The sequence below is a fragment of the Ruditapes philippinarum genome, unplaced genomic scaffold (assembly GCF_026571515.1).
Source record: "Ruditapes philippinarum isolate M1 unplaced genomic scaffold, ASM2657151v2 ctg4814_1_1_1_1, whole genome shotgun sequence".
Lineage (NCBI taxonomy): Eukaryota > Metazoa > Mollusca > Bivalvia > Venerida > Veneridae > Ruditapes > Ruditapes philippinarum.
In genome coordinates, this window is record NW_026857643.1 from 29,244 (window position 1) to 173,422 (window position 144,179).

Genomic DNA, 144,179 nt, shown 5'->3' on the forward strand with positions numbered 1-144,179 from the left:
ATCTCTTATACTGAATGATAAAGGTTAATATTAAGACACCCGCACACTTGTGCACACTGGTACGGTGGCACAAAGGTGACATGTGTGCGTTTTTATTTATCTCGTGGCCACGAGATACTATATCGTGGCCACGAGTTACTAAGTCGTGTCCACGAGATAGCTAACTCGTGGCCACGAGATACTATGTCGTGGCCACGAGTTACTAAGTCTTGGCCACGAGAAAGCTAACTCGTGGCCACGAGATACTATGTCGTGGCCACGAGTTACTTAGTCGTGGCCACGAGATAGCTAACTCGTGGCCACGAGATACTATGTCGTGGCCACGAGATACTAAGTCGAGGCCACGAGATAGCTAAGTCGTGGCCACGAGATAGCTAACTCGTGGCCACGAGATAGTTATCCAATCAGAATACACCTTACATACATGAATATTGTTATTCAAAAGGGCTGAAGGCAGAAACTTTTTTATTTTACGATATTTTCATTAGGATTGACATAGACAAGGTAAGCATTGCTTAAATTTATTCCCAAACGTACATAATAAATACTTAATTAGAGTAAGTTATTAACCACCGACTGTTTAGAAGAAAACAACTTCACAACATAATTATAGCATTAAAATAATCCGTCGTTTACACAAGTTATGAACTGACAGACGTCTCATCATGAACAATTTCGGACAATAGAAATAAAGTTTGTAATTACACTGGCGGCTCCATGACTTAAATTGGTTTATAGAGGGTTTACAAATTTCGACTAAAAATGCATCTGTCTGACAAGGTAAGCATTGATAACATGATGTGTTATTGAATTAATTGTCCCCATCAATTTGCACTTGGTGTTTTTATTTTATTTCTTCATTAAGCAGACAGTTTTTTTGGTCTTGACACCTGTCATCAAATATTGCCTGCAAAAATCACGCAGTTCAGATATCTGATTGGCCCAAAGAATTGTAAATATACGTCACTTGGGTACACTTTGACATCAGAAGTGTCTTTGTATCGTAGTTGACCTCAGAGGAAAAAAGACATTACATAAATTTTATGTGGATATATCTAGATAAAGGTTTGAAGTTTGGCAATCTCCTGGATTAGACCCCTGTGTAAACTTGTATGTAATACACCAACATATAAACGTTGAATTTGCTTCTATACTTTCTAGCAAACATGGAACCATTTTTGCGGGAACGTGGTGACTAGGTCAAGATGTAATTAACATGATGATCGCAGACAAGGTACTTTTTTTAAATTTTATTTCAATGTTTGACATTATCATGTTCACCGAACATATTTCTTGATGGATTATTTTCTACTGCTGTTGATAATTAGAAACATAACGTTATGCTGTTGATTATGACTGTATGTCTGCAAACCCCATATCTATGCTTCTTTCAAATAACATCTTATCAAACTTTGAAAGTGACCAGTGTAAAATGGTTAAACAAATTTGTGTGTAATCACACCAGAGTTTGGGGGCATCTCAAAACATTAGTAAATCAAGCTATTCAAAATTAATACCTGCATCCTTTTTATTCTTATAAATAAAAAGGCACTTTAAAAAGTTAACCAATACAGTAAAACCCCCCAATTAAGACCATCATCGGGACTGGACCAAATTAAGTGGTCTTAATTGAAGGTGGTCTTAATTGTGGGTATGCCTATCATTGCTTACATATGACCATTGTCTATGTTAGTCATTTTGTATTAATAGCAAACAACAATTGTATCTTAACCTACAAATACAATACATGTTATAATATTTTATCAGATGAGAGCAAACAATTTTTTTCAGAAGAAATTTAATAAATGGTGTGATTTCAGTATCATTTATATACATCACCTATCATATAAGAAATTACTTCTTCATAAAATAAATGTGCTGAAAGCAACATTAACCGACAGTGCATGACTATAAATTTTACTTTCACACATATTTTTTTACAATAATCTTATAATAACAGTTTTTGACACCTTGTAAAATCAAGTGTCATGCCTAAGAGCACTCAAGCAGATAATAACAACACATCTGTGATCTTGGTAGATGTTGACTTTAAAATAAGTGGTCTCAATAGTGAGTTCAAATAAAGAATAAATCAAAGAACTGGGACCGAATGTGGTGGTCTTAAAAAAGTAGATAACCAGGGTGCTCTTAATTCTGGAGTCTGTAACTATTGACATAAGGAACAGAAAATTCCATTCTTTTAAAAATGGTCTTGATAGTGGGGTGGTCTTAAATCTGTGTTGGTCTTACGTAGGGATTCTACTGTATATGTTTTCAGATTGATTGTGATATTCTGACGCAGATGACTGATGAACAACTCAAGCATTATATACCAGCGTACGGTGATCGCATTGCAGTAATGGTTTTGCATCCAGCCAGGTCCAAATGACAAAGAAATCAACAGACTCAGAGCCAGGTTTATTGCCGTTGTTTTTTTCTAGCAAGTTTGTGTTAAGCTTGGCTGCTGTGATGTTGATTAGCTGATATTAAATAATTCTGAAAAAAAAGTAAATAATTTTGTTTCCTGGTAGGGACATTGTCGGCCAGTAGATAAACTCTAGTCACAATGTAACCATGACACTTCATGTAAAATCATAGTCTGATAAATAAGGAATAAGCAATGGTTTATATCTAGTATTGACAATGCATCTGATCAGTAGATGACTCTTAAGGATTTTAAGGTCAAAATAGGTCAATAATCAGGGTCACAATGACGCCGATTCCAAACAATAACTTGAGAAAGAATAATCCATATGTTTTGTTACTTGATAGAGACATAGCCAGAGCTGCATAAGTACTCAGGGTGTAGTACTTAAGTACCAGTACCAGTACTTGGCAAATTATGCAGTACCATTACCAGTTTACATTTTAAACACAACCGTCTTTTATTGACTTTCACACCTCTGTTCAATTTATACCAAAGTAAATAACAACTTTTTATGGTGCTAACAGTATCACTTGAAATAGGATTATTTAGAAATAGAAGCAATTAATCAGTGATTATTTTGCTCTTTTACTAGTAAATACAAAGTAATAAAAGATTTTAATTAGGATATTTTAGGGTAAAGAGTTATTGAGTCTGTTTATCTCAATTTAATTTTTACTTAAAGTCTTTGGTGCTTTTTTAGGATGAACACTATGTTAACATTTGAAGGAATATTGCAGCAAATTATCTATAGAATTGATAACTAACTTTTTCACAAAAATAAAATAATGTAATTTACAGCTTTGATGCTATTTTTATCAAAACCAAAAGTACTGCCTAGTAATGCAGTAGCAGTACCACTTTTTAAGATAGTAATGCAGTACCTGTATAAGTGAGTAGCAAAATTTTGTAAGAGTAATTCAGTATCAGTACCAGTACTTGCAAAATCTCTGCAGTACCAGTAATGCATCTCTGGACCCTTAGTGGCCAGTATAAAACTGTATTGATATTAATGCCATTAGGTCAGAGGGCATTGAGTCAACAGAAACACATCATGTAAAATTCTTATGGTATCAATAACTGAGAATAGATAAGCCATACTTGGTAGGAATATTGCTCAAAGCAAGTAGATGACCAATAGTTATTTTCAGGTAATAAGATCAAATTTCAGTGTCAAACTGTAACTTGTGAATACATGCCTCTGTGACAGGTAGTTGTAGAAGTATCATGGGCATCATTGTACTATGGCACTTTTCTAGTTAACTAAGAAAAATCATATATACAGTGTAATATGATTAAGTAACAAGTGCGCTTGACTTGGTATCTTAAGCGCACCATTTAGTAACTCTTGCCCAAGCCACAATATCAAGAGTGTGTAACTCTTAATTTTCTAGTGCCAACATTAAGTAACTTGTGGCACAACATAGTATCTTGTGCTCACCACTTAATTATCTGTAAGCACGACTTAGTAACTCGTGTGCAGACTTAGTAACTATGTCGTGATAAAGATAAATAACAACGCATACATGTCACCTATTTGTACGGTGGCACAAAGGTGACATGTGTGTGTTTTTATTTATCTCTATGACAAGTTCAAAGTGAATATCTTTATTATTTTCAAAGATTAATGTTTCATGTAAAAGTAAGCTGTTAAGTTTAAAAAATTCATAATATATAATATAGTGTATTCTGATTGGTTAATTATCTCATGGCCACGACTTATAGCTATCTCGTGGCCATAACTTAGCTACATTGTATCTCGTGGCCACAACTTAGTAACTGATATGGCCACGAGATGGTATCTCGTGGCCAAGAGATAAATAAAAACACACACATGTCACCTTTGTGCCACCGTAAGTAAGGGACTTTACTAGGCTTTGATTGACTGTGTGACTTAGTAGTGTTTAGTAGAAAAAAACATTGCCCAGGTTTAAACTGTTTTCATAATGCACACAGAAATGTATGTGAGTAATATTAGCAATTATAATCATATTGACTATACTTTTTAACATTTTAGGTAGTTCATTCCAAAACATTGCCATAAGAGGCAGGAAAAGGACTTTGGGTAATATAAACGCTGCAAAGGCGACCTGGAGATTAGAGATGGGCTTGCTACACCAACATGCTGATGGACAAAGTTATAAACAAGTGAGATTCCGGTCTGGTGGTGGAACAAGGAATCTAAATGTCTTGAAGATATGTACAATTAAAGACATCCTAACGATTGCTGTTGATACATTTTTTCCGGATGAAAATTCAAAACTTGGACCCTTGTCTGCCATGGAGGCCGAAATTAGAGACTTCAAAGGGGATACTCTAGACTACAGTAAAAAAGTAGAAACTGTATACAATGAAGCAAAAATGAAATTGCTCAGATTATACTTACTGGGATCCTACATGTTTACCGGACAATCAGTTTACCGGACAAAATCTATTCCTGTCAAATAAGGCTTTAACTTTGCTTCGATTAAAAAAATCATCCGGTCCTAATCGTACAAACACTTTCTATTTCAAAGTAAATAACAACAAAACCACTCTCAGGTTAATTTTGTTGATTCAGTTCTTTATTTACTAACATGCCCTTATGTTAACTAGTTATTCCATGACCTGGTCATGCGGGGGAATAATCTGTTCTGCGCATTCCCGAATATTGAGGCCCTTAATGGGTTATTTTAGATAGGTTTTACTTTTAATTCTTCTCAACGTTATCTCAGGAGACAATCGTAACATATTTTAATGATAAAAAGTAATTTTAAATTTCGTTTAAACAATATCTCGTTGTTGTCTTTTACAAAGAAATGCAAATTAAAAAACATATACGGAAACGGGTTACGCCCATGGGAGGAAACTCTACATGGAATGTACAAAAAATAGACTTTATGGCTTTTGCAACATGCTACATGATGACCAAAAGGAAACTGTATGAGAAAGAACAGAATTACATTTGAATATCAAAATGTGTCATACGTTTAAGGATCATTTAAGGATCATGAAGAATCAATACGTTAATTGAGTTAATAGTGTTAATTTCAATTACACCCCTACATACATTGGCCTCTTCTTAACAAGCATGACTGCCGTGTCTATTTTAGTGACATACTGGGTTTTTCCAGCATCTTAACTTTGCCATTCAATAGTCGTAGTTTCCTTTCTTAGTTTTAAGACTTCAAAAAATTTTGAAACACAATGTCCGGTAAATTGAGTTGTTTACACGATTTTTCCCTCTTTTAAGGCCCTACTTTAAAGACACTTTTCTACGGTTAAATGTATAATTTTATGTTTGATAAAGAAATGCTTACGTATATTAAGAACTCACAATTATTTGGGTAAAATTTCATTCTTTTTTATTATTTTAACTAAAAGTAACAGCGAAAAAACATCATATTTTGTCCGGTAATATGTAGGATCCCAGTATACACTTCATACAAGAAAACTGAAAGAACAGAGGTAAACATTTACTTATAGAGATTGAACTTCTTTAAAAAAAAATTTGGGACACCATTTTCCTGAAGCGGTGAATTGGTATATAAATATTTTAATGTCATATTAAAAATATATATTATTTGTGGTTAAATAAACAAATATTCAGAGCACATATTAAATGGGTGTTCAATCATCTTCACTCAGTTAAAATAAATCATAACAGTGTGAAACATGATAGGGTAATCATAATTAAATTACATTGATTTTTGTATTTTCTGTTCGTAAGATCAGTAAATACATAGCTAACATGGGAAACTTTTGTTAAAATTTGATTCCTGGTTTGCTTTAAATTTTGATCTTGAAGTTACATTTGCTTGGATATCAATTATATGCAAAAATGGTAATGCTAAATTTCATTAATTACATATTTCAAAGCCAATGAAAAAGGTATTATATGATATATTCTAGACAATGTATTGCTTTACTTTCTGATTTTCTGAATTTTATTTGATACAAAATGGCACAAAATCTTTATGATAAAACAACAGATCTTTTAAATTCCATGATGACTTAGTCAGTTTAAATTGTATTTCAAAAGTTCTGACTGAAATGGACCACAGAAAGAGCTTATTTTGAAATTTCATTTCGAACAATTAATGTAGAGAAATATGAATAAGGTTTGATCATGAATTACCTCCCTTCATTTCAATTAAAATGAAATTTTCAAGCTTAATGAGTAACATATATTATAGCTTAAAGTGTCATAACCTTGACATTGAACCTATTTTAACTGGTAAAATATAGCTGTAGGTTTTTGTTACTTCATACTTTTTTGTAGTGTCATACTCTTACTTTTTGTCAATGTTTTCTTTTTTCTTTGATCTAGGCCTTCAGATTATTATCCATTTTTATCTAAACAATTGTATATTTGACACAATCTTGTTTTTTCTGGGTCATATTCTTTATACTGTATGAATAACGATAGTAAGGTTAATACCGTTTAATAGGTAAAATTTTAGAATATTTTAATACATTTACCTTATTTTATTATAATGATGTTGACAGTGATAATTCTTTCACTAAACATATTCATTTTAACCATTTGTTATTAAGATTTGTCTGTTTATTCTTGTTATAATGTTTCTTGTCACAGCAAGTTTTTTAATTTATTATAGATTATTATTATAAATTAAATATTATATTATTATTTTAAGTTTTTATAAAAAAAGGAAACAAAAGTTACGTTTTACTCAATATTAAAGCTGTATGCTTGTAAATGAGCAAAAGTATTTCATGAAAATCACTATTGAGAAAAATGTACTAAAATTTTAAGAAAGGTAGAAAAATTCCAGATCCATCAGTTATATTTTACATGCAATGTGCGGTTTAAGACTGATTTTGCATTATTTTATCTCCCTATTTCTAATGCATTACTAACGCAGTAAGGGCTTTCTTTTTTGCATATGATTACCACTTTTTTGTAATTTTCTTGGATTGTAAGTGCTGATTGAAATATGCAAATTACTATTTTTGTTCATGAAAATTGATATAAATCTGGAGGCATGCTGCTGTAAAGATTGAAATTAGATGTTAAAAATTAGATATATTTCATTAATTAATAATATGGTCAATATCTATAACTCTGTAGCTAAGTTGTGTCAAATGCAGTATCTTCATCAAATATTTTCATGAGTAGTATTTTAATTATTTTATCATTATTAGATCTCAAAAACATCCCTTGAAACCGTGACTGATACAGTGACATGTGCACCTTCTTCAACAGTACAAATAATACTTCAGAAGACTTTGTATCATCTGGAACACCAACTGTGCAATTCCGACTTCCAAGTCCGAGAAGTTCATCCTTGGTATATGACATATACTTATTATTATTTTGCGCAAGTCATTTACATTATCTATACATTAAATAAAAACTGGCCTTAGTTGGTCTCAAGTGAGGATGAGGTCACAAGATCACAGTGACATTTTATTTATAAACACATTGTAATTGTATATTCACAAAAATAATTGGGTGGATTTTAAGCAAAGTTTGTAACAATGATCTAATTAAAACCTAGTGTTGGTCCAATGTGAGAATAATGTCAAGGTCAGATGTCAATTTCACATATACATGGCTTTGAAATCTTTTTTTTTGTGGTCAATAACTGAAAAACTATTTAACTTAGGGTAACTTCAAAAATATTGATCTTGATTTGAAGAGAACCTCTATTTTGGATCACTGTCCACAATGTTAAATAGGTTTAAACATTTTAATAAATTGAAGACAAAAAACACTAGATGCTGTGTGACAAGATCCAAGTGGGATTTAAATATAAAATAATATTTTGTTGTATGTTTTTTTTTTTATTAGAATCATCCAGATCATATAAAATAATTGATGCTAATCTGTTAAAAATGTTTAAGTAATACTTACATTTGGTTTATCTATTTAAAGGATCAATGCAGTAATTCAGAAGAGACATTGCCTGATATAGATATAATTACTCCAAAAAAGATAATCCCGAAGAGGAAGTCTTTAAAGTTAAAGGTAAGTTCAATTATTATACATAGGTAATAGAGTGTCGCAAGCACAAGTCAATGTTTTTGTTCTATTTGATTATTTCAATAAAACATGATATGCATCTGAAAAATAATATTGACCAAGACTACAGTTGAGATAAATCACATTCTCTAGTGGACCTCAGAGTACTACCATTTGACAAATTAAAGCCCTTGGGTTAAAATTGGCTCCTTCTATGGGTCTTGGGTTTTTTCCTATATACATATCTAGTAGATTTTAAAAATTCTTTTTCTTAAAACTGCAAGGCCAAGAGCTTAGATATTTTGCATAACATTCTCTTATGGACCTTTACCAAGTTGTTCAAATTATAACATTGGGGTCACAAATAGACCTACCCAAGGGGGTCATAGGTTTTCCCTATATACATATAGGTAAAACTAAAAAAAATCTTCTTCAAAACTACTAGAGCTAAGTCTTAGAAATTTGTCATGAATCAATTGTCTATCCGAACTCTTAGGCTCTACTAAGTTCTACCTGGAGTTAAAGTTGGCTCTGTCCTGCTACTCATGGTGTTTCTTTATATGTTTATAATAAAAGTTAAAAAAAAATGCTGAAACTACAAAGCTACAGCTTAGATATTTTGCATAAAACACTGCCTGTATCAAGATTGGACCTCTATCAAGATTTTTCGAATTAATGCTTTAAGGTTTAAATTGGCTCTATTCCGGAGGTGATGGTCATTGTATCTCTTTACAAACAGTGACTTAAAAAGCAATCACTGACTTTCCTAAACTACCAGTGTTAACTTAGCAACTTTTGACTTTCCATAGCAACATTGACTTCCAAAGTAACCTTTGAATTCTTTTAACTAATAGTGACTTCCACAGCAACCATTGACTTTCCTTAGCAACTAGTATAATGTCAATAGCAACCTTGGACTTTCCACAGCAACCAGTGACTGCCATAGCAACCACTGTATTTCTTTTATCCAAAACAACCAGTGACTTCCATAGCAACCATTGTTTTTCTTTTACTTTGATATAAGTTAATCTTGATTTTGATATTATATCTCATTTTCATTTATAGTATTACTATTATTTGTTATATGTTATGTAGAGCCATTGTAATTGGGTTAGTGATCATGACACTCTTGTTATCTTCTTCAGACTTCTGGTCCAAGTAGAGATGAATGTATAGCTCTCTCAGATTCAGGTGATGATGATTTAACAGCAGCAATCGAGGCCAGTTTGGATGACATGTGAGTTGATATTTTTATCCAAACCATATCTGTTGCCATTAACTGTTCTAGCATCTAGGGCAATTTGTTGAGGTGAAGATTCACCCATTGTAAACTCCTACCCTTTTTATAACAAGTAATCAGTAATGTTTGTCTCAGTTATAAATACATACCAATAATTGCCATAAGCAACATGATTAATATTTATTAAATACAATGCTCAGAGTATAGATTAGATATTCTGCATGCAGTATTATCTTGTGGTATTCTTCAAAAGTTACATACCGGGTTAAAAATGTTCCAACGTTGGGGTCACTTTGTTTACATAGGCTTATTTAGTAAATATGTCTATCTAGTAACTCATACTTTGGGCACTTTAAACCTGAAATGCCTTAGGCGGATTAAGCCTAGTAGATAGGCGGAATTTCTGCCTTTTTCAGGGCGGAAGTTTTCGTACGGGTTGTGGCCACAACATAGTATCTCATGCGCACAAGATAAATAAAAACACTGTACCTTAGATTTATTTGTCTAGCATCTGGGTTTCCATGATTATTTTACATGTTGCACCTATAATGATTTGAAAATCGTTATATTGTTTTAATTTTCTTCTTTGTTACTATATTAATTGTTTTTTTGAAAATTGTTTTCACATTAATTTTCTCCTTTGTTACTATAAATGTTAAATACTTAAAAACTTGAAATAATTGTTCTTTGCCACCACTCACATCATGTATGACAATGTTCATAAGTCTAGGATCGTTATTTCAAAAGTTTTGTCTTCTTTAGTTTAAGAATTTTGGTTTTAAAAATGTTATATTCTGGTAACAACCAGGGATATGTCAGTCCATCTACCTGTCCCTAAAAAACTGTTTCCTGGGATCACTTTTAAAGAACTTGGAACTTTTCCAAAAATTTTACTTAAAATAGAGAAAAATTGAAAGATATAAGTTATACATATCCATTCTGAGAAAATTGGATCTTTTGATTATTTGATGTATGAACATAATTTTCTTACTGGACAGGGAAACTTAACAAATTACTATGATACAAACTTAGAACTCAAAAAATTTAAGTTAATTCATGTCTTCCTGGACAATGTAATAATTGAAGGGACATTGCCCTTTTGAATGTTGCTTGGGTTCTAACCTGGTAGAAGACTTTTGTATTGCTTGCAATACAATGATAATTTCTTGTTATACCTGTTTTTCAGTGGAGATCCTAAAGACCTTTTATCCAGATTAGCCTCACAGATTGACCATAATGGTTGTGCTAACCTGATCAATGTTGACAGACATGACATTTTAGATGGAGCCAGGAGAGGATTTCAGCGCAAAAATTCAAGAATGTGTGCAAACTAAGTGTAAAGTTTTCAGGGGAATATGGAATAGATGATGGGGGTCCAAGCAGGGAATTTATGCGACTGACATTAAGAGCAATAAGAGACTCGCCCATTTTTGAAGGCAGTGACAATGATAAGATGATATGCCCTGATTTGCCAAGTAAGTTGAAAGATACCAAATTATATTGTATATAAATGTCTTTAAAATAACCCTATGTAACTCTGATAAACCAACAAATAATTTTCATCAATTTGAGTGTAATACTTTATGTCATGGTATCAAGTGTTCTCAACATAAAAAACACCAGTAACATTATAAAATGTCTTGAACTAAATAAAAATTCTGTATAAGCTTTTATTGACAATTTACCTCTTAAAAAAATTCATATTCTTTGCTTTTACTTTTTGATGTGTTAAAAATCTTTACTGTTGTACCTAATAAGTTCAATGTTATGTCTATTTTAGACAGTAATATTGTCAAGTACATTTGACTTTCAGAATAAAATGTATCTTTTGATGGATTATATTTTTATTATACCACCACAGCATCTTCCTCTGTGTGTGTGTGATAAAATGTACATAATAATTTTAACTTAAAACATCAATGATTTTTGATATGTATATAATAAAAACCTTCAAAGTACTTTGAATACAGAAACTGCAAGAGCTGAGATATTAAGCATGAAATGTTGTTTAGTGTACAGCAACCAAGTTTGTTCAAATTATGGTCTTTGGGTCATTATTGACCCCAACCCAAGGGTCATTGTTTTCATTATAAGTACATGTATATAGGAAAAACTTGTTAAACAAATGCAATCTTGCTCCTTCCTTTATTAGTGGCATACTATACAAAGAAGTGGCATTGCATTTCATAAATGTAGCCTTGTTTAGTGTGAAAATGCGAAAATATTTCATTGATTTTGTAAGATCAAGGCACTCTTCACAAAATTATTTATAGCAGATTTAAAGAATACAATAATAAATGATAATTATTTGTGAATACAAATAATATAAAAAATGGTAATGTCAGTTTTTTCCTGGTATATTTGATTGATGGGCTTTCATCTGTATGTTTCTAAAAACATACTTGAAAAGTGTACAAATTGTCAACATTTTAACACCTTAAATAATTATGATCAAGTTAAAATTTCTTAAGACATTAAAACTTATTATGGATACCATTTTTTTGGTTGTGGTATTTCACTAATATCCAAAAATAATAAAAATTTTAATTAAGCACCAAGATCCCTTTAGGTCTTTTTTTATGTTAAATGTTATATTTACAGGTGAAGAAAGAGGGGATTATATGTTATTTGGGTGGATGATGGCATATTTCATCGTTCATAGAAGACCTTGTCCCACTTTCTTTTCCGGCTTAATGTACAATTTGATAGCAGGTGTATCTTGCAAGCCTAGCATATCCGATGTTACTGATTTAAAGACTAGAGCACAGCTGAAAATGGTTTGTTTTAAGCTATTTAATTTTTACCTCACCTGTCAGGAATTACCAAGGTGAAAATTTGTGATCAGTCAATGTCTGGCTTCTGTTGTTCATATGTGTGTGAGTCAACAATTTCTTTAAATGACATCTCCTAATAAATCATTTAGTCATTTACACCCAAACTTATCAGGAATGTTCCTTGGATAGATTCTACAAAAATGTTGAAGTTGCTCCTTGGGTCAAAGGGTTAGGATTTCAAAATTTTACTTAGGCCTATATCTGGATTTTTTTTTTTTTTTTTTCCAAAATCATAAAGCCAGTATCCTTGATATTTTGTCTGTGGCATCATGTAATGGTCCTTAATGAAAATTGTTGAAATTATGCCCCTAGAATTCAAGGCGCCATGCAGCCCTTTTTAAAAATCTTCATCTCCAAAACTCAAGATAAGAGCTTAGATATTTGGTTCAAATCATCATCAAGTGGACCGTTACCAAAGTTGTACAAATTAAGAACCCAAGGTTTTGTTTTACATAGGCTAAATTTTAAACTTTAAAAATCTTCTCACTCACTCACTCACTCACTCACTCACTCACTCACACACTCACTCACTCACTCACTCACTCACACACTCACTCACTCACTTTGGTCACCTTTCGTTTCAGTAATATTTATGTACAAGTATGTAAACTCTATCTATTTCATCTAAAAATAATGACTGTCAGGGTATAGGAATTTTGTTCAGAAAATTAAAAATTACTGCATAACATTGAAGAGAAATATTAGAGGAAGTAGAAAATTCATTTGGAATTAAACATTTTTGTGCCAAAAATATTACTGAGTGAGTGTATGGCAATCATGTATTTTAATTGCAAGGTGAATACTTCAGCTGACCATTCCATTAAACTCAGAATTTTCAATCACCAATTTCATTACACATGACTATCAGATGGTATTTGTCATTTGGATGGTCAATAAATGGCTTCTCCTGTCAGTTAGTTCTTCAGTGCTTTAAAACCCTTTGTTTCAATGTTTTTATTCATGATTTAGAATTTTCTTTAAAAGTTGTACCTAATAGCATTATTACTTTACTTCTATCTTTACACATTCACAGATACAGGAGGCTGAGGACTTAAGGTCTATAAAACTTCCAGACATACTACTCCAAATAGTGGATTTTGTTGGGGGAATGTCACTGATACATACTAATAAAAGGGAAAAATTACTGGAGGCACTTTTAGAGTGCATTGTTATTACAAGAATAAAAGGAGTTTTGACGCAGTAAGTTAAAAAAAGTATTAAGTACAATCATACAGACTGCCTATTTTTCAACATCCAAATATGATATTTTACATATGACTTAATTTTGGGCACACTATTACTTATTTATGATTTAACCTAAACAAGGAATATGGTTTTACTTTGTAGTAGATTCTGTTAAGTAGATGTTTAGACACTCTGTTGTTAAGAGGTTAGCAAGGCGTGCCATATTTCAATATGTGTCTTTTTATTTTTAAATGATCAGTGGTAATTTTTAAATATTTAATCTACTACTGATATTATTTTTTTATTAGATTTTTTTTATTATCCAGTTCATATAAATAAATACATTGCATACATTATACAAATTTACAAACATAATTATTACAGATTTTTTATTGCAAGAATAAACAATGGTTCTATTAGTTAAAAAACTTTTACAGATATTTATACCAAATTTTGCAGGTTCCTTGATGGTCTTTCATATTTAGGTGTACTGCGGACAGTCCGAGAGTGCCCAGGCACAATGTTTTCATTGTTCTCCCTAACGCAGCTGTCCAGCAAAAGCAGAAGACATAGAGGGCATGTTTAAGATAATGTTTTCAGAGGAGGGAAGTAACCAATATGTACAAGAATTAAGAACACAGTCTCATTGGAGAGATTTCTTGCAAGACCTTGAAGGTTTTTATTTTGTGATAAATTATTGTTAAGGTTTGATGCTTTTTGTATGTAATATTTGATAACCCTAAGTATATTAAGAATACCAGTGATGCATTTAGTGCTAAAATAGCACTTATCTAGGGACAAAAGGTCAAGATTCTGTTAAATCAAGTCTTCTTAAATCTCTGGTCCCAAGGATTCATAACTTACAAATTTATAGCCAGTGGTAGAAAAAACTGTGAAATTGCAATTATTTGACTTTCAAGGTCTGGGCTATTATGAGTCAAGGTGAAATTATATTTGATCTTAATTGTAATTGATGAGTGAAGGTCACTACCTGAAGGTAGGAAGGATTGTGTCCATGTATAAATAAGTTATAGCCAATTACAGAAAAAAAATCAAGCATAATTCAAACATTTGACTTTTGAAGGTCACAGTCATTTATGATAAAAGGTCAAAGTCAGTCTGGTTATCTTGACAGACTTGGAAGGGTTGTTGTTTTCAAAGTATGAGGTCAATCAACTGAGAATTAAAAAAAAACATATGACCAACATTTCAGTTTTTGGATGGCAACAACAACCACAGCTTGACTGTAGTAATAATGCCTTTTTTCTTTAAAAATCTAGCTAAAGAGTGTAAAAGAGAAATAAGGCTGAAATGTCTTGTTCAGTTTGGCCTTAGCTTCTTGATATTGATCCTAATAATTCTTATAAGTACTCTGATGAGCAGCATAGGATTTTGTTTCATTGTGTTTATTTTTTAATTCTTGCAGACAAACCACATTGACTACAAAGTTTGTTACAGTTTTTGACTGGCCTAGATATGTTACCAATGCTTGGTTTTGACCCATCTCCAGAACTGAAATTCAGTCATCCTGATGTCAACAATCCACATGATGGCACACCCTATGCTAACACATGCAGTAATTCGTTAACAATTCCAGTCCTTCAATGTTATGAGATCTACGTGGATAGGATGAATATGGCCCTAACATTTGGAACTTTCTTTACAAATGAATAGAGCATTACAACTGGCATTAAATGTATTGTTCTATGAATATTCGTAATGAACACTAACAAAGTAAAATAAGTTACAACATCAAAATAGTCAGTTTTAAATATGCTCATATCATAATTGCTTGAAAATTTTAAACCTAAGCCAAAGAAAAAAACTAGGTCATTATTGTGGACTAAAAAAATATCTTGCGACCAATTGTAACGTTATGATTTTGGGAAATCTTAATGATATCTAATGAAGCGTCTTGCTAAGTGTTTCGATTTTTTCGAGACAATTTTCATCATTATTTCCTCTAACTAAATGACATTTTTAATTGGCATGATATCTTAGTGAAGGTGCACTGAATGTTTAATGCCTTATTTTATGCTTAAAGCCTTTGCTCATTCGGATGGTCCTTGTCTTAAGCATAACTAATACACAACTGAAGGAATGTGAATGAAAATTAAAATATAGATATATGGCGATAAGAAGAAGTGCATTGCACAATATACAGTTGAGTTCACACTAAACTTCCCACCCTTGTGCACTACTAGTGCACTAGAGCTGAACTAGAAGTGCACACCGTGTGCACTTCTAGTGCACTAGACCATATGACCAGGCTGGCCAGGGAAGGTGACACCTAAGTGGTTTATTGGATAATTGTATATCAATTGATAGGGGACATCTATTGTTAAGCTGCTGTAAGAAAAAAAAACTTTGGGAATATATGGCCTACGCTGTTGTCAGAGCGGACAATTTCCTTCCCGTGGCTGTTGAACATATATATGTTATAATATTGTTTATTTTAAAGGTATTTTTAATGGACTTTAAATACATTTTGCTTGTCTATATTGACATGAATATAAAAATAAAACGCATTTTTTTGTTAAAATAATCTTTATTTCGTCAATACATTTCTGCAGCGGTAAAATAATTGTAAATTATTGGTTTTACAATCAAGGACACATTTAATTAAGGGCAGCATTGATTAAAGATTTTTTATTGACAGTTTGTTCATCTTAAGCAGCGGCGGCAATGATTAAAGGCGGTTTAATGTCACCTTTGTGAAATAATGATTCTAAAAAGTTCCGATCTTTAACAGTTGTTGTTAAGAGTAAAAATTGTCATCTTTAATAAGAATGGTTATAGATTTTTTATACGCAATGGCGGCTATGATTAAGGGTCGTATAATGTCACGTTCTGCTCTGTGAAAAGACGGGAGGGGAATTGTCCGCTCTGCCAAAATAACGGGAGGGGAATTGTCCGTCCTATAAAATTAACGAGAGGGGAAAAGTCCACCCTATTAAAATAACGAGAGGGGAAATGTCCGGGTTGTGAAAATAATATGGAAGGGGAATCGTCCGGGAGGGGGATTGTCCGGGATTCATTCATGGATATAAATAAGTAAATATTAACATTTTAGGTGATATCATGTTAAATCTTAAAATTAAAAAAAAAAAAATATTTATTGTAATTATATTTTTATTAACCAATATTTAACTGTAAGTGTAAAAAAATACCCCTTAAAATCAAATTTATAGAATTAATAAGGTAAACTTTAAATAAGCTCCGTAATGGATAATTGCATAAAAGTGTTTTTTAAAGAATATTTATCAGCTGATTTTAAGTATGACCAATTGTATTTCATTTTTTCTAGTGCACAAATGGGAGAATCAATGTGATAATTCTGACCCAAGTTCATAAGCTCAAACAAATCAAGGAAAGGTTTATATTTAAGCTAAAATATTATTTCTATAATATATAACTAAGAGACAATTCATCATGTTCAACATTGAAAGAGAATTTTTATACAATGAACATTGATTTTAAAACAATCAATATACTGTGATAATTTAGTATTCAACTGTGTGATGCTTGCATATGTTTTAAAGATATAAATAATTAAAATATTATCCATAAAATAAATAAATTTGATAACTTTATTCATGATTTCAATATTAAAAATTTAATGTATAAAGGGAATACTTTTATTGAAGAGAAAAATCTCAAGTCATGCTGTGTATTGGTATTTTACTAAGATGGATTGTTTTCATTATACCACTCTCTTGCTGATAAGAGGGCCTCAGGGTAAATAACAAAGAACAGTCAATTTTGCGGATTATAAGTATGCATTGAAATTCCTTGGTTTTCTCAAAATGCATGTTAGACATAAGCCTGGGATTCATTAGGTGTTGGCACTCAGGCTAGTAAGTCATATAGATAAATGACCATAATTTTTGTATAATCAAATATACAAAAAAAATCATAATGGCATAAATGCATATTAGATATTATAATTTGTCTCTAAAGCGGAATTTTCTATATTTATCCATTTATCCACATTTCTTGTCACTCTGCATTATAATAGATAACTTAAGAGGCAATTCCTCATGTTCAAGTTTGAAAGAGAATATTAATTCATTGATTTTAAAACAATCCACATACTGTGATATTATATTTCAACCATGAAATGCTTGCATACTTTTTAAGGATATGAATATTTTTTTTTCCATGAAATCATGGAGCTAAATATAAGTTTATATATCTGTGCATGAAATAAATAAAATTGATAACTTTATTTAAGATTTCTATATTAAAAATTTAATGTATAAAGGGAATGCTTTTATACAAGAGGACAGTCTCAAGTCATGCTGTATATTGGTATTTTTCTGAGAGTGGCTGTTTTCATTATACTGGTCTCCTGCTGATAAGAGGGCCTCGGGGTAAATAACAAAAATGCAGATGTATGCAATAGTTATTTAAAATTTCCTGTTTTTTTCCCCAAAATACATGTAAGACATCTAAGACAAATGACTATAATTAATTATTTTTGTATAATCAAATGTAAAATAATAATGACATAAACGCATGTTAGATATTATTGTCATTATTGTCTTTGAAGTGGAATTTTCTAATCTTATCCTAAAAAACTGGTTCAAAATCAATATCAGCAGTGTTAACTATTCTGGAAAGACCTCATATTAATATTTATCCATATTTCTTGCAAATCTGCATTAAAATCATATTTTTGTTTCTGAACTGCGAAATGTTAATTTTTTCTATTATAGATTTGACAAATTTACCTTGTCAGTTTTAACACATTTAGAAGATGATATATTTTAAAGACAATATTTAAATACATGATTATAAAACTTTTGCAACTTCCTTTTCACTTTAATGCAGATCTGTTTTTTTGTTTGTTTTTTTTTTTTTTTTTAAATAAATACCATACATGAGCAAAAAACAGTTACAGAAGATTGAAGTGTCAAAAGTCATGCTGTGTATTGGTGTTTTAATATAGTACCCTGCTGATAAGAGAGCCCCTCAGGGTAAATAACAATAGGCAGATGATAAATATAAGTAGCCAATGTAAATTCTGTATTCTCTGGATGTTGGTGCATATAAATTTCATTACAAGTAGTACAAAAAAGAAAACTGAAATATTTTTGCATTTTATGATAAACTCATAAAAATAATCATATTGCATAATTATGTTACAATGCATGAAAAAAAAAGAAAAAAGATTGGTGTTGTCTCAAAAAATGGAATTGAAAGATTTTCTAATCTTTTTGTTAATATCCATATGTCAGGTACATACTTAATATACCACCATTATGTATAAATATTTATTTTTAGAATAATATATATCATTTATATTAATCTTAGGTAAATCTAAGTTTCAGAAGGTAAGAGAGATTATAAATGAGATAAAATTGACAAAATTTTGGCCAATTATAAACATATTAAATCTTTAATGTATTAAAGGCGATTAATGCTTAAAATCATAACCTTTAACTAAAACAACCAGAAGTCAAAAATAACTTATTGGTAGAATTTGCCTCCCCCACTCCCCCCCCCCCCCAAAAAAAAAAAACAAAAAAAACTTGACTGAATTTTGTTAATTAATAATTAGCATTTCAATGTTTCATATTTCATTACCAGATTATAATAAAATAAAATCATATTAAATATCAATTAATTTTGTTTATTTATGCACTTATCAACATTACAGTTATAAATATTTATATTTACTTATTATAACAATAAGTTTTAAAATCAGTAAAATTAATGACTCTGAAAAGTTATTGTTCTAATATAATATTTTTCGTCATATTTTACAAAATCCAATATTCACAACTTCAAATTTATTATGAAAAACTATTATACAGATATCTATATTTATCTATCTTTTTGTAAAAGTCAAATTGCTAATCATTGAAATAAAAGGTAACTGCTTAATACATATAATAGGTCTGGTGCACTACAAAGTGCACTTATGAAGTGCACTACTAGTGCACTTTGAAGTGCACTAGTAGTGCACATCTAGTGCACTCCTAGTGCACTTTGTGTAACCTTTAGTCATGCATTCTCAATACCATTTACAAATATTGAATCATGGAAAGTGAAAAAAATAATGTTCAGAGATCATAAAAATAATGTTTGAATATGAAAAAAGAATATCTCCCGGACATAAATTTGAAACCTTGCAAACAAGATACGAACCATGTTCTCTCAGTTCCATATCAAATTGAGCAGGTCATTCTTATAAAAACAGGCACAGAAATGTACGTTACTTTGAGTATCCCTTAAATTAGCAGCTCATAATCATGTAACTGTTGAACTAGTCAGTAATTTTGTTTTCACAATTCCATTCTCAAAAGATGTAGGTGGAAATAAACATAATTTTTGTTAAATTATACCAATATATTCAGGCTTTTGGAATGTTAAAACAATAACAAATTTTACAGACGAATGATACATATTTTACTATTTCAATGCATACTTCGAAGTTCTTTACAGATTTATCAATGAAAAGCAGTTCGACATTAGAATGCTATTGATTTTTTATGATACATATAAACTCCTCGTTGTAAACTAATTCATGCACGTAGCAGTTGTTTTTTCACACCAAATGCCTTAAAAATAATGTAATAATTTTGTAACGTACATTTCAGTTTAATACAAAAAAAATATCAACAGTGAATTCATTAAGAAAATCTGACAGGAATGGGAAAACTTAAATATTTCTGTTTGGTATTTATTCCTTTTCTAAACATTTGAACAATTAACACCAAAAACCATACGCTTGGTCAGAATAAGATATTGTGTATGCATACAGAAATAAGATGTATTTTAATTGATGAATCTGTTCATATAACGTAAAAAAAGTACATGTAAACAACATTATATGTGCATATTTAACCATTTATGACAACATGCATGTGTGATAAAATGCTTTAAAATATCAATCTTTAGCATTTTTGAAGACTTTCTTAAAGACTTTATTAAATATTCTTGTAAACTCTCATTGGTAACGTACATTTCAGTTTTCTGGCATGGGTGTTGTACATAAAAAACACCAATTAATATTTAACATTATAAACAAAATGTTTCCTTTTTTATATTTTTAATTTAAAACAACTAACATTTTTACTTTATAAAATAATTTAAAAACACATGTGATCATCCTTATATGCTACGTTATTCATTGTTATGAGGATAATTTTACAGCAATGTCCAGAATTTTTTTGAGCCCCATTATGGTGTAATTGATAAAATTTGTTGAATTTTATGTAAAAAAAATAAAAACATGTTTTAATATCGCAAACTTCAATATTATGTGCAACTTTGCAAGTAACATGCATTTGAAGATGATTTGTCGAAAGCACTGTTAATATCTTTTATTAGAAACCAAAATCACATTTGTGAAATGCATGTAAAAATAAAAGCTTTAGAAGTGTGACAAATTAACTTGATTATTTTGTTGCTTTACAACATATTCCAGTGTTTTGTACACAATAAGGTAAATTCTGGGGAAAAAATCAGTTACTTTATACGAAACATTGCTTATATGAAACATTGTTTGCTTTTATTTTATAAAACATTGTTTCTTTCATGTCAAATATTTCAGATTCTGTAATATGTAATTCTACAATAACGCTCTTTCCAAAGTTAACTTTCGGTATCTTTCAGCTCTTGTTCTCTACCTGTAGCCTTTTTGAATCTCAGCCCTTAATTTCGGTCTCTGAAATGTACGTTACTACAATTGAAATGTACGTTACTTGTTGTTGTTGTTAATGTAAGTGAGAAATCATTGTTTTGTAGACCTTTATAGTTCATACACAATGCACATTTGAGTTTGCAGATGCTAGAGAAAAAATTAGAAATGATCAATATCATCACAACTCTTCAACTTAAACAACCACATATTGTACTAGTCCCAACTTTTGTAGATAGAAAAAAAATGCCTGAATAAAATGCATATGCAACTGATGCTAATACAGTTATATTTAATTTGTTTTCGTTTCTTATCATCCTATTCTTACTTGTTATTACATGAAAAACATATTAATGAAGTAACTTTTAAGAATTCGGGAGATACTCTTCATTGAAATAACTGATACTAGTTTTGAAATGTACGTTACCAACAGTAACGTATATTTCATGGTACTTTTAAGCAGAAATATACTTTCCACTACTACCTTTTGTTTACATTGCGAAAAAAACATGCTATCACATCTCAAAATCCAGCAGAATGTTTTCAGTAGATATATGTTTATATACATAAAATGTTTTCTAATATATATTGTGATATCGTATATCAAACATGAATTTACCTTAAATTATATCCACAGTGACACAATGCAATATTTATTTACGCTTTGATGTTACAAAACTCTTCTCTCCATATAAATTTTCTTACCTAAGGTATCATATTTTAAGTGTAGTGAATATTTTTTAAAATTGCGGTAACGTTCGTTTCGGTAACGTACATTTATCATCACTTTTCAATGCAGATCTGGACACAGTCTTGAGCAATTATAACAATTTCTCAACACATAACTTATTATTGGGGGAAGCTTTAACTGCTTGACACAAGTCTACCTTTTTACATTTTCATTAGTTCCTGTAGCATCAGTAACGTACGTTTCGCGGCAAAAATTACGTTTTAATTTTCTCAGAAAATCATCCATCAATTACGGCATCTTTATATACCACTTTTATAATACATTATTTTGGCCAATATGGCCAATTATCTGCCAAAAAACTTCAAACTTTGAAAGATCTTATTATTTAAAAAATATTTTCTTCACTGTTTAAAAACGCACTCTCCAAAAGGCATGTATCAGTGGAAAGGAAGAAACAACAATTTTGTTTACATTTTTATCATAGCTTTCAGTATGTTCCAATGTTAAATTCACGCTAAGGCATTGTGAGATACAAAAAACACCAAACAATTGTTTTATAAAAGACCAATTGACACATGAAAAGATTTAAAGTTCATTTTTCATATAGAGACAGTCACGTACGTTTCATTTTTTACTATTGTGCGATAATTATTTTTTCAAATCATGACAGTTGACTACTTTTTTGTTTTGATTTAATTAAAACGGAACATGTTTTATTTAACAGATGCTTTAGATAAAATATATAGCACATAATAAGACAAATATGCGGCGTGGAAAGCGTTTTTATCTATTCTGTAAATGATATTGAGAATGCGTGTAGTGTGAACTCAACTGTAGAGGATATTTGTTTGTTTTGCATGTAAGATTGAAATATATTTCACTAAGTGGACACCAGATGCAATATTTTCACAAGTGATGATTAATAGCTGGTGTTCATGAATGAAATATATTTCAATCTTATTTGCAAAACAAACAAACTTTATATCTTTTCCATGCTTTTTTAGTGATTTTAACTGGTTTTTACTTTTCTCTACATAACATAATGTGATATGATGCCATGAAGAAAATCGCATGATTATGTACCAAAGTTGAAATTTAGATCTGTAAAATGTCTTGAATTTTGTTACATTTTAAACATAATGTATGCAGTCACTAACTTGCATCTAAAGAAACAACATTTACATACGACAGAATTTATTCCTGTTGATAATTCCATTTAATTATGAAATATTATATTCATCCGCATTCAAACTACAGAGAAAATTATCAAATATGCATCGTAAATATATCATAATTTCAATTTCCACTGCAAAGCATGTTATATAGAGGATATTTGTTTGTTTGTGTGTAAGATGAAATTTTATTTCATCGAGTGGGCTTTAAAAACAGTATTCTCACGAGTGGCGAAGCCACGAGTGAGAATACTGTTTTTAAAGTTCACTCGATGAAATAAAATTACATCTTACACAACAAACAGACAAATTTTCTTTTTATTTTATGCTTAAAAACAAGTTAAAACGAAATTTCCATAAATTTTAACGTTAATATTAAAACTGTTTCCCCCATTGAGAGCCCCATTTATTCGGAATTTCTCATTAAAAAAAAAGAAGTCTTGAGCTGAAAAATAAGTCCGCCAATCAACATTAAATGACGGTGATATTTATTAATTTTATTAAAAAAATATGAATGATCGCTTGTTTTGATAATAAAAACAAACAATTCTTGTAGGAGAAAAAGTCCAACCATCCATCCATATTTCTGTTACTTAGTGCGAATTTATATTAGACCTGGCTTTGTAAATTGTAAGCGGCAGCCATTTTTTAAAGTTGTGTATTTCATGGATGGAAAATAATTGTGTAAGATTCAGAGGGATATAATTTGGATTTGTTAGTCATACACATTTTTAAAAGAAAGAAAACTTATTTGAGGATTGTAATAGACAAAAAATAAGTGTTGACAGATGTGAAAACATTCAGAAAAGGAGCTAGGAAAATGGAAAACTTGGAAACCTGCTCAAGAACGCTGGGTTGATTTAACTTATTCTTCGAGTTATGGCTGTCAATGCTTTCAATTTTCCATAAAGCATACGGCAGTTATTGCTCGTAGGATACTTTAATATGCCCAAATGTCATCAAGAGCAGTTTTGCATGGGGAAGGAATGTATTTTTGAGACTGTCAAAATGAAACAAAAAAACGAAATTTGGTGATTGGAATTTCATGAATTTGAATGAATAGAAGTAAGTTTTCTTCTTTTTATTACTTTTGACATTTAAGTTATTTATCATTTTCAGTTTTGCTTTTTCTTTAAACAGCCTGACATTGTCAGAATTGTCAGCAAAAATAAAATTGAGGTACCACATGGGGAAAATCTTAAAAAAGTAGTTTCGTCATTGAAAAGAGTGAAATTATATTTTGATAATTTTCACTGTGAAATTACCAAATATAATTTTCACGGATAAATCAGTAATTCACTGAAAAGCATAAAATAAATAACCATAATCCTACCGCGCCTATTTCTTGAGTAATCTCATTATTACTATTTCAAATTATGAGGGTATGTCCAGTTATCTTTTAAATAATCTTAACTTGATATTTTTCTATAATGGGTGCCTTTCTTGTCAATGCTTTGAAAGTTACTGAAGGGATTTATAAGAATCTAACTTCATGCATGGATTCCAAGGAGTGTTTCAACTTTTTTGACATTTCAAATAACAATTTCTGCCTTTTCATAGACAACAGCATACATTGTATGTAGAGCATTTATTGCTTCTGGCGATCAGTGACTCTTGTTTGAGTTATCCCTTTTATCAGATTTACTTATTTGTCCTAATCAAAATTCAAAAAGAAGTTTAGGAATTTCCTTCAAACTTTATACATGAGAAATTGTCTCAGGCTATGCATCTTTGTGCTTCCAAAATAATTTTGTCTAGGCTTAGAAATAATTTCTGGAGCATATCTTCAAAATACTTGAACTTCATAGACTGAGAGAGCACATAACAGGAACGTTTACTATATATTGTCTGTTTTTAGTTAGTCCCCTTTCATGAAAAAAAAAAGTTTCAAAGCATAACTCTAAAAGTAGTAAATGCATCACTTTCTCTCCGAGTAAATTATAAGAAAGTACAACCTTCAAGTAATAACTTCCTGGCTGCTGGAAATTAACAATGTGTAACATGGCCTTTATTTCCCTTGTTTTGCTTGTTGTCAGTCATTTGTCTCTTAGAAAACATAGTTTGAAAAGTTATCGCTTTGCTTGTTTTGACTATAACGTTTCTGACACAATATACTTTGAAAAATACTGCACAAAAATATTCAGTGATAGTTTTCATTATGGTATTGCCAACAATGAATAAATATATTGAGAGCTTGTCCTATAAATGTTTTCTTATTGTTATATTGCCAGGGGTATTTAAAAATATCAAGAGTTCAAGTCATGTAAATTGATTGTTAGCTCGACTTTTTTTTTTTTTGAAAAAAAAAGTAGAGGTATTGTTATAGTCAGGTCGGCGTTGCCGTTGCTGTTGCCGTTGCCGTCTCCGTTGCCGTTGCCGTCCGAAAACTTGTACCTGGATCATAACTTTTTTATTTCTTGATGTATTGTCTTCATACTTGGCCACAACAACCCTTGGGACAAGACCTTTCAGTAGACCACACTAACCTTGACCTTCATCCATAAATGACCTTGACCTTCAAGGTTAAAAGTCCAATTTTTGCTTCTTCATGCTGTTATTGGCTGTTACTTTGTTATTTTTGAATGGATTGTCTTCAAACTTGAACATAATAATCTTCAAGGATATCCCTTAAAAATAACCAGTCAGACCTTGACATTCACTCATCAATGACCTTGACTTTGAAGGTCAAATTATTGAAATTTTCATTTTTTTGGCTATTATTGGCTGTAACTTTGTTATTTTTGAATGGATTGTCTTCAAACTTGAACATAATAATCTTCAAAGATAACTGTTAAAAATATACCGAAAGACCTTGACCTTCACTCATTAATGACATTGCCTTTGAAGGTCAAATTATTGAAATTTTCATTGTTTTGGCAGTAACTGACTGTAACTTTGCTATTTTTGAAGGGATAAACTTCATATTATAACAGAACATTCTTAAGGACCAGACCTTGTTGTTTATCAAACCCAAATTTGCTTGGGCTCTTTAATGACCTTGACCTTGAAGGTTATATTACTGAATTTTCTCAGATTGTGCATTTATCGGTGTGTGTGTATGTATAGTATATGTATTATATATAAATATATATATAAATTGTGTGTGTGTATATATATACATATATGCAGGTATATATATATATAAATATATATATATATACTTATATAGATATATATATATATATATCAAATATATATATATATCAAATATATATATATATCAAATATATATATATATATCAATATATATATATATATATATATATATATATATACATATATATATACATGTATATAATTGCGTCATGTTTTTTCTATTTTTAGAAATTGCGTCATTTTTTCTATTTTTAGAAATTGCGTCATTGTTGCTATTTTTAGAATTTGCGTCATTTTTTTTTCTATTTTTAGAAATTGCGTCATTGTTGCTATTTTTAGAAATTGCGTCATTTTTTCTATTTTTAGAAATTTCGTCATTTTTGTTCTATTTTTAGAAATTGCGTCATTGTTTCTATTTTTAGAAATTGCGTCATTGTTTCTATTTTTAGAATTGCGTCATGTTTTTCTATTTTTAGAAATTGCGTCATTTTTTTCTATTTTCAGAAATTGCGTCATGTTTTTCTATTTTTAGAAATTGCGTCATGTTTTTCTATTTTTAGAAATTGCGTCATGTTTTTCTATTTTTAGAAATTGCGTCATGTTTTTCTATTTTTAGAAATTGCGTCATTTTTTTCTATTTTTAGAATTTGCTTCATTTTTTTCTATTTTTAGAAATTGCGTCATGTTTTTCTATTTTCAGAAATTGCGTCATGTTTTTCTATTTTTAGAAATTGCGTCATTTGTTCTATTTTCAGAAATTGCGTCATGTTTTTCTATTTTTAGAAATTGCTTCATTTTTTTCTATTTTTAGAAATTGCGTCATGTTTTTCTATTTTCAGAAATTGCGTCATGTTTTTCTATTTTTAGAAATTGCGTCATTTGTTCTATTTTCAGAAATTGCGTCATGTTTTTCTATTTTTAGAAATTGCGTCATTTTTTCTATTTTTAGAAATTGCGTCATTTTTTTCTATTTTCAGAAATTGCGTCATTTTTTTCTATTTTCAGAAATTGCGTCATGTTTTTCTATTTTTAGAAATTGTGTCATTTTTTTCTATTTTTAGAAATTGCTTCATTTTTTTCTATTTTTAGAAATTGCGTCATGTTTTTCTATTTTTAGAAATTGCGTCATGTTTTTCTATTTTTAGAAATTGCGTCATTGTTGCTATTTTTAGAATTTGCGTCATTTTTGTTCTAATTTTAGAAATTGCGTCATTTTTTCTATTTTTAGAAATTGCGTCATTTTTTTTCTATTTTTAGAAATTGCGTCATTGTTGCTATTTTTAGTAATTGCGTCATTTTTTTCTATTTTTAGAAATTGCGTCATTGTTTCTATTTTTAGAAATTGCGTCATTTTTTTTCCTATTTTTAGAAATTGCGTCATTGTTTCTATTTTTAGAAATTGCGTCATTTTTTCTATTTTTAGAAATTGCGTCATTTTTTCTATTTTTAGAAATTGCGTCATTGTTGCTATTTTTAGAAATTGCGTCATTGTTGCTATTTTTAGAAATTGCGTACTGTTGCTATTTTTAGAAATATGCTTAATGTTTCTATGCATATATATACAAAATATATAAACAAAACTAATGTGACAAGACAGACCAACTAAATTTATAAAAAGGAAACATCAATATATGTTCAAACCTTTCTATGTTTGCGTTAAGAAAAAGTAAAAAGTCGAGCGTTGCCCCCGCCCGGCGGTGGCTCTTGTTTTTATTGTTGTATTGCCGGCAATGTATAAAGATATCAATAGTTCTAGTCATGTAAAGGTGTTCTTATTTTGTATTGCCTGCAATGTATAAAGATATTAATAGTTCTAGTCATGTAAAGGTGTTCTTATTTTGTATTGCCTATAATGTATAAAGATATTAATAGTTCTAGTCATGTAAAGATGTTCTTATTTTGTATTGCCTGCAATGTATAAAGATATTTATAGTTCTAGTCATGTAAAGGTGTTCTTATTTTGTATTGCCTGCAATGTATAAAGATATTAATAGTTCTAGTCATGTAAATGCATTCTTATTTTATTATACCAACTATGTAAAAAGATACCAAGAGTTCTTGTCATGTAAATGTATTCTTATTTTGTATTGCCAACAATGTAAAAGGATGTCAAGAGTTCTAGTCATGTGAATGCATTCTTATTTTGCTATGACAATAATGTAAAAAGATATCAAGAGTTCTTGTCATGTAAATGTATTCTTATTTTGTATTGCCAACAATGTAAGAGATATCAAGAGTTCTAGTCATGTACATGCATTTGATGATTGTTTTCGTTGTTGTTTTGCGTGCAAAGTTTGAAAACATGCAAAAAAAAACATGAAAACAGAGTTCAAGTCATGTGAATATCTAAATTTGTTCACAGCAATGGACACATGTTTCATTGATCTTTCTTGTTTATCAGGCATTCCAAAGATTTATGTTTCTGTGATATATACCAAGGCTGAATATTATGATATAATTCCATTGATACCAAAATGTAAATAAATCATTTGTTAATGTTACTCTTTTACATGTTGCATAAGTTAGTTACGGGGCAAAAAGGAAGTTTCAAATATGCAATTTAAAAAATCTTGTCTGTAGAATTGAATTTTTATATGACCTGGCATAGATTTTGACCAAGAGACCTAAATATTCTTCAAATAAAATATGTTCTATGAAAACCTGTGTTCTGCACACAATATCATCATTTTTACTGCATTACTCTTAAGGCAAAACATTTTCTTTTTCAAAATTGCACCACTATTTATTTATTTCATGTTGTTCCCAGGAGAAACTGTGAGTCATTTCCTCAAGTAAGTGTCTCGGGAAAATGACATAAAGAAAGAGAAGTGCCACCATACATTATTAAAAATAATAATTCTCCAAAATAATTGTTTTATTTGAATGTTTACCTTGTACTAAATAAGTGCACTTTCTGTATGTTATGACGTGTTTTGGTTAAATGTTTCATTGTTAAAAGCATGTTACATATTTATTTCTCTATCAGAATAAAAAGCATGTAGAAAATTTCTAAAATGCATTTATTTTCACTAATATTAAATGACATATATTTGTCTCCTCAAATGTTGATAGAGTCTAACAGCTTCGTTAACTGTGTTTGGTGGAAGACGGCCATAATGTTGTACATATCATGTGCGCAGCATACTGTTGAACGGAACTCAACTCTTCCACGACAAGCATCTATGTCATTCCTCGATACAGGCCGCAAATAGTCTGTAGTATTCCATAAACCAGGAAGAGTGTGCATCCTGTTTGGTTGACCATACGGAACATTATTTCTTGATCGTCTTATTGAGTGGCTGTTCCACATTGTAACAGCCAATGAAAGCTCAGTCTGAAACAAAACAGTTTATCTTTTAAAAAATATTTTTTATGCTCCCCGAAAAATTTCGGGGGAGCATATAGTCGTCGGGTTGTCCGTCCGTCCGTCCGTCCGTCTGTCCGTCCGTCCGTCAGTCCGTACGTACGTACGTCCTGAATTCGTGTCCGGCCCATAACTTTGTTATTTGAAGTCGGATTTTAAAGTTATTTCACAGAAATGATCACCATATTGAGACGACGTGTCGCGCGCAACATTTGGGTCGCTACCTTGAAGGTCAAGGTCACAGCATGACCTTGCAGCAAAATCGTGTCCGGTCCATAACTTCATTATTTGAAGTTGGATTTTAAAAATATTTCACAGAAATGATCACAATATCAATAAGACGTGTCGCGCGCAACATTTGGGTCGCTACCTTGAAGGTCAAGGTCACAACATGACCTTGCAGCAAAATCGTGTCCGGTCCATAACTTCATTATTTGAAGTCGAATTTTAAAAATATTTCATAGAAATGATCACCATATTGAGACGACGTGTCGCGCGCAACATTTGGGTCGCTACCTTGAAGGTCAAGGTCACAGCATGACCTTACAGCAAAATCGTGTCCGGTCTATAACTTTGTTATTTGAAGTTGGATTTTTAAAAATATTTCACAGAAATGATCACCATATTGAGACGACATGTCGCGCGCAACATTTTGGTCGCTACCTTGAAGGTCAAGGTCACAGCATGACCTTGCAGCAAAATCGTGTCCGGTCCATAACTTTGTTATTTGAAGTCGGATTTAAAAAATTTTCCACAGAAATGATCACCATATTGAGACGATGTGTCGCGTGCAACATGTGGGTCGCTTCCTTGAAGGTCAAGGTCACAGCATGACCTTGCAGCAAAATCGTGTCCGGCCCATAACTTCCCTATTTGAAATTAGATTTAAAAAGTATTTCACAGAAATGATCATCATATTAAGATGACGTGTCATGCACAACATTTAAGTCGCTACCTTGAAGGTCAAGGTCACAGCATGACCTTGCAGCAAAATCGTGTCCGGCCCATAACTTCCTTATTTGAAGTCAGATTTTTAAACTATTTCACAGAAATGATGACCATATTAAAATGGCGTGTCATGCGCAACATTTGGCTCGCTACCTTGAAGGTCAAGGTCACAGCATAACCTTGAAGCAAAATTGTGTCCGGCACATAACTTCATTACTTGAAGTCGGATTTTACAACTATTTCACAGAAATGATCACCACAATGAGACATTGTGTCGCGCGCAACATTAGGGTCGCTACCTTGAAGGTCAAGGTCACGGTATGACCTTGCAGCAAAATCGTGTCCGGCCCATAATTTTGTTACTGGAAGTCGGATTTAACAACTATTTCACAGAGATGATCACCATATTGAATTGACGTGTCGCATGCAACATTTAGGTCACTACGTTGAAGGTCAAGGTCACAGCATGACCTTGCAGCAAAATAATGTCAGGCGCATAACTTTGTTATTTGAAATCGGATTTTACAACTATTTCACAAAAATGATCACCATATTTAGACAATGTGTCGTGCACAATATTTGGGTTGTTTTTACACTTTGAACTTTGTCTGTGACATAACTCTGACACAACAAGAGGTATACCTTCCTGTGTCCAAAACCTATTCGGGGAGCATCACCCGGTTCAACCGGCTCTTGTTTTACTAAGATTTTACCCCTAAAACACCTATTAATAAACCCCAATGCATGTGCTTGTGCACATAATAGAAATAATAAATATATCATAAAACGAAGAAAGTTGAATAAAGGGAGACAATTCATCAACACTAGGTAATGTGGAGTTATGATTCGTTTACATTCTATTTACCGTAGCATCAATTACTTTATGAAGATTCAATTAAATGCATTTTAAATGAAGTTCTGAACAAGTCTTAATTTTGAAATAAAGGGATGGACCTTAAATGTAGTAGGTTAAGGTAGAGTTAGGATACTTTGGCATTGCTTTTTGTTTTCAATGATCAAATTTAAATCAAATGTCACTGATTGACAGTTACGTAAAATCTTTCAGAATGAATGACATAAAAGAACATTATCTAGATAAATTTATATATTTTCCTGAAGCTATGGCTATAATATTGTGGGCTCGAGCGCACGGACGGACAGAGGGACATGTAAAGCGGCTTAATCGCGTATAGTGTATTGTTTAAGACTGCCAAATAAGAAATGGTAAATACATGTAGATATATATTTGAATTAATGAATAATAAAAAGAAACAATTTACAGAACATGGAAACACGGAAAAACATACTAAAAGGGTTTAACGTATGCGGCAATAAAATGCAGCGTAAAAATATTGTATTTATTTGTAGTAAACCCATGAAGCAAAACTGTACAAGGCACTTGTCTTCGTTGCTCCCCGAAAAGTCGCGTGCATTTTGGAGAGTTTTGAATATGTCCATCCAATACTGAATATGCTGGCGCCGAAGGTTACCCCACCAGCTCTCAATTCGCTGATTAAGTGTGCTAGAACCTGAGATGTAAGCATTTTCATCAGCCCTCAAATCTCTTTGAAGATCTCTGACTACTACATTCTCAGTTCCAAAATCCCCTCGAATCATCCTAGGGGTGCCACCTTACTCATATAGCGCTTCCAAGAAATAGCCAGCAATAATTCTTGGGTTGTTGTTTGTATGGTATACGTTTAGCCATATGACTTTCCTTGAAAACCCACAGATACAACCATGTATACACAATCCATAAGGTTTAAGTTTGTCATACCCGTCGAGATGCCAAATAAAATTGGGGCCAGGCGCAAAGTAATTTCGTCTTTGAAATATTCTAGTAGTCCGTGCTTCAACTCCTGTAAGTAAACAATATCAGTCTAATTACAATTAGACAATTAAAAGAATTCGGTCTCTGGATACATTCGAAGAGTGGTTCACAATTATCCGACCATAATGACACTATCAATGCCATGTTTTGCGTCTGAAAGAACACAAAAATATGCTGTTTTATGACCTTTCCTGCATGCTAATTTTCCTTATATTGATTTAATACAATTTTTTTAGGAAACATAAAGGCTAAAGCTTAGATAATTGGCAGTAAAAATTGTTCAGTGGACCTTTCAACTTTTATTTGAATTATAATCCAGGGGTCTTAACTGGCCCAGCTCTTTGGGACAAGGATTTTCCTAGTAACCTAGTAAAAACTTGAAATTCTTCTTTGAATCAGAGATAAGATAATTTAAGATAATTGGCGTGAAACATTGTCAAATGAACCTATACCCAAATCATGAGGACAAAATTGGACCCAGTTGGGTCGACGTAATATCCGCCTGAATAAAAGGTAATTGTGAAATCACTCAAAAAACGTAAAAAGCCATATTTCGGTAATTATCTCCAGAGGTTGAACCAGTAATAAATGTTTTATTACAAAATATCACCAACAAAAAAATAATTTAAAAAAATCCTGAATAAATGATAATGATGATAATTAGAAAAAAAACGAATGATAATAATAACTTCGTCGGAAATTCACCGGCCAAGGAGAAGATTTTTTTATTATCTTAGTACATGTTCTTCTTTGGCAAAATCCATAGCAGTATATCCCAAGATATGATAATGTTTAAAACTGTTCTTTTCTTTGGGAAATAACAAAAGGAAAAAAAGAGACCTTAGTGAATTAAAACACTATATGAACTTCGAGGGCGGGGTCTGTTTCCGTATTGTTCCGAATTTGGCAAGTGTAAGATAAATCCCCACCCCTGTCAAAACCAAATACACATATTTATATTAAGTGGGCAAACCTCATCTTTAAATCTTTAATAGATACCTCCCAAAGATTTTAGGATACGGTATATGTTTATTGCACCACATATCAAATGACGGATAAAAAAGGGTAGTCACGATAGAAATGGTGTGCTTGACAAAATCTGACGAATGAAAAAAAACTGACCATGTTATAAAACCATTATTTTTCAAGCTTTGGCATAAATGGAAAAGTTTTTATGAAATGATAAATACGCAATCTGTTAAATGTGGATCACCCCTTGAATAATACTGCACATTTCTTTGGACAATCGTGACTTTTATATGGTTTTGTACACACGACTGCAAGATATCTCACTTTTTCGTCAAAAAAGGAAGATTGCTGTATCATAAATTCCAAACATGTTATATGACCGTATATAAACAGTCTTTTTGCAATTAAACCCTCGTCTAGCTGCTCAAAAGAACGTTTATATAGGCAACAATGAAGAAGTGCTGATTTAATTCTATTCCTTGTTTAGTTTTTAATGTTTAGTTTGAATATTCATATGAAATATTTCTGAAAAATAAGATGTTGTTTCAATTTGAGAGACTTGGTATCAACATTTATGTGAGAGACAATGTTTATAGAGCAATTTATTATCCGCTGCATAACAATAGGGAATATCTGATCATTCAGCTACATATTTGTTTTAGTATTGTTGACATAGTTTCAACGCAAAAGTTAACTTTTTTAAAAACCATTCCTGTCTGTTTGTAAAAACGCAAAATTTGAGTACTCATAGCTATAAATACGTGATTCTGTTAGCATAAATACCTTCATGTTAACAACAGCTTACATTTACTTTGTTATGCATGTATCTATATTCAAAGGGTTGTGTTTACATTTAAAGTGTTAAATTTTGTTATCTATCTAGTAATCTATAGAGAGAAAAAGGTCTAGATATGTAAAACAAGTCACAAAATCTTTTAATTTTTCAAGCTTTATACCATACTTTGTACAACAATTTGAAAGAGTTTGGATACGTTTAACTTACCCCGAGGATCGCATATATACGAAGGATGGTAGCAACATCGTTGACCCGGACTCGTAAACCATGATTGGCAATGCAGCGCTGACGCATAACTCTGTATCCATGCAGAGTATGGAAAGCCATGGCTGTCTGATATTGTTCTTTTTCAATTTATGTAACTATTTTGATAATATATGAGTTCACTTCGACTATATATGAATTGAAAACACCTTCTTATTTAACCGGAATCCATTATATTAATCCACAGTTACAATATATGAAACCATTCTGTCAATGTATGAAACCGAGTTAGCAATATATAAGTTGATTATCTCAATATATGATTCCAATTCTTCAATATAAAGTAGCCATGAATGGAACCAGATGTCCTTATATGAAACCGAATTATCAATATATTAATTCATTTTTACAATATATGAAACCATTTTATCAATGTATGGAACCAAAGTAGCAATATATGAGTTGGTTATTACAATATATGATACCAATTATTCAATATATGGAACCAAAGTAACAAAGTATGGAACCAGGTGTCCTTATATGAAACCAAATTATCAATATATTAATTCATTTTTACAATATATGAAACCATTTCATCCATGTATTGAACCAAAGTATCAATATATAAATCGATTATCACATTATATGATACCAGGTCTTCAATATATGGTACCAAAGTAACAATGTATGGAACCAGATGTCCTTATATGAAACCAAATTATCAATATATTAATTCATTTTTACAATATATGAAACCATTTCATCATTGTATTGAACCAAAGTATCAATATATAAGTCGATTATCACATTATATGATACCAGATCTTCAATATATGGATCCAAGTAAGTCATGTATGGAACCAGATGCCCTTATATGAAACCGAATTATCAATATATTAAATCAATTTTACAATATATGAAACCACTTTATCAATGTATGTAACCGAAGTAGCAATATATAAGTTGATTTTCACATTATATGATACCAGTTCTTCAATATATGAAACCAAAGTAGCAATATATTGAACCAAAATGTCATTATATTGACGGGACTTTTTTTAAAGACTGTATTCTATCCTTGCACCGGTATTTCAGTTTCGTGCCAATATTCAAAAGACCAGCGTGCTTCACTGATTGCATATTGCACATTTTCTAAATAAGGAAATATTTGAATTTAACGTCACATTCACTTCAAATGGGCTGGGCAGGTAGAACTTATCGTTATATATGTACGAGTTGTATGTCATAATTTAAGCTATTGCGTCGTACTGACCATTAACAAAAACATATTTAAAAAATAAGTTCATCTCGACCTTTACCTTTGATCAAAAAATGGGCATGGCCAGTAGGACACATCAACGTTCATCTACTCACAAAGTTTAAAAATAATCAGTCAAATAATAATTAATTTCATGAAAAAGTGTATGCATTGTAATAACAGAACCCAGTGACCTCGGCCTTTGACTTGTTGACATGAAAATAGGCTATTTTGGTTCCATATAATGAAAATTGCTATCATAGACTGTAACATCAACTTATATATTGCTACTTTGGTTCCATACATTAATAAAATGGTTTCATATATTGTAAAAATGACATAATATATTGATAATTCGGTTTCATATAAGGGTATCTGGTTTCATATATGGCTTTTTTGGTACAATATATTGAAGAACTGGTATCATATAATGTGATAATCAAGTCATATATTGCTACTTTGGTTCCATACATTATTAAATTGGTTTCATATATTGTAAAAATGAATTAATATATTGATAATTCGGTTTCATATCAGGACATCTGGTTCCATACATGGCTATTTTGGTACCATATATTGAAGAATTGGTATCATATAATGTAATAACCAACTCATATATTGCTACTTTGGTTCCATACATTGATAAATTGGTTTCAAAAATTGTAAAAATGAATTAATATATTGATAATTCGGTTTCATATCAGGACATATGGTTCCATATGTGGCTACTTTGTTATTATATATTGAAGAATTGGTATCATATAATGTAATAACCAACTCATATATTTCTACTTTGGTTTCATAAATTGATACATTGGTTTCATATATTGAAAAATGAATTAATATATTGATAATTCGGTTTCATATAAGGACATCTGGTTCCATACATGGCTACTTTGGTACCATATATTGAAGAATTGGAATCATATATTGAGAAAATCAACTTATATATTGCTAACTCGGTTTCACACACTGACAGTATGGTTTCATATATTGTAACTGTGGATTAATATAATGGATTCCGGTTAAATAAGAAGGTGTTTTCAATTCATATATAGTCGAAGTGAACTCCAAATGGTTAGATAAATTGAAAAAGAACAATATCAGACAGCCATGGCTTTCCATACAGAGGCCCAGAATATTCAATTGCGTTGCTAATAAAGTTAACAACAGTTCGAGAATCACTATAAATTCTTCGCTGCAACATTAATCCACGGAGCACTCCATGTTAATGTCTGAGCGAAATGTGTATATCACGCCGATCGCTTAACATAAAACGAATTTCTTCATACTTTAATCCTGCATGAAAATATTGTAAAATAAAATCGTTTCTGCCTTCAGCCATTTTAAATTACAACATTCATGAATGTTACGTGTATTCTGATTGGATAACTATCTCGTGGCCACGAGTTAAATATCTCGTGGCCACGACTTAGTAACTCGTGGCCACGACTTAGTAACTCGTGGCCACGACATAGTATCTCGTGGCCACGACATAGTATCTCGTGGCCACGACTTAGCTATCTCGTGGCCACGACTTAGTAACACGTGGCCACGACATAGTATCTCGTGGCCACGACTTAGCTATCTCGTGGCCACGACTAAGTAACTCGTGGCCACGACATTGTATCTTGTGGCCACGAGTTAGCTATCTCGTGGCCACGACTTAGTAACTCGTGGCCACGACATAGTATCTCGTGGCCACGAGATAAATAAAAACGCACACATGTCACCTTTGTGCCACCGTAAATAGAATATAAAAATTCGTGTAAGTTTATTACTGATTTAACTGCACTCGTTGAATAAAATAATAGGCTCGCATTCAACTCGTGCAATAAATTCAGTATTGAACTCATTGAATATACACTATTTAACAATATTTCAGAACGTTTTCAACACATTGTACGTGCATTTTATATCATTTCGCGGCCCCCAGTGTCAAGATATGTACGTTAGTGCTCTTATGCACGTAACGTCACATCCTGTTTACGTTATGTTTGTATATTACAATAAAGGTACGAACCTGAAATGACGAATTCTTATACTACTCTAACGTAAACAGGGTGTGGCGTCTACAACGTGACGTATAATAATAATCGGAGGCTATAAATTATGTTATGTAAATATTATCAATAAAAATGTGTGTTTTATTTACACATGGGTTAAATATATACTATGCTCATTTTTGAGTAAAACATTTTAATCGAAGAAATTAATTAAAACCTATGAAATTCTTACTGAATATGTCTAATTTAAATAAAAAATGATTAATAAACTACACTGGAAGTCACATTATGTACTACAGGACAAGTAAAGTTGGTATTTTCTTTAAAAAATGCCAGTTTTTTTTAACGACACTATATATTAATATTGTGACGACCTATGTGTGTAGAGTTTTAAACATGACATATTAACTTTGTGTGAAGTCGAAGCATGTTTATTTCATATTAACAAAGAGACTGTGTAGCAATTATCAATATCTTCTGATATCAAATTTGAGCATAGTATATCTTTAAGTATATTATGGCATCTGAAAACAGTGTTTTGACTTCCAGCCATGACGAAGAAGGGCTAAGTACCGGCGGTCATTATTACCTGAAATCCTTACACTCAAGTCGGGCCATGCTAGAGCGTCACCGACCTTCCGTAAGCCAGCTGGATGGCTTCCTCACATGAAAGATTTCGACCAAAGTCAGGATTTTCGAATTTCGCGAAAAAGGGACCAGTGACCCTCAATTTCAACGCCCTTTAAAACCAACAACATAAAAAGGCGAACGGGGGTTCCCTGTTTAATCCAATGCAAAATAGAAAGTCAAAAGACTTCGAATTATAACCCCCACGAAATGATTTTCACCGATATACTTTGGATTTTTAACGAAATGAAAAAATTTACAAACTTAAAATTTATCAACTTTTCCCCAAAAAAATTTGCCTGTCGTTTTTTATCGAAAAAACTGCTGAAATCGATAAAATACAGTAGAGTTTTTGCATTACGCGTGTTCACATTTGATTTAATAGCACGTGTATTACGTCATTTCAAGCTGATTAAAGATGCATACCTTTCTATTGTTGCGCATTATTTTTGTTTGAAAAAGAAAAACAATAAAAATTGTTTGTAAAAATACTTTTTGCGGTGACGAACGATAAATCGCTGAAATCCAAAAAGGGAAAAGAGGCAAAAAAGGGCCGGTAAATTTTAAAAAATTAAATCGGAAAAAAATTTTCATTAAAAAATGAAAGAATACAAACCGAGTGTAAATTATAGAGATGTAAAATGAAAGTTCCCCTTTAAAAAGTACTGTTTTTGGATTGTAAAAGGGAAACCTAAAAGACTATTATGATAAGATTTTATTTCGTTTTATTCTTAGTTTTTTTCCGAGTTTGGGATTTAAAAAAAGAAAAAAAAAAAAATTAATAAAAAAGGAAAAAAAATAAAAAAATAGGGGGAAAAATTTTAAAAATAAAAATAAAAAATAAAAGACAAAAAAAAAAAAAAAAAATTAAAAAGTTTTTCAAAATTTTAAAGAAGATGAATTTATATGTCACTTGTATATACCTTCCGTAAATTCTAAGGTAATTAAACAGGAGGAATTTGATTTTTTTTTGAAAATTTAGAAAATGATATTTTGAAATATATCGAATTAGGCAAAATATACGTAACTGGCGATTTTAATAGTTGCACCGCCGATTTGCCTGACTATTTTTTATTTGATAAATACTTAGACGATAACTACCCTTTTGAATAAACATACCCGAACGAGTTAACAGAGACCACGTGATTGTACGCACGGGCGTCGTCTGCTGGATTTGTGTATATCAACCGGTTTGTCGATAGCAAACGGTAGGGTGTCACATGACCGCGATAAGGGCGATTACACGTACTGTTCACATCAAGGGCAAAGTACTGCAGACTACTTACTATTAAACCGTCATGATTTCGACTCATTATTGAGTTTCGAATTTCTTGATTTCAACTCATTTTCGGACCACGCGCCTTTAACGTTTAGTTTGCCTAGAAAGAATTTAAACAAAAACTATCAGTCAGTACCTTCCGTTGATAATACATCTACACAAAGAATTGTATGGGATCAAAATAAAGTCAGTCTTTTTACAGAAAATTAAGTAATAAAAGAAATACGTTTTTGCAATTATCAAAGGCTTTAAATATAGAACCAATAGATGTTGTTGTTGAAAATTTTTCATCGGAACTTTTAAAATCTGCTTCTGATGTATTCAGACAACAAACAAACGTAGAAAAAATTAATACTCGCCAAAACAAAAAAAAATGGTTTGACTATGCTTGTTTACGCGAAAAAAAGCAGTTCAATAGCGTCCGAAATAATTTCTTGCGTAACAGAGATAATGATGATATCAGACGGAACTTTGTGCACGCGCGAACAAAATATAATAAAGTTAAAACAATCGCAAAACGGAAATTCAAAATTAACGAGGGCAAAAGACTAGCTATATTGCGCCTTTATAGATTACCAACAATGCTTTGATAAAATAGATAGATATTTTTTATATGAAAAACTTGTTGCTGCAAATCTCAGTTCCAAATTTGTTCGAGCTATCAAATCGATGTATACTGTAGTAAAATCATGTGTAAAGTTTAAAAATACATATTCCGATTTCTTCAATTGTGATATCGGTCTCAAGCAGGGAGACCCGAGCTCGCCTCTGCTGTTCATGCTCTTCGTTAGTGATATGATACAAAACATAAACACTGACATAGATGATATATTTAGTCTAAATGTTTAATAACGCAGAATTTACCTTTTCAAAGAAATTTTACTTATTTGACACGTTGGTTGGTTCAGTTCTTAATTTTGGATCTGAGATTTTGGGGCACCATAAGGCCAGGGAGATAGAAGTTGTACACACGAAATTTTTACGACGAATACTTTGCGTTAAACGATCAACCAACCTATCGGCACTATATGGTGAAACTGGGCGTTTTCCCCTTGAAATTATGCGAAAGATTACTATGTTAAAATACTGGATGAAAATATTATCGCAAAACTCAAATTCACTGATTTTACAGACATTTCTAATGCTTAAAAATGACACTGATTTTAATAGACATTACGCACGAAATAACTGGGCGTACCAAATCAAGACTATACTAGATAGCCATGGTTTTAGTTATATTTGGGATCACCAATTTGAAATCGACATTCCTTTCGATGAAATTAAGAAAATAATTTATGATTCACACATGCAAACATGGTATGGGGAAATTAATAATTCAAATCGACTTATTCATACGCGATATATAAACATGAATTCGAGCTTGAGAAATACAATAATATCATCTACGAAAATAAACACCGAATAGCATTAACTAGGTTTAGAACTTCGTCACATAGCTTAAATATTGAAACCGGAAGATATAATAACATCCAAAGAGAAGATAGATTTTGTAGGTTATGTAATATGAATCAAATCGAATCGGAATACCATTTTCTTCTAGTTTGTCCTTTTTATCGTGATTTAAGAAAAAAATATTTTCAGCCTTAATTCTGTCACTGGCCAAATATCAAGAAACTTGAGTTACTATTATCATCACGTTCGAATAAAACTATTTATAATGTAGCTAAATTTATATACTATGCGAATCTAAGTCGCGACGCGTAAATAAAAGTTCATACAGCATGTTCAATCTATAATTAGTTTAACTCACGATTTTTTCCGTTTACTACTAGATAGAAGTATTTTAAGTATTTACACGCGCACGAGAATCTCATTTTACGCGCGGGAGGTATAAACAGAAACCTTGTGTAGCTGATTCTATTTATATTAAATGACCAGTCTTTTTTCTTGTAGTTTATATTTAAATGATCAGTCTTTTTTTCTTGTATCAAAAGTAAAATACTATCAATTAAGTATTAATCGTAATTGATAATCATGTACTCTTCTGTAAACCATGTTCTCTTTGTATATTATACTCTGTATGCTAAAAACATTGTAAAATGTTTAATGTTGAATAAACTATTATTGTATTGTATTGTATTGTATTTATAAACAAAATAAATTTGATAATATGAGCCACAAATTTTAAATCTTGTTTTGTTCAAAGAATGTGCCGCAGAAATAAAGTCCGCAGAAATAAAAAATACTTGTCAAAATTTAGAAAAAACGCAGAATTTGGAGCCCGCAGAAAATAACGCTTATAAGGTATTTAAATTACGTCATCTTGAGTTCTTAGAACTCCCAATTCAAAAACAACACTAAAGCGTCACCGTGTGATCAGGATGTTCCTTACCGTAATCAAAGCACTATTACTTGTATGATCTCCAATTCCTTAATTAATTTTCACATTTAAACCAACCATGTTTGATAGAATTCATATTGTAATTTTTCATATTTTGAAAGCCAACATCACATGACTACGATTTAGATAAACTTATAATTGATACCACATCACGTAATTTCGAATTGTCTCTGCAGGTTTTTCAAAGTATACATCGCTGATACTATAAAACGTGATCTGAAACTTTCATATTACTAAAGGCACGCAACGTAGTCTGACCTTAAAGACTCAGAGTTATTGCCCTTTATTACTTATGCATTATGCATAGAGCAAAAATCGTTTCCGCGCTACTTCTCTGCAACAACTGGCTAGAATTCAACAAAACTTTATGGGAACCTTAAATACTAAGAGGAGATGCGCATATCCTCGGACGGAAGGACGGACAACGCCAAAACAATATCCTCTCCCGATTCCATCGACGGAGGTTAATAAATATAACCACGGGGGAGGAACTGTTCCCCGCCATGAAAGTTATAGAGGAAATTTGTTTAGTTCAGTGTAAGATCGAATTGATATATTTCACCGAGTGAGCACCAAAAGGTTTATTGAACTTTTGGTGTTCAAAAGGTGAAATGTATTTCGATCTTACACTAAACTAAACAAATTTTCTTTTTATTATATGCAAAGAAACGTTTTAAAAAGACATTAAACCTAATACTGAATGAAAAGCGCGCCAAATAATAATACAACGTGACGTCATTTAATGAACAGAATAGAACAGAACAGATTTTATTACACATAAACTGTACATTTTCTACTGTTTAACAATGAATACATTATAATATAATATTGAACGATACATATAGGATGAAAAGTGAATGAAATTATTATGTATTACACAATAATGGATGAAAGAAATAACATGCATACATTATATAATGTAATTCAAAAAGCAACATGTAATTGCATATTAAAGAACAAAGAAAAAAACACATGTACTTGCATTATGTGATAATGTTTGAATTCAACAGATACTTAAAATGGAAAGTAGGAACTAGAATATAATACCTAAACAGTTCAAAAAGGTAATCATTAAAATGTGTATATAATATATTATTATAAATGAATTACCATACTTCAAGAAGTTACATTGGCACATTTGAAAGAATTTGATTTCTAATTTCAAAAGCCTCGAAAATATATTTGCTAAACGTAAGTAAATCTGAAAATGTTTGACTATTTAAAAGGTTTACAAATTTAAACATACTTGGTTTTTGTCTGTAAAATTTCTTTATATATTTTTGACGAATTACATTGTATTGTGGACAAACAAAAACAAAATGGTATTCATCTTTGATTACGTTTAAGTTACAGATTTGACAATAACGTTGATATCTATCTATTTGATTATTTACGAACCTTTCAGTTTGGATACGGAGACTATGGGCTGAAATACGCATTTTTGTAAAAGCTGTCCTAAGGTTTCTTGAAGTAATCTTATCTAAATATGGTTCAAAAGCAAACGAATCTTTAATATTTTTATAAACTAATAGAGAACTACTTCTCTCCACAACTCCTTTACAATGCTGCACCAATTCATTAATCAGTCTCTGCTTAAATGTTGAAATGAAATTAGCAATATTGATATTACGAAAATTGGACCATGTATCTAAAAGTCCATATCTGGCTCACATACATTTAACATTATAAAAACAATTTGGCTATTCATTTCAGCATCAGCAATGGAACTGTCAACGATAGTTTTTACTGTTACATATTTTATAGCAATATTTAACAATACGTATATATCTATTGATATATAGAGGGTACCTTCCTAATTCCCAATAAATAGCTCTGTTGTAAGAAGAGCGGCGCACACCAAGTAATGTTTTACAAAATTTCAAATGTAATGTTTCTAGTTGCTTTGATTTAGTGAAGCCCCATATTTCAATTTCGCAACCGTATGTAATAATAGATGAAACAAAAGCATCAAATAATTGTAAGGCTAATTTTGGTTTAGTTTTGTATCTTTTAAAATTTGAAACAAGAGCATTCATCCTTTAATCCCTTTCCATATAATGTTTGTGTATTTAAGGTAAAATTCCCAGTGTAATTTAATGTAATACCTAAATAGTTGAAATCATTTATAACTTCTACTTCTTCATTTGCATAAAACCAAAGTTCGCCATTTTTCAATCGGCCTCTTTTTCTGAAAACAACTATCTTTATTTTTGGAACATTAACCTCAAGGCCCAATTTAATACAATATTAGTTAAGTTTGTTTAAAGAGTTTGTAAGTCTTGTGGGGTAAGACCTAAGAAGACCATGTCATCTGCAAAGAGCAATAATATTAAACAAATATCTTGAAAAATTACTCCACAATCTATTCTATCTTGTAAAAACAGTTCCAAATCTTCTAAAAATAAAGAAAACATAACTGGCGAAATTATCTCCCCTTATCTTAGACATATTGAAATATCAAAATAATCAGAATAACAATAACAAGACTTAACACACGATTTTACTGACTGGTACATATTTCGTATGATACGTAACATTTTCCCATTCAACCCACTTTTGTAAAGCTTCCACCAAAGAACATTTCTGTAAATTGAATCAAAGCAACGTTTTAAATCAATAAAACTGCAATATAATCTGTTATTGTCATTAATACATTTTTGTATGAGAGAGTGTAAAATAAAAACAGCATCAGTAATAGAACGACCGCTTCTAAAACCAAATTGGGCGTCAGATATGACGTCATTTCCTCGCACAAGGTATAAAATACATGTGAATAATTTTCCAAAATTACTTAATAAAGGAATGCCTCGATAATGTTTAACATCACATTTATCTCCCTTTTTATGCAACGGAATTATTATACCTTTTGTCCAAGCGTTCGGAAATACACCGAAGTTGAAAATTTTATTAAATAATTCAGTAATATGTCCAGCTAAAGTATCACAACCTTCGATAAAATATTAGTTTAGTAGATTATCTTCGCATGGAGATTTTCGAAATTTCAGTAACGAAATTGCTTTACAAACTTCTTCAAATGTAATATTTCTATCTAAACAATCAAAATTAAAATTTACATCATCAAAATTATGAGAAGCGTTAAATTCGTCCGCTTTAGTATGTGGTATATGATTAACATCAGAAAATATGGATTCAAAATGCAATTTAAAGTCTTCCAATGGTAAATCCGAGCTAACACAGTTTCTCTTATTACGACAGTAACGCCAGAAATCTCTTGGTATAGATCTTTTAAGTGACTCAAAATCTTGACATCTTTTAAATTCATATTTTCTCTGATCGTTTTGACAATGTTTTTATAATTTTGTTTTAATCTACATAATTCTATCCTGTCAACATCTCTGTGTGTATCATTATAACTAATGCATTTCTGTACAATTTATTTGCTTCTTTACACTCAGAATCAAACCATTTACTGCTATCTTCTACTTCATATTTTTCAAATTTACGTGATGATGTGACATGTTATCTGCAACATTTGTAATCAATGTGGTAATGGACTCAATGGAAGTATTTACATCTTCATTTCTCTCTAATAAGGAATTTATATCAGGCAGTTTTTCTATATGTTAATAAACTGCTATTTGAGCCTCGTTGTACTTTTATCCATGTTTGTCACCTCATTATGCCATGCTTGTACATGGAATGAGAGAAATAAATATGTTTTGACTTGACTTAACTTGTCATGCTAAAATCTGATGACAGTTAAACATATACAACAATCTGCTGACCAGTTAAACTTAAAGTGAAAATTGTTGACCACTAACATTAGATACATAAGGAAAAATTATGTCTAGATGTAAATGTTCTAATTTTTTAAAACAATATTAGTAACTATTTTAAATAATAAGTTAAGCAGCTTTTTGTAGTGAACAATGGTGCCCAGCTAGGTTTATTAATGAACTATATTTGGATATACAGAGAAAACTTTTTAATACGAAATAAAATGCGTATTTTTATTTTCGGACCAAAAATCAACACAAGTTAAGTACATGTATCAAAACATGTTTCGCTTTATTCAGCTTCCTCAGGTGATACATAAAGAGAAATGACGTAAACGTACAAAACAAACGTCTACGTTAATGGACGTCACATTTGGCGCGTAAATAAGTAATACAATAAAACATGTGCATATTTATAAACGTAATTTTTTTACATAGCATATATAATTTTCAAAAAGTTTACATAAAATAACTGGATCAAAAGATGCATATATTTTCATAGAGAAACTAAGCTAGTTAATAATTACAACAAGTATGAAAATAACAGTTACTTATGTGAAAGTTTAGAATTTCGAAAAAAAAAAGTTCTTTAATCACATGTTGAAATTGTAAAAAGGGAGATAATAATTTAGAAACATCGTTATCACTCAGTATATCTTATAAAGCTATCAAATAAAATGAAAATGATCTATCTATATCTATTCAAGTTATGATATTATTCTCAAAATCAATTTATGTTATATGAAAAAATCAAAAAGCATATGAATACATTATGAATAATGTAGTATATAAATATAGCAATCAAAAATATGCGTGAATGAAGGGAGGTAATTAAATACTTACATGTATATCATTGACAAAAAATAATGTATTTGTATAGATTAAAATAAATTATTAACATTTCTAGATACAGTGAATGACTATTAAAATAGAACAGTGTTTTTATGCCAATATGTACTAAAAAAGATATTGACAGGTTTTTAAAAAGTTGCAAGTATATCTACTTGAAAAACACTTTATGACCTTTCATTCTAACTTGTGTTTACAATAAGTCTCATTCAAAAGTCTGCCTATACTATCACGAAGGTTATCTATCAATCGGCATAAAGGAAATGATTAGTTCTGGCTTCTGTAACTTAATATGTCGCTTTTATTTTGACGTTGCGACAGTAAACAGGTCTAGCAGTACTATAAAACCTGTTCGCTGCAATATCTTTAGCTTGTGAATGATCTACGGAATTAAAATGAATTGCAACATTAGAAGAAAAATTGGGAAGTAGAGAAACTGATAGCGAACAGCATGGATCTTAATCCAGGTCTGGATCCATGCTGGTCGCAAACCCATTATGTTGGTTTTGTCATGACAAGGCTCAAATTTTCCTCTGGGCAACAATATTAACAATATTTCTAATAAATTTAATCATTTTTTATTATTCACCTGATTTGTTTTTTTGTTGTTTTTTTTGTATTATTCTAACTTTCCAAACGTTTATGGTAATCTTTTATTTTCATATACTCAGAACAGTACACTTGGCTGTAAACTGAAATGTCCATTCAAAGAGATCCGAACGTCTTTCTAATGATATCATAATACTGCACGTTTGTAACGTCATTTTTCATTGGATAATCGTGACGTTTATATAGTTTTTTTATAATACTGCACGTTTGTAACGTCATTTTTCATTGGACAATCGTGACGTTTATTTAGTTTTTTTATAATACTGCACGTTTGTAACGTCATTTTTCATTGGACAATCCTGACGTTTATATAGTTTCTTTTTATAATACTGCACGTTTGTAACGTCATTTTTCATTGGATAATCGTGACGTTTATATTTTATGTTATTTTGGTTTTGGAATGATATATGTGGATATATTACCTGTTAAGATTTTATATCACCCGAGCCGTTAGGCGAGGGTGATATTTTATCTTGGCAGGTAATATACCTCATATATCACTCCAAAACCAAAATAATAATTTTATTACCCTTTTTCTGCCGAGTTTAGACGATTTTTTAAAAAAATCATTGCAGTTTCAAATGAAACGTCGAAATAAGATTCCCTTTAGGATACCTCTTCGTCACAACATGACGTCACATAAATACATGACGTATTTTCCCCGTACGTTACGAAAGTAAACAAGAGAAAAGGAGCAGTCTGTTGAACGCACTTTTTTGTAATTGATATAAAGCTTTCACAAGGTCATATTTGTTTTCGATACTGATGGTTATATGTATCATTACTCTACTTTGATAAATATTTATCATTTGACAGTTAAAAAAGTTAAAAAATGCTTTTAAATCGGAATTTACCCCGCGTAAAACAAACTCCTTACACTGATTACCTCCCTTGGCAGAATTGTAATCACTGCCTTCACAGACGTCACATGATGATGAAAGTCACATGACGTAACGTTGAAATTCAATTGTTAATATCGACCGTTACATAGAAAATCTAACGTCATTTTTCTCTTTCTGTTTTATTTTTAACTTTTTGTACCTACGTTCGTTATATTTTATCAAAAAATTATCAAAAGTATACAAAATAATGAAAAATTAATTAAAAAGCTAAAAAAGAAAAATATCCAAATATTGATATTCCAATGTTTGTGATGGCAGAGATCTCTGCAATCGTGACAACTCGGCAATCTCCGTCAAGTTCGGAGATTGACCTCGTATGTAAGTGTATGAATACACTGGTAAATTCTTATACGGCCCGGCGAAGCACCGATTTTAATTATTGATATAGGGGAGACTGGGGTACTCTGGGACTATGGGATTTTTGATACCTTTTGTTCTTTGATTTAAACCTGATTCATGCAGATGATTGATCTTGTCAAGCTTCTTTCCCTACAAAAGTTTCATGGCGGCAAATTGAGTAAAAATCAGTCTGGCGAGTATTATGTACTTTTTACCTTTCAAAGTGAAATTCTAGAAAAAACACATATTGTTTTCAAAATCTTCTATATTGAATACTCATTTGTATCATATTAGTAAAGCTGAACATTGCCTATATTTTCTGATTTGAAATAAATCTTGCTTTGGTTGTCTTTTTAAATTATTGTCACATAAAAATTGTGGGGGTAGTTGGGGTACTCTGGGACAGTGGATTCCATACACTCTGGGAAGTATACCACATTCTGTTTCAGATCACCAGTACAGACTATTGTTGTTATATTAGGTATATTAGAGTTACATTATATGCAGGGTAGACTTTGATTATATAATATTAATAAATGAATTATCTTCATGTTTTGGCAAAACAAAATTTTGGACAAGAATTTCTAAAAGGTTGAACTGACTTTGACCTTTAAAAGACCTTGACCGTCATGGCCAAGTTATTGAATTTAATTTTGATTGTCATATATTTTTTTTTATTATGGAAGAATTTGATTCATATGTGGACATAACAACACTTGTGATCAAACAGACATATGGAATAATTCAGATAATTTTATGTTCTTGACCTTTAAATGACAATGAACGTCAAATGAATTAATGAATTTAGATTATATTTTCCGAACTTTGTCAATCATTTATGGAAATGATTCATGCTTGGACAAAACAAGTGTGACCATACGCACCTATCAAAATTGAAATAAAAATATAGAATTTTCAACAGAATTCCTAAAGAAAGCCAAACATGGCAAAATTTAAAATGTTGCAGGCTCAGTTTGATTGAGTCTATTCATAAACATTAATGGAATGTGCAATTTACTACCCACTCCCCCGCCCCCACCGGCTTAAGCAGAATTCCACATTTAACATGCACTGGAAAAATTTAGATTTTTGAAACAACAGCAGATTCTCATTTCCAGTAATTTTGTAGTTTCAATGTAATTATACATATTGTCCTAAGTACCCAAACATGTCCCACTGTACCATATATGGTGTCCCAGAGTGCCCTAGCTCGGGGCACTCTGGGACATTTTAATGACCGTATTCTAATGCATATCTCCATGTCAACTTAATTATTTTAGGTTCAGTTAGTTATCTGTTACATCCAGTACATATTGTCCTTTTCATCCTTAAAAGAAAGCATCAATTCTTAAGATATGTTAAGTAGGAGATTGAAAATTATGATTTTTGTCCCAGAGTGCCCCAGTCTCCCCTAAACAAAGATGGTGGACTTTAATCAGTGTTTGTTATATGCGTTGAAAGAAATGGAAATAGATTTTAATCTAAGGCATGAAATAGAAGAAGTGCTGAGAAATATTTTCCATTTAATGGTAGTGAACACACAGTTTGAAAATAGTTCGTCAAAATGACGCATCCCGTATTACTTCCGAGCCGAATTCTTGAAGTTGCCTGAGATCTCTGTACTGATAAGGGGAGATCACTGCGTAGGAGACTGCGCGTAAAATCGAACCGTACGCGCATCACCTCAGCGCATATTGTTTACAACGTTGGGTACCAAACGGGGAAATTTAGTGTGTATATTACCCGTCTGGCTCGGTTATATCAATTTCTTTCGGGTGATCAATATCCAATCAAAAAGGCGGAAAAAATCTGGAAGTGTAATAAACTTTTATATACACGGCTGCTGTCAATTCATAAAGAAATCTTACCTTTTTTTTTCTCTAAAAATTATGCTTGCTGTAATATAAATTCGTTATAAAGATTGTTGACAGGTTATATGGCCGTATATAAACGGCTGTTTGCAATATAACCCTCGTCAAACGGCTCGGGTTATTTTTACAAATAGACGTTTATATATAGGGCCATTGTTCTTCTTCAATTAAGTTTATTTTAGCTCGGCGCCGGAAATTCCATATGTCTGAGATCTCAGCGTCCATGCCGGTCCGCTATAAAAGTCTCATCGGGAACGTCTATTTCAGTTCGATGGAGGAAAGACAATACTGGAAAAGCATCAAGTTCCGTGACGGCTGCAAACAGGCGGTTGACATAAAACGGCTCTTGTTAGCGCCACCCTCCAGAGTTAGTCACGACAGGTCAACCAATCACCTCTTGTACTTGAGATGACTTGACTTTGACCTGCCGTGTGCCTTTTCCGCGACGTGCACGCCTTTGGAGGGATTTGGAGAAGTATAGGGCCAATCTGTCAACGATCTTTATATACGTACGTCACGGTTCAGAACTGTTCACTATTTAGGGGAGATGATGTGTGAGCGGCCGGGTAGCCGCTGTACGGTATTCCGCGATAACCCAGGTTCGAGTCCAGGTCAGGCTGCACATTTTTTTCTCACCCTGTGACACGTATATAAAATTTAAACGTTGCTTACGAAGCACTGACTAAAATTATTTATCTGGTATAACAGCTAGTTAGATAAAAACGCGTGTACAAAATGCACTGCATATACGGACATATACTAAATTTTGTATTAAAATTCAATTGACCTTTCAAAGTGTCAATGCGAGTGTGCGATGACGAAAATACGACATTGAAATGACGACAATACGATAGTGCAATGGCGTTAGGGCGATGACGACAACACGACAGTGCGATGACGAAAATACGACATTGAAATGACGACAATGCGATAGTGCAATGGCGTTAGGGCGATGACGACAACACGACAGTGCGATGACGAAAATACGACATTGAAATGACGACAATGCGATAGTGCAATGGCGTTAGGGCGATGACGACAACACGACAGTGCGATGACGATTGAAATATAATTTCACTGCGTGAACACCAGATGCAATATTTTCACGAGTGGCGTAGGCACGAGTGAAAATATAATAGCTGGTGTTCACGTATGAAATATATTTCAATCTTATATGTAAAACAAATAAATATTCTTCTTATTTCATGGGTTTTTTTTTAGCATTTTTTACTGATTTTGCCGCGTAACGCCGCGCATCTCCTTTGTGACGACTCACATCATGAAGTCACATCATCATTTCTCAAATATAGTTCTGTTAAATTTCTCTAATTTTGTTACATTTTTAACATGATGTATGGTGACATCGACTATCTTTTCCTAAAGAAGCAAAATTTACGCATGACAACATTTATTTGCATGTTATTCCATTTTGTTATGCTTCTCTTTTCATCTGCATTCAGATATAGTCAGGCTACAATGTAAATTATATTTCATAAATTTCACTAGTGGTTTATCAGAATATAATTATCTGATATATTACAATAAAACACTGGAAAGCATGAAATAAAGCCGAGATATTCTCCTAAGTCTAAAATAAATGTTAAGGTTAATATATATGTTCATTTGTGAAATAAATTATGTGAAATGATTTTATCCAGTAAATGATTTTACAGGTTAAGAATCTGCGTTCATAGGTCTAAGAATTTTATGATAATGGTTTAAAGTAAGAGAACGTTGCTATGGTGTTCACTATAAAGCAATATTACCAGAAATTCATTTAAATACAAGATATACTGAAACAAAAAAGAAACTTTCTCCAAGTTTGAATATAGATAATTATGTAAGTACAGTTTTTCAATCCTTTTGAAACTCTATTTTTTACGTTAAATAAACATATCGGGCTTTTATACGGGGATTAGATGACTGATTTTGCAGACAAAACGAGTTTTACAAGCTACAACATGTATATAAGTGTGTACATCCATTCGGAACTGCCTCGGCCATTATTTACAATATTAACGTCCTTATCCGAAGACGGACGGAAAGGGCCGAGTAGTTGCGATTGTGTGAACATCTTTAAAAGTGGTACCCTTGAACAACAGTTTCTCTTTTGGTTTGATCAGTAGATTGAAAAGAGAGGTTACTCTGTAAGTTATATAAGAAATCCTTGCAGTCTATAAGAGAAGTTACCTCCCTTCCATTGTCTATAGTGTCTTTTTTAATACTTATATAATTTAGAACTATATCATCAGATAGATAATGTACGTATTTAATTTTCGTTGAAGGATTCCCCAAAAATAAACATGTTAATCATTAAATGTTACTGAATCTTCATGTTATTTTGAATCAAAACACTTTTCAACGGCTGATAAAGTGCTACCTGAAGTTTGTTTATCATATTGTATCTGTTTATAGTATATCCCCTTGTTGTATTGCCATGTACCCTGGGAAAGAAATAAAGGAACTGTTCTGTTCTGTAACAAAAATAAACAACACTTTTAATTGATCAAATAATAAATTAATAATTAAATGATTAATTAATAATTCATTTAATTTTTTAATTAATATTTTAATACAGGTAATTATTTATTTATCTATTACGTTAGTTTATATGCCAATCTTTGTCTAAATATAAACAAAGTCAAAAGTAGCGTTGTCAAAGAACACGGATTTGTTGGTTGGATTTATTCAATCAAATAAATGTTTTCGTTCATCGAAATATTTCAAAAGAGCCTTTATAAAAAATTAACTCAACACTTTCCATTGACAAAATTTCACTTACATCATCATCATCACAGAAAGATAGGATTTTTTTTTTTTGAAATAATAAAGCTTGTTATATAAGCATTAAAATGTCTTATGTTTCAAAGAAATACTTTTAATGTTAAAATGCAACTAAACAATTTCACGAATTTTATTTTATTCCAGATAATCATGTGCTTCTTTTTTTATTATTATTACAATAGCGAGTATTTCTGTGGACATATGCAGTTATTTTAAGACGTAGTTCGGCAAGTTAGAAATATCTTAAGTTCTATCTAAACTAATGGCTAAGTTATTTCCACACTTACTTATCAATACAAAGTACATGATATTGCTACGTGTCATCCATATTTCCACGTTGTTACCATTTTTTCTCTTTGAAAATAGAACCTTGTCTGGTTAACCTATTTCGGCAAGTTGGATTTATCTTAAATTTCTCCTAATTGCTTAATTTCTTTAATGATATCTTTCATATTTAGTAGGCGGATACCTTTGATGGTCCTCTAATATTTTGTGGAGTAAGCGGTCTCTAGGGTAAGGTCGAGGTCATTGGTTTAAAAAATAAATATAAACATTTTTGTTCATACAGCCTTTTTTCATTAAGTTGATGTCTTATTTTAATACAAACATGCCAAGGGAGGTCCTCCTTCTTTGTGTGTAGTAAGGGGTCATTTGGTTAAAGGTCAATGTTACCAATATCAAGGTCACCAATGTTAAAAATAGATTTTTACATTTTTAGAGGTGAATTAACCTTATTCTATAGACAGATGTTATTTATAATTGATAGAAACATAGAATTTGATGGAGTTAGTGGTCAGTTGGGCCAAGGTCACCAGTGCTAAAAACAGATTTTTACACATTTGCTTGTACAGCCTTTATTAAGTGACAGCTATATTTTATATTTGGTAGGAAGATAACTTGCATGGAAGTCATCCTTTTGATTGGGGTAGGGATCAGTGTGTCAAGGTCACTTGGTTTAATTTTTTTTTTTACAATTTTGCCCATAAAGTTTTTTATTCATTGACAGATATGTATTTCATATTTGGTAGGAAGATAACGTGCATGGTATTCTTCCTTTGGATGGAGTAAGGAGTCAGTTGGGTCAAGGTCACCAGTGCTAAAAATAAATTTTTACACTTTTGCCCATACAGCCTTTATTTATTGACAGATGTATTTCATATTTGGTAGGAAGATAACTTACATAGTATTCTTCTTTTGGATAGAGTAAGGGGTCAGTTTGGTCAAGGTCACCAGTGCTCAAAATAGATTTGTACACTTTGCCCATACAGCCTTTATTTAATGACAGATGTTTTTCATATTTGGAAGGAAGATAACTTGCATAAAATTGAATATTTTTCAACTTCACAAGTCAGAGCAGTGACTTGGCAACTTATATTTTTTCACAATTACAAAATGCCATGACTTTGCCAAGCTATACTCGTATAACTTGTGTTTACAATGTTTTGGCAATTTTTCTGTCCATAACTGAATGAATGGGTAAACATTTTTTGAAATATTGCTACGGACACGAATCTAGGCCGGGGGCATTTGTGTATAACAAACACATTCTTATTTATTTAATTTTTTTTTGTTTATAATTTTCTAATTCTATTTTTATTTATTTACTATTTTTTTGGAGGGGGCGGGGGGCGATGGGGGTGATTATCATGTAAGTATTTTCTGTTGTTTATTTTCTAACAGAATGTCAGACAATATTCAAGTAGAGATATATTTTCAGCATCTCCGACGAACAATAACTTTGTTCTTGGAAATGGCCATCCAATTTATATTGTACAGTTGTACTTGTCTAGAACATCTATTGACGTCTAGGGGCAGATACAAAAATGGTTTCCGGGGGGGGGGGCTGACATATGGGTGGAGGAATTTGACATACATAATGCAACAGGTGAAAATTGAAGATTTGGCCAGCATCTTGTTCATGTGACTTCTTGTTTTATAGCTCATCTTATGAGTGACGATTCACTCTCCTTATATATACTTCATATACTTCTGAATATTCGCCAAATTGGAAAAAAGAAATGATTTACCCAGTAGTAGTGAGAGTATTAAGGTGTGAGCTTCTCGTATGGGTTGAAAGCTAATTAATGATGATAACAATATTCAAGGGCCACAAATTTTATCTGGTCCTATCAAATAGCAGGTGATTTATCAAATAGCGTGTGACACATGTATACGTCACTAGAAGTTGACCAATGAGCAAATTTTCCAGAAATGCGCCCTTATAAATACAGCCATTTTGAAAATGCCTGCCATTCCTTAGCATAATTGCAAAGTTCAATCATGTCTATTATCGATTTAGTTATCAGCAGGATGATGCAGTGTTTCAGGGCCAAGATGTGGCCATACGTCTTGGAGCCCGAAGATAGGCCAAGTTTTGGTAAGAAATTGGATTTTTACATCGTTGAAATGTTTTCCTTACCCCACCAATAAGCTTGTGTCAATTTTGAATTTTGTGTACTCCGAACACACATTTTAAAATTATTGAATGTTTGTATGCCCCTTACTTAACCTAGGTATAGCTGTAAAGACCTGTTCTTCCAGTGGCAATCACCCTTTTTGTAGATGTGACACACTGTGTCATGAAAAAAAAATTCATTGAACTCCATGGCAATTTATGTGAAAATTCATGAAATAGCAATATTTTCCAAGTACAAAAAATAAAATGCCATGCTTTTCAGGGAAAAAAAGACAACTAACCCCACCCACCCCAGAGATTCACTCCCAAAAAAAAACAAGAAAACTCACCTCTCAAGACAGTTCACCCCCCAAAATAGATAAGACAATTCACTCCTCATAAATGATAATCATGTTAAAAAAATCAAATAGTCAGTATATTTATTTATTTTATTTAGTTTCATCTTGTTTCCATCTATTTGGTTAACAGGACGGTCAGGACCCCATAGGAAATAAGCACACCAGCTTAACGGGCTATCCTCATAACATGATAGGTCACTTTTAAACAAAACCTTTGTATTGAAATTTTATTAATCACTTTTAAACAAAACCTTTGTATTGAAATTTTATTGAAATTCTTTTATTTCTTTTATATCATGTTTATCAGTATTGACTAACTTTAAAACAATATTCTGTGATAATTATAATTCTGACTGTTGTAAAATGAATCTGAAATGTGATTTTATAATTTTTTTATTTTTATTTATTAATACAAAATTTTATCCAATGCCTCATCTGATCTCAGTCATTAACTAAATTTGTTTTATTTATTATTAATATGAAATGATATTTTAAGTTGGATTAACTGATATTTTATATTTATTTATTTAGAAAAATATCTTAATATGTAACTGTGATCTACAATGTATGTTGTTGCTAAAAATAAAAGAAAATAAAAAATGATAATGCGGGTAAACTGTCTGATGGGTGAACTGTCTGGAAAAACCTGCTGAGGGTGAATTGTCTGGGGGGTGAGTTGTCTGTAAGCCCTTTTCAGCAAACAAAACTGTTAAATGTGAAATTTTGCAATGGTAATTATTAGGTCAAACTTAAAATTATTTTTGTTTTCCATCCTGCAACAAAATTGTCAATTTAAGTTAGGATATACTAGATCTATATGTAATTAGATATTTTTTTGTCTGAAATTTATTTATTTGGCATAAACATATGTAACAGTGGCACTCTATTTAAAAGGTTATTCTCACGGTTAGTACTTTCACTAGTCCATATTTGTACATGTACATGTAGTTTAGCATGCTTTTAATGACTTTTTGTGTACACAACTCTCTCTCTTCTCTCCTGGACACACACCTTTCCCTTGGAGTGTATAAATAATATCAGGTAAGTGACTTCTTACCATCATTAACTTGGTGTAAATTGTAATAATTGGCGCTGCGAAACTAGATTGGTTTATTCTTGCGGGTTATTATTTTTAGTCCCCTACCGGTTTACCGGAGGGGACTTTAGGTTTACCCTCCGTCCGTCTGTCCGTCCGTCCATCTGTCTGTCCATCTGTCAGTCCGTCAGTCCGTCCGTCCACAAAACTGGATCCCGCGATAACTTGAAAAGTACTGAAAATATTTTTATGAAACTTGGTATATGGATAGATGGCAGTATGGAGATTATGCACGTCTTTTTCTTTTCTTCCTATGTTGAAAATTGTGGTTGCTATGGCAACAAATAGGCTGAAAATATGGCAAATTTTACACATAAACTGGATCCCGCAATAACTTGAAAAGTACTGGAAATATTTTTATGAAACTTGACATATGGGTAGATGGCAGTCTTGAGATCATGCACATCTTTTTCTTTTCTTCCTATATTGAAAATTCTGGTTGCTATGGCAACAAATAGGCTGAAAATTTGGCAAATTTTACACATAAACTGGATCCAGTGATAACGCAAAAAGTACTGGAAATATTTTTATGAAACTTGACATATGGGTAGATGGCAGTCTTGAGATTATGCACGTCTTTTTCTTTTCTTCCTATATTGAAAATTCTGGTTGCTATGGCAACAAATAGGCTGAAAATATGGCAAATTTTACACATAAACTGGATCCAGTGATAAAGCAAAAAGTACTGGAAATATTTTTATGAAACTTGACATATGGGTAGATGGCAGTCTTGAGATTATGTACGTTTTTTTCTTTTCTTCCTATGTTGAAAATTCTGGTTGCTATTGCAACACATAGACTGAAAATATGGCAAATTTTACACATAAACTGAATCCAGTGATAACTCAAAAAGTACTAGAAATATTTTTATGAAACTTAACATATGGGTAGATGGCAGTCTTGAGATTATGCATGTCTTATCTGTTCTTCCTATTTTGAAAAAATATCTTTAGCCTTGGCAACAAATAGGCTTAAAACATTGCAAATATAACAATATTTGTGATTAGTCAAAAAGAACTGAATTTTTTTTATGAAATTGCATCTTTAATTCAAGAATTATCTCCTGTTTAAGAATTTTGCTTTTAAAATGTTATATTTTGGTAACAGGGATGTTTCAAATATTAACTTTAGAGTGTCCTTCAGTCCGTCTGTCTGTCTGTTCATAAAAACTGTTTCCTGTGATCACTTTTAAAGAACTTTTCCAACAAATTTACTTAAAATAGAGAAAAATTGAAACATTAGTGAATGGCCCTTCAGAATGTTGATGGGGTTCTAACCGGTAGGGGACTTATGGATTGCTTGCAATACTTTGATAATTGCTTGTTTTATTTGTAATAAATTGTCAAGTAATTCAGAGAGCGGGAAAGTCCCGCGACCTGCGACATAGTCGCATTAAAATGATTTAATTTTTTTAGTATCTTCCTTCCTTAACAAAAATAATCCAAACCTTTTTGTGTTTAAAATCATGTTTGGTAACTTCAAACTTTATACACAGAAAAAAAATGTGTAACTATTTATAGTTGCACTGCGGTAAATCTAGGTCATCATAACCTGCCTATGAAAACTTAACAATAACAAAGTGAAACATGAGCTGAAGTGATGTTTATTACATCACTATAATAATTGACAGGTCACTTAGCCAATCAGATATCTGAACTGCATGACTTCTGTATGCTGGGAGTCCCTTTGATGTAGAGTTGTCAAAAAAAAGAAGACAACAATGAATGCTACTAAGGAGCCATTCCTAAGTGAGTGCAAATAAAAAATAAAAAAAAATGGACATTACACATTATGTCATATATTACTTGATATGTTATGGAAAGGTACTTATAAAATATTGGATTCATTTTAATGATAATTCTTTTTACCTTATTTTTCTTCAGCAAATAAACAAACTGTTTGACACCAAAAAATAACAACAACATATATAATGTATATTAAACCATGATGTTCATTCAAATAGGACCAAATTATTTTAATTCAAGTCTGCAATTGTTGATGAAATTTACCTACCTACCTACTTACCCAATTGAGAAGTGGCAAACAAGTACATTGTACCTATTCTATGTTGCATGAGAAACAGATATATGTAGCCAAGGGTCACCGGCAGGGCCTTCGCTTTGGGGTCGTTTGGGGAATACTCGCTGGCGTAGTGAGCGCCCTACACGGAAACCCTCGGTTGGTTAGGTGTGTGTGGGAAACTGGTGTATTATTATTATCCAGTATCCTCTTTGTTATGATGACTTATTTTATAACTCAAAAGTCCAGTATGATGTTATTTCATTTATTTCTTTATAGCCCATTGAAAGTTCTCAAATACAAAATAATCATATAGTCCACACATATATTTTCACAGCTAGCACCTGAATTTTGCTTAAGTTAATTTTACTTATTTATTTTCTAAGTTAAGACTTGATGTTATATGTCCGAAATTCTATATAAGACTTTTAGATGTTCTCAGTTCCGAAATTAAAATAAGACTCTTAGATGTTGTAAGTTCAAATTTTAGAATAAGACTAATTTAAAATATAAAAATCAACAATATAAATTAAGAAAGAGTTGTCATAGTGATTTAAGCCTTAAGCAATATTAGCAATAAATGTCAAAAGATAATCTAGTATGGCTTGTTTGATAAAAGACTAGGAAATTGAGAATTAAGCCATAAAGTATTAAAATCAAAAGGTGATAATATTTCCTTATTGACCACTATGACATGTTTATACTAGAGTTGTAAAATTTATCAGTTAAGAATCTAAAAGTAATTTTTATCAAAATATTTATACAACAATGAAATTCTTTTAATGATTATTAAAAATGTAAGTTATTTATGAATGTTGAAATTATTAATGTTTTTTATAATTAATTTTCTAAAAGCATTTTGACTAGGAAATGCTATGTTACATATATATTGAATGTGTCCGAAGGATACATACTTTAATTAAAATTAAATTTTTTTTTTTTCCAAATAAATCTTAAAAACTTTGTTTTATACAAGGTCTTTTACACGTGCAGCTACATTTTACTTGTCATGGAGAAGTCAAAATACACATTTTAGACATTTATCCATACTTTATAATCATTAAAAAAAACATGTCTCATTAGTTTTGAACAATGTCTCATAACTTTTAGAAATGTCTCATAAGTTTTCCAACAGGTGGAGACATATATATAGTCTCAACTGCAAAAATTCTTTCCCGATCTCTGTAATTTTGACAATTTTTTGTTCATTCTAAAACTTCACATTTAATTTGTAAACCCCATTTTAAACATGTGGTAGCACATGTTTGAAATTTTTCTGTTAAAATTTGCATACCTTTTATAACTATAGGCCTGCATTCATGTAAGTGTATTTGAGCTATGTCACTGCCGGACAAAACCAACATAATGGGTTTACAACCAGCATGGATCCAGCCCAGTCTGCTCATCCGCGCAGTCTGATCAGGATCCATGCTGTTTGCTTGCAGACCCATTAAGAAGTAAAGAAACTGATCGTCCGTTCACTTTTGTGTCGCACGTAACTCAAAAAGTATTTGACCGGGAGTCATGAATCTTTACAGGAATGTTGATCAGCATGTGTAGTTGTGCACCTGGGTATTTTCGTCTGGATATATTTAGTATTTTAAGAGTTATTGCCCTTGACTTAGTAAAATTTTGCAATTTTCAACTTGTGTCTCACGTAACTCAAAAAGTATTTGACCTAGATTCATGAAAATTTACAGGAATGTTGATCAGCATGTGTAGTTGTGCACCTGGGTATTTTTGTGTGGATATTTTAGTATTTTAAGAGTTATTGCCCTTGACTTAGTAAAATTTTGCAATTTTCAACTTGTGTCGCATGTAACTCAAAAAGTATTTGACCTAGAGTCATGAAACTTTACAGGAATGTTGATCAGCATGTGTAGTTGTGCACCTGGGTATTTTCATGTGGATATTTTAGTATTTTCAGAGTTATTGCCCTTGACTTAGTAAAATTTTGCAATTTTCAACTTGTGTCGCATGTTACTCAAAAAGTATTTGACCTAGAGTCATGAAACTTTACATACAGGAATGTTGATCAGCATGTGTAGATGTGCACCTGGGTATTTTCGTCTGGATATTTTTAATATTTTCAGAGTTATTGCCCATGACTTAGTAAAATTTTGCAATTTTCAACTTGTGTCGCAAGTTCCTCAAAAAGTATTTGACATAGTCATTAAACCTTATGGGCAGGTTGCTCATTATATTTAGATTTGCACCTGGGGTTTCGCTTGTGGATTTATCCAGTATTTGTAGAGTTATTTCCCTTGACTTAGTGAAAAGATTGACAGAACAGTGGTGCTGTGGGGGCACCCGTGTCCTATGGACACATTTCTAGTTACATCTGTAAATTTACAGACAGTAAGTAAGAAAATAGAAGAAGTTGCATGAAATTTCAAAACCGTAGGTTAAAATTAATAAGGTTACATACAATATGATTAAATTTTACAGTATGGTAAGATTCAAAACAATATGATGACTTTCAATTTTCACTTTTTATCAAAAATTTCAAAATCATCATACAAAGATGAAACTCATACCATTACGTTTGTAAATATAAATAATCAATGAAACAACATGTTTTAAGCTGCGGATTTTAGTGTAAAACTAAAAACAGCGAATATCACATTGAATATCTGTAAATTTATGGATTAAAAAATCCTTAAATTTCTAGACTATCCATAAATTTACGGACAGTCCATAAATATCATGAAAATTCTTAGACCTGTTTACTGGTACATAATGTAAAGAAAAGGGTAGATTTAAAATCTTTCCTCAATAACACAGTGAAAAGGTTTAGATTAGGACATATGTAAAATTTATAAAGACATGTTCATTTAAGGGAAATTTGAAAAGGATGTTAAAAAGTCTAAATAGCTTACCATTATTCCATTAAACAATATTAAACTTCCATTTCCATCTGATTGAAGAACTCATTTAATGTCCCATTATAATTTTATTCAAGTTCACATTATAAAGTTGTTTCATCTTAATGACTCTTTAGTCACATGTTTGACTTTACTCCTAAACATCTTTGTAAATTATAAGCACTGACTTCCAAAGAAACTATCTTCCTAGTAATATTTGAATCTTTTGATCAGGATATTAGATTACATGCTGTAATACCCACTTATCTCACACTTTAGTTTTAAAAGTATGAATGAAATGTATTTGTGAGTCTCAAAAGTACACATGAAGTCCCTAGAAATATGCTTGTGTTTAAGGCATCACTGAAGCCCCATTACTGTTCTTGTCTATCTATTATATTTATTAATGTTTACAAAGCATCAATTAACTCCCAGGTACTTCCAGCAGAAGTTCCCTGGGCTTCTACTGAAGCAGGTATATGTTAGGAAGAGAATTCTTGAAGTCCCAGAGGCTTCATTTGAAGTATGGTTGTTGTGTATCATAGAAGTCTGTAGGACTTCAGATTAAGCAGGTCTTATTATCTGTAAGTATATCTGAAGTACATTTCAGGTATATGTAACATAGCATTTCCTCGTCAAAATGTTTTAACTTAAAGCTAGGGGACTTACCTGAAGCATGCACTTCATTTGTGGCTGGGGATGTATCAATCCTGCACTCTGTCAGGCTAAAGCTATTAAAAATGTATTTACTAACTTTTAAAATGAATAATGTTTGTAGTTTCTATACAATTAAAAAAGGGATTATCAAAAGTGAAAACTTTCACTTCTTTATTTTTATATGGTTAATTTAAGATTCATACAGTTTTTATACGCCCGTTTGAAAAACGGGACGTATTATGGGAACGCCCCTGGCGGGCGGGCGGGCGGCGTCCAATTTTGTCCGGAGCATATCTCCTACATGTATGGAGGGATTTTAATGAAACTTCATATAAATGTTCACCACTATGAGGAGCAGTGTCGCGCACATGAACCAGGTCTCTAGGTCAAAGGTCAAGGTCACACTTAGAGCTCATTGAAAAATGCTTGTCCGGAGCAAAACTTCCACATGTATAGAGGGATTTCAATATTACTTGGCACAAATGTTCACCATTGTGAGGCTGAGTGTCGCGTGCAAGATTCAGGTCCTTTCGGCCAAGGTCAAGGTCACACATAGAGGTCAAAGTTCAGATAAAAATATGAAGATGTGTATATGGACCATTTAGTCATCATTTATTGAGGGATTGTAACACAAATGGTCATTATCAAGACTATGGCTGTGATACATATAATTTAGGTCAATATATACAAGGTCAAGGTCACTAAAGATGATGAAATATCCAGATTTTGTAAATAGAATTTAATCAAAGGGAGACAACAAAGTTATTACTTTGTTCATAAATGACTTACACAATTACTCCCCTTGATCTATTTTCACTTTCAATTCTAAAAATAGAATTTAATCAAAGGGCAAGAAATAATCCTCTTTTTTGGACTTGAGTATGTTCTAAAGAATGTAACATTTATTTACACATGTTTCATTCATTGGTCAAGATTCTTAACTGTGATAACTATGGTGTTCTGTAGACTTGGTATTTGTTCATAAAGATCATACAGTAATTACCTTATCAAATGTAAATACTTTCTCATAGAAATTTAATTATATTTTAATTTTCAAGTAAATATCAGTTCAGCTCATTCAAAGATTAAGAATTGTAATGAAATGTATTTCCCTAGAATAAAATCTTAAATCAGAATTTTTTAGTTATTAAATTACATGTACTTTTTATACGCCCGTTTAAAAAAAGATAAAAATATGAAGATGTGTATAGGGACGATTTAATCATCATTTATTGAGGGATTGTAACACAAATGGTCATTATAATGACTACAGCTGTGACACATGTACTTTAGGTCAATATATGCAAGGTCAAGGTCACTAAAGATGGTGAAATATCCAGATTTTGTCTGGAGCATATCTCCTACATGTATGGAAGAATTTTTATAATACTTTATGGAAATGTTCACCACCATGATATGTATTGCTCCATGCATGATCCAGGTCTCCAGGTTAAAGGTCAAGGTCACACTTAGAGCTCATTGAAAAAGGCTTGTCCGGAGCAAAACTTCTACATTCATAGGGGGTTTTCAATATAACTTGGCACAAATGTTCACCATTGTGAGGCTGAGTGTCGCATGCAAAATTCAGATCCCTGTGACCAAAGTCAAGGTTACACATAGAGGTCAAAGTTCAGATAAAAATTTGAAGATGGTTATAGGGACCATTTAGTCACCATTTATTGATGGATTGTAGCACAAATGGTAACTATCATGACTACAGGTGTTATACATTTAATTTAGGTTAATATTTACAAGGTCAAGGTCACTGGAGATGATTAAATATCCAGATGTTGTCCGGAGCATATTTTCTACATGCATGGAGGAATTTTAATGTTACTTTTATAGAATTGTTCACCACCATGAGACGTAGTGCCCTGCACATAAACCAAGTCTCTAGGTCAAAGGTGAAGGTCACAGTTAGAGCTCATAGAAAAACACTTGTCTGGAGCAAAACTTCTACATGCATAGAGGGATTTCAATATAATTTGGCACAAATGTTCATCATTGTGAGGCTGAGTGCCGTGCATAAAATTCAGGTCCCTGCGACCAAGGTCAAGGCCACACATTCTGTGCATATCTTCCCTATTGATTTGTTTTAAGGTTCATTTAACAACACAGTGCCAAGAACAAAAACTTGCTTGCTAGATAACACTCATCCATAATGCCCCCATCTCCATCTAAAGCTTTTTCGTCAATAGAGGATATTCAAGTTTTTTCTATAAATACATGATTTATTTTCATCGAGTGGTATGAAAATAAATATTTCATGAGTGGTGGTAGCCACGAGTGAAATATGATAATTTTCATGCCACAAGATGAAAATAAATCATGTATTTATAGAAAAAACTTGAATTTTCTGTTTATTATATACATTTTTCTCTTTTTTTGCGATAAAATTTGAAAGACTTTCCATTAAATTTTGTGTACGGGCAGAATTTAAAAGAAAGTAGTCCGGCGAGACACCAGTGAAAATACGGAAAATATGTTGTAAACGGGCGTATTTTGTGACTATGGCACCCTTGTTTTCACTTTGAAGATCTGTAAAGAATAAAGTTTATTGTTATTTTTTGTTTTGATAATCCTGTAAAGGTTTAATTACTTGAGAATTTCTTATTTAAAATAAGTATTGTTAATGTTCCTTTGTACATTTCATGTTAAATGAATAATTTATTTAGAGGGACATAAATAGTGACTAATAGTTTTGAAGGAAAGAGTTTAAATTGTGAAATTATTTTTATCATTATTGAAGCTTTTTGAATAAAGGCATAATGGTTTGCTGTGTTACTTTTTGTAAATTAACAATTTCAAGAGGTTTTCTATGACTTCTTTTCAGTACATTTTTGAACATTCAAATTCCAGTTCTTCTTTGTAGTCTTATTACTTCTATTCTTTTTTTTATGATTTTTTTTTTATAAGGTAAAACTAATAGTGACAATGCTAAACATTTCTTTTTGTTAATTGTCTGGTCAATTGTTAAATGAGAGCATGCTCAGTCCTTTTTACAAAGAAGGGGACTTAGTGTTACAGTGGCACTCTACCCAAAAGGTCATTCTCACGGTTAATACTTTTCACTAGTCTCTATTTGTACATGTAGTTTAGCATGCTTTTCATGACTTTTTGTGTACACAATTATCTTTCTTCTCTCCTGGATTTCGAACTGGTTACACACACCTGTCTTGTTGATATATCCGGTAAGTGATTTCCTATCATCATTTACTTGGTGCAAATTGTAATACATATTTATTTAAATCTGGAATAAATGGACCAAAGGAACCAAGGAAACTTTATTCTTTAAACAACAAATATATAATTTTGCCTAACGTTTTCATTTGTTGATATAACTTTTATGTATGTGTTTGGGTTTTTTTTGCTCGCCACCTGAGAGATCATATGGGCGAACATAGATATATTGATATATTATTTTTGATTTGTCATTTGTTACATACTCAACTTTATCCTTAATTGCAAATTAAATTGCAAATAAGAAGGTTGGCTAGTTTTCTTAATTTGTATAGCCCAGAAAAAGTTTGTAAGGAAATGACCAGGGTGATAAAATAAGTTTTTATTATGCTCCCCTAAAAATTTCGCGAGTTGTCTGTCCTTTCGTCAGTATGTCAGTCTGTCCGTACATCCCGAATTCAGTTTTTGATCAATAACTAAAGAATGCTTAGGCCTAGGAACTTAACTTGATATGGTGATTGGCCATGTCCAGCAGGTAACCCCTATTGATTTTGGGGTCAAGGGTCAAGGTCACATTGACCTTGTAGGTAAAAACGGTTTCCGATCAATAACTAAAGAACTTTTAGGCCTAGGAACTTCAAACTTGGTATGGTGATTGGTCATGACCAGCAGATGACCCCTATTGATCTTGGGGTCAAGGGGTCAAAGGTCACGGTCACATTGACCGTGTAAGTAAAAGTGGTTTCTGATCAATAACTAAAGAACGCTTAGGCCTAGAAACTTCAAACTTGGTATGGTGATTGGTCATGACCAGCAGATGACCCCTATTGATCTTGGAGTCAATGGGTCAAAGGTCAAGGTCACATTGACTTTGTAAATAAAAATGGTTTCCAATCAATATCTAAAGAATGCTTAAGCCTAGGAACTTCAAACTTGGTACAGTGATTCGGGTTGTTTTTACACTTTGAACTTTGTCTTTGACATAACTCTGACACTATACAAGAGGTATACCTTCCTGTGTCCAAAACCTATTCGGGGAGCATCACCTGTTTCGACCGGCTCTTGTTAAAAATCTAAAATGAAATACTTTTAAAATGAAATACTTTTTAGGTGTCTATTTGAAATAAAGAAATAAAGCATTATAGGACTATCTGTCAATTATAAGAGCAAGATTTTATAGTCAACTCACTATTTCATATTTTGCAACTCGCTGTTTTTTAATTATAACTTGCTCTTCCAATCTAATTTGCTTGTGATAGAAGTACATGTATGCCAGATGACGGTTTTACAGGACCTATTTTATAGCTCTGTTAATTGTTTGAATAAAAAAACATGTTGATTGATACATGAAAATTGCCTTGGAATTTAATTTTTGTATGTGCCAATTAATTCTCTTTTTTTTTTCTCTCCCATTTGCCTGTTTAGTAGATTTTTTAGACACTTTTTCAGAGCTAGATTACAGTTTAATGATGGATTGCATATTTCATTCATTTTCATATGGTACTTAAATTTGTTTGCCAAAAGTTGTTTTTAGCTCGACTATTCAGTAAGAATAAGTAGAGCTATTGTAGTCACCCGAGCATCAGCGTCAGCATAACCAGTTATGTTAAAGTTTTGTAATAGTTTAAATATTTTCAAAGTCCATTGACATATTGCTTTGAAACTTTGCACACTTGTTTACCATCATGACCCCAACCTGTAGACAGGGGGAGGTAACTCTTAATATCAAGCATTTTGACAGAATTTGCCCCTTTTTCGACTTAGAATTTACGTTAAAGTTTTTGTAATACCTCAAATATTTTCAAAGTCCATTGACATATGGTTTTGAAACTTTGCATACTTGTTCACCATCATGACCCCAACCTGTAGACAGGAGGAGGTAACTCTATCAAGCATTTTTACAGAATTATGCCCCTTTTTGACTTAGAATTAACATAAAAGTTTTTGTAATACCTCAAATAATTTCATAGTCCATTGACATATGGCTTTGAAACTTTGTACACTTATTCAACATAATGACCCCAACATGTAAACAGGAGGAGGTAATCTATCAAAGATTTTGACAGAATTATGCCCCTTTTTCGACTTAAAATTTACGTTACAGTTTTTGTAATACCTCAAATATTTTCAAAGTTCATTGACATAAGGCTTTGAAACATGTTGAAATTTTGTGCTCTTCTTTCAGAGCATAATAGGACTCTCCAGATTCCTATAACTGTAATATTGATTTAAAGAAAAAATTTGCCTTTTTCTTTACTGAGAAAATTTTACCTTTAATCAAGGCTTTTTTTACTATCAAGCACTAAGAATAGTCAAGCATTGCTGTCCTACCGACAGCTCTTGTTTTATATATAGAAACTGTAATAAAATAGCAAATTTTGATAATGATACTTGAATATTAAGAAATAACAATTTACCTGAGTTTCTGTTTTAGTAATAGTAAAATCAATGTTCTTAAATCTTACATAATTGATACTGTTTAGTTTCATTCCTATAAAATATAGACTGTATCATAAATACTTAAAAAATTATATGATCCATTAGGGTCATATTCATAAAATTTAATCTAAATTTGTAAAGCTTATAAATCACCTTTAAAATTTAAATTTGTGCTGTTCAAAATATGAAATGTAGCCAAAGTACTTGCTGACTTTATTTTCTTATAGAAGATAATTATTTGTACTATTCTATTAAAATATTGATGAATGATTCACTTTATGAAGCATATGTTTATGCCTTTGATTTTATTGTTGTAGGTCTACGTTTTTTGAATTTGTACGGCTCGCCTGAAGAATTCTCTGAACTGCCAAATGAGTTTGAAGATATTAACAATGGAAAGGTAATTTTAGTGGTCTATTGTTAAATGTTGCCTAAATATACGTAAAACTGCAAAGAAAATCTTTTACTGGGGCATACTTATAAAATCTATCATATATTGTGGTTCAGAAAGAAATAGCCAAAGGGAAATTGACGGGACGTTAGTGACTTCAAATGAAAAAGTGCTACAAAATGATAGACAGTAAACAGTCCACAAACTGATCGGCATGTTTAAATTCTGCATTCAGTTCTGCCCAAATAACTTGATTCAAACAAATATCTATTTCATTTAACTAGGTATACATTATATCAATAAATTAATGTTATAATGATAAACGGTAATAATAAATATTTTTGCCTGATATTTTTAAAAAAAAAGATAATCTATTCTTAGTAGGAAAATATACTTTTCAGTTGATAGATATTGTTGTTTTTCTTACATAATCATAATCATATTGTTTTAAGAACGTTTGATGATACATGTTAATTAATTCTATTTATCACTTTTTCATTAACATCATAAGTTTTCATGCCTGTTTAATCTATAATGATTACTATAAGATTACAAGAATGCGAGATAAAGCGGAGAGTAGCAGGCTATCAAGCTTTTTTTTTGAAGAGTGGAACGAGAGTGTGATCATTTTCTTTCTTGCTTCATCTCCACATATGAGGTCTGATCAAAGTTACATGATTTAGACACACAGAACATTAGGGAGAATTCTTTCAGAAGGGATGACGATTGTGCCATTTTTTTATTTTACAACATCATAAACGTCATTTAATGTTAGTTAACATGCGCCTGGTCGCGTACCCCTTGTCAGTTGAAATTTTAACAGACTCGTTATTTTTAAACATATTGATTTTTTCACTGTCTATAGAGGAAATCTTTCGATATTATTATCTTGTAAAATTGTGCATATAAATTAAAAAAATCATTAAATATCAACAGTAGACTTCACTTGCAGTCCTATTACTTTTTGAACAACCCTCGTATTTATGGTACAAGTACATGTATATATAATTTATTGAATTACATATTTTGTATAATGATTAAAACTAAAGTAGATAAATCAAATTTCTTAGGGAAATAACTTCAAGAATATAAGATGCATTTATCAATCTGTAATTTACTATTTGCTGCAGCTATAATGTTTTTTCTAAATGAAAAAAAAAGTATATGGTAAAGTGTTGAACCATTATAAAGTAATATACTTGTGTATGTAGGGCCTTCATCGACGTCTGGTCACTGAAGATTCAGAGTTGGCACGTAAGGCATTACAAGTCTTTGCGGCGGTGAAGGTGAAGGTCAAGCGTGAAATTGATCGTGATACATTGATCCAGTTGGCCGGCACCTCACCGAGAACCAAAGTTCACCAAGAATTGAGCGATCTTCTGACGGAGGTATGATCAATTCTACTATTTTTGATGCCTAAATTTGTTTGTTTTTAGCTCACCTGTCACAAAGTGACAGGGTGAGCTTTTGTGATCGCTTTTTGTCCGTCGTCCGTCGTCGTCTGTCTGTCCGTCCGTTGTCCGTCCGGCGTCCGTCCATAAACTTTTACTTTTAAATAACATCTCCTCGTTAACCACTAAGCCAATTTCATCCAAACTTCACAGGAATGTTCCTTTGGTGGTCACCTTTAAAAATTGTTCAAAGAATTAAATTTCATGCAGAACTCTGGTTGCCATGGCAACCGAAAGAAAAAACTTAAAATATCTTCTTTTAAAAATCCATAAGAGCTAAAGCTTAGAATATGGCATGAAACATCTTCTAGTGAGTGTTTACCAAGTTTGTTCAAATAAAAGCCCTGGGGTCAAAATTGGCCCCGTCCCGGGGGGTCATTGATTTTCCCTATATGCATATAGTAAAAACTTAAAAAAGCTTCTTTTAAAGAACCCAAAGAGCTAGAGCTAAGATATTGAGCATCAAACATGTTCTAATAGGTGTCTACCAAGTTTGTTCAAATAAAAGCCCTGGGGTCCAAATTGGCCCTGCCCTAGGGGGTCATTGATTTTCCCTATATGCATATAGTAAAAACTTAAAAATCTTCTTTTAAAGAACCAAAAGAGTTAGAGCTAAGATATTTAGCATGAAACATGTTCTAGTAAGTGTCTACCAAGTTTGTTCAAATAAAAGCCCTGGGGTCAAAATTGGCCCCGCCCGGGGGGTCATTGATTTTCCCTTTATGCATATAGTAAAAACTTAAAAAATCTTCTTTTAAAGAACTCAAAGAGCTATGGCTAAGATATTTAGTATCAAACATGTTCTAATAGGTGTCTACCAAGTTTGTTCAAATAAAAGCCCTGGGGTCAAAATTGGCACCGTCCCGGGGGTCATTGATTTTCCTTATATGTGTATAGCAAAAACTTAAAAAATCTTCTTTGAAAAAACCCACATAGCTAGAGTAAAAATATTAAGCATGAAACTTCTTTTAGTGAGTGTCTAGAAAGTTTGTTCAAATAAAAGACCTGGGGTCAAAATTGGCCCCACCCCGTGGGTCATTGATTTTCTTTATGTGTATAGCAAAAACTTAAAATCTTCTTTGAAAAAACCCAAATAGCTAGAGTTAAAATATGAAGCATGAAACATTTTTATGCTCCCCGAAAATTTCGGGGGAGCATATAGTCGGCGCCTTGTCCGTCTGTCCGTCCATCTGTCTGTCCATCCGTCCGTTGTCTTGTCCGGAGCATAACTTGAAAACCCTTGGAGATAATTTGTTGAAACTTCATACAGTGGTAGAGGGCATCGAGGGGGAATGCAGTGTCAAAGAACCATAACTCTATTTTCCCCGGTTTTTGAATTATCTCCCCTTTTAGAAAAATCTTGTCCGGGGCATAACTCTAAAACTATAAGAGATATCAACATGAAACTTTGTAGGTGAATAGATCTCAATGGGTAGATGTGCAGTGCATAAGAACAATAACTCTTTTCATCCTAATTTTGGAGTTATTGCCCTTTGTTAATTTTAATACTTAGAACTTTGTCAAGAACATAACTTGAAAACCCTTGGAGATAATTTGTTGAAACTTCATACAGTGGTAGAGGGCATCGAGGGGGAGTGCAGTGTCAAAGAACCATAACTCTATTTTGCCTGGTTTTTGAATTATCTCCCCTTATAGAAAAATCTTGTCCGGACATAACTCTAAAACTATAAGAGATATCAACATGAAACTTTGTAGGTGAATAGATCTCAATTGGTAGATGTACAGTGCATAAGAACAATAACTTTTTTCATCCTAATTTTGGAGTTATTGCCCTTTGTTAATTTTAATACTTTGAACTTTGTCCGGAACATAACTTGAAAACCCTCGGAGATAATTTGTTTAAACTTCATACAGTGGTAGAGGGCATCGAGGGGGAGTGCAGTGTCAAAGAACCATAACTCTATTTTGCCAGGTTTTGAATTATCTCCCCTTATAGAAAAATCTTGTCCGGGGCATAACTCTAAAACTATAAGAGATATCAACATGAAACTTTGAAGGTGAATAGATCTCAATGGGTAGATGTGCAGTGCATAAAAACAATAACTCTTTTCATCCTAATTTTGGAGTTATTGCCCTTTGTTTATTTTAATACTTTGAAATTGAACTTTGTCAGGAATATAACTTGAAAACCCTTGGATATAATTTGTTGAAACTTCATACAGTGGTAGAGGGCATTGATGGGGAGTGCAGTGTCAAAGAACCATAACTCTATTTTGCCTGGTTTTTTAATTATCTCCCCTTATAAAAAATTCTTGTCCGGGGCATAACTCTAAAACTATAAGAGATATCAACATGAAACATTGTAGGTAAATAGATCTCATTGAGTAGAGGTGCAGTGCAAAAGAACCATAACTCTGTTAAGCCTTATTTTTTAATAATCTCCCCTTTTAGAAAAATCTTGTCCTGGACATAGCTGTAAAACTATAAGAGATATCAACATGAAACTTTTTAGGTAGATAAATCTCAATGGGTAGATGTGCAGTGCACAAGAATCATAACTCTACCTTGCCTAATTCTTGAGTTATTTCCCTTTGTTTATTTTTACTTTTTGAATTGTCCAAGACATAACTCGGAAATCATAAGAGATATCATCAAGAAACTTTGTAGGTTGATAGATCACATTGATTAGAAGTTCAGTGCAAAGAACTGTAACTATGCCTTGCCTAATTTTGGAATTATTGCACTTTGGACTTTTTCCACAGACATAACTCTGAAACTACAAGAGGTGTACTTTCCTATGTCCAAAACCTATTCGGGGAGCATCACCCGGCTCAAACCGGGCTCTTGTCTAGTAAGTGTCTACAAAGTTTGTTCAAATAAAAGCCCTGGGGTCAAAACTGGCCCGGCCCCAGGGGTGTCATTGTTTTTTACTATATGTGTATAGCAAAAACTTAAAAAAAATCTTCTTTAAAAAAAGCCCAAAGAGCTAGAGCTTAGATGTTTAGCATGAAACATCTTCTTATGGGTGTCTACCAAGTTTGTGCAAATAAAAGCCCTTGGGTTAAATTGGCCCTGCAGCATTGGGGGGTTGGGGGGCCTATATACAGGTGAGCGACCTAAGGGCCATCATGGCCCTCTTGTTATTTTTTAAAATTAATTTTTGTCCAAAGCATAACTCAAAAGGCCTTTGAGATATCATTATGAAACTACATAGGTGCATAGATCTAATTCAGGAGGTGTGCAGTGCACAAGAATGATAACTCTATCTTTTATAATTTTTGAGTTATTGCCCTTTGTTATTTTTCATACTTAATTTTTCAATTCAATTTTTTTCTCAAAAAGTATTTGAGGTATCAACTTGAAACTTCATAGGTGGATAGATTCTACTGAGGAGGGATGCAGCAAACAAGAATGAAAACCTACCCTGCATTATTTTTCAGTTATTGCCCTTTATTTTATAGCCATCAGTATTCACATAGGTTTCAAATCTGTAATCACTATAGCCATCAGTTTTCATTATCTAAAGACCTCTTAAAATGGAATTATTCTGCTCTACTACATAAACATTCTTCCAATGAGCAAACACATTCGGCGGGGGGATGGCCATGTTGACATGGCTCTTGTTTCTATTGCTTCAAGATGAATGTAATGATATGATAATATTTATATACTGATGATATTTGTGTGAACAGAGAAAGATTATGACTACATTTTAATTTTGATTTCTATGAGGAAATCATTTCAAGGATGAAGTACAGTACATCTTGTAGAATTGAATGTTAAAAGCAAGAAACACTAAAGTAAGAATACTAGTATTCCAGATGAACTTGGTAAAGGAATTTGTATATCAAACAAAGTGACAGCCTAAGCAAAGAATATCTATTATATTTTGAAAGTACAGAAGAGAATCTGTATGATGCTTGATATTTTATCAACATGAAAGTACAAACAAAACACTTAAGAGACGTATTGTTAAGATATATTGGTTATATTTTTAAGTTGGATGAAGCAAAAAGACCAGAAGATCATAACAAAGAAGACCCTGACAATCAGCCTGATGTAAAATCAGAAGAGAATGCTATAGAGATGTCTGAAGACTTTGATGCCAAGGCTCAGGATCTAGAAGATGTTGATAAAGAGAAAGACAATGAGGAAGATGATGGTGGTGATGAGGAGGAGATAGATAAACAGATGGGAGAGGTTGATGATATGGATAATGATAAGCTAGATGAACAGATGTGGGGCAGTGATTTGGAGGATAATGGGGATGAGGTTGGTGATAATAAACTTAATAATAACATTATTGATGAGTTTGAGAAAGCTGACATTCATTCAGTGTCAGCATGAATGTCAAAATTGTTTCTACAGCCTGGTTATACAGTTAATGGAGTAGGATATTAATGCTTGTTAATAAGGTCCAACATAGAATTTTTGGTTTTACTTTACTGTTTGCAAAAGTTTTACGTCTTGTAATATACCGTCAAACTTGTATTAAGCGACCGCACAAGGGAAACACCCAAAACGGTCGCTTAATGAAACAGTCTCTTAAGACAAAGCACGATAAAAAAGTCAAAATTTATACGTGACATCTTTCTTATGTGGTGGGAATGTTTTACAACTTCATTTTTATATAAATGTTGAATAATTAGTACACTCTTATAATCTAAATGGATGCATATGTAAAAATAACTTCCTGATATTTATTGACAAAACAGTTTTGATCCATTACGTACATGTTTGACACTTTTCCCAGAATTGTTTAACTTCTCCGTTGTTTGTCCTTTACTCTGACACAAAAACCCTATTAGTGAAGATTTTTTCTGTTGTGCATTTTTTTGTTTGAAATAAACTTGTTACGATTAATTTAAATGCTGATCAAGTTCAAGGTCAGTATAAATGCAGTCTAAATGTCAACAAGCGAAGCGTATACACCATCTAAGTAGGGGCGGAGCGTTGCATTGTTTATTCGATATTATTGGATAATACACGTCACGCATATACTTAACTTCATTTGCATACGCTAAAACAGTTTGGGGAATAGAGTTTTTCACACGTTTATTTGTTGTGTTTGATTTTTGACACTTTACGAGGCAGCATTCTCTAAAAACACAATTACTTGACAGATAAAAGTGGTTGTTTAATGAAAAGATTGATGACTAATAAGCGGTCGCTGGTTGCATTGAGCAAAAGTTGCTAAATACTTTAAAGATATAGAGAGAAATTGATCGGGGGGAATTTAAGGTGGTCATTTAAGACAAAAGTCGCTTAATACACATGGTAGCATGGGCAAGTTAGACTGTAATTGGTAATAGTGACTGGTACAAATGTATATTTATTTGACATACAAATTAGCTAAATCTTTGTCAACAATTTCAAAAATTATGTTTAGATTGTACACTTGAGCCATACATGCCATATCCCCCGCCGGGGGACAAAAACCCCCGATTTTCCACCATGTCTCCCGATCTCCCGCCGTGGGATCGAAATCCCCCGATTTTAAAAAATTCAACCAACAAAAAAGTTAAAGCATCATTTTTACCAATAAACATAATTAAACAATAGACTTAAACAACTTTTACAACTATATATATGCCTGAAGTAATATTTCCCCATTAAACAGCAGGGGTCTAACGGATAATTGTATTGTTAGTTACTCCGACACACTTCAGCTGTCAAGAAATAACAAATTCTTCTTTGATAAACCTGTCAATCAGTGTCAGTATTGCAGGTGCTTAACCAATGACAGCGTCCGATACTGAATGTGTGACGTATCAAATTTTGTTGGGCTATGTAACCCCGCCTTGAGTTTGTTGTCGGCATTGGGTCTTTGAAGTTGATAAGTGCAGATAAAAAAATAATGATCAGGCAATAGAATCTCAAAGAATCACAGATTAGCAATGTTTGAAACTATCATTTTTTATGTAACTGTGATCTATGTTGTTGCAAAAATAATATAAACTAGCTTTGTCTCACAGTAAGCAACAAACACTGAGGAGGGATTGAAAGAGGTAAAAATCCGTTTCAATCAGATAAATAATAAATAATACCTGTTTTAACACCCAAAGGGCCAAAATAATTAGGTCCAATTATTATCCAGTAGTCAGTACACTCCAAAAAACCTTTACACAACCCTGCATCAATTACACAGTTTACATGTACATACAGGTATCAAGTGACGTAGTGTCTAGACTCCCTACTGCCATATAAGGCAATCAATGTGTGTTTACAAATTGAGGTGTGAAGTACATAAGGGATTAAGATTTGTGTCAGATTTTTTTTTACTGTTAGACAGTATTTTTTTATTTCACCTTTCTATGGCTACATAAATTCTCTGAAACCTTTCATTTAAAGAGAAAAATCTTTGGCTGTTAAAGTATATTTATTTTAATGATTTTGAATGCATCAAATTCAAGTTATTTGTACTAAAATGATTCAATATATATCTGATATAAAAACGTATTTTATATGATATACATGCAATTAATTATATTTGTTTTACAGGGATTCTTATTTTATTTACATCAAATATTTAAAGTACTTATGTTTATTTGCAATTGTTTACCTATTATTCTTTCACAGTCATGCATGTACGTTAAAACTTGAAAATATCAAATAAACTTGTAGAAATGTTCATTTTCATAATAAAATGGGGAAAATTTAATTAAATGTTTGCATCGTTTTAAGATTACGACTGGTTTGTGCTTGCTTAAAAATCCCCCTACTTTTGGTCCAAATCCCCTGCTTTTTATAGCCAAATCCCCCTATCTGGGTGGCTGGAAATATGGCATGTATGACTTGAGCTGTATGATAAATATTTAGAAGAAAAACTTACTATATGCGGGATGTATGAAAATATTGAGCAGAGGTACTGTATTGGGTTAATAAGGAGGAATATTATAAAAGACTGCTTAAAACCTAGACATTTCTCAAAATTGAATAAGGTAAAACAAAGGGAAGGTAACTGATACTATTTTGTAATATAATGCAGGAAGAGAAAGAAGAAGAATCTGGGCCAGGTGATGGTAAACAAAGTGAACCAGAACTTGTTGCTAAAGATGACAATGCTGACAAATCTGAGAATGATAAGGATAGGGAACAAGGTAACAAAGATGAGACTGAAGAAGAGGAAAATGATGATAAACAGAAACAAAATAACTTGGATAATCTAGATCAGGTAAAATTTGTTCTAGTTAAGACAGTTTTAATATGATTGTGTGCTACATTTTTGATAAAGTCTTCTTTGTTCAGAGAAATTACATGGACAATTTCATTAAGTAAAGCAATGTAATAATAATGTCATAATTGTAGATAAAAAATATAATATCAAATGTTTACACTCAATCAATAATAATTTGATAATAAATGTCTATCCCTGATTAAGGCTTTAAAGTGTAATTTGTACATGACTTTGAAATTTTATACAGATTCATTCCAGTTTTAAATGGAAGTTACTGACTTGACCTGTCTAATGGAAGTTAATGACTTGACTTGTCTAGTCCATCTTTGAAAACATTTGTATACCTTTCTGCAGCTGCCATTTGTTTTTGATATCTGTCTTAAAGTTTTACTGACAAAACAGTGATAAAGACAGCATGAAATTTATGTGCGAATGATCAACATTATTGATACATGTATTAATTTTATAGGATAACTATGACGATGACCAAATTGACCCTTACCATGGTAAACAAGAAGAACAGCAGGCCCCTGATGACTTTGACCTTCCAGATGACCTTAACTTTGATGATGACAATGACGATGGTGGTAAAGATGATGAAAAAGAAATGGAAGAAACAGGTATGATTTAAAATAAAATGTATCAGATGAATGAGCTTTCGCCACCAGTAAACAGCTTAGTCTACAACTGATCTTGCTATTGGAAGCACAGATTTTATATATTGATATTGAAATCCCTTAAAGTTGAATGAACTGCTCTAAAAAAAAATGGGAAAATCTATTCCAAAAATTCATCAATTGAAGGGTTAAATGTATACAACTGTAAGACATTATTGACACTTTTAGTAGTTTGATATAAGCTTTACTACATGTATGTAAAATATTTTGTTTTGCACTTGTTCTGCTTTAAACTTGGAGACATCAATTTTAAGTTTTATTGATTTTGACATCAAAATACACCACTTGCCCCAACCCATTGTGGTTTCGAATTCCAACAGGGATATTGGAATCTTTCATGTGAGAAAGCTTTGCAGCTAGTTTACGGTATGTCTGTGGTTCTACTCAGGTGCCCATTTATTCCTGAAATAATAGACGGGCACCTGTTGTTTACCACAACCAGTAAAGCTGTAAAGTTGTCATATGACCTATACTATGTTGCTGTGACATAAAACCCAACTAAAAAACAAAGAACAAAAAAAAAGACATCAAAAGAGTGTGCTTTAGACTTGACATATTTGGAGCTGGTCCAGCTCAATGCTGGTTTTTGTGGCATTGTCAAAGCTTCATTGTAAAGTACATTGTGTAGTGTATAAGCATACATTACATGGAAAAAGGATAATTTTTATACAGGGCAAGAAATGGAGGATGACACTGCACTACCACCAGAAGATTCTCCTGACAATGCTGAAGATGAACAGAAAGTAGAAACGGAGGATAAACATGAACAAGAGGTAAAGTTGTGTTCCCTCTATTAACATATATCTTTAACAAATCCTTTTATGGAGGGAAAAATGTGCTGTCTGACTACTGCCCAACATTTTATAGGGTAGTTTCAGTTATTTATGAAGTTATACTGGAGTGGAAGTTCGTGACAGTGATTTTCATAAGGCATTTGTGATGTTTATGTTATCGATATACACAGCTACAGCACATTTATAGAATAATTTTCCTTTTGAATAAAAAAAAGCAGTTGTGTAGTATTACAAATAACTTTTGATAGATGATTTGGCCATGTGTAAAAGGTTGCTTGATATTATATGTATTGGGTTTAATTTCTGGCTCATGAAAATATATGAATTTTATCATATTTTTCATCCAACCAAAATGATCTTTTAACAGTTTACCAGTTATATTAGGCCAAATAATCTGTATTTATATTAGACTAATTAGTCTGTATTTTTATTAGGCCATATAATCTGTATTTATATTAGGCCAGATAATCTGTATTTATATTAGGCAAAACAATCTGTATTTTATATTAGGCCAAATAATCTGTATTTATATTAGGCCATATAATCTGTATTTATATTAGGCCATATAATCTGTATTTATATTAGGCCATATAATCTGTATTTATATTAGGCCAAATAATCTGTATTTATATTAGGCCATATAATCTGTCAGAAATCTAAACTGTCAAAAAACTAGTAATATTAAAACATTGAAAGGAATTAATACTGTATATGTTTTGCTTGTTCACCAATTAATTGTGATGTAAAATTATACATGCTTGTAAATTTGCTAAATAAGATATGTTTAACTAAATAATAACATATGTATAAATGTTTGTTGTTAAGACTGGAGAAGATGGTGAAGATAAAGGAGAGGAAACCAACGAGGAGGAGAAGACAAATGATGGTACTGATACAGCTGATAATGATGAGAGACAAGAACAAGATGGTGAAGATGATCCTGGTTTTACACCTCAAGTCAGTATTCTTACCTTTAAAAGCCCATTATGACTATGAGAGTATGTTCATATTGAGCATTCAAGGCAACCTTTATGTAACTCAATTTATATATGTATTAGTAATAATAATTTAACAATTCACTCTTAATGTGAGTGTAATTTACTATGAGAATAATGGTGTTAGTGAAATCAGTTGCACTTGTAATTTTAATTTTCTTTCTTGCTTCATCTCCACATATGAGGTCTGATCAAAGTTACATGATTTAGACACACAGAACACTTTAAGGGAGAATTCTTTCGGAAGGGATGATGCTTGTTACATTTTGTTTTTATTTTACAACGTCATAAACGTCATTTATTGTGCAGTTAACGTGCCCCGGGTCACGTAGTCCCTTGTCAGTTGAAATTTTAACAAACTTGTTATTTTTAAACATATTGATTTTTTCAATGTTTATTTAAGTGAATAATGAACATTAGATGATGCTAGTGAAATGATAATCAATCCATCTAAAGGTTGAAAAATGTACAATGAATAATTGTGTTCACATGAATTATAAATATATTTAAATAGTTACTGTAATTGGATATAAATTAAAAATGATTTCAAGAAATTAGTAGACTTTCAAAATAATTGCTTGTGTGAATTTTTCAGAAATATATGGGAAAAAGACATTTTAAGTTGCATGCAGCTTTCTTAAATGCAACCATGGTCAGTGCTATAGATGCCCCTGTGGAGTTTGAAGTTAGCATAGGTATGTATAATTAATAAATTAAACGAGACTTACCTGGAAGTTGAAGTTCAATTATTATTCTACTGCTACTGGACCACAGGGTTTAATGAGATGAACATATGATCTTATCAGGTGACCAGTCAGACTTTCAGAGCATAAATATGCAAAATGCGATGATTAATTATTTATAGGGTGGGATAATATAATCGGGTGGGCATTAAACCCTGTGGTCCAGTAGCAGTAGAATAATAATTGAACTTCAACTTCCAGGTAAGTCTCGTTTAATTTATTAATTCTACTGCACTGGACCACCTAGGGTTAATGAGAATTTAGAGAATAATCTCGCATTTTGATAAGTCATGAGAAGAGAGTATAACCACTATAAAATGGTTTAAAATACTACTGATATTTATTTATCAAAATTCTAACATATTGAGTAAAATACTATATGCATATATAAACATCTTTATACAACAAAACAATATTGTAAAGACAAAATGTAGTACGCATTTATACTCAATAATAACTGCACAAGTAAAACAAAATCTACATTTCTACTTAATTAGAACTGTACAAACACAATAAAGAAGAGAAACTATGTATTTACACAAACATCTATGTTCGCACGCTGACCACCCCTAGATCATAAATCTAAGATACTGTTATCAGATAATCAGTGTCAAGATTGACCCAAAGTTGTAAACAACTTAATTTGTTTCACCAGCAGAGATAATGCTGGTGCTAAATGATGAATCATTTGTTACATCTAATTTGTAGAATTTACGGAAAGTGTTCTCTTTCTTCCATCCTGCAGTTTTGAGAATCGTATTCACAGGTACCATGCTAGACACTGCACTGCAGGATGCAGATCTTGTGCTGTGCGCACTAAATAGCGCAATGTCAATACCGGCAGCCTTTAAAACATGTTTAATCCACCGAGATAAAGTATCTTTGGATACACCAAAATGAGGCTTTTGTGTACGTATAAATAAACGACACTCAGTTCGTAAACTTTCTGTTCTTTGTATATAGCTCTGTAGAGTTTTTACAACACAAATTTTATGATCCGAATAAGAATTGATATAAATTTCTGAGAGGTGATTATTAGGCTTTGATTGCTTCAACAGATCACCTATTCTTATTTTCACAAAATCTTCAGCACATGTAATGTTTCGAATATCTAACAAAAACAGCGTTTGTAAACGCTGACCAGTAGTTAAAGCAAGAAGCATGACTAGTTTCCTAGACAAATCTAACAATGATAATTTATCTAAAGGGTGCAAACATTTCAAATATTTAAGAACTGTCTCTACATCCCAAGTACAATTATATTTTGGGAAAGACGGGCGAATGTTAAAAATTCCCCTCATGAATTTTCTTATTAATAAATGATTTCCGAGATCATCACTGTAAAACAAATTTGATTGACTGACAATGGCAGACTTAGCTGTATTAATCGTGCTGTAACTTAAATCATTATTTTTCATGTCACATAGGAACAGAAGGATAGAATTTACAGGTGGGTGAAATTGATCAATTTTTTCCCGATTACAAAAGTCATGCCATTTTTTGAGATACGACCCATATTGTTTTTGAGTACTTGTTCGCCAAGCGGTAATGATAACATCGGCAGCGTCTCTTGGTACCCCTGACAAGACAAGCTTTTCCCGGAGATTCGAAAGACTCCAAGTTTCATTTTCGGGATTGGGTGTTTTAGTCCCGGCCGACATGCTTTCAAAATCGTTGCGACCGGTGGGAGGAGGTATGACTGCTGACAAATCATGCTTAAAAGTAGTGGGAACCATGGCTGTGTTGCAAAGAATGGAGCTATAATTACTGCTTCCGCTTGGTCGTTGGAAAGTTTCTGTAATACTGGCCCTATCATGCTGAAAGGACAGAAAATGTAAGAAAAAAATTCACGCCAATTCAAAGAAAAAGCATTTATAGCGAATGCCTTATTATCAGGCAAAAAACTTGCGTAGTATTTCAGTTTATTATTTTTTGATGAAGCAAATAAATCAATATCAAATTTTCCAAATTGATGTTCAATTGTCCTAAAACAATTGGAATCTAATGACCATTCCATATCATCGGATAATTTTCTGCTTAATTTATCTGCAGTCTTATTCATGTGTCCCGGTAAATGAAAACAGCTTAACCATATATTACGATCAATACACCATAACCAAATATCTCTTGCCAGGTCATTAAGCTGTTCTTTTCTCCCTCCCATTTTAGAAATATATTTTATTGCTGTTGTATTATCTAAATACAAATAAATATGCTCATTTGACACATGAGCACATAAATGCTTTAAAGCAAGAAATGCAGCTTTTAATTCTAGGTAATTAATGTGATATTGTTTATCATTCTCACTCCATTCCCCACTGCATTTTATATCAAAAGTGACATCGTGACAACCCCATGCAAACCCAGAACTATCAGATTCCATTTTCCTATCTGGATTCTGCAAAGAAATTGGCTTATAAGCAGATGGGAGGTTATCAATCCACCATTGTATGCCCTGCTTTGATTTATCCGACAGTTTTACTATAGCCTCAAAATTCCCCCTATTAACCCTTAGGAAGTTATCTCGCTCTATCTCAAGTGATTTATAGTATAACGGGGCATAACGAACCCCAGGGTCACTAGCCACACATTTGCCAATGAAGCTTGCAAGCATTCTAATTGAGACATATGTTTGATTTAATAACAGCCTGGCAAGATTTATGATACTATCTACTTTCTCAGGTGTAAGCCTGATAGTCATTGACACTGAACAAATAATAAATCCAACAAATACAATTTGCTGGGTGGGTTCTGTTACAGATTTATCTTGATGTACCGTAAATCCCAAATTATCTGCTAAGTGTAAAGTATCTAACACATTTTGTTTACATTGCATCTTAGAGTTACCCAACAATAAACTATCATCAATGTAAGCAACATTTAAATGACCCAATTTCCGCAAAGTAGAGTACATGGGTTTAAGTAGTTTTGTAAATACACGTGGGGCTGAAGAAAGTCCATTAGGTAAACATGTGAATTGGTAAATTTCACCTTGCCAATAAAAACATAGATATTTTCTGCTATGTTCAGCAATAGGTACACTGTAGTAAGCCTGCGCAAAATCAATACTTGCAAAATAACAATTTTGTTTAACAAGATTAATAGCTGTTTTTAATGTTTCCATTTTAAAATGATGTTTCTCTACATACTCATTTAAGCCTTTCAAGTTTAAAATAAGTCTGTATGTACCATCTTTTTTCGGTCTGAGGAAAATCCCAGACACATATTGTTCTGGTGAATATGTAGTCTTAGTAAGAACACTCATTGTTAACAACTTATCAATTTCTGCTGAGATAAATAAAATTTCACTACTGTTGAATTTATTATTACATTTAAGGTGAGATAACACAGGCATAGAGTGAAATTCAATACTATATCCATTTTTGACAATTTCAAGCAGGTACTTGTCAGATGTAATCAAATTCCAATTTTCAAAATGGTTTGAAATATTCCCAGCTTGAAATTTATCTGGAGTATTGTACAAACAGTGCATACTCACAGTTTTTTCTACTTCTGAAATTTGTGTTTCTGTTGTTGCTGGTGCTGTGTTCTTCCGTGAGGTTTGCCTCGACTCCGGTAAATCTGGCGTTTGTCTAAAAAAGATGTATCATCTTGACGGTAATGCCTGTGCCTGAATGATGATGTGTTAGGTTTTTTGTGATACGAACTATGTTGTGGTCTTTTGCTTTTTTCAGGGTGATTTGTTGCAAGATACCCGATCCTTTTGCTTTCCGTAATGGATTTCAACTCTTTTTCAAGATCATCCCCAAACAATTGACTTGTAAGAGGCAAGTGTGGAGTGCAAAGCTTTTGATATTTCTTTGCAACAGCTGGTTTTAACATTTTTCTTCTTACGTTCGATAAATCTCGGTGTGCAAATGCAAGCAATTGCATACTTTCTGTAGCAAGATCAAATAACTCTTCATTTCCTGTCTTCTTACTTAGCATAATGTCCATCATTTTTACTATCGGGATCATTCCTTTTGTTAGCATGAGTTGATTCTTTTGAAGGATGGCATCATTCTTTTTGTATCGTGAATCGATACTGTCTTCAAAAAACAGCTCCTCGTTTAACTTCGGGACACAGAGATACTGACAATTTTCTGGTGTTTGATATTTTTCACCCATTTCCAAGCATTGCTTTACGTCGAAATTGTTTGAAATTCCTCTATTTATTGACTTTGCCAAACTCTCATTTATAGGTGGACCAAAGTTAGTTTTCTGTACGAAAAGTTCATCGAGTTTCTGTATTTTTCCACAATGCATGTCGTCATTCTCCTTAAAGTCAGCCCTTCCGATGCTCCGTGTGTCGGACGAATAACCCGTGTACTGCGAGTTATCATCAGAATCCGAGTCTGATAACGCATGATACCTGCGTTTTTCAGGCCTTGAAACCAGTGATCCAGGATGTTCGTCAGGCATAGTAGTAGTATTCTTCGATGACAATTTTTCAACACTTTCAACTAGCGATGATAGTGTTTGTTGTTGTTGTTGTAAGAGGAGACGTGTTGATGCAAGCTCCGCATCAACGTACGATTTTATGCCCACATCATCCTGTTTCTTCCCTTTATTTTGACGAAACGGATTTTCTATTTCCGTTGCAGAGATTATATTGGACCTACTGTCCGCAAACTCTGGTTCCAGGGGTAGAATTCTTGGAGTAATTTCACAGTTCGCCTCAGCACCTACTGTACTGGTCAAAGCGACTGTCGGGCTTGCGAAAGTGAAGTTCCCTACTGGAACAGAAACACTTTGCCCATTAGTAGAGTTCTCCATGTTGCACTTTGTCTATGAACAAAAATCCAGTGTTGAAATATAATTAATAGTCCAAACAAATACACGTTAAAATCCAACACAATATTTCACTGTAAATATTAAGTTTAATTGTAATAAAATCCACGTAATAAACACTAAATAAACAACGTCTATAATCTTTTTATAAGTAATTAATGTCTGAGAAAAAATTTTTGCGGCCACTCTGATAGGATACTTTTAGCGTTCTGACTGGTCACCTGATAAGATCATATGTTCATCTCATTAACCCTAGGTGGTCCAGTGCAGTAGAATGAGTAATGATATGCGTGTCTCAACAATTTACTGTAGAGGAAATCTGGATTAATACGGACAAATTTTGCACTGTAGTGTTTGCACTTTGGTGAGTCTACAGTATCTGTTCTGGAAGTTATTTACTTGGACATTTATCTTAGTTATCATAAAGACAGAGATATTATATGTTATTTTGGTTTTGGAGTGATATATGTGGATATATTACCTGTTAAGATTTTATATCACCCGAGCTGTTAGGCGATAAAAACAATAACTATGGTATATCAATTTATATCTAACTAGTTTTCTTTAAACCCATTAATGATTTGAATTAAAGTGTTCTTTGAATGAATATGACATTCTTTGAGCAAAAAGTTTCTGCTAGTCTTAATTGTTGGCTTGGCATGAAAGATGATAACTGTACATGAAGAATGATTCATTGGGAATGGAGATGTTGTCATAATATTGATCTCTGTTATGTGAATAATTGGAGATAACTAAATTCTATAGGTAACTACGGTAACAAGCTGGATTATTACACATTGCCGTGTACATCAACTACCCAGCCGACCAATGCTGTTTTTGATGATACTCAATATAACTTCCAACCTTTGGGTGGTATCAAGCCCTGTGTGGTGGTTGACTCCGAGTGGGAGGATATTGCCTGGAGACTGGAGGCTCTGAACTTCTTTGAAGGCATTATAGCTGCACTAGTAAGTATTCTACATTAAAAATCTGTCAACTTCACCTGTATTGCTTCATTTGGCCAAGGGGAGAATTCACCCAAATCCCTTTTCGTCATAAACAAATTGGTTCATCTAGGCCCCTTTATATAGTAAGTGTATTCCATGTCGCAAATCTGTTCAAACTTCAACAGCACTGCTTCATAAGACCAATGTAGGCCTACGGTTGCATTCCATCCCTAGAAAATAAGACCTGCTAGGCCACAGGACTTAATGATGATTAGTTATTATAAACATATTTACTTAATATAAAATGATCAATGTTTTAACAGTTTACGAGAGTTGTCCCAAAAGTCCGTGACAAATTTTAATTTTTATAGACGATTCATTTTTAACGCCAATTGAAAATAATTCACACATATAAACGTTAACTTTATTATTTAACATTATTAAACAAATTTAACAAATTATTTACAAAATATTCACTCGAGTTACTTAAAATTTTTCAGTATTAACGACATAAGGTTGAGTTGCCGGCGCATGTCAAATAATTTGCATTTTGTTATGAATAGGCTAAAATTAATGACGTATTTTTCAAATATCTGATGATGTGTCTGCACAATGTCACGTTGACTTCCTTTGCTGCTATGTTTACATCATCTCAGAAAATTTTAGTTAAATAAATTAAATAACAAAAAAGTGACGAATAAATGAAAATATCTCGTATAAAATAGGAAAGTTAAAATGACAACGTTCTAAGAATTTGCGGCACAGTGAACAGGTCACTCAGGTATCATGACTATTTTGAGATGACACATTATACCAAATAGAACAGTTTAGCAACATATCCTGAGCATTTGTTTACTATAGGCATGAACAGAACCAGATTTTTGCGCTACAAAAAACGAAAATAAGGAAAACACGGATAGGAAGACCGATCTTCGTCGCCTATTTCGTATAGCTAAAAGCAGGTGCAAGGAGACCAGAAGTTTGCGTATAGCAAAATTTAATCTATGCTATTCAAACATGCAACATAGATTAACAACCACATGATTTAAGTCTGTAATTGACGATTCATGGGAACCATTATTGCGTTGAAAGCCATTGAGAGTATAATTTGAGAAAGGCGCCTGATATAGATTTAACGTTGTCTTTGAGGTTTGGCGTGCGCCGGGATTCAGTAAGTTGCCATGGTGCTTATGTCATATTTTTGTTGTTTGCCGATAGTTTTCTATGTAAATTTGTGAAAATGTTTCAATTATATGGGTTTATAACATATTGAAATATCAAATCCGTACCTATTATATTTAGCTTTTAAACTATCTTGTCACAGAATATTGGGACAACCCTCGTATGTATACTTGTTGTTTTTTTTTAAGGCCTTATAATGACAGTTTTGTATATTGCTCCTAAAACTTTATGTATGTATGAAGTTGTTGTTAAAAGTATTTAGCATACTGAGGTTTGACTACAAAACTGCAGTAACGTTGAAATAAAGACTTGCAACAGTTTCATGACAACCCTCAAATTATGTATGTAAGTAACCACCTACCCAGCTTATTGACATATTTGGATAACAATTTCTTTATACATTTATGTTGTTTCTTTTGCTATTATCTAAAACATTCATCAAATTTATTGAATATTTTGTAGGAATCTAACATTGAACAAGTTAAAGTTGGTATTAAAGCTAAACTGCCAACACCAGAACTAGCTCAGCTACTGATTTCAGCTCTAGATCAGCTGGTTGAAGACTGCAAGTAAGTTTAGCTTAATCTTTCTTCTGTGTGAGCTAATTATATACAATTATTGTCCCCTGAGTAAAGCAGTAAATCATAAGTGGTTTTCAAAAGGATTCACCTGTGGATGAATTATTGCATGAAGTTGGACATTGGATTGAATTGTAGGAAAGTCTTTCATTTTGTCAGTGTGTCTCTGTTAGGAGATTCAAAAAAAATGTAAAGCATCTATGCCAAAATTGTGAGATAGGAGTCCGTTTTGACTACAGTACACAATTTACATAATGTTAACACAATGTCCTTTATGATATGATTTTAGTGAGATTAGAGATGAGTGGAAGGTAGTCTTGGGGTTAAGATGTATGGCTGTTAGCATTAGAACCCTTCTCAAGTCATGACCACTATGATGCAGTATTTTAAAGAAATCTCTTAACTGAAACTCGGATCGCAGATATTTTGATTGGTCAGAAACTGTCTGAACTTGGGGAAAAAATATTTTACTAGCTCAAGGCCGTGTTTCATCAAATACTGATTAATTCCAGGAAGCAGACTTGATATCAATATGTAGTTGGAGCCATTCTTTCACAATCTTGTTAAAAGATATGTTTCAACTAAACCTTAAGTGTTTTTTATATATGATATGTCTAGAGTTTAACTAGGGCTCAGGTTCTTACACAGCTATTATTTTTATGGTGCTTGATACGATACTAATATTTACAGGAAACCATTACCTACCCCAAAGAAAGGTACACATCTACCTACAGAACTAGATACTTGGTTAACCACCAATAGACAGTATGAGATGGAAACCCTTATAGAGAAGGCAACAAACCTTCGAGAAAATGCCACCGATATCATTATAGCACTCAGTGAGGCAGAAAACTTTAAAAAAATCTTACATAACCTGGCTGTAGAGGTAACTATTTTCGGTCATTAGGTTTTAAATGACATTGACACTTTACCTCATATATACGCAAAGCATGCACTTTCTGCCCCCCCCCCCCCCCCCCCCCCCTCTTTAAGGCCTCAAATAGCAAAGAAATGTCCTATTTGGCACCAAACACATGTTTTTCTTTGTGAAATTGTGCTTAAAAAAGTGGAGATGTCTCCTCGTTACCATGGTAACAGAAAAATTTAAGACTGAGCATGTTGTTACAAAGGCAATGGTCCAGTCAACATTTTTTGCCAAGTTTGAATAGTTTTGAAGCAGGAGGCTTTTCAATGAAAATGACCATTTTTCACAATATGCTCATGAGGGAAAGGGTTAATAAGAAATATTCTCAGATTTAAATTGAAAAAAAAGAATTGTGCAATTTTTAGTTTGTAATATTTTGGAATACTTTGCACAAAACATAATTTTATACTGAAAAACAGATCAAGTCAGCAAAATTAATGATGATTGATTTGAAATTTTGCATACAATTAGTCTCAATCTATATCAAGGCTACACAAATCTCAAAATCATAAAAAAAATTCCAATCATTGATGTTCGAAAAACCTAAGTGGAGTTCCTTTAAAAAAGAAGGAAAGATTTGATGGAAATAATTTTAGATTGCCATCTTCTTAACTGCTAAAAAGATTTTCAACAAAACCCCTAGAATTCTTGTTACATTAAATGCTCTAAATTATATACCTTTTAGCCTCAGAACAGTATGCCAGATGTAATAATCTGGATGATTAGCGGAGAGAAGAGAATAGGGTTCCCACCGTTCCCACAATAAATCTCCTCTAAACCCAAAAAACCCGTTTTTATTGTGGGAGGGAAAGTGGCAAATACCCAAAATATTTCAATGAAAAGGGGAGAGTTATTTTTGTTTTTTAAAAAGGGAAGGGTGGGGAAAAAATAAGTAGATTAGAAAAATCTTTGTTGAAATGACATTATCCTCATTTTTTATTTGTATTCATATTTTGTTTCACCATGGACCATTTGTTTTTTTCATAATTATATCATTCTTCTAGAAATATTAATAGAAATATTAATATTAATTAATCTTTTCAGCAGAATTATTCATAACTATAAATTATATCAGGAATACTCAAAGAATGCTTATTAAGTATAGAACTGAAAAGATAATGAAAACAAGTTCATAACTTTATTTGTGTTATTGCTACAACTAAAACTTATGTTTTTGTTATTTCCCCGAACACAGTACCCTGGTCACAAGCAAGAGAACAAACATGATGTACCAGCTCTTTTGAGGATCAAACTTTGGCTCGGCCTGCAGTCCGAGGAGGACGCATGGCACCAGATGCAGAAAGAAGGTGAAATGGCAGTGTTTGCTGAAACTGTAAGTAATTTGATCTCTGTTCCTCTGAATTTTATGGGTTGACGTATATTTTAAATGATGTAGATAGTACAAAAGTTAAAACAATTTAATATTCAAGTTCTCTTTGATTTCATATCATCTGATTGTTTAAATAAGAAGAGTTTAGAATTTATTCTAGAATATCATGGATGTCTGATATTTTAATACAGAATCTTCATATTAATGGTGCTGCGCTTGAATGCAATACACTTGTGCATGTTGGTTTGCTAGTCTTTTCATTCATGTTCAAAATTTTTTAGAGAGAAAGTTTTTTCTATTCACATTTTGGGTGACTATAACGGTCATATTTTAACTATTATAGCATGCATTACTTATGATATACAGAGAAATATCTGACTTACACAGTCATACAAGTATTGATATTATTAATAAGTACAGTAAGTGTGAGAGTATTGGCTTCACTGTAGTGAAAAATCCTAGTTGATCATGCTGTAATTTCATTTCATAATTTAAATATATAGAGAAAATTATTTATAAGAATACCAAACTATACTTTTAAGACACATGCTAGGAAGATTGTTTCAGTAAGTACAAAAAAATGTTTCAAGACAAGAATAATAAAGTTTTAAACTGATTTTTTAGTATGAGAACCAACAGGAAGTACCCACACCCAGCTGGCAATGGGAAGGTGAATGGTATATTAACCCTGAGTTGAGGTATGATATTTATGATAAAAATACTTAATCTATTAATTGAAGGTAAATACTAAAACTTCACCAGAAGATTATAATCTAGCTAGTTGACTAACTAAAGTTGTTGTTGGAGATATGGCCAAATCTCACTTCAAAGTTTAAATTTTAAATTTTTGTACCTCAGTACTGATTGTCAAATCAGATGTTTTGTTACCATCTTATATCCTTACTGACAACAATCACCTTGGCTTTAAATTATTTATTCTATAGATAGATTTTCTTCCTGTTATGAAAATATAACCTTGACCCCAAGATGACCTTAACCTGAAAGGTCAGATTTTCAAATCTCTGGAAATTTCACTAAATTTTTTTTATATTTTTTTGAACAGACAGGCACTGTTTTGTTTCATGAACAGGGTTTCTTTATGATTGTAACAGATCAGTCTACCAGTAGCAGTAAGTTTTCATGTTTATTTTAAAGTAAGACTTTTAATTGTTTTGCATTTTGAATTTCAGTATGAGACAGCCTGGAACCAACTGGGTAGAGTCAACCAGACCTTGGTCAAATGTTGTAAGTGCTTTTGTTATAACTAGTTGACTGGAAATGGTTGGTTATTTTTCTGCTGATTATAATTATAGTGTGGTTAAATTTTTGTTGTCAGTTTTTGTTGGGTAAATTGCTTCTGCATACTATAAGAAGCTTATTTATTTAGAATATCCCAGTGCTATTCATGCAAAGTAACTTTGGGTAACAAAATAAATAATGAAAGAAGCAAACATTCTTTTTAGACATTTTCACATAATGTAAATAAAAAAAACCCACAATAACAACTAAAATATTGTATTCGGACACAATAAATTTTACTTTATTTTGGTTTAAGTTTTTTATAAAGAAAAATATCTCAAATATTGTTTGAGATATTCAATTGAAACTTAAAATACTTATTAATAGTAATAAGGTACATCAGATTGACAAGTTAGATAACTCTGCCTACAATATTGACAGAATTATGCCCCTTTTTAACTTAGAAATTTTGGTTAAAGTTTTTGTAAAGACAAATATCTCAATTATTGCTTGAGATATTCAATTGAAACTTACAATACTTATTTATAGTAACAAGGTACATCAGATTGACAAGTTGGATAACTCTGCGTACAATATTGACAGAATTATGCCCCTTTGAAACTTAGAAATTTTGGTTAAAGTTTTTTTGTAAAATCAAATATCTCAATTATTGCTTGAGATATTCATTTGAAATTTACAATACTTTTTAGCTCGACTATTCGATAAGAATAAGTAGAGCTATTGCAGTCACCCGAGCGTCGGCGTCGGCGTAACCACTTATGTTAAAGTTTTTGTAATAGTTCAAATATTTTCAAAGTCCATTGACATATGGCTTTGAAACTTTGCACACTTGTTCACCATCATGACCCCAACCTGTAGACAGGAGGAGGTAACTCTATCAAGCATTTTGACAGAATTATGCCCCTTTTTCGACTTAGAATTTACGTTAAAGTTTTTGTAATAGTTCAATTATTTTCAAAGTCCATTGACATATGGCTTTGAAACTTTGCACACTTGTTCACCATCATGACCCCAACCTGTAGACAGGAGGAGGTAACTCTATCAAGTATTTTGACAGAATTATGCCCCTTTTTCGACTTAGAATTTACGTTAAAGTTTTTGTAATAGTTCAAATATTTTCAAAGTCCATTGACATATGGCTTTGAAACTTTGCACACTTGTTCACCATCATGACCCCAACCTGTAGACAGGAGGAGGTAACTCTATCAAGCATTTTGACAGAATTATGCCCTTTTTCGACTTAGAATTTACGTTAAAGTTTTTGTAATAGTTCAAATATTTTCAAAGTCCATAGACATATGGCTTTGAAACTTTGCACACTTGTTCAACATCATGACCCCAACCTGTAGACAGCAGGGGGTTACTCTATCAAGCATTTTGACAGAATTATGCCCCTTTTTTGACTTAGAATTTACGTTAAAGTTTTTGTAATAGTTCAAATATTTTCAAAGTCCATTGACATATGGCTTTGAAACTTTGCACACTTGTTCAACATCATGACCCCAACCTGTAAACAGGAGGAGGTAACTCTATCAAGCATTTTGACAGAATTATGTCCCTTTTTCGACTTAGAATTTACGTTAAAGTTTTTGTAATAGTTCAAATATTTTCAAAGTCCATTGACATATGGCTTTGAAACTTTGCACACTTGTTCACCATCATGACCCCAACCTGTAAACAGGAGGAGGTAACTGTATCAGGCATTTTTTTTACTATCAAGCACTAAGAATAGTCGAGCATGCTGTCCTACCGACAGCTCTTGTTTATAGTCACAATGTACATCATTTTGCTAAATTGCATATCTCTGACTGCAATATTTGCAGAATTATTTGCCCCTTTGAAACTTAGAGATTTTGGTTAAAGGTTAAAGGTCTTCAAAGATATAATTTACTTGAAACTTTACACATGTACTTAGGGTTATAATTTGAAGGTCATAATTGTATGTCACTGACCAAGTTCCATAACTCTATCTTGCATAAAGGCTGATTCATATCCCCTTTTCTACTTAATCTCTTGGTTAATGTTTACATGCAAGTTTTACATATCTCAATAACTATTAAAGATATTTATTTAAAACTTCACATATGCATTAAGGGTCAGAATTGTAGGTCACTGACAAAGATCCATAATTCTATCTTGCATTTAGGCTGATTTTTCTTCCTTTTTTCAACTTAAAAAATTCATGGTAAAGTTTTGCTTGTAAGCTGTTATCTCCATAACTACGGAAGGGTTTGTGCCTTTTTTAGGACAATTTTATGCATTTGTAATAATAAAGCAGTGATTTACTTGATAAAACATCTTAATAACAAGCCTTTGTACCTTTTCTGTCAATTTTATATATTCATAGGTAATTCGTATCATTATACGCAATAAAGCACCCTTGTGACATTACCTTCCAAATAGTCAAGCCAATACTGTATAATTAGACTCTCTCTAAGACCTATAACATGAATTTATAAAAAAAAATAGCCTTTTTGTGAACTTAAAAAATTTAACATTATCAAGGCTCTTTTACTATCAAGCAATTAGAATAGTCGAGCGTGCTGTCCTACCGACAGCTCTTGTTATATAGATAATGAATGTTGAAATTTGACATCTTTGTGTGAAAGAGTCGTAACTCCTTCTTTATTTAGTATGAGTTACAACCCTTTCACACCAAGCCCTTGGTTTGTTTGAGCTTTTAATTATTGAATGGAAAATTTTTTCTTCTTTGTTAGTTACAAAAATATATCCGAACCTGAAGATAGGCTAGATGTTGATGAAATATTTTTATATTCTTACAAGGAACCATATTTCTGGGACTACTCCTATATGAATATAACAGAACCAGCAGGAGACCTATACCTCACTCCAGGTAATTTTTTTACTTTTATTACAAGTTTTAAATAATTTTTATAACGATCTTATATGATAAGACAAAAATTTTAAATGGTTGTGTAATGTTGGAAAAAAATTCAATGTTCTATTGTTATAATATGATGGCTAGGGTTTGCTTATTTTTTAATTTTTGGTATTTAAACTGTGTTTATTAAAATGGACAGTATCAAAATTATTTGTGAAACCACCTAAATAATAATGAACAAGTCTAAAACAATTTTTTAGTCTGGTAAGTAATGGATGCTGAAACCTCTAAAAATATTAATGAAGAGTTCCAAATTCAAATCTGTCTTGTCCATTATACATTGTATGATGTTTTCAAGGTAACAGGTCAATAAACCTCTTAAATCAATTATTATCACAATAAAAAAAAGAAAAGGACTAAAATATTCCCACAAAAATATAAACATTTTACAAAAGCATGTATCCTTGTAAAGAATATAGCCCATTGTCATAATTAAAAGTGTTCTTGATTTCAATTGCATTTATTGATATAAAAAAAATGAAAAAACATTACCATGAGAACACTTTTTTTTTAAGTTTCTTGTTATGATTGTATTTGACATTTGTTCTGCATTTATACATGTAATAAATACATGTCCTGAAATAATGTTTGGATTGACATAAATAATTATGTCCTAAATAAATGCTTGGAATGGCCTAGATGTTCCTGAAATATTTTTGTTATTATAACCTAAAATATTAGTTTAAATGGCATTTAATTGTGCCTGAAATAATGTTTGAATTGCACACATATACCTGGTGTAATGTTTTTTAACAGCATGCACATACCTGAAATAATGATTTAAACATGGCATATTTTGTGCAGTGTAAAACCAAGCAATGAAAAAAATTAAGAAAATAATTTTGTTGCTTTTAATCTTTAATATGCATGAGCATGTTGTGAATATATGTATTGTTTTGTACTCTTTATGAGAAAGATCTCTTTAACTGTATATTTGATTTGTGTACTATATTTTGTCAAGGTTGTGAAATTTTACTTGTCTTGTGTTTTGTTGAGGTTATTTAGTACTGTCATGCATCAAATGCATTTACACATGCTTACTTTTCTCTATGTTTTAATCTTTAAGTTCTAAGTTTTAAGAATCTTTCAAAAGTTCATACTTTCATAGTGCATTTGGAACCTTTTGCAGATTTTAAATTTACTCAAATAATTGTAATTTACACTTTTTCACAGTCAGTATAAGTTATTGGGGACAAAATGCTTGCAGATTGCAAATAAGAATAAATTAAGTCCCACACTTTATTTTGAGACATACATGTGTATGTGTTTTATTGGATGATTTGAACACAGTAGTAAACCAAAAAACGTTCATGTGACCAGTCACCTGGAATTATCACTGCATATGTATTGTATTGTTGTACATGTTACTCATTGTCATAATTTTGATATATCTGTTTTACAGTTACACCCAGGCCCTACATGTTCCCTGAAACCGATGAGGTATTCTGCGACTCCCCAGGCGCTGCTGGTAGGTCTTCTATACTTTTTTTGAAATTTAAGTAAGCCCCTTTGATAATATCACACCATTTTCATTTAAAAATGTAATAGGAGTTGTTTCCCTTTTATGCAATACTATATAAATATATCTTGTGAGATAATTTGTTCAATATTTCCTTTAATTATTGTATCACCATTAACAACTTGCCTGTTGATTTGAAGTAGCTCTCATTCTTGTTACATTAACCCTTTCCCCCATGAGCATATTGTGAAAAATGGCCGTTTTCACTGAAAAGCCTCCTGTTACAAGTTCAAACTGCTATGAAACTATGAAAAATGCTTCAATACTAATCAAACTTGGCACAAATGTTGACTGGACCATTGCCTTTGTAACGACATGCTCAGTCTTAAATTTCCTGTTACCATGGCAACGAGGGGGCATCTCAAAATTGCCAAAAATCACTATTTTGCCTCGATTTTTTCTAAAACAGTCTGGTAAATTATGGATGCTGAAACCCCCAAAAATATTAATGAAGAGATTCAAATCTGGCTTGTCCATTATACATTGTATGATGTTTCCAAGGTAACGGGTCATTAAACATCTTAACATATGATGTAAAAATTGATAAATTATCATCAAAATAAAAAAAATAAAAAGGACTAAAATATTCCCATGAAAATATAAAGATTTTACAAAAGCATGTATTCTTGTAAAGAATATAGCCCATTGTCATAATTTTAAGCATTCTTGATTTCAACTGTATTTATTTATATAAAAAGAATGATTTCAAAACATTGCCATGAGTACACTTTTTTAAAAAGAATTTTTAAAGTTTCTCGTTATGATTGTATTTTAAATTTGTTCTGCATTTATAAATTTAATAAAGGCTTCGATTGATTTCCTAATGTATTGTGTTTCATGTTACATCAAAATTTATAATAGAATGATGTTAACTTGAAATTAGGTTATTAGTCTGTAATGTTTTGTTTTAAATATAATTATGGAATCAAGTGTATCAAGTATTGTTTGTTTGTGCTATTCTTTCATAGTGTCTCCATTTGCCTGAAATAATACTAAAAAAGGCATACATTGGCCAGAAATTCTGATTTACATATACATGTTTGAATGAGGCTCATTTACCTGAAATAATGTTTGGAATGGCATGGTACAGTTGTCCTGAAATAGTCTTTAGATTGACCTACAGTCCTAAGAAAGTGTTTTGATTGGCATATTTGTGTGCCTGAAATAATGTTATGAATGTCATATTATACATGTACCAGAAAAAATGATTTTAATGGCATACATGTCCTGAAATAATGTTTGAATTGACATAAATAATTGTGTCCTAAATTAATGCTTGGAATGGCCTATATATATATATATATAGATGTACCTGAAAATATTTTAGTTATGTTAACCAGAAATATTAGTTTAAATGGCATTCAATTGTGCCTGAAATAATGTTTGAATGGCACACATATACCTGGTGTAATGTTTTAACAGCATGCACATACCTGAAATAATGATTTAAGCATAGCATATTTTGTGCATTGTAAAACCAAGCAGTGAAAAAAATTAAGAAAATAATTGTTGCTTTCAATCTTGAATATGCATGAGCATGTTGTGAATATATGTATTGTTTTGTACTGATTGTTATTAAGGTTTCTTTAACTGTATATTTGATTTGTGTACTATATTTTGTCAAGGTTGTGAAATTTTACTTGTCTTGTGTTTCGCTGAGGTTATTTAGAACTGTCATGCTTTGTTTAGGTTGAACAGTGCTAAAATGTTATGTTTTGGTTGTATAGTACTACATTCTTAAGTTTGCAATTTACAACAATGATTTGGAAGCAAAATGACACAGTCTAATCGGATAGTATCAAATGCAATGTTTATTTTAAATAAGCATTTAAGAAAGTAAAAAAAAAAATGTGCCATGATATAGGGTGAAATTAAGGTAACTTTATGATATTTAGTATTGTTATGACTATATTTTCATGCATCAAATGCATTTACACATGCCTATTTTCCCTATGTTTTAACCTTTAAGTTCTAAGTTTTAAGAATCTTTCATACTTACAAATTTCATTATGCATTTGGAACCTTTTGCAGATTTTGAATTTACTCAAATAATTTTAATTTACACTTTTTTGAAGCCAGTATAAGTTATTGAGGACAAAATGCTTGCAGATTTCAAATAAGAATAAACTAAGCCCCACACTTTATTTCAAGACATACAGTACGCTCACCGCGGGTTTTGCTTTTTCCGCGATACCACTGCGGACGATTTTTTTTTATCGCGGACAAACGCGGGGGTTCATCCGCGATGAGAAGCCTAATTTCCCCGCGATCCTCGGTGTTTAGTTGTTTCCACCGCGGACAAAATTCTGACGACCGTTCTTTATTCATCGATAAAATCAGACACCCGTTTCCCATGGGGGAACACCATGGTCAGTTGGTCAGTATAAATTAACCTCCAAAAATGATAGACGTTTTATTATGCTCCCCGAAAAAATATCGGGGGAGCATATAGTTGGCACCTTGTCCGTCTGTCCGTACGTCTGTCTGTTCGTCCGTTTTCTTGTCCGGAGCATAACTTGAAAACCCTTGGAGATAATTTGTTTAAATTTCATACAGTGGTAGAGGGCATTGAGGGGAAGTGCAGTGTCAAAGAACCATAACTCTATTTTGCCCGGTTTTTGAATTATCTCTCCTTATAGAAAAATTTTGTCTTGGGCATAACTCTAAAACTATAAGAGATATCAACATGAAACTTTGTAGGTGAATAGATCTCAATGGGTAGATGTGCAGTGCATAAGAACAATAACTCTTTTTTGTCTTAATTTTGGAGTTATTGCCCTTTGTTAATTTCAACACTTTGAACTTTATCCGGAACATAACTCTAAAACTATAAGAGATATCAAGATGAAACATTGTAGGTAGATAGATCTCAGTGAGTAGAAGTGCAGTCGAAAGAACCATAACTCTGTTAAGCCTCATTTTTTAATTATCTCTCCTTATAGAAAAATTTTGTCTGGGGCATAACTCTAAAACTATAAGAGATATCAACATGAAACTTTGTAGGTGAATAGATCTCAATGGGTAGATGTGCAGTGCATAAGAACAATAACTCTTTTTTGTCCTAATTTTTGAGTTATTGCCCTTTGTTAATTTCAACACTTTGAACTTTGTCCAGAACATAACTCTTAAACTATAAGAGATATCAAGATGAAACATTGTAGGTAGATAGATCTCATTGAGTAGAAGTGCAGTGCAAAAGAACCATAACTCTTAAGCCTCATTTTTGAATTATCTCCCCTTAAAGAAAAAAATCTTGTCTGGGGCATAACTCTAAAACTATAAGAGATATCAACATGAAACTTTGAAGGTGAATAGATCTCAATGGGTAGATGTGCAGTGCATAAGAACAATAACTCTTTTTGTCCTAATTTTGGAGTTATTGCCCTTTGATAATTATTACACTGAACTTTGTCCGGAACATAACTCTAAAATTATAAGAGATAACAAGATGAAACATTGTAGGTAGATAGATCTCATTGAGTAGAAGTGCAGTGCAAAAAAACATATCTCTGTTAAGCCTCATTTTGAATTATCTCCCCTTTTAGAAAAATCTTGTACTGGACATAGCTGTAAAACTATAAGAGATATCAACATGAAACTTTGTAGGTAGATGTATCTCAATGGGTAAATGTGCAGTGCACAAGAATCATAACTCTGTCTTGCCTAATTCTGGAGTTATTGCCATTTGTTTATTTTTACTTTTTAGCTCGACTATTCGATAAGAATAAGTAGAGCTATTGCAGTCACCCGAGCGTCGGCGTCGGTGTCGGCGTAACCACTTATGTTAAAGTTTTTGTAATAGTTCAAATATTTTCAAAGTCCATTGACATATGGCTTTGAAACTTTGCACACTTGTTCACCATCATGACCCCAACCTGTAGACAGGAGGAGGTAACTCTATCAAGCATTTTGACAGAATTATGCCCCTTTTTCGACTTGATTTTACGTTAAAGTTTTTGTAATAGTTCAAATATTTTCAAAGTCCATTGACATATGGCTTTGAAACTTTGCACACTTGTTCACCATCATGACCCCAACATGTAGACAGGAGGAGGTAACTCTATCAAGCATTTTGACAGAATTATGCCCCTTTTTCGACTTAGAATTTACGTTAAAGTTTTTGTAATAGTTCAAATATTTTCAAAGTCCATTGACATATGGCTTTGAAACTTTGCACACTTGTTCACCATCATGACCCCAACCTGTAGACAGGAGGAGGTAACTCTATCAAGTATTTTGACAGAATTATGCCCCTTTTTCGACTTAGAATTTACGTTAAAGTTTTTGTAATAGTTCAAATATTTTCAAAAGTCCATTGACATATGGCTTTGAAACTTTGCACACTTGTTCACCATCATGACCCCCAACCTGTAGACAGGAGGAGGTAACTCTATCAAGCATTTTGACAGAATTATGCCCCTTTTTCGACTTAGAATTTACGTTAAAGTTTTTGTAATAGTTCAAATATTTTCAAAGTCCATAGACATATGGCTTTGAAACTTTGCACACTTGTTCAACATCATGACCCCAACCTGTAGACAGCAGGAGGTAACTCTATTAAGCATTTTGACAGAATTATACCCCTTTTTTCGACTTAGAATTTACGTTAAAGTTTTTGTAATAGTTCAAATATTTTCAAAGTCCATTGACATATGGCTTTGAAACTTTGCATGCTTGTTCAACATCATGACCCCAACCTGTAAACAGGAGGAGGTAACTCTATCAAGCATTTTGACAGAATTATGCCCCTTTTTCGACTTAGAATTTACGTTAAAGTTTTTGTAATAGTTCAAATATTTTCAAAGTCCATTGACATATGGCTTTGAAACTTTGCACACTTGTTCACCATCATGACCCCAACCTGTAAACAGGAGGAGGTAACTGTATCAGGCATTTTTTTTACTATCAAGCACTAAGAATAGTCAAGCATGCTGTCCTACCGACAGCTCTTGTTTGACATAGAATTTACGTTAAAGTTTTTGTAATAGTTCAAATATTTTCAAAGTCCATTGACATATGGCTTTGAAACTTTGCACACTTGTTCAACATCATGACCCCAACCTGTAAACAGGAGGAGGTAACTCTATCAAGCATTTTGACAGAATTATGCCCCTTTTTCGACTTAGAATTTACGTTAAAGTTTTTGTAATAGTTCAAATATTTTCAAAGTCCACTGACATATGGCTTTGAAACTTTGCACACTTGTTCACCATCATGGCCCCAACCTGTAAACAGGAGGAGGTAACTGTATCAATCATTTTTTTTACTATCAAGCACTAAGAATAGTCGAGCGTTGCTGTTTACTGACAGCTCTTGTTGAAGTTGTCCAGAACATAACTCGGAAACCATAAGAGATATCAACAAGAAACTTTGTAAGTTGATAGATAACAGTGATTAGAAAAGCAGTGCAAAGAACAGTAACGCTGCCTTTCCTAATTTTGGAATTATTGCACTTTGAACTTTTTCCAGGGACATAGGTCTGAAACTACAAGAGGTGTACTTTCCTGTGTCCAAAACCTATTCGGGGAGCATCACCCGGCTCAAACCGGGCTCTTGTTATTTTTTAACGTCATCTTTTTATACGCCCGTTTGAAAAACGGGAAGTATTATGGGAACGCCCCTTGGCGGGCGGGCGGGCAGGCGGCGTCCAATTTTGTCCGGAGCATATCTACATGTATGGAGGGATTTTAATGAAACTTCATAGAAATGTTCACCACTATGAGGAGCAGTGTCGCGCACATGAACCAGGTCTCTAGGTCAAAGGTCAAAGTCACACTTAGAGCTCATTGAAAGATGCTTGTCCGGAGCAAAACTTCCACATGTATAGAGGGATTTCAATATTACTTGGCACAAATGTTCACCATTGTGAGGCGGAGTGTCGCGCGCAAGATTCAGGTCCTTGCGGCCAAGGTCAAACATAGAGGTCAAAGTTCAGATAAAAATATGGTGATGTGTATATGGACCATTTAGTTATCATTTATTGAGGGATTGTAACACAAATGGTCATTGTCAAGACTATGGCTGTGATGCATATAATTTAGGTCAATATATACAAGGTCATGGTCACTAAAGATGATGAAATATCCAGATTTTGTCCGGAGCATATCTCCTACATGTATGGAGGGATTTTAATGAAACTTCATAGAAATGTTCATCATTATAAGGAGCAGTGTTGCGCACATGAACCAGGTCCCTAAGTCAAAGGTCAAGGTCACACTTAAAGCTCATTGATAAATGCTTGTCCAGAGTAAAACTTCCACATGTATAGAGGGATTTAAATATTACTTGACACAAATGTTCACCATTGTGAGGCGGAGTGTGGTGCGCAAGATTCAGGTCCTTGCAGCCAAGGTCAAGGTCACACATAGAGGTCAAAGTTCAGATAAAAATATGGTGATGTGTATATGGATCGTTTAGTCATCATTTATTGAGGGATTGTAACACAAATGGTCATTATCAAGACTTTGGCTGTGATAATATAATTTAGGTCAATATATACAAGGTCAAGGTCACTAAAGATGATGAAATAACCAGATTTTGTCCGGAGCATATCTCCTACACGCATGAAGGGATTTTAATGAAATTTCTTAGAAATGTTCACCATTATAAGAAGCCATGTCACGCACATGAACTAGGTCTCTAGGTCAAAGGTCAAAGTCACACTTAGAGCTCATTGAAAAATGCTTGTCCAGAGCAAAACTTCCACATGCAATCATAGAGGGATTTCAATATAACTTGGCACAAATGTTCACCATTGTGAGGCCGAGTGTCGCGCACAAAATTCAGGTCTCTGCAGTCAAGGTCAAGGCCACACATAGAGGTCAAAGTTTAGATAAAAGTTTGAAGATGTGTATAGGGACCATTTAGTCATCATTTATTGATGGATTTTATTTGGAGCTCATAGCAAAACGCTTGTCTGGAGCAAAACTTCTACATGCATGGAGAGATTTCAATATAATTTGGCACAAATGTTCATCATTGTGAGGCTGAGTGCCGTGCATTATTCAGGTCCCTGCGACCAAGGTCAAGGTCACGCATCCTGTGCATATCTTCCCTACTGATTTGTTTTAAGGTTTATTTAACAACACAGTGCCAAGGATAAAAACTTGCTTGCTAGATAACACTTATCCATAATGCCCCCATCTCAATCTAAAGCTTTCGTAAACGGGCGTATTTTGTGACTATGGCACCCTTGTTTACACAATGACTTGAAAATTGACCACAATCGACTCCTTAAATGTTATTATACGTTAAATTATTTGAACGGAATTCGAAATAAAAATTATTACATCTGTACCTGTTTTTGTTGTTGTTTTTAATATTCAATTGTATGTACTTAAAACTACATGTTGTCTACAAATACTATTATTCCTATGAACAATAATATCTTAAGATAAAAATAAAATGAAATATTTTTAACTTGAAAATCGGTCGATGGAAGTTCTTAGAAAATAATGGACATGTGCTTGTTTGCCTTATATACATGTATGTACATGCATACTGTTCATAATAAAATAACAAAAAGTATAACGTCAAGTTTAACAAAATTCTGCAAAAAAAAAACTATAAAAAATAAAAGAACAAACTACTAAAACAAAAATGAAAATAAACTTCAATAGTTGATACAAACTTCAAAACATATACATTACCCTCACACCTGTAATTAGATAAATCAAGAATATCATTTTATGTATATTTTGGTGAAATAAACTCTTTCTTTTAATGTTCCAAATAAAATGTAAGACTTTATTATCAACATGCAAATAAACAGAAACAGTAAAACGCATCTGACAATTGAAAGAGACGTCTTGGAATATTGCCTGAATAAATTGTTGAGGGTTACTTTTTCATAGTTTTTAAATAAGAAACAAAAGCTGGCATATAAATTGTTGCAGTATCTTTTTCATAAATGTCATATGCCGAATTTTTCATTATTCGACTACCATGAAGTTGCGACGACAATGATTTATCTTGATGTCGAATACATATTATACATTACCCAAGACAATAACAAGAAGAAGAACAAGAAATACACTGCATTTGTACATGTACTTTTATTACAACAAAAAAGAAAACAAATAAACAAATTTTACATATAGTTATATGTACAGTACATTTTACAGTACGTACGTATACTGATGTTAAAATACAGTAATTAATTTTTAAAATTTAAGGTTTCCACCGCGTTGACCGGTGTTTGACCAACGCGTTCCTCCGCAATTTACCACTGCGATCTGCGGGGGAAATGGTTTTGAAAATTTTTTGTCCGCGGGGGCATGCGGACAATATCTGAGCAAATTTTGCGTCCGCGGTTAATCTCATCTGTGGGGTCACGCGGGTTTTGCAAAAGCCGCGCTGAGCGTACTGTACATGTGTATGTTTTTTATGGGATAATTTGAACACAGAAGTAAACCAAAAATGTTCATGTGACCAGTCACCTGGAATTATCACTGCCTATTTCCATGTCCATTGTATTGTAGTACATGTAACTCATTGACATAATTTTGATATATCTGTTTTACAGTTTCACCAGATTTCATCCCCTACACATGTCCTCCGGCAGGCTGTTTCTATTACCTTGCTACAGAAGAGGCCGACAGTGTATTCCATCCTAACTGTTACTCCCCAGGCTGTGAATCCCCAAGATTACCCCTTAGGAATATGCAATGCTGGTAGGTCTTCTATACATTTTTTTGTAATTATACCCCCGCACAACAAAGTTGTAAGGGGGGTATACTGGAATCAGCTTGTCCAGCTGTCCGTCGGTTTTTCTTGTCCGCCCAATAACTTAAGATTTCTTTGACCCTAAGTCTTCATATTTGGCATGGAGGTTAGTCATGATTAGTAGATGACCCCTTTTGATTTTGAGGTCACTAGGTCAAGGTCACAGGGGCCTTGACTTCAAAAAGCGTGTCCGCCCAATAACTTAAGATTCCTTTGATCTACAGTCGTCTTATTTGGCATGGAGGTTAGTCATGATAAGTAGATGACCCCTATTGATTTTGAGGTCACCAGGTCATAGGTCAAGGTCACAGGGGCCTTGACTTCAAAAAGCTTGTCCGCCCAATAACTTAAGATTCCTTTGACCCATAGTCTTCATATTTGGCATGGAGGTTAGTCATGATTAGTAGATGACCCCTATTGACTTTCAGGTCACCAGGTCAAAGGTCAAGGTCATAGGGGCCTCGACTTCAAAAAGCTTGTCAGCCCAATAACTTAAGATTCCTTTTACCCATTGTCTTCATATTTGGCATTGACATTAGTCATGAATAGTAGATGACCCCTATTGACTTTGAGGTCACAAGGTTAAAGGTCAAGGTTTCAGGGGCCTTGACTTCAAAAAGCTTGTCTGCCCAATAACTTAAGATTCCTTTGACCCACAGTCTTCATATTTGGCATGGAGGTTAGTCATAATTAGGAAATGAGCCCTACTGACTTTGAGGTCAAAGGTCAAGTTCACATGGGCCTTGACTTCAAAAAGCTTGTCCACCCAATAACTTAAGGTTCCTTTGACCCACTTCTTCATATTTGGCATGGATGTTGATCATGACTATAAGGTGACCCTTATTGATTTTAAGGTCACTGGGTCAAAGGTCAAGGTCACAGGACCTTGACAAAAAAAACCCACTTTTCTTCTCAATTGCTAAAGAATGTCCTGTCCGCAATGTATTGATTTTGACATTTTCACATTTGAAGCATGTAGAATACATAACTTAGCAATGCACTGGCTTAGTAACCTGAGATTTAGCAGGGAGGTTGTCCTTGAGCTCTAAATGGCCACTGTTGATTCTGACAACGTGGTATGCTGGGGTATTCACACCATTATAGTGGCAGTTCTAGTTTAAGTTAGCTCCCTTTGATAATATCACACCATTTTCATTTAAAAAGGTAATATGAGTTGTTTCCCATTTAAGCAACACTATATAAATATATCTTGTGAGATCATTAAATTTTGTTCAGTATTATCTTTAATTATTGTATCACCATTAGCAACTTGCCTGTTCATTTGAAGAAGCTCTCATTCTTGTTACATTAAGTGCTCATCAATCTTATTACAGTTCTTTACATGTATCAGATATGATATTTTGAAATGTATCCTTTAGTCTATATAGAATTTATTTTAGTTTGTGTAACAATCTAAAAGCTTGTAAACTCACTCTGAAACCTCTTCCTGGAACCAACCAGTACTGAGAAATTATAGTCTTAAGTTTCTGAGCTCAAAGAAACAAAGGCTTGCTCCTCAGACTGGGTTTGAACCCATGTGTCTAGTAGCCATCCTTAGATGACTAGTCATAGCAATAACAACTTGACATGCTACCACTAAAATGTATGATATGATGATGGTATACAGGATATGCTCAAGAGGAGCCCCTTTTATGATATTGCATTTAAGATAACTTACATAACACTATATGAATATTTAAAAAATATTTGAGTAAGCTCCCTTTGATAATATTACTTCATGTAAGATAATAGGAGTAGTCTCCCTTTGATACAAAATGAACATTTTTCTTTTCTCTTGACATCATGTCACTGATATTCTAATGGTCTTTTTGTCTTTATTTAAAAAAACTGATTTTTTTTATTTGAACTTCAGGTTGTATGCAACTCCGCCCCATGTGGATCAGGTGCTGCCGTACAGTGCAACCCACAATGAGTAGATGTGCAGAGCACAAGAACTTGGACCAAGAAAATTGCCAAATTTTGTAGTTATTACCCTTTTTGAGCTCAACTTTTTTGAAAATAATAAAGATACATCTTAGGAATAAGCAGTTTAAGTTTGAATTTGGTCATGGTTCAATGATTTTGGACAAACTTATCTTTCTTGAATGTTGGAAAAATTTTGAACTTTCAGTTTCAGCACTCATACTTTTGTGGAAATGTATGTAGCCATTATTTTAGCTACAAATATGAAATATGCTTTTTTTAAAAGGTTAAGACTGAATAATTTTAGTGCCTTGAACATTATATGAAAAAGGTTTGTGTTAACATTGAAAAGTTTTAAGGGCTTTGAACTTAAAATGTAAAAAATAATTTTTGCAAACAAATTTGGAACATCTGAAATTTTGGCTGCATCCGTGGTATGATGACACATTTCTAGTTTTTGGCTATAATTGAATTTTTAATAATAATCCTCAAGGATAACACTTTAAAATAACCAGACAGACCTTGACCTTCACTCATTAATGATCTTGACCTTTTCATTGTTTTTGCTGTAACTGGCTGTAACTTTACTATTATTGAAGGGATCAACTTATATTATAACAAAACATACTTAAGGACAAGACCTTGTCACCACCACTTGTCACCACCACGTGACACCACCAGCACATAACTTCACCACGTGAATTCACCACATGACTCCACCATGTGACACCACCCCGTGACTCCACCACGTGACTCAACCACTTAACACCACCACGTGAATCCTTCATGTGACACCCCTACATGTGTGACACCACACTGTGACTCAACCAATCGAATCCTTCACGTGACACCCAAACATGTGTGACACCACCAAGTGACTCCTTCATGTGACACCACCACCCCGTGACTCCACCACGTGACTCAACCACTTAACAACACCATGTGAATCCTTCATGTGACACCCCCACATGTGTGACACCACCAAGTGACACTTTCATGTGACACCACCCCTTGACTCAACCACGTGACACCACCACGTGAATCCTTCACGATACACCCCCACATGTGTGACACCACCACGTGACTCCACCACATGACACCACCACATGACTTAACCATGTGACTCCACCATGTGAATCCTTCACGTGACACCCCACCACTCCACCAAGTGACTCCTTCATGTGACACCACCACCCCGTGTGACACCACCACTTAACTCTACCAAGTGACTCCTTCTTGTGACTCCACCACTTGACACCACCACGTGACTCCACCACTTAACTCTGCAAAGTGACTCCTTCATGTGACCCCACTACTTGACTCCACCACGTGACACCACATGAATCCTTCTCGTGACACCCCTACATGTGTGACACCATCCCCATGACTCCACCACGTGAATCCTTCACGTGACACCCCAACATGTGTGACACCATCAATTGACTCCTTCATGTGACACCACCATCCCGTCACTCCACCACGTGTCACCACCACGTGACTCCACCACTTCACTCTGCCAAGTGACTCCTTCATGTGACTTCACCACGTGACTCCACCACATGTGTGACACCACCCCGTGACTCACCATGTGAATCCTTCATGTGACACCCCTACATGTGTGACACCACCCCATGACTCCACCACATGACTCCTTCACGTGACACCCAAACATGTGTGACACCACCAAGTGACTCCTTCATGTGACACCACCACCCCCTGACACCACCACGGGACATTACCACGTGAATCCATCACGTGACACCCCTTTATGTGTGACACCACCCCATGACTCCACCACGTGACTCCACCACATGTGTGACACCACCCCGTGACTCCACCATGTGAATCCTTCATGTGACACCCCTACATGTGTGACACCACCCCATGACTCCACCACATGTATCCTTCACGTGACACCCAAACATGTGTGACTCCACCAAGTGACTCCTTCATGTGACACCACCACCCCTTGACACCACCACTTAACTCTACCAAGTGACACCACCACGTGAATCCTTCACGTGGCACCCCTACATGTGTGACACCACCCCGTGACTCCACCAATTGAATCCTTCACGTGACACCACCACGTGACTCCACCACTTAACTCTGCCAAGTGACTCCTTCATGTGACTACACCACTAAACACCACCATGTTACTCAACCAGGTGACTCCACCTAATATTTGACACCACCCCGTGTTTCCACCATATGAATCCTTCACGTGACATCCCCAAATGTGTGACACCACCAAGTGACTCCTTCATGTGACACCACCCCTTGACTCCTCGTGACACCCCCACATGTGTGACACCACCAAGTGACTCCTTCATGTGACACCACCACCCCTTGAATCCACCCCGTGACTCCACCACTTGACTCCACCACTTAACACCACCACGTAACTCAACCACATGTGTGACACCACTCTGTGACTCCTTCACGTGACACCCCCACATGTGTGACACCACCAATTGACTCTTTCATGTGACGCCACCACCCCGTGACTCCACCACGTGACTCCACCACTTAACTCTGCCAAGTGACTCCTTCATGTGACTCCACCATTTGAATCCTTCACGTGACACCCCAACATGTGTGACACCACCAATTGACTCCTTCATGTGACACCACCACCCCGTGACTCCACCACGTGACACCACCATGTGACTCCACCACTTAACAACACCACGTGAATCCTTCACATGGCACCCCCACATGTTTGACACCACCAAGTGACTCCTTCATGTGACACCACCACCCCTTGAATCCACCATGTGACACCACCATGTGACTCCACCACTTAACTCTATCACGTGAATCCTTCACGTGACACCCCCACATGTGTGACTCCACCACGTGACACCACCACGTGACTCAACCATGTGACTCCACCAAGTGACTCCTTAATGTGACACCACCACGTGACTTCACCAGGTGACACCACCACATGAATCCTTCACGTGACACCCCTACATGTGTGACACCACCCTTTGACTCCACCAATTGAATCCTTCACGTGACACCCCCACATGTGTGACACCACCAAGGGACATAACTCTGAAACTACAAGAGGTGTCCTTTCCTGTGTCCAAAACCTATTAGGGGAGCCTCACCCAGCTCAAACCGGGCTGTTGTTGGTAAATTAAATTAGTAGGTTTGGCCAGAAAGGCACATGGTATAGACAGAAGCATCAGTGCAGCATCTTTGATTGAGATTGAAATAGAACTGTCTGACTCATCATGGGTTTCTGCTCATTTATGAATAAATGCTTGTTATGACTTGATGAAGAAATGGTTAAAGAGGTTAGCAGTCTTGTTATGACAAGTGTTTATGCATGTTTGAATGGTAACCTGTGATGACCAGTCATTTTTGCTTCAACTCAATCAGATTTAATGTACTGTTAATGATGTTATCACCATGTGCTTGTCTGTACTGTATGGCCTTTTAATGTCTGCATGTAAAACACATTTATTCGTTTTTCGATGGATCATGTTTTCTCAGTTTTGCAACAATTAATATTTTAAAATGAAAATATTTTAAGTTAATATTTCATTAATATTTACACTTCAGGTCTACTTTTGATAACTCCCGAATTTTTTTTAACAAGTCATATGCAGACAGTTTTTCATTAAATTTTGAATTCAGTTTTAAGATTTTTTTTGTCACTATGCTCTTAGTTATATTTTACATACACCCCGTGACTCCACCAATCGAATCCTTTACGTGACACCACCACGTGACTCCACCACTTAACTCTGCCAAGTGACTCCTTCATGTGACTCCACTACTTGACTCCACCACGTGACACCCCTACATGTGTGACACCACCCTATGACTCCACCACGTGAATCCTTCACATGACACCCCAACATGTGTGACACCACCAATTGACTCCTTCATGTGACATCACCACCCCATCACTCCACCACGTGACACCACCACGTGACTCCACCACTTAACTCTGCCAAGTGACTCCTTCATGTGACTCCACCACTTGACTCCACCACGTGAATCCTTCACGTGACACCCGTACATGTGTGACACCACCAAGTGACTCCTTCATGTGACACCACCCTGTGACTCCACCACTTGACTCCACCATGTGACACCACCACGTGACTCCACCCCTTAACTCTGCCAAGTGACTCCTTCATGTGACTCCACCACGTGAATCCTTCACGTGACACCCGTACATGTGTGACACCACCACGTGACACCACCACATGAATCCTTCACGTGACACCCAAACATGTGTGACACCACCAATTGACTCCTTCATGTGACACCACCACCCCGTGACATCACCACGTGACGTGACAACAACCACATGAATCCTTCACGTGACACCCCTACATGTGTGACACCACCCCATGACTCCACCACGAGAATCCTTCACGTGACATCCCAACATGTGTGACACCACCAATTGACTCCTTCATTTGACATCACCAAGTGACTCCTTCATGTGACACACCACCCCGTGACATCACCACGTGACTCCACCATGTGAATCCTTCACGTGACTCCACCACGTGACACCACCACGTGAATCCTTCACGTGACACCCCTACATGTGTGACACCACCCATGACTCCACCACGTGACACCACCACATAAATCCTTCACGTGACACCCAAACATGTGTGACATCACCAAGTGACTCCTTCATGTGACACACCGTCCCGTGACATCACCACGTGACTCCACCACGTGACACCACCACGTGACTCCACCACGTGACACCACCACGTGAATCCTTTACGTGACACCCCTACATGTGTGACACCACCCCGTGACTCCACCAATCGAATCTTTCATGTGACACCACCACATGACTCCACCACTTAACTCTGCCAAGTGACTCCTTCATGTGACTCCACTACTTGACTCCACCACGTGACACCCCTACATGTGTGACACCACCCCATGACTCCACCACGTGAATCCTTCACGTGACACCCCAACATGTGTGACACCACAAGTGACTCCTTCATGTGACACCACCAACCCGTGACACCACCACATGACTCCACCACGTGAATCCTTCATGTGGCACCCCTACATGTGTGACTCCACCACGTGAATCCTTCACGTGACACCCAAACATGTGTGACACCACCCCGTGACTCCACCATGTTACACCACCACGTGACGCAACCATTTAAGAACACCATGTGAATCCTTCACGTGACACCCCCACATGTGTGACACCACCAAGTGACTCCTTGATAAGAATAAGTTCCATCACCATCTATTTGACCTACAAACACACTTAAAAACAGCACAAATTATCAAAGCACAAATATCTTCCACTTGAAATGCAAGAAATGATATTAATTTAACAACCTGCATTCACTGTATTGTATCTAAATGTGAATGACTAATCAATTATTCCACAAATAGTAAACATATATATAGAAACAATTCACAACAAGAGTTTATATCAAGTTTTTGAACAGTTTTTGCAACTATTGCCGCTATTCTTTTTGGTCTTTTCTTGAATAGACTCTTCCGATTCAATTCTTTTGAGAGTTCAGCATTCTCAAGACATCCCTTTCACCTCATTTATCCGTCTTCGTCTTCAAATATACCTAGCTGTAGTGCAAGATTATTTGGCCTTTTGATCCATATTAAATCTAGTTCCTCCTTAAAATTCCTTCTTTGGCACATTTTTATCAACATTGTTTCAGCTAAGACTAAATTTATGCCCAAAAAAATTTCGGGCATGTTATGTTATACACCATTGTGTCTGTCTGTTATTAGCAATTTGGTTTCCAGAGCATAAATTGAGTTCCATTTGGCCCATAATATTCAGACTTCATGTACGATGATTATCTATATTGGGTTAAAAGACCCCTATTGATTTTGTGGTCACAAGGTCAAAGTTCATGGTCACTATAATCTTAAAACTGTAAACTGTAAGTATAAATCAACCTACAACTGTAAAATATTATAGGATGACCCTACTGATTTTAGGGTTATAAGATCAAAGGTCAGAGTCACAATGACCTTAACACTGAAAATTTTTGCTTTCTGGATTCCATTTGGCTTCCAGTGTTCAAACTTCATAGAATGATTGTTAATATTGAATAAAAGATCCATTTCTATATTGGTGTCACAAAGTCAAAGGTCAATATCAAATGACCTTATCATTGTTTACAGTTATAAAACTGTCAAACTTAATAGGATGATCACTTGTATCGAGTACATTAATTATTTACCCTAAAAATTTGCTTATATTATGTTATACCCCTGGCGTCTTTCCGGCCATCAGTCATAGCATATTAACATACAGGATAATAACTTGATGGTGGTGCTTTGGAAACAACAACTGTATATATATGAAGGTTCTTAGCTATAAAGGATTGCTTTTTGAGGTGATTATTTATTTCCCTTGTCTTACAAATGTTTCATCCTTACTAAAAAACACACTTTCAGGCATATAATGCTCCGCTCAGCAGTGCTTGTGTTCATTCTTGTGAAGAAACATTTGTTGATCACAATTTCCTTTCAAGTTATAAATCTGAAACACAATGCTATAGTGCGCACTAACATTGTCCATGACAAATAATTATCCAGTGTTTATTCTAGGATTCGAAAATAAGGGGGGATTTTTATCGAATAGTGAGAATTGATTACATTTGTTTATCTTTTTCCTTCTTTGTCTTATGTAAAATTTGCTCCCTCCTCAAAAAATAGGGGTGATTTCTCAAAAATATGGGTGAACCCCCCCATCGCCCCTCCTAGAATAGACACTGATTATCAATAGTTACCCCATTTGTGAATTGTTCAAATTGTTTTCATCAACTCAGAGCACAATGTCTTCACTAAATGAGCTGTTACTGAGTCCTGTACATACATAATCACTCATCTCCGACGACTTCTTCTGATTTTTAGCTCAACTATTGGATAAAATAAAGTAGAGCTATTGTAGTCATCAGAGCGTCGGTGTCTGCGTCGACGTTACCACTTATGTTAAAGTTTTTGTAATACCTCAAATATTTTCAAAGTCCATTGACATATGGCTTTGAAACTTTGCATGCTTGTTCACCATCATAACCCCAACCGGTAGACAGGAGGAGATAACTGTATCAAGCATTTTATAAGAATTATGCCCCTTTTAAGACTTAGAATTTACATTAAAGTTTTTGTATCGCCTCAAATATTTTCAAAGTCCATAGACATATGACTTTGAAATTTTGCAAACCTTTTCACCATCATGAACTTAATCTGTAGACAGGAGGAGGTAACTGTATCAAGCACTTTGACAGAATTACACCCCTTTTTTGCCTTAGAATTTAAATTAAGGTTTGCATACCACCTCAGATATTTTCTAATTCTATTAACATCAGGATTTGAAACAAGTTAAAATTATATACTCTTCTTTGAGAGCATAATAGGACTGTCTCCAAGGCCTATAAATGTAACATGGATTTAAAGAGAAATTTTGCCCTTTTGTTTACTCAGAAAATTTTACATAATCAAGGCTCTTTTATTATCAAGCTCTAAGAATAGACGAGCATTGCTGTCCTACCGACAGCTCTTGTTATCAGCTCCTGTTAAGTGGTTTTGATTCAGATTTGTGCCAACCTGTCTGAATATAACATGTCTATGTTCTCTCATTTTCTGGTGTACACATGAAGGTTCTTTCCTGAAATTAATCCATTGAAGAGTACAAAGTGAGTCAGTCATAAAAAATGTATTCTTGATTGGCAGATTGATTTTACTTTTTATAAACTTGAGAATCCTAACACCATTTAGAACTGCCTTTAATTTTAATTTTGGTATGGAAAGTTCCTTTACCAGTGCTAATCATTGCAATCCATTATTTTCCTTCACAAATTCTTGAATCTGAACACACTTTTATTAGAATTTAATTCCAAAGAATTTTCTTGCTGTAATTCACATTAATTTAGAAATGTGTTCCCTGGTTCTGGCACCAATTTCAATGTTTCTTTTTAAAGTTTCTTTTTTTCCAAAAAGACATTGAAATAATATATTTTGTTTTCTTTTCTAACTTAAACACACAAACAGTTATAAATAAACACTTTATTTTATTAAAGAAATATTTACTACAAATTCTAAATATTACTGAGAGTATCCAATTCCAATATAAAATAATCTATCTTTTTTAAACTGGTCAATGTCACAATAGTCTATATCAGAAATAATTATGTCATTTCCTTATTTCAATTCTTCCTCAATAGTATTTCTAAAACAAGTTCTCACACCTTTTGCATGTGGTAAACTTGCCATATTTAAAGAATAAATTCAAACAACTAAAAATGAAATATCACTTGACCATATGGCAGTTCCATACAATCTAATTTACTTGACCATGTGGCAGCTTGTTCCATCTACCTAAATTGACCAAGTGGCAACTCAATCATGTAATCCTTCTTTTCAATCCAATTTTCCTCCACAAAGTGTTGAATCTGAATACACTTTTACTAGAATTTCATTCCAGAGAATTTTCTTCCAGTAAATCACATTGATTTAGAAATGTGTTTCCCCGTTCTGGCCCCAATTTCAATGTTGTGAAGTTTCTTTTTTTCCCAACAAACATTGAAGAAATAATAATTTGTTTTCCTATCTAACTAAAACACAAAAACAATAATTATTATAAATATACATTTTATTTTACTTAAGAAATATTAACTACAAATTTTAAAATTTACTCACAGAAATCAAATTCCAAATTAAGATAATCTATCTTTTTTAAACTGTTCAATGTCACAATAATAAATATCAGAAATAATTATGTCATTTCCTTGTTTCATTTTGTCCTCAAGAGTATTTTTATAACGAGTTCTCACACCTTTGCATGCAGTAAACTTGCCATATTTAAAGAATAAATTAAAACCACTAAAAATGAAATCTTACTTGACCACGTGGCAGTTCCATACATGGTGGCTCCATCATGTTATCCTTCATTTCAATCCAATTTTTCTTCACAAATTCTTGAGTCTAAGCACTTATTAGAATTTAATTCCAGAGAATTTTCTTCAAATAAATCACATTAATTTAGAAATGTGTTTCCCGGTTCCGGCGTCAATTTCCATGTTGTGAAGTTTCTTTTTTCCCCAACAAACATTGAAGTAATATATTTTGTTTCCCTTTCTTACTAAAACACAAAAACAATTACAGGTAAGCACTTATTTTACTTGTGAAATATTTACTATAAATTTTAAATTTTACTCACAGTAATCCAATTCCAATATAAAAAAAAATCTATCTTTTTTAAACTGGTCAATGCCACAGTAGTCTTTATCAGAAATAATTATGTCATTTCCTTGTTTCATTTCTTCCTCAAGAGTATTTCTGAAACAAGTTCTCACACCTTTTACATGCGGTAAACTTGCCATATTTAAAGAATAAATTCAAACAACTAAAAATGAAATCTCACTTGACCACGTGGCAGTTCCATACAATCTACTTTACTTGACCATGTGGCAAATCCATCATGTTATCCTTCATTTCAATCCAATTTTCCTTCACAAATTCTTGAATCTAAACACTTTTATTAGAATTTAATTTTCCTTCATAGCTCTGCATAGGTATGCCAGACCTACTCCCTTTCTTAATATAACAACAAAATATTTACATATTGATAAATGCATCTTATATTCTTGAGGTTATTTCCCAAAGAAATTTGATTTATCTACTTTAGTTTTAATCATTATTCAAAATATGTAATTCAATAAATTATATATACATGTACTTGTACCATAAATACGAGGGTTGTTCAAAAAGTAATAGGACTGCAGTTGACATTTTTTAAATTTACTTGCACAATTTTACCAGATAATAATTATAGGAAGATATCCTCTCAATAGACAGTGAAAAAATCAATATGTTTAAAAATAACGAGTCTGTTAAAATTTCAACTGACAAGGGGGTACGCGACCCGGCGCAAGTTAATTGCACAATAAATGACGTTTATGACGTAAAATAAAAACAAAATGTAACAAGCGTTAACACTTCTGAAAGAATTCTCCCTAGTGTTCTTTGTGTCTAAATCATGTAACTTTGATCATTTATTTTGATTCTTGGGCCTTTGGGGGCGTGGGCTCAAACGGCAATAACTCGTCAACCCATGGACTCTCAGCCCTTAATTTTATATGAGCATTAATCTTGTGCAGTTCATGACTCCTTTTGACTTTGGAGTTGTGGGCTCAAAGGTCAAGGTCATATCAACCTCGACTGATGAAACAGTTTTTGACCCATAACTTGATAACCAGTGGGTGTCCCTAACAACATTGGTCTTGTGCCGCACACGACCCCTCTTGATTTTTGGTCAAGGTTTTACCAATAACTCAACAACCCATGGGCATAAGACCCTCAAATTTTGTAAGTACATTGGTTTTTTGAGCATGAACCCTGTTTGACTTTAGGTAGGTCTGAGGAATACATTGGCCTTTAATGTCAAAATAATAACAATCTATAGGCCCTTGACTTTAAAACTTGATAGAAGCATTGCACTTTGATAGAAAACCACTTTTGATTTTGGTGGTACAGGGTCAATGTTACATATTTGTCCTTGTTGGTCAATATGGTTTCCAATCAATAATTCAACAACCCATGAGAGCTTGGCCTTGGAATTTCATAGGAGCATTGTTGTTTTATTTTTTTGCTGAACATGTCTCCTTTTGATTTATGGGTTTCAGGCTCAAACTTAATAATTGCAATTGTCTTTGGCAGTAGATGATCCCTTTTGACTTAAGGGTTGCTGACTCAAAGGTCATGGCCACATTGACCTTTATATCATAAGGGTTTCCAACCAATAACTTGATAACCCCAATAGCAATGTCTGAGTCTGCTAGAAACTTTTCCTTGGTAAATATTAATAATTTTGTTATAGCCATTTTGGTGTCTGCTGAAAAATTTCTTAGTAAACACATGAGTGTTGTAGATTTTTTCCTTGGTAAACATATCTTTTTGTAGACTTTTTAATTTGGTAAAAACAGTTTTCTGATTTTTTTTTCCTTTGATAAACAAATTTTTTGTTGATTTTTTCTTAGGTAAAAACATTTTTCTGTAGATTTTTTATTGTTGGTAATTACATTAAATTTTTTTTCTTGGGTTTTTTTTTGGTAAACATATTTTTGTAATAGTTTTGTTTGGTACAGACTTTTTGGTTAACATAATTTTCTGTAGATTTATTTTCTTGTAAACACATTGTAGAGTTTTTCTTAAGTAAACAAAACGGTCATTTTCCTGTACATTTTTACTTACATAGATTGTTTTTTATTAGGTTAACACAGTTTTCAGTAGATGTTTTCTATGGTAAACACATTTCAGTAAACACATTTTTCTGTAGATTCTTTCTTTGGTAAATACATTTTTTGTAGATTTTTTCTTTAACAAAAAAGTCATTTTTCCTGTACATTTTTCTTTGGTAAACACATTTTTTGTAGTTTTTTTTCTTCAGTAAACAATTTTTTCTGTACTTTTTTTTTCTTTAGTAAAGACATTTTTCTCTGTATTTTTGTTTGGTAAAGATGTTTTCTGTTTATTTTTCTTTGGTTAACACATTTTTTTTATAGATTTTGTCTTTAGTAAACAAAACAGTCATTTTACTGTAGATTTTTTTTGTTATAGAAATTTTAGTGTCTTCTGTAGAATTTTTGTTCGGTAAAGGTTTTTTCTTTTGATTTTTTCTTTGGTGTTCTCTTCGATAAACACATTTTGTTAGTGATTTTGGGGTCTGCTAAAACATTATGAACTATTCTTTGGTAAATACAATTTTTTATGGCAATTTCTGTATGTGTTTTTGGGAAAGTACTTATTATATCTTGACTGCAACCTCTTGCCATTAATTCATCAAGCTATGATAGGTATTTACCCATTTGTGTTTTAATAATAGCAATTTTTGAGTCTGCTGTAGCCATTTTTCCAAAGCAAACGGCGTTCTTACTATTTTTGCCACCTCTGCTGTAGAATTTTTCTTTAGTAAACACATTTTGTTGAAGCAATTTTGGTGTCTGCTGTAAAATTAATTATTCTGCCTTTTGTTGTAGTTAGTGTGCTTTGGAAATATTTAATCTGAAAACACATTTGTTACACTCAGTATTCCAGAGTCTGCTGTATGTAAACACATTTGTTTCAAACTTCCTTTCATAGTGGTTATATTTAATTTTCATCTGAAATAAATTTGTAATGTTATTTATTCATTAATGATACATTTCCTTTTCAAACACATTGTAATGGTACAGTTTTTTCTGCAACCACTTATTAGAATTTTTTTGTTAGTAAATTTATCATTATATATGGCAGTGGAAAAAGACATTAGGGCTCACCTTCCATTATCTTTTCCGACATCTCTGTTCCTGGTTGAAATATGATAGTATTGACTGAATGGCCAAACATTATCATTGAATGTATCATGGGAAAAGTACTTATTATAGTTTGACTGCTTGACCTCTTACCATTAAATTCATCAAGCTATGATAGGTCTAAACCCATATATGTTTTTGGTATATTGCCAGATCAGACAGTATTTATGTATTTTCATTCAAGAACATATTGCATAGGTGTCTGTATTAACTGTGTCTTCATTATAGTCATTTGAGTTTTTATGCATCCATTGAAAATTAATAAATCTTGTCGAAACTGTCATAGTCATGTATTCAAGCAATTTTGCATTCTGTCTTTTATAAACAAGGAAATAAGGAGTAAAGCCAGATTTTTAAACAATTCTATTTCTGTCTTTTTATCAGTATTGAAAGGTCTTTAATTAATCAAAAACTATTATTAATATACAAAAATGTATTCCATTTCCAAATATAGAGTTGTAGGTTTAATTACAAAATACTTAGCCCAAGCCAGGATGATTTTAATATTAAAGATAGATTTAACAAATTATCATATATTGTATAATTGTATGCCATGTGCATTCAGAAATAGATACATGTATTAAAAATAATAACATTTCTTTTTACAGGAATCAAAATGTGTTTTTATTATTGGTAGATTTTATTTTTAATCCATGTCTTGTATTATAGATTTAACCAATATAATATTTATGCAAAAATATTTGAGCCGCGTCATGACAAAACTAACATAATGGGTTTGCGACCAGCATGGATCCAGACTAGCCTGTGCAGCTGCACAGTCTGATCAGGATCCATGCTGTTCACTATCAGTTTCTCTACTTGATATAGGGTCTGTAAGCAAACAGCATGGAAATTTGCAAACACATTTGTTACACTCAGTATTCCAGAGTCTGCTCATGTAAACCCATTTGTTTCAAACTTCCTTTCATAGTGGTTATATCTTAATTTTCATCTGAAATAAATTTGTAATGTTAATTCTTATGTTATTCATTAATGATACATTTTTCCTCCTTTTTTGTTAGTAAATTTATCATTATATGTTGCAGTGAAAATTAATAGATTTTGTTCTTTATTGTTTGTTTCAATATTTCATTATTTTGTATTTTTTTATAATTATTTGTTTTACATGTTTTTTCAATACTTTGTTTTATGATGGTCTTTTTTGTAATTTTTTTGACTTATTTTTCTTTTGATTATAATAAAAAGTGTTGATTTAAAAGCTACATTGTTTGTGTTTTATTTTTCCAATATTTACCCAAGAAAGTTGCATTTTTATCAGTGCAAATCCAACATTAATATATTTCCATCTTAATCACTGTTTCATAGCTGACCATGAAAGAACAATAAAAACAACCCACAATTTTGCCCCAGAACATTATTCACAGTCACAAAAATTGAAAAAAATTGAATTAAACTGAAAGATTAAACAATAACATCAAAAAAGAAAACCCTTTTCTTAGATGCTTCTGGTATCTAGTTCAAGTTTTCAAAAGTTTATTAATGGCCATATAGATTTACTATCAGTTGCTGTTTGGTAGTTGGTATATCACAGGAGCTAGACATTCTATCAATATGTAATAGAAAGAGCAACAAAACACAAGGCTATCTGATTTGTGTGAGGGGGTGTAGCTACCCACATCGCTTCCCCACCCACCCCAGAGTATTATTCAATTGCCGAGTGTTTTTATGTTCTTTCTCTTTTGTATCATAGTCGAACATAAATACACATTTCCTTTTGTCACAATATGAAACGCCAGAAAAAATAACCAATGAACGAGCATCTGAATATGATATTTCTGTTGCTTGCCCTTTCTCTGCTGTCCTAGCAAAAATGAGCCAATCAATGGGCATGCTCTGGAGTGCTGGTAACTAATACCTACACTTCAGGTAACATACTGTGCATGTATATGTATACCATTTAACTCCAGAAAGTTCCCCAAACTATGATACAATTGGTATTATATGTATTCAAATAAGGAATAAATTGAAACACCCAGGCTCTATAATATTAACAAATACTGTTTATTTCTTGTATAGAAGGGTCTGTATATTTGCCATTATTTCCTAATTATTTGCCTATATTTTGTAATTATTGATAGAATGTCAAGCTTTTGTGGTATAATACAATAATATTGTATGGAAGTCAAAATATTACATTTTACTATCTTTACAACAACTGAAAGTAAAGAGCTACTCTAATCTGCCTGGTTGTCATTTACATATTTTATTAAATACAAGAAATTCTAAGAACAAGTTGGGCACATCTAAAAGAAGTTTGAAGGTAATTAAGGTAAATTGTTAAAATATGCATCAGTGGTTATTTAAATATACAGTTTGTTTGGACTTTAAAGGCACACTACGCCTCAGAAATTCATATCAAAAATATTTGGAAAGGTCAAGATAACATACGGTAATCTAAGTTAACAGTTAATCTAAGTAAGTTAGAACTTAGTTTCTAATACTGCACGTAAAGATAGTAAAATGCAAAATCACACCACAAAAGCTTGACATACTGCCTTGTTCCATATTCCCCCGCCACTGACTGAATCATTATCATGTTAATAATAAAATTCTGAATTATCAACAAATGTATGTGGTATATGGTACCGTCGATGTGACGATTCAGTGTAAGTCTATGACAAGCTACGTACATGTATGTTCTCCAAATAAAGATAGAAGGGTGACAGCCGTAATTTAGAATTTAACTGACACAACTAAATAAAGCAGAATTGTGATGAAGAAATGTCGAATGTGTTATGTTTCCACAGTTACCAACGCAATACCTCAATTCATTGAACAATTGAATTATCTCACTTGAAAGACATGCGGATCAAACATTTACACGTCGTCTGCTTACAGATGACAAAGGTGAACTTGTCTTGAATACAACAGATGTTTTTTAAAGCAATTAAACATAATGTGCAGTGCATATACTATACTTAGATGAGGTAATATTCACTTTTTCTAAAAGCAACATTTACTTAGGTGGCTAGGATTTGGAGGTATGCGCAAGTACAAGTTATGTCTATTATTCTAGTGGGGAAAATATTTTATATACACATTATCATAAGCAGTTCTATGACTTTTGCCAGAAAAACAGGGCATAGAATGTGTATAAAAATTATCCCGATGCCTGAAACTCTGCATAAACTTTGCATTAATAGTTCAATTCTTAAAATATAAAAAATTACGTTGAACAAGATTTGCATTACTGTATTGCGAGAAACAATTATTAAAAGTCCATGGGAAACAACTCTGACAATTGACAAAAAATAAATAGACCGCAATTACTGGCCTTGAAAAAATCGGACCAAAAAGTCGTAATGTATGATTTATACTTCAGAATGATAACGATGCACAGTCCTATGTGCTACCTCTATCAGTTTGTCATTGTACAAGAAATACGGACATGCGTGTATGTGAAGGATACACAGGTTAATATTCCTTGGAGTTTTAATTTGCATTAAGTGTAGTCATGTCAAAATCAGTCAGGATGTAACTAGCACTGTCCATTGTTGTGATGACATTAAATCAAAAAGTTCTTTGCTGGGAGGAGGCTGTTATAATAAAAGGTCCGAGTTCTGTTAGCCACGGTGGTTTATGCGATGTTAATGCTATAATGCTAAATGTTCCGTGGTGTTGTAAAGTAAAATAGAAGCAAACGTTATGTTAAGCTGGCTTGGAATTAAAGTACAAAGCAGTTCATTGCCCATATGCTCAGCTAGTTAATTATATATCATATGTGTAAATATCCTATCATACTTTCTAGCTAGATATATGCAGTTAACAAGGTATTGTTACATATAACAAGTTCCTTTTCAATAGATAAAATGTCGTCTGAAACTAATTAACTGACTTCCGCCTTTGCGGATGCGCAGGCTGGTCTGGATCCATGCTGGTCGCAAACCAATTATGTTGGCTTTGTCGTGACGCGGCTCAAATATTTTATTGCATTAAACAACATGTTTGGTAGCAATACAATTTTTTATACAAAGACATGGTTTAAAGAAGAGCACAATAATATAATATATGTATCTGCATTAAAGATAACTAGTTATTTTGCAAGTTTGCATAGTATATAATATTTTGCTATATTATTAATTATTGCTTCTGATTTTACACATATGAGATTAACAAATTTCTGTTAAGTTGGCCACGTATAATAATATCTCTTTATATATTTTGATCTTAAGTCCTGGAATTTAGAACATATTAATACAAAATGATACTCATTTTCTATAATAACAGCATTACAATAACTATACAATCGTTCATTTCTTGGTACATTTCTATGCCGTCCACGTTCAATAGCCAAATTATGAGAAGATGGACGAAATTTGGATAAAGCTACGCTAAATTTCGGTTCAACGATAAAATCCAAATAGTTTTCAAATTTGAATGAATGTTTAAATAAACAATATGTATCTAATCTAGACGAGTTATTATTTTTTGATAGAATATGTCTAAAATTCGTTGTTTAATAACACTAAAATCTATATGTATAGTAAACTGATTTTCCCACATATAAAACCAGCCAGTCTGCTCTAAAATAGTCTTAACAGTATATGCCCAGTTTTTACCACTATAAGTTACACCATTGTCGGCATCGGTTTTTAACATAATATAAATTTTATACAATATAGCTCGTCCATTAAGTTTAAGAAGTTTTAGCCAGTATTTGATCAATATTAGTTTTCTATGAATGGACATTGATGTACGACCAAGTTCACCATATAACACATCTACATTGGTTGATTGTTTCACACATAACAATATTCTACAAAACTTTGTATGTATAATTTCTATGTTCGGACGTCCCCACACTTCTGCGGCATAATTCAATGTTGGTTAAACAATACTATCAAATAAACTTATCATTTCGGAAAACTGGAAGTTTCAACTGGTTACATACAATAAATAAATTATGTAGTGAATATGACGCATGTTGTGCAATATATCTTTGAGTTCTGTTCCAATTTCAATTTTTAAAAAGATACACACCTAAATATTTAAAAGATTCTACAATTTCAATTCTACGGAAAATGAAATCATAGGATTTATGTCTACCATTTTCAAAAATCATTACTTTTCTTTTATACACATTTAATTTCAGATTCCGTATATTGCAATAATGTTCATTATCATTCAAGATAGATTGTAATGAATAGTATGTAGAACAAAAATACAGTCAATAGTTGACTTATTCCTTTGAAAGCCATATTGATTATCAATAAAGTTTTCATGTTTATCAGCCCATTTAATAAGTCTATCAACCAATTATTTTGGGTATATTTTGGACAAAATATTATTTAGGGTAATTCCGCGAAAGTTTTTTGATTCATGAGCTCCACTTTTAAAAATTGGTACTATAATACTTTCTCCCCAGCATTCAGGAAATACGCCATCATTAAATATTTTATTATAAAAGCGTGTGAGAAATGGAAAAATTATATCAATTGAGTTTTTAAATACTTCTGCAATCAGATGGTCAGTACCTGGGCATTTAGAATTGTTTTGCGAAAATATTGCATTTTTAATCTCCATCGATGTAAATTCAACATCTAAATCATTATCATATACAACTGTATGTAATCATTATGTACATCATTATTTTCATGATCATATAGTGGTGAAAAAAACCGTACAAACTATTAAAATGTATATACATATCATCAATACTTATGTAACTATATTCTTTAGTAGGTTGCCTGTATTGTGTTCTCACATTTCTCAAAAAGACTTTGGGTTACACTTTGCTAATTTTGACACACGTTTCCTCTCTGTCTTTTTTTGAATAAACGTTTACATCTAAGTTTTATATTCTTATAAACCTTTCTTGTATTTATGAAAATGCTTTTATTCTCGTTCGTTATATTTCTCAAAAATACATTTCTTGCTCTATTTAATGCTTTTCTGGCCTCATAGCATTCTTTATCAAACCATTTTTCTTAGTTTTTAAATTTGTTTCTCGATTAGTATTTTTGCATTTGCCAAGTACTTGAAAGGGAGGCACAGGCAAAATTTTCATTTCTTAGTTTTGAATTATTCATTCATTATTCTGCAAATGCCCTCAAAATAAATATATTAGACGGTCAAAGGAACAAAACTTTTCTCCATATAAAGAATGAAATAGTGGATTCCTAACTTGACCCGCGTCAACATATATTATATAGATATAATGACGCGTAAAACCCAAAATATATAGAATTAAAACAGAAATTCATGATGGAACTTTACGAAATGCCATTTAAGAGTGATTTGAGTACTAGTATATAAGATCATTTTAATTTTTTTGTCATTATTTTGCCTGAATATCCCTTTAAATGCATTATCTTGCATGAATGTCGTAAACAACTGAACGACCTCGATAAAATGCCATTGCAGCCAAACGCATGTGCAAGTAATTAGACAAAAAATAAAAGAAATTACTTTTCTAGAATAATACAAATTGTTATGTCCAATAAAGGTAGCTTTGAAACCTAATTGCATACTAATTACGATGTGCATTTGACTTTACAATAAAATTGAAATTTTAGTTTCACTATTCATTTTCAATTTGCACAAAAATTATCACGAAGCAATTAATTTGAATTGCGACGGATCGATACAGCTTCCTGCTTATATTTTTAATGCTATCAAAGCTTGAAATTATAAGTGATTAAATTCAAAATTACTAATTTAAATTGGTTTTAATATAAAATCATTAGCAATTAACTTTATTGGAACGACTGCACTTTAAAATGGCGAATAGAGGCGGAATGTTATAAATGTTCTCTCGTTATGTTATGTTATGTTATGCATTCATTTATTTATAATTTTATTTATTTATTTATTTATTTATTTATTTATTTATTTATTTATTTATCTATTTATTTATTTATTTATTTATTTCGTTTTATTTAATCATCATCATCATTTATTTCATTTATTTTGCAAAACATGAAAAATAATTTTTTTTAGAAAAAACAAAACAAACTAGAAATGTGTCCATAGGACACGGATGCCCCCACACGCCACTGTTCTGTCAATCTTATGACTCTAGGTCAAATATTTTTTGGACCAAAAATCAACAATGGGCCATAATTCTGTTAAATTTGGTCGCAGCAAAAATTCTTTCCTTTACTAACATCTACACATTAAGGTTGTAAATCCCTGGAAGTTTAAGCAAATCTGCCATCCGGTTTAAGAGGAGTTACGTTCACAAAATTTCCACAAAGTATATAATGAAAAAATCAACAAAGGGCCATAATTCTGTTAAATTTGGTCGCAGCAAAAATTCCTTCCTTTACTGCCATCTACACATTAAGGTTGTAAATCCCTGGAAGTTTAAGCAAAATCTGCCATCCCGTTTAAGAAAAGTTGCCTTCACAAAATTTCTACATAGTATATAGTGAAAAAATCAACAAAGGGCCATAATTCTGTTAAATTTGGTCGCAGCAAAAATTCCTTCTTTTACTACCATCTACATATTAAGGTTGTTCATCCCTGTAAGATTAAGCAAAATCTGCCAACCGGTTTAAGAGGAGTTGCGTTCACAAAATTTCTACATAGTATATAGTGAAAAAATCAACAAAGGGACATAATTCTGTTAAATTTGGTCGCAGCAAAAATTCCTTCCTTTACTACCATCTACACATTAAGGTTGTTCATCCCTGTAAGTTTAAGCAAAATCTTCCATCCGGTTTAAGAGGAGTTGCGTTCACAAGATTTCGGGACGTACGGACGGAGGGACGGACGGACGGACTGACGGACTGACGGATTGACAGACGGACGGACAAGTGCAACGCTATATGCTCCCACATTGTGGGGGCATAAAAAGAACGAACATATGTTTTGACGTTAAGTACAGTTGATGTCTATATGTTGTATTTTTGACCAATTTATACAATGTTCTGTCACTAGAAGCACGCCGGTCTCCCAGTCCCCTAATTAAACCCATGCGGTCGCCCAGTCCCCGAATTCAATCCATACGTTCTCCCAGTCCCCTTATTCTACCCATGCGGTCTCCCAATCTCCTAAATCAACCTATGCGATCTCCCAGTCCCCTAATTCAATCCATGCGGTCTCCCTGTACACTATTTCAACCCATGCGATCTCCCCCAGTCCCCTAATTCAACCCATGCGGTCTCCCAGTCCCCTAATTCAACCCATGCGGTCTCCCAGTCCCCTAATTTAACCCATGCGGTCTCCCAATCCCCTTATTCAACCCATGCAGTCGCCCAGTCCCCTAATTCAACCCATGCGGTCGCCCAGCCCCTAATTCAACCCATGCGGTCTCCCTGTATCCTTATTCAACCCATGCGCTCTCCCAGTCCCCTTATTCAACCCATGCGCTCCCCAAGTCCCCTAATACAACCCATGCGGTCTCCCAGTCCCCTTATTCAACCCATGCGGTCTCCGAGTCCCCTAATTCATCCCATGATATGCAATAACTTTGTCATACTTACAATCCATTCATTGTTTAAAGGGATTATTTTAAGGATAAAATTCTAAATAACGAAGATGGATTAGAAAGATGATTGATTTGGACATGTTCTGGTAGCATAAGACTTTTAGTGAAACTTACCTTACTAAAGAATGATTGTCTTTCATCCCGATACTATTGGTGTTCTTGATTTTTTATTTTTACGGTCATAGATTTAAACGTTCATTGCATGCATTTTACGAGAAAACGAATACAGAAAAATGTAAAGCAATGTAAAGTAAGCGTTCCTCTCCCCAATATTCCCCTCCCCTTCCCCGCCCCCCTTAAAAAAAAGAAGATAAAAAATATTTGAAAACAGTCTGAAGGCTTTTATACACATCATAACGTTATTTGAATTAATTTAAATTAAATTGTCTATGCAAATTTTAGTGGTGGCGTGTCTGAGTGGAAAGCGCGTCTCCTTTCAGGAATGAATTCGAGAGATTTTTAATAAAACTGTAGCTTTTTACATGCTCGAACTGAAATAAATTATGTATAAGCTAACAAAAAAAAATTGGTCCATCAAAACTTGTAATCAAATAATTATAAAGAATAATATTCTATCAATAGCAAGACTAATACTTATTCAGAAATATGTTAACTGTAAATTTGTGACCAATCGTTATGATATTACATTGAAAAGCATACGTTTACAAGTACTTATATGATTATGATATGAGTTATACATGAATATACTTAAACGTAAAAGAACCAAGTGAATTCTTATTTGAAATAAAATAATTAAGTTAAAGCAAAATATAATTCAAATTTTACAGCTCATCTGCAATTAGTTAAATATATTAGCGGGTTTTGTATACATAAGAAGTTTATTATTTGTCGTGAAAAATTGAAATGTTTTCTGAAACGGTGAAATTGCAAATGGTGAAAGCCTTTTTTGGAAAAAAGGAACTAAACAAAGAAAACACGGAATGAAACCTACCAATCTTTCAACAAACAAAACAAACAAACAAAAACATTGATGATAGTCAATGTACAAAGCCAAATGTTCATTTTATTTTTCAGCATTTTTTTGTGTTTGTTCAGGCTTTATTTGTTGTTGTTATTGTTGTCTTTCCTAAATTCTGATTTAGTGTTAAAATGATCTTATAAAATACTATTACAGATCTTGAAGTAAAAAGGAAATTTACCTTGAGTAAACAGAATTATGATACAATGGTATATTCCTGATACTCTCGTCATTTCTCGAACTAAATCTTGCGTTCCTCGAGAACGAGTCGACGCTCTTTGTAACTTAACAAGAATGTCAAGCTTTTATATACAAAAACAAGTTAATAGTTAAAGGCGTGGATCTCATAACTTAAATGGTTTAACGAATCATAAGCAAGCGTCGCAGATTGAATCTATACCATAGGGAAATCTAAGAACACCTTGTCGTCTGCATTTCTTGATAGACGTTTCTCACATATGAATAATCATAACAACAACCTATTCTTTTCTTATTACATTTTCTAATTAAAACCGGCTGATGAACATTTAAGCCGTGTCATGACAAAACCAACATAGTGCGTTTGCAACCAGCATGGATCCAGACCAGCCTATGCATCCGCGCAGTCTGATAAGGATCCATGCTGTTCGCTTTTAAACCTTTTAACAAGAAGAGAAACTAATAATGAACAGCATGGATCCTGATCAGACTGCGCGGATGTGCAGGCTGGTCTGGATCCATGCTGGTCGCAAACGCACTATGTTGGTTTTGTCATGACACGGCTCAATTTTGTTGAATATGTAAATGTTTTATAGAAAGCAATTTCTTTAAATCTACTAGAAGAGAAACAAGAAGTGTAAAACAGTGACGATATATATATAGCTTATAACAAATACGAAATTCCGAAGATATGACGATCTTTAACATATGCTTTATGAAGACAGAATAGACCATAAACCATTGCTATATGAAAACCGTAAACGAACACATGCTATATGAAAACCGTAAACAAACACATGCTATATGAAAACCGTAAACGAACACATGCTATATGAAAACCGTAAACGAACACATGATATATGAAAACCAAAGAAGCATGCTATATGAAGCCCGTTAAGACCATAAACGTTTGATAAATGAAGACAAAAAACGCATGTCATATAAAGACTATAAACCTGGCTAAATGAAGACTATAAACACATGTTATATGAAGACCATAAACACATGTTATATGAAGACCAATAACACATGCTTTTAGAAGACAAAACACATGATATATGAAAACCATAAACACATGCTATATGAAGACCATAAACACGTGCTTTATGAAGACCATAAACACATTTTTTGAAGGCCATAACCGTACACTATATGAAGCTGTAATTGCATGCTTTATGAAACCCTAAAAGCGTGTTATATGAAGACCGTAAATAAATAAACGCAAGTTATATAAAGATCGTAAACATAATTATGCTATGTGGTATGCATAAAGAGATGATACGTTGCGTTATCGTACACGATATATGATAAAATTATTGAATATAAAATTGTTTATAGACCTTATTGTTGGTCGTCTGGTGTTTTGTTTTTGTTGTTGTTGTTTTTGTCTTGATAGATTAATATTTTACGCAGATACCCAGCAAGTTAACACCAATCAAAGTATATTTTTCTTTTATTATAATTAGCATTTCTCTTGCTGGACTAATGTCCCACAAATACTGTCATTTATATCATTATTCATTTGAACATTTCATTTCTGTATTTATAGACTTTCAGATTTCAATTAACTTACAATTTCAATGTGATTGCCCTGTTGATTTGGAGAAACAAATTGCAGTGATTTATTTCGTCAGACCAATGACTTGTAAGCATTTATCAGACTTTTGTAATATAACAAGTGTAAGTTTAACAAGTTTATTTATCTTTTCCCAGAAGGTCATAGACCCATGTGGTATAATATGCAAAACATATAATATGGCAAACGTGCAAAACTGACATGATCTCATACATGCATTGCAATAGCAAATTTTACATAGGAAATGAAAACATATACAATGTATTTACCTATTAAATGATTTACATGCTTATAGTAATTCACATTTTCGTCTTATGTGTCAAAAGTATATATGCAACATAAGTTTTACGTGTGACAAAAATCAAATTGTACTGACTTTATATATTAGATTGGATCTATCGCTAGTAAAGAAGATAATTTGATAGATTAAAATATTTCTCAATTGAATATTGAATTAAATCATGTTGATAATGAAAGTGTGAATTTTTACATACATTTTATATACTGCCTATACATCATTGTTGTCACAGCATTAATTGTGCACGGGAGATAATTGCTATGGTCTTATCGCTAGACCTGTACATCGAGTTATGTAACATCCACCGCACTATAGCTTTAACAATATATTGATATACCATATAATTTCTTAGCATAATTAACTGCAGTTATCTAATAAAATGGAACAAATTTGTATATAAATGTGTACTGTCCAGACATTTTTTCTAATAAATTACTTTGTATGAAGAAAAGATTGAAAAATTTAAGGGGGATAATCTTGTCAAAAGCGAAATACAAGATTAGTCACCCGGTAAGTTGCTCTTTAGTCTTAAGATGTATGTTTAGTTATGTGTTTTCTCATTCCCAGATCTTACCATCAATGACAAGATTTGAGGAGGAACAATTAGATAACAGCAGTTTCGCTTGTAAAATATACATATATTTGAGCTATGATACTATATTATATAGGATGAATCACACATTTATATGACTGACATAGAAGAAATATTACATATTCATATGACTAGCCTATATTGACCAACATGTCGATTGGGACAATAATATAATAAGAGAAACATACAATGTAGTACTATAAGTCTAGTTTTAACAAAAGTATAGACATAGTTGTAGATATGAAAATCATTAACATACTAATCAGCTCCATATAAAATATCTGAGCGCATCACGAATGCTTCTGAAATATTTTAATCAGTTTTCTGATTAACAATTGATTTTCAGTATTCATTAATTCTATAAATTTAAACATATTTGGAGATCTCCAGTAACGAATTGGTATATATTGTGTTCTCAATTGAGAGTTCATTCTACATTGTAATACAAAATGTGATTCATCTTCTAACACATTGCAGAATGTGCATTTGCGTTCATTTATAGGTACACTGACAGGTCTTGCCCATCTTCCTGTTTCAATACATAATCTATGCGAGGAGCATGGCAGTTTTGTCATACTAGTACAAAATTTTCTCACACCTATACATTTTAAATATGATTGTAGTTGAATTTGTGCAATACATCTGTAATATAAAGCTCTTGATGAATCATTTAGCCTACCAGTCCAATTTTGAATAAATTGATCTTTAATTCTTTGTTTAACTAAACTAAGAAATACATTTACATTTCTGACATTTTGATAAAACCATGCATCATTAAGCCCAAGGTTACATAATAAATCTCTTACCAACGAACACCAGTTTTTCTTATTAAGAAATTGTTCTAAATCATTTTTCAACATTAGATATACCTTTGCTATATATTTGTTTTCATTTGTACATATAAATTTTATCCAATATTTAACAATGTTGAAATAACGTAATGACTGAAGTGAAAGTCTGCCCAGTTCACCGTATATGAAATTATTTTGTGTGATATTTTAACTCCAAGTAACTGTTTACAAAATGATAAATGAGTTCTTTCTATAGCTCTACCGTGTAAAAAAAACCCCACATTTCACTGCTATAATTCAAGATTGGTAATACTAATTTATCAAAAAGTTCTAATCTATGTTGCACAGAGATATTTGTAAATTTATATAAGTACTTGTTCATTTGTAAAACACTTAAAACAATTTATAACATCAGCGTAAAAAAGCGAGTGAACTGCCGAATATTTTCATTAATTTAAATACAATCAGTCAAGTGTTAAAAATAATCTCACATTTGTTGTCATATATCTTAATTTTTTTATTAAACTCGCCCAAGAAAATGCTTTAAATAAAGCTCGTTCTATAACAATTTCGTAAATGTGTTTAAAGATATACTATGCTCATCCTTCAGTAAAATATTTTTTCACAGAAATATATTGAAATCTAAAAATCCTGCCATTTTTTAAATGAAAAAATATATTCATAATGTGACAACCTATAGTGTGTAGAGTCTTGAACGTAACATATGTACTCTGTCATATGTCATATATATGAAGTCAAAACATGTTTATTTTATATTACCAAAGTGACTGTACAGCAATTATCAGTATCTACTATAATATCAAATTTAAACATGGTGTATCTTTAATAAAATGTTATATGACAACTAATTATAATATGAGATTTTATACATGTTTTATCCTTTATAAGCTTCGTGATGTTTAGATATCATGTATTATTAATTGTTCATATAAATGGCGATGATTAAACGTAGACAATAAAATTCTCTTATTATGAAAGTATTGATAATCTAAATATCTAATTAGCTGAGCGTTCAGAGTACTAGTATTCCATTTCTCATTATAAATGATACTAAGAAAGTTACCAACTAAACTATCTCATAAATGATATATATGCTATATCATTGTTTCAGATTTCCACTCCACTATTAACTTAAGTAGAAAAAAAAAGTTTATATTTATATTTTCTTAATTTGATGATATATAGAGGCATTTTAAAAGTCACAACGCACAATGAAATATGCACTTATAGTTTACAAATAATGAAGATAATGATAGTGATGGCTTATAATGATGATGATGAAATGATAATTAGTATAATAATTATCATATTATGTTGTTGATGGTGATCATTTTTGTTTTATATTAATTTCACAAACACCATCCTCACCAATACAATTATAATAAAAATCAGTATCTTTATCATAATCATTTACATCATCAACAACATCATCATCACCACCACCACTAACAACAACAACATCACAATCATTATCATCAATATCGACATCGTCAATATTATGTTTACACATTTTGTGTAATTTCAAGACACCATTCGCATTGTTATTGGATATCAACTATTAGTTTTATTACTAATTTATTCTGGTTTGATTGTTTTAGAAGCTTAAATAAGCTTATTGAAACACTCTGGAGTTCGTTCCTGGAACTAACCAGTACTAAGCAATTGGTGTAAAGTATCTTAATCACGGAAACAACGGCTTGTCCCTGACAGGGTTATAATTCATTCGGCCAGCAATACTTAGATTACTAGTCCGACGCGGTAACCACTAGGCCACGCAGACACACACTATTCAAACCGTTATGATCCTCTTTAATTAATGATAATTTATCATGACGCCATTAGCATAATAATTTACTGCAGTCTTAAATATCGTTAAGCATAGCTTTCACATGTACATAAAAATACGGACATAATTATAGACAAATGGAAACTGTTTCAATGGCTTTAATGACACTAACTTAAAGCATGATTAGTAAATATAATGATATCAAAAAAGAAAGAAAAGAAAAAATGTGGGTTAGCAGTCTGTCCTTCGGTTTTTCTCTTTTTTATCGCTTAAATTTTATTTTTGCACACATAATACTCTTCTTCAGTTCAGCCGGTGAATGGAGCCGGTAGTGTAGCATGCATAAATCACTTCAGTCAATAAACAAGCCAAACCGACCCTGCAAAATCTTCAGTGTTTTACATAATTTTAACCTCCAAAGTTTAGACTTCCGGGTTTCTTTGTTCAATCATTTAGAAAGGCAAAATAAATGCAGTTTAGTAAATAAATGTTTATTTTCGGGCGACAGCATGCCTGTAACATTGACATTTGTCTTCGTCGTCTATTGCTGGCGTTGCCCACTTCAACCATGTGTTCATTTGGTGCTCCTTTTGTTTAATCTTCAAAAGCTCCGCTTGTGCTTTCTTGTGGGCGATTACTTCTTCTTCATATTGTATTTCAAACCTGGCCAGAGACTCAATTCTGTTTTCAAGTTCATCAATGTTTGCACTGACATTCTCTTCAAGGTTTTTAGATGACGAAAATGTTTTCAGACTTGCTGCATTCAAGGAGCAAATGCATAACTTTTGTTCCAACTTTTCTTTAAATGTGTCTGTAATACTTTTGATATTTTGTTGATTTTTTTCTATTGCTTCTTCAAGATATTGTTTTAAACCTGATATCTCTTCTTCGTCTGCCTGTTCATTTGCCTCCATGGTTTGAAATACATAGTTAACCTCGCTTTGTAGTTTCTCCATTTCTTCGAAAAGACCCTCTTTCGTTTCATTCAAAGTTCCATCTATTTGGTCAACTATCTTCTTTTGATAAAGATCTTTGATAAACTGCTTATGAGCATCTTCATTTTGTTTCACCAAGTCATCCACGTCCTGTCTAAGGTCGTTTTTCCATGTTTCTAACTGCTCCATATACTCGTCTCTCTTCTGCTCAAGCAGACGACATCTGCCGTCCATGTCATGCCTCACTTGTCGAACTCTACTTTCGTATTCTCTATCCATAATGTCATACATTTCCCCAAATATTTTTACTTTTGATTTTTCGTGTACATGTTTATCACTTTGAATTGCAAGTCTATCCTTAGGATCAATGTTTCTGGCCAGTTCATCTATACATACTCTTCTTAGCTTATCAAAGTTGTACACGTCGGCTGCGGCCAAATATTGGAGCAAGTCACGTGTTGGGAGACTTCCTGTTCCAAGATCTTTTCTCATAGCAATAATGGAATCGTAGAGCGTCTTACCACATGCCTTCTTCAAACGCTTTATTCGGAAATTTTCCACCAGAGGCAAAATTCGCAATGCTTTAGTGGCTGCAAAACGAAATAAACAAGGAAGAGTCAATACAAAGTTACCAATTACAGCTTGTTAAATACAAATGTATGATGTTTAAAATTACTTTTAGATCAGTTACGCAGTAAATACTAGTACGTCCATAATGCCAGTGTGTATGTAAACAATATATAGACTCTGAATATGGTGCTGGTGACTGAATGGTTGTTGGTTTCAAACCACATGCCCCTCACTGTTGTGAGTTCGAATCCCGCCAGGGACTAATTTTATGTGAGGGTGCTATTTAGCTCGTCGTTGGTTCTACTTAGATGTCCGCTTCACGGCGTTTGTGTCTAAAAAGTACACGGAGAGCATCCAGGGTTTCCCTTAACCAGTAAAACTTGAAAAATCGGCAAATGACAATTATTGTGTCAGTATGATTAAATTTAACAAACTAATATCAAAAAGACTTTGTATTATATAATAAAAATTTAGCCTCATGAATACTGCTACGCTACATGTGAAGCATACGCCTGTCTTTTGTCAGATTGACACTCTTTTGAATTGCTTATATATTGTAGTATACCATGTGTTTAGAAAGTGTCACTAGTAAGCATAGATCTATGTCGTCGTGCCAACAATGACCAATCTACTAAGTACCATTCGGTACAGTACAGAGCCGGGCAATATCTGCAAGTCTGGCAATTTTAGAATTTTAGGACAGCCCGTTAGCAAATAACGTGAGAAAAACACGTATCAGCACTTCAGGATTACGTTTTGTTTAAAGTGTTTTTACCATTACCATGCAAAATATCTAATTTGGAACTTAACACCTTTAAGTATGAAAAAAAAGCATTCGGAGTCATTGTTTTAAGGGTAGGCGTAATTTTCAAACGACTGAAAAGTTGAAAGTGCAGACCACCGTGATACAAAAGGGTTAAGGTTAACGACCAGTACATTGAGTATGAATCCAGTGAACTGAAGCAGTCTGATTGTTAAATAAATACTGTTTTTGTAATCAAATGCCTATCAAATTCAGCCAACATTATGCCATAAAAGTTATCAAGATAGATCCTTGCTGTGACCTTTTTCTTTGAATAAAAATAAATTTAACCACAAACATTGAGATAGTGTCTTTTGTTAACAAATATTTTGTGGTAAAAGTCCTATTGTAAACCACTTATCTGATAATTGGATAGATTAGGGATCTATGCATTCATTTTACATTAATTAAAAAATTCGTAGATGTAAGTAAGAAAGTACGCACCTGTTAAGTCTTCTGTTGAAGTGCTTATGAACATAAGGCATTCAATCATAACTTTAACATCTTTATATTTCACATTTGGCATTTCAAGCGTAAGCTTTTGTTGAGATTCATTTGTTTCCTGACGCATCATTATATCCATGACGTCATCTTCGTCTGCGTTCTTTGCTAAAAGTGCATTTGATATAAGTGAAGCAAAAACATTCGAGTTGTAACTTAAAAGACCACTATTGGTTTTCACTCTTTTCCCTTCTACAATTAACACTAAATCCTCCATTCCGGTTTTTCTTTTGTCGTCTGCTAACGAGAAGCTATCGTCAGCTCCTCTGTGCGTACGTCTGCCCGACATATTCCTTCTAATTCAAATGCAAGTTTACAACTTAACCGTCCTATATCCAATAGTAATATAAATGCTTTAAATATTTTACGTAGTTTATTGAGAGTCTTTTGTTAAAATGAATGGCTTAACGTATTGATTATCTTCTCCTCTCTATTTATTCGAAAACATAATTTTAAACACTGATATTTAAATAGCCTATATTTAAAGTAATAAATAAAAGGGTCGCCCTTGAAAAAAAGCCGGTGTTAATGTTTATTTTGTATTTTAAAAAGCCCTAGATATCAATACCAACTTATTATAAGAAAACGCGCGTGTTCAGTAGTAAACTAATTCAACACAAAATGTGGGATATGGGATTTATTGGTTGTCTTTTATCAAGTATAATGACATTATAAATCTATAACCGCATTGGGCTTGCTATTGATCATAAATCTAAACCACTTAGAGTTCAGTTCTTAAACGTTTAAATCTCTTGCATTTGCCAAGATATTTAAATCAAAGCACAGAAGGCGCTGAATTTGTTTGGGTCTCAGAATGTAAGAAAGGTGCAGGTTGTGAGATTATATGTTTAGTGCCACCAATGCTTTCCAGCGTTTTAATTGTAGTAAATTGGCTATAAGACTAATTGCAACACTGATATTCAATCCAATGTTTATTTGACTTTAACAATTTAAAAAAATGAGTTACCTTTACTGGGATTTGAACTCCAGACCTCTCGCTTCCTAAGCGAGCCCGAAAACCCTTCAGCCACGGTTAAATTTATATGTGAATGGCCTGAAGAAAACCATATTATTCTAAATTAGGGCTTGTAACGACTTTTAACTGTTGTTTAACACAGATGTAAATAATCCTGAAGCTTACTATAAGCATGTAAATTTATAAAGAATCAAAGGGCTTCAAGTTCTTTGGTATTTTCTGATCTTTGCAATCTAAATCGTACTGTATATCTGTATGCATTTTCCTGTATAAGTTTATTTTTATGTATTATAATTTTGTAAGGCACATACGGAATTCTGCATAACTAGAGTTGCATCAAAAAATCATTTATGTACTTTTTTTACGACAGCCACACTTTATCCTTGTAAATCATGGCTACTTCCTTAACAAAAACAATTAAAAAAAGAATTTAACAAAAAAAAAATTTCCTCGACTGGGATTCGAACTCGAGACCTCTCACTCACTAAGCGAGCGCGTTACCACCGGTCTCCCTAATTACCGACAAGAACCGTCAGGAACCGACAAGAACCGACAAGAAGTAAAAATGGGAAAATACGAATTAATTTCACTTATTCATCATTTAATAATAACAATTCCTAATATTTTTTTTTTACATAAAAAACATAATAAATTCGTTCTGAACCATGTTTATAGGCAAATATCTATACCGACAAGAAGTCAGTCTCAGTTTCTCACCGTCAAGAACTCGGCCATGTTCGTATCATTGATATTACATTAAGAATTTGTGTATAAGTGTTAAATCATATTCTTTTTTATTAAGATGATGTTGTATTATAAATAATAATTATTATGTTAAATGTATTCTAATTCAATTAAGAATATCATCATTAATGAATGACCTTATGAGAATATTCGCGGATACCGACAATTATTGCTATCAATGGCGTGTTCAAATAATTTATTGTCAGCCTATATTCAATTAATAATTTTAAAACATTTCGTTGTCATTGATTACAAAATATCCTGCATTTAGGCAGAGGTGTTATATGTCTCTGATTTAGGCAATATTTCTGTACCGATAAGAAATGTGTTCATGTCTACCGACAAGAAATGTTTTCATGCCTACAGTACCGACAAGAAATATTATCATGCTTCATGATCATGTTTGCTTTAAAGAGACATTATGTATAGGCAAGATATAACATATTTAATGAAAGTGTTCAGTTAAAGTTGTTTTAAATAATAGTGTTTCATAACTGTATCAAAATATATTTCATATATAAAGTTTTACATACCTGCCAATTAAAATATCCAATTATAATCCATTTACATTTTTTACACAAATACACTGGTAAAGCATGCAACAAGAATATAAGAAATAAAATAAAATAATGGACGAAAACATAAATTCAATTCAATTATTTTATTAGCATATATACATATAACATATTCAGGGCAAATTTTTTTTTTCAAGTACAAATTTCAAAATCGATTGCTCAAACAAAATTGATTGATATTACTCAATTAAAGCTTGTGCGCGTGTGTTTAAATTAAATTACAAAAAAAGATTATAGAAGAAGAAGAAGAAGAAGAAAAGTTTATTTCCAACTTGTACAAATAGAGTACCTCGTTGTTTCAAGTACATATAAAATATTATAAAATTAACAATGTCACAATGATAAGGAGCTAATATGAAAAATATGTCAGCTAATTCAACATACTGCAGTAGAGAATAACAAAGTGTGCAAATGTATAGAATGCAAAATGCATACACTATACAGATAATTTAAACAATCATTATTAATTATTGTACTTTATCAAATATTTAAATTTATCAACACTCCTAACAAAGATTCAAAGTATATTTGACTTTATTACTTAAATTAACTGACAGTACTAAATAGCTTAATTTATTGTAGTTCTTAGTATTACTATTGATTAACCTGTACTATTTAAGACACATGCTTGGAGAATGGAAAAAAAAATTATTTCTTATAGCAATGTATTTATAAGTCCGATACGAATTCGACCAGCAAGGTAAATGTATTTAGATAGGTTTTTTAAAGTGACGTTATTTTTCGAATTAAGTAGCTGTGTAAATTTGTACATGCTAGGACGCCTATAAAAATAAGGTTTGATGTACTGTAGACGCAAAGTTTGATAAGCGTTACATTTAAGGATAAAATGGTACTCGTCCTCAATGTCGGATGTTCCACATATTAGACACGTTCGTTGTGTTCTTTCAATACGATTTCTACCATGTCTGCCGGTTTCTATACGTAACGTGTGAGCTGACACACGAATTCGTGTCAATGATTGACGTAATTTTTTCGTTTTAATTTTATTTAAGTAATCACTGATGACGAACTCATCCTTAATGTAAACATATAAATTATTTAAAATGTTGTTATCACGCAAACCCGCTCGCCATTGTTGTACGTAACAGTCTATAAGCCGCTGTTTGAATACAGGGAGAAAATGAGCAACTAATACGCTATCTTGAAAATCCCAGACGTCAGAAAACCCATATTGTGCAAGTAAAAGTTTAACTTTACTGGCCCAAGTTCTCATATTACCGTTTAAACATCTCTTCAACGATTCGTTATACACGTATCTAATTATAATGTTATCCGTATTTAAAAGATGCAGCCAAAATTTTATAATTTGAAAATATCTTGTTATATACAAAGGGTACCGTGCTAATTCCCCGTAAACTGCTGCATTACTAGTGCTTTGTTTCACTCCCAAAATTGCTTTGCAAAAACTCAAATGTATACGCTCTATTTCCTTCGTTTTTTGAAAATCCCCATATCGGACAGGCATAATTTAAAATAGAACCTACGAATGCATCAAATAGTTTCATGGATAACGTTGGACTTAGATCGAATTTATTAATGTTACCTAACAATACGTGTTTCGCTTTCAATGCTTTACCAATAACGTATTGGTTATGTAAAACAAATGAACCAGTATAATTAAATACAATGCCCAGATAATTAAAGTCATTCACTATATCTAAAGGTTGATTGTTATAATACCATCGTTCTTCCTGTTTAACTGGACCCCTTTTACGAAATACTACAACTTTAGTTTTATCTATATTAACTTTGAGACCCCAGTAACTACAGTACTCGTATAATTTATTCAAACTATTCTGTAAGTCTTGCGTGGAGTTGCCAATTAAAACCATATCATCGGCAAACATTAATATAATTACACAAACGTCATAAAATGATAGACCTGATGTATTTGTATCTTGTAAAAAAAGTTCTAAGTCTTCTAAGAAGAGAGCAAACAATGCCGGAGAATTATTGAGGCCCTGTCTGAGACCAATGGATATTTCGAAAAATTCTGAGCACTTATTACAACTCTTAACGCACGATTTAACTATCGCGTACATAGCCTTAAACATTTGTAATATTTTGCCATCAAGACCCATGTTAAAAAGTTTAAACCATAATGCATTACGATATACAGAGTCAAATGCTTTTTGTAGGTCAATAAATGCGCAGGGCAGTCTTAAATTTTGAGATAAAACATGTTCTATAATGCTATGTAATACAAATGCTGCGTCTACAGTGCTTCTAACCCTTTCTAAAACCAAATTGGGCGTCCGAAATAAAATTGTTTTTTCTCAAACCAATTTTCTACTCGAGATGTAAGTATACTGGTAAAAGTTTACCTAAATTAACTTATCAAGGTAATCCGCGGTAATTATTTGTCATGTTTTTGTCCCCTTTTTATGAATGGGTACTATATAAATCCTTGTGACCAAGACTCCAGGGAATGTCCCGAATTAAAAACTTTGTTAAATAAATTCTGTGATATGACTACTATAATATCTATTGTTTCTATAAAATATTCATTTATTAACTGATCACTAGGACAAGGCGATTTGTTCCGCTTAAGACCCTTAACTGCGTTTAGTAACTTCTTGTAGAGAATAATTTGAACGTTTAAATCATGGAATGTAGGGTTATTGACATTAAAATCGTGACTTTCGTTAAAGCGTTCCACGTCGTTAATTACCGTTGTGCTAATATCACTAATAAATTCGAAAAATACGTCTTAAATTCATCCGCCGGAATATTACCATTTTCATTGTTACACTTAGTCTTGAAATGTTTCCAGAAGTCACGAGGCTTCTTTTTTTTTAATTCAATTAATTCTCGAGATTTCTTAATTTTATAAGCTGTTTCTTTTTACGGATAGTACTTTAAAACGATTTTTTTACATCACAAAGTAAATTCTATTAACATCGGATTTACAATTATTGAAAACCTTAGCGCCGATTTATACTCATTTTTAAGAACCTAAGCATTCTGAGTCAAACCACTGAGTACAATTATCACGTGATTTAGACAATTTATTGTGAACATTTCCTTGAAACTCCTTCTTAAATAATGGTCTGCCGTTTCTATTATTGCTGTTGAAAATTGAAAAAATTGCAGAGTCTATATCCAAAGAGTCGTTAAAAATAGTATCATTAAATACATTTAGCTTTCCAATTATACCATTTCTAAATGATTCCCTTTTTTCATCATCCCATTTATAATACGTATGATTTTCTGATTGCGTTTTATTGTTTTGTAAGTATTGCGGCTTGTTTCCGTTTATATTGAATGCTAAAGGTGTATATACATGTTCTTTCTACAATACAGCTCGTTCTCAATTTCTTGTCGGTAAATCTTCATTACGCATGATCCCTGTTTTTTTCTTGTCGGTAATCGATTTGTTAAATATATTTTAAAACAAAAAGGTATAAACACAAATATTTTTTCTTATAAGCATTAGAATATGAAAGTTTAAAGTGTTAAAAATTATTAAATTACAAAAAAGATTAAATACATGTTCTTTCTACAATTCAGCTCGTTCTCAATTTCTTGTCGGTAAATCTTCATTACGCATGATCCCTGTTTTTTTCTTGTCGGTAATCGATTTGTTAAATATATTTTAAAACAAAAAGGTATAAACACAAATATTTTTTTTATAAGCATTAAAATATGAAAGTTTAAAGTGTTAAAAGTTATTAAATTACAAAAAAAGATTATATACATGTTCTTTATACACTACAGCCCGTTCTCAATTTCTTGTCGATAATCTTCATTACGCATGATCCCTGTTTTTTTCTTGTCGGTTGCATATACATTCATGTAATGTCATGAAAAACTGATTTATGACTACAAATAAGGTTGAAACATGTTCATAAGATATTCTGACCACAACTTTTGCAACTGTTTATATTACTTATATCATATTGAAAATAACAAATCTTTCGTGTCGGCGTCAACGTAACAGTAACAGTACGCGTTGCACTCGAATTTTTCTTGTCGGTACGCATATATTTAATATTCTATAAAAATACAAGAAAATCCTTATCAAATATGAAATATATATATGCCCTGCATGTTTAACAATCATAAAAACACATTTGTGCGTGTTTATTTGTAATATATAGGCTCTTGTCGGTTCCTGACGGTTCTTGTCGGTAATTAGGGAGACCCCGTTACCACTGTACCACGGAGAAGTTATACACAGAATGTCTGAATAATATCAAGTCATTCTAAATTTAGAACTTCCATTGCTTCAGGTTTGTAATCCTTATTAATTTCGAGGTATTTTGTTCAGGGTAAACCTGTTGTTTAAAATTGAAGTAAATATTTTAGCGAAAATCCTCTCGCCCAAACAGTCCGACATGTAGAATCCATATATTCCACTACTCGGTTTGTGTAGTATTCGGTAATCTACATGGCTAAAAATAGTATTTTCATTGATAAAATCATATTCATCCGCGTAATTTGTGATTGTGCATTTATTGACAATTCTATAAGCCAACGCTATTGTTTAACTTAATGCGTTGTAATTTGTTGGATACTTGTAACAAAATAAAATATTTCTTTCTTTTAAATCGCTAGTTTTAAGCTGTTTTGAGAACTACTTGTTGTTAGGTTTGTCATAAACTTCTGTGTCAGAGATTGAATGTCCGCTTTGTATTTAGTTATTTTCGATCAGAAAATACCAGAAAACAATATTAGAAATCTTCGACCATTCGGGAATTACTTTGCTTGAAAATTGATGCGCCTGTCTTTGACCATCTTTACGCAGTGATCTCCCCTGAATTTTTCGGCTTTAGTGTACATACAAAAGGGAAGTAACCGCTTCAAAAAAGTGGACTACTTTCGGCATTTGCAATTAAGAACATTAGACTCTGAAATTTCGCTACCATTATTTGTTTGGTCTGACGACCCAAACAAATAAAAATGATATATATATATATTGTGACACGAGTTGAATGTTTGAAGTTATATCGATTATTGATCCATTTTTTGTACAAATATAAATGTATAAACAATATAAACTCTAATGTGGTCTGAATCTTTATATTAAAGCAGCATTCCTCTAGATTCATGCTTATTTACATGAAAATTTTAAAATATGTTTAACAGTAAGATATTATGAATTTAAAGAAAAAAAGTATTTCACACATTGCAAACAATACAAGCAATCTACGTATTTAAATCACCATAAGAAAAGAGGTCAAAATATGCAAAAAACAGCACTTATTGCGTAACTCGTCCAGTAACAATATCTAATAAATACTGCAATATCAGCCATTAATCGCACGTAACATGTAAATTATTACTTGAATTTACAAAATCATAGTACATAATATTTCTTAAGTTTGATTTTCTTTGATAGTATATGGCATATCTGGAGGCATGCAATTTTAAAGGCCCATTATGCCTCAGCAATCCTTATTTTTTTAATTCTTCAGAAATGTCAAACATGTTTTTAATAATGTTTAAATAATGGATTAAATGCATTTTAGATGTTTTACAACTGAAAAAAGTACCACTGAACGTGAAGTAATGTGTCATAAAGGTAGTAAAATGTAAATAAAATAGTATTTTGACTTCCATACAATAATTTATTCATCATAATTATACAAATTGCCAACAAGGCAAAGAAAGCAAAAAAAATTATGTCATCTATGTGACAAATGGGTATTTGTTTTGAAACTGTAAATAAAAAGTTTTGAGAAATAAAATATTTTGAGTAAAAATAAACAAGAAAACAGATGATCGACCAAATTTGACAGATGGTTTTTATAT

At 32.6% G+C, this 144,179-nt stretch overlaps 5 protein-coding genes, 1 long non-coding RNA gene and 1 pseudogene across 6 annotated transcripts; 5 read left to right on the forward strand and 2 right to left on the reverse strand.

The window, feature by feature from the left end:
* Positions 1–1,107: 1,107 nt before the first annotated feature.
* LOC132750481 (uncharacterized) lies at positions 1,108–5,897 on the forward strand. Its single transcript, XM_060740477.1, has 4 exons — positions 1,108–1,234; positions 2,279–2,416; positions 4,443–4,824; positions 5,891–5,897. The coding sequence occupies exons 2-4, from the start codon at positions 2,386–2,388 to the stop codon at positions 5,895–5,897; spliced, it is 420 nt and encodes a 139-aa protein (XP_060596460.1). The 5' UTR covers positions 1,108–1,234; positions 2,279–2,385.
* Positions 5,838–15,807, forward strand: LOC132750488 (uncharacterized; annotated as a pseudogene).
* Positions 15,808–58,561: 42,754 nt separating this feature from the next.
* Positions 58,562–89,378, forward strand: LOC132750485 (SUN domain-containing protein 2-like). The gene is made up of 13 exons (XM_060740481.1): positions 58,562–58,589; positions 68,318–68,400; positions 69,603–69,779; positions 73,803–74,075; positions 76,792–76,977; positions 77,450–77,600; positions 78,330–78,430; positions 79,277–79,408; positions 80,042–80,141; positions 85,746–85,948; positions 87,572–87,678; positions 88,378–88,573; positions 89,298–89,378. The coding sequence occupies exons 1-13, from the start codon at positions 58,562–58,564 to the stop codon at positions 89,376–89,378; spliced, it is 1,818 nt and encodes a 605-aa protein (XP_060596464.1).
* Positions 81,875–85,250, reverse strand: LOC132750482 (uncharacterized). Its single transcript, XM_060740478.1, has 2 exons — positions 83,689–85,250; positions 81,875–82,006 (listed from the first exon to the last, which is right to left on the reverse strand). Exon 1 carries the CDS (start codon positions 84,963–84,965, stop codon positions 83,697–83,699), a length of 1,269 nt encoding a protein of 422 aa, XP_060596461.1. The 5' UTR covers positions 84,966–85,250; the 3' UTR covers positions 81,875–82,006; positions 83,689–83,696.
* Positions 89,379–89,805: 427 nt separating the features above from the next.
* LOC132750489 (uncharacterized) lies at positions 89,806–91,188 on the forward strand. Its single transcript, XR_009628553.1, has 3 exons — positions 89,806–89,945; positions 90,567–90,640; positions 91,133–91,188. It is a non-coding gene; the product is annotated as an uncharacterized LOC132750489 (long non-coding RNA).
* Positions 91,189–93,093: 1,905 nt separating this feature from the next.
* LOC132750483 (uncharacterized) lies at positions 93,094–106,225 on the forward strand. The gene is made up of 3 exons (XM_060740479.1): positions 93,094–94,056; positions 95,507–95,572; positions 104,148–106,225. The coding sequence occupies exons 1-3, from the start codon at positions 93,894–93,896 to the stop codon at positions 104,297–104,299; spliced, it is 381 nt and encodes a 126-aa protein (XP_060596462.1). The 5' UTR covers positions 93,094–93,893; the 3' UTR covers positions 104,300–106,225.
* A 27,218-nt stretch (positions 106,226–133,443) lies between these two features.
* On the reverse strand, positions 133,444–136,708 carry LOC132750484 (uncharacterized). The gene is made up of 2 exons (XM_060740480.1): positions 136,053–136,708; positions 133,444–134,826 (listed from the first exon to the last, which is right to left on the reverse strand). The coding sequence occupies exons 1-2, from the start codon at positions 136,396–136,398 to the stop codon at positions 133,793–133,795; spliced, it is 1,380 nt and encodes a 459-aa protein (XP_060596463.1). The 5' UTR covers positions 136,399–136,708; the 3' UTR covers positions 133,444–133,792.
* Positions 136,709–144,179: the final 7,471 nt, after the last annotated feature.

Excerpts from the sequence above, each read along its gene's own strand:
- LOC132750484 (XM_060740480.1), bottom strand. The coding sequence starts at position 136,398 with ATGTCGGGCAGACGTACGCACAGAGGAGCTGACGATAGCTTCTCGTTA. Across the intron at positions 134,827-136,052 it reads TTCAACAGAAGACTTAACAG|CCACTAAAGCATTGCGAATT; the intron begins GTGCGTACTTTC and ends TTCGTTTTGCAG.
- LOC132750481 (XM_060740477.1), top strand. The coding sequence starts at position 2,386 with ATGACAAAGAAATCAACAGACTCAGAGCCAG. Across the intron at positions 2,417-4,442 it reads ATCAACAGACTCAGAGCCAG|GTAGTTCATTCCAAAACATT; the intron begins GTTTATTGCCGT and ends TTAACATTTTAG.
- LOC132750482 (XM_060740478.1), bottom strand. The coding sequence starts at position 84,965 with ATGGAGAACTCTACTAATGGGCAAAGTGTTTCTGTTCCAGTAGGGAAC.
- LOC132750483 (XM_060740479.1), top strand. The coding sequence starts at position 93,894 with ATGGAAAATTTTTTCTTCTTTGTTAGTTACAAAAATATATCCGAACCT. Across the intron at positions 94,057-95,506 it reads AGACCTATACCTCACTCCAG|TTACACCCAGGCCCTACATG; the intron begins GTAATTTTTTTA and ends TCTGTTTTACAG. Across the intron at positions 95,573-104,147 it reads CGACTCCCCAGGCGCTGCTG|TTTCACCAGATTTCATCCCC; the intron begins GTAGGTCTTCTA and ends TCTGTTTTACAG.
- LOC132750485 (XM_060740481.1), top strand. The coding sequence starts at position 58,562 with ATGAATGCTACTAAGGAGCCATTCCTAA. Across the intron at positions 58,590-68,317 it reads TACTAAGGAGCCATTCCTAA|GTCTACGTTTTTTGAATTTG; the intron begins GTGAGTGCAAAT and ends TTATTGTTGTAG. Across the intron at positions 74,076-76,791 it reads TGGAGGATAATGGGGATGAG|GAAGAGAAAGAAGAAGAATC; the intron begins GTTGGTGATAAT and ends AATATAATGCAG.